General features: G+C 42.4%; 2 protein-coding genes across 8 annotated transcripts; both read right to left on the minus strand.

Moving 5' to 3' along the window:
• Window positions 1-761: 761 nt before the first annotated feature.
• Zfand4 (zinc finger AN1-type containing 4) lies at window positions 762-66,943 on the minus strand. Of its 7 annotated transcripts, none has more exons than XM_021165735.3 (10): window positions 66,839-66,943; window positions 57,480-57,779; window positions 46,096-46,171; window positions 44,985-45,052; window positions 42,753-42,939; window positions 26,622-26,766; window positions 16,865-18,037; window positions 16,232-16,286; window positions 5,487-5,604; window positions 774-4,092 (listed from the first exon to the last, which is right to left on the minus strand). In XM_021165735.3, the coding sequence occupies exons 2-10, from the start codon at window positions 57,739-57,741 to the stop codon at window positions 3,957-3,959; spliced, it is 2,220 nt and encodes a 739-aa protein (XP_021021394.1). In that variant the 5' UTR covers window positions 57,742-57,779; window positions 66,839-66,943; the 3' UTR covers window positions 774-3,956. The 7 variants fall into 7 exon arrangements, with proteins under 7 accessions (XP_021021398.1, XP_029334686.1, XP_029334684.1 ...); XM_021165736.3 differs by lacking the exon at window positions 66,839-66,943 and adding an exon at window positions 66,374-66,746; XM_021165737.3 differs by lacking the exon at window positions 774-4,092 and having other exon boundaries at window positions 5,488-5,604; window positions 16,232-16,308.
• Window positions 66,944-75,343: 8,400 nt separating this feature from the next.
• Window positions 75,344-129,516, minus strand: Washc2c (WASH complex subunit 2C). Its single transcript, XM_021164675.3, has 31 exons — window positions 129,416-129,516; window positions 129,214-129,336; window positions 128,434-128,598; window positions 122,935-122,997; window positions 120,427-120,600; window positions 118,646-118,739; window positions 117,747-117,808; window positions 116,479-116,526; window positions 115,833-115,940; window positions 114,613-114,694; window positions 113,320-113,376; window positions 112,186-112,301; window positions 111,728-111,785; window positions 110,288-110,350; window positions 109,223-109,411; window positions 107,424-107,551; window positions 104,664-104,750; window positions 100,100-100,201; window positions 98,064-98,195; window positions 95,517-95,692; window positions 92,650-92,752; window positions 91,086-91,238; window positions 89,192-89,374; window positions 83,477-83,605; window positions 83,221-83,301; window positions 82,520-82,639; window positions 81,422-81,484; window positions 80,863-81,075; window positions 78,454-79,068; window positions 77,335-77,512; window positions 75,344-75,680 (listed from the first exon to the last, which is right to left on the minus strand). Exons 2-31 carry the CDS (start codon window positions 129,334-129,336, stop codon window positions 75,541-75,543), a joined length of 4,005 nt encoding a protein of 1,334 aa, XP_021020334.1. The 5' UTR covers window positions 129,416-129,516; the 3' UTR covers window positions 75,344-75,540.
• Between the last annotated feature and the right edge of the window lie 9,000 nt (window positions 129,517-138,516).

Genomic DNA, 138,516 nt, shown 5'->3' on the forward strand with positions numbered 1-138,516 from the left:
CCAAAATTCACATTGATGCCTTAAGCCCCAATGTGCTTTCCTTAAGTATAAGTACATAATTGTGATTGTTAGGTCATAGCAGGGGCCTACACTTTGCTTGGAGTAGTCTAGTATCTTCATTAGAAGAGATACAGCAGAGTTCTCATTCCTGGTTCCTTCCTGTGTGACTTTACCTCAATTTTGTACACACACATGAATGTTATGTGAGGCTATAACAAGAACACAGCCCACATGCAAGCTAGAAACCTCCACAAATGGATCCTGTTAGACCTACACATAGCACTTCCGGGTGCCGGAAACTGTCCTGACACAATTGCCACTCAAGCTGCCTAGTCTGTGGTATTTTATTCTGACAACCTGAGAAGACCACTAGGCTGAAAAACAGTGGGGGTACGGAGTTAGTGTGTCATCTCACAGTCTTCACCAGTGACAGTACACAAAATGTCAGACTATCTACATGTTGATGATTATTATATATATTGATGGTGACTGCCAGAAAAAGAGGTTAACAGAAAAAAATCAAATCTTTGATGAAAATTTGACTTTTCTAATTTTAAAAAAATATATAGCTTTTAAAATTTTAAACATATTTATATGAATATATAGATTTTAAATATATATTACTTTCAGTAGAAATTGAAAACATTTAACAGCATCAAAGGGAAGCTAAGACACCTTTATCTCCTTAGTCATTCAGATATTTTCACTCAGCTTTTTAAAATTCTAAATCAGCTTATTTCGCTTCTTAAATTTAGAATAGTTTGTAGTTTTATTTTGAAATCAATTATTTTAAAGTATATATCCATCCATAAACATCCTAAAACCATCTCATGCTTAGCAGTGTACAGAAGCCACACTTTAAAAAGTACTTCAAGATACAAAATCCGATTTATCATGATGGGTTAAGACCATTTTATTGCTAAGAGAAAATTCCTGTCTCGATTTTACAATTAAATCACTTCAGAAGTACTAATATCAAGCATAGAAACATTTTTTCCAATGTCTGACTAAATTGCACTAAAAAATTCTGGGTTTTGTTTTGTTTTGTTGTTGTTATTGTTAATATTCAGATTCTTTGAGCCAAGTTGGCCTCTATGTAAGCCAAGGATGCTGGAAACTTCTGACCCTCCAGTCTCTGCTTCTCCATGGATTCCAATCCAAATGTGGGATCACAGATCACAGGTGTGCAGCCCCACACCCAGTCCTGTGGCTTTGTATGTTAGGTAAGCTCTCTACCAACTGAGCTACGTCCCTAGGCCCCCAAAGTGACGTGAAATATCCTACATAGTTGAAAGTTTAAAATACTGCCAAGTTAAGGGAGGAGATCCATTGTAAGTCTGAGGCCAGCCAAGGCCACCCTGAGCTACAGAGCAAGAACCCACCTGAAAACAACAACAGAAAGTTAAGAATACACGCGTTCAGTGCTGTGTAACCAAATATGTGCTGCTTTTACAAATCAAAAACTGGGTATGAAATGCACTGAGATTTAAAATCATTTTATAAGTCACACAGGTTGTGCAATGTGGCAGCCCCTTTATTCAAAGCTGTTACCCAGGGCTGTGTTCAGGGCACACTCCTCATCACTGAAAGGAAGACAGATCTGAAGTCTCTGAAATCCCTTGCAATAATGATAAAAAAAATTTTTAAGTGTTTCATTTCTGGTCTACAGAGTGCGTTCTAAGACAACCAGGGCTACACTAGAAACCCTGTCTCAGAAAAAACAAAAACAAAAAACAAAGAAAAAAACCCCAAAGTGTTTCATTTCTAAATGACTCAAAAACTACAAAGTAACTCTCACCTGTGGGCTGGGGTGTGGCTTGGTGGCAGGGTGCTTGCTTAGGCTATGGTCTCATCCCCAGTATCAGACAAAAACTTGATGCAACTTTGACCAAAATCATTCATAGAACTGAAGACTTAAGACTTATTCCGACTAATAATTATGAGTTAAAAGTATGCAAAACATGGCAAAAACCTGCCTCAAGTCAATATTGTGGAGAATGATAGATACCTAACTGCTCAGGGATGGGCAGGTCTAAGGCTTTCTCAGAGGCACCAGTGAAAAGGCAGTGTCTTTGCCCAAGTAGACTTGGCAAGGGCTGGGCTGGGGCTGGGGCCAGGGCCTCAGAGGAGTTAAAGGATTTGGTCCCTAGAAACTTGGCTTTTTCCCCTAAAGAGCCTGGAGTAATCAGTCCTAAGGCCACTATGTGCTCTGTTGTGATGAACTTGAAAAAGCCTGTGTTCCCTTTTGTACAACATTGCTGGACTTTCTTCATGATAACTTCATTCCATTATTTGATAGTTTCTGTTAACTCTGTCCTATTTCTGCTGTGGAAATAGAATATAAGATGCTATACTTCTTAAGCTTGCTAGGCATAAGATCTCCAAACACCAGTGTCCCTATTTCTTCTCATCTCCTACCTGTCTCACTGAGGACCCTGTCACTGAAGAATGACCTGTTGGTGCAGGTCACTTAACATCCTGCTCTGGCCTCGTGTATCCTTCAAATGCACTCATGTGCCACATATACAAAGCATGTCTTCAGCAGAGTGTTAACTCCAGCCTATAATCCTAGCACAAGAGAGACTGAGGCTTAAAGGCTGCTGCGAATTCAAAGGCTTGCCTGGGCTACACAGTGAGTCAAAGGCAGGCTTGGCTACAGTCTTGAGAGCCTATCTCAAAAAACAAAAAACAAAGCAAACCAACAAACAAAAGCATACCCTCCATCTTTAATCCTCTATTACCATTCTCTTTAACTAATCTACTTTACTATAGGTCTGATGGCATGTCTGTCCATCACCATTCAATCTCCTATATGAAGTGAGAGAGGAGTATCAAGAGTTCTCCTGGCAACCCTCAGAGGAGTGAGTGGTCTATGACGCACCAAAATGGCCTTTGGGAGCCCCTGTGGGAAACAAGGGTACAGCCCCTAACTTGGCCGCCTGACAGCTGTTGCCTCACATTCAACATTAGCTTCAATGGCCCTCCAAAGTCCTGAATAGAAAATTCATTATACCTAAGAACAAAGTCATCAGACCTTAAAATAGTACCTTTATACTGCCAGTCATTTCCCCCAAGTATAATAAATCACTTATTTAAGTACTTTATAAAAGAAAATGTATTGTAAATAATCAAATAAAGTCATAGTGAAGTTGAATATTTATTTGAATTTCCCCTGTAAAAGCACTCAATATGTAAGAAAAATAAACCAAGTTTGTGAGACTTTTAAAAATATATATATAGCCATTTTTGAAAGTGAAAAGTTGGATTCTTTTTTCAATGGCAACAAGTAAGATACTGTTATTTTAAAACTACCATTTAAAAAGTAGTATTTTTTTAAATGTATACTATATTAACATGATGTGTTCTACAGAATGGATACATATATGAATGCCAATCTGAATATGGAAGAAATATATGTGTTAAAAATCACATGTTTAAAAAAACCAAATGTTCTTTTAAAAAGAACTTGCCAGTAACCTCCATAAACTTTCACATGCGGGATTTATTCTTTAAAAAATATCCCATTTATCCCATCCCCCCAAGAAAAGAAAGAAAAAGGGCAAATGTGCTCAGTTTGAACAGAGCCATACGGAACCACTCACTGCTGTACAACATGGAAGCCTAGTTATGTGGCCAATAGCAACTTCCTAAAGTGCATCTTTTGAAGATTTGTCTAATAATTCCAATCTCAAATGTAAAATACTTAACACAGACATGCAATAACAAAACTAAATCATTATAGTGTAAAGTTTTTAAAACTACTTTTAAAACTTTTGATTCACCAAAGAATAAAGACATCAATACAGTAGGCATTTTCAGTCTCCAACAGTGCACACTATGTGCGCTTGTTATTTGGCAAATCTTTTGGAGTCGAACAAAAATAATGCAGTCTAAACAATATTTCTCTGTCAAATATAATCGATTCCTCAGGCAAAGCAGTAAAGCGCAGAGAAGAATTAGATTTTGGGAAGTTTTGGTGCGTTGACCACAGGGTTGGCCTCCTCTAAGTATCTCCTCCCTGCACTTTTGTAGTCGTAAGTGCAGCCGTGAGCTTCTGCGTAACGGTGAGATGCACAGAAGTTGTTTCCACACCTAAAGCACAAAGAAACTTTATGTGAATACTCACATTTCCGCGGAGGGCTCATCTCTTTAGCTTGACTTAAAGTGGACCAACAAAGCCCTCTGGATCTCCTTAGCAAATTCAGTACCAACAGTTCCCCGCTTCCACGCAGCAGTATAAAGCCCCCCAAAAGAATACGATAACTTGTTCATGAATGACAGCTACACATCTTATTGAAGTTAAAGAAAAAAAAAAAAAAAAAGCCAGGCGGTGGCGGCACACACCTTTAATCCCAGCACTTGGGAGGCAGAGGCAGGTGGATTTATGAGTTTGAGGCCAGTCTGGACTACAAAGTGAGTTCCAGGACAGCCAGGGCTATACAGAGAAACCCTGTCTCAAAAAACAAAAAAAAGCAAAAAAACCCAAAAAAAAACAAAAAAAGAAAGAAAGAAAGAAAAGAAAAGAAAAGAAAAGAAAAGCTAGTAAACATGTCTCTTGTGTTAGAAAATTTGAATTCTAAGAAATTAAGTCTAGAGAGGAAAATTAGGTGATACAGAAATTAGCTATTTAAGGCTGGGTGGGCATGGTTTGTGCTTTTAATCCCAGCAGGAGGCAGAGGCAGAACTTTGTGAATTCAAGGCCAGTCCAGTGTACATAGCAAGATCCAGGCCAGCTAGGGCAAATCACGAGACTCTGCCTCAAAACAAAAAACAAACAAACAAAACCTATAAACCAACAAAAAGCTATGCCATAAGAGAACTTAAAACACATGACCAGCAACAAAATAAGTTATTTTATGTGAACAGAATACAGGCCATAATTCTTTTCAATCTTTGTCCTCACACAAATGGAAGATATCAATGTTAATGAAAGACATACTTACAAAAGGAAATAATATGTGTGTGTGTGTATACATATGTTTTTGAAATAACTGTACCAAATGTTAAAATATATAGCAAACTAAACACCAATTGGGTTCAGTTTTGTTCAGTTTACAAAAGAAGGTGAGGGCTCTTCCAAGCACTATTACAACAAATCAAGTGGCCTCCATGTCCTAGTTCAGTGACTGTGGAGTGTCTACGTAGTTCAGTGACTGTGGAGTGTCTACGTAGTTCAGTGACTGTGGAGTGTCTACGTAGTTCAGTGACTGTGGAGTGTCTACGTAGTTCAGTGACTGTGGAGTGTCTACGTAGTTCAGTGACTGTGGAGTGTCTACGTAGTTCAGTGACTGTGGAGTGTCTACGTAGGCTTTCTGGAAACTGAAGAGTTATCCATCTCTCTCTGGCCAATTAGGAATTCATGTGAGGGCTGCTATTAGAACATCATCTGGATGTTATAAAAAGCCTTTAAACGTGCTTTATTCTGTCTTATACCATGCTGAGTCCCCACAGAGAAAGCCTCTTGGCTTCTCCAGCTGGCCACCTGCCTGCATTCAAAGCTAGTGGCCAGTCCTGTTTTCTTTCCACAAAGAAAACAATGTTTCATTATTTTCTTCTTTGTTTGAAGAGGGGCTTTCACAGGTGGAAGGTGGTGGATGCTCTCTCCTGTTTAGAGAAAGAACACCTTATTAGTACAAACATAAAAACTGTACTTTTGAGCAGCTGCCAAGTATAACATTCCAGTCTTAGTATCAATCTATACAAATTTAATTTGTAATATTTTATATCTAAAATAATTTAAGAAATGAAGTGGCAGCAGATGTTTTTGTATATCATGTTTCTATTAACTAAAACCTGGATTTTTAAACACAGAATTATACACTTTTTGAACAAACCAATACCACTGTGATAACACCTAAGCGTAATTGACTTAAATACAGGCCAGCAAACATTAAGGAGAATTATGAAAATCCTATGTGAGGAACCCTCTTGAAGCAATATAATCATCCTGTGTGTAAATATGAAGACACACCAAAATATCATGAAATTCATCTTCTACACAACCGAGAGTAAATTTCACTACAAATAAACAAGCCATTTACTTTTTCAAAACGTTGATTACTTTTAAAATAACAGAGTAAAGGCCTTAGCGTGTAAAGGCAGCCTGACTTCAGTAACTAAGACCGAGGTGGTAGAAAGAAAAAACTAATTCCACAGCTCACTGACTTCCACCATGGCATATATAGGCCTGCCCTTATTCCTCAAAGACAAAAAAGACAAAGATGGCCTGGCCCCACTCTTCATGGGAGAGGTCCCTGTTGAGAGGGAAGTTGGCAGTAAGAGGGGATAGATATAGTAGTATTTAATTGTATCCAAGCATAAAACCCTCAATAATAAAGAAAAAAGATCTTCAAAAGAGATACTAAAGCAATGTTTTTAAGTGCTTTAAATGCAAATTCCATTTACAGATGTTAGAAAGCCTCTGAACAATTTCTTTTCTTTTTGTTGTTTTGTTTGTTTGTTTGTTTGTTGAGACAGGATTTCTCTACATAGTCCTGGCTATTTTGGAATGTACTGTGTAGACCAGGCTGGCCTCAAACTTAGAGATCTGCCTGCCTCTGCTTCTCAAGTGCTAGGATTAAAGGTGTGTGCTACCATGCTTAGCTGTCTCCGAACATTTTGAATGTGTTATTATTATTTAAAATATATTAATAACAGTGAGTGGATATATCTAGCTTAATTCCATAGTACTAGCTTTCCAAATATATTTACTAAATTCTATACCATTGTAACATTTAACATTTTGGTTTAAAAACAGGAGCATATAATGAAAGAAGTACATCATTAATTGCCAAGTTATATAGTTTTAATATGCATCAAATGTTAATAAACTCTAAGTCTTAAGCAGAGAGTCTCAGAGCTGCTGTTCATAGCTGTTAAACAGAGCAATCCGAGAGCACAGAAATGTTTGGTAGTATTCAAAGGCCAAAGTAGAAAAACAGCAAGAACAAGAACAAGGTCTGGGCAGGGCAGGGAGGACTGGGCAGGGCAGGGCACTGTCCGCGGTGCATAGTCTACATCACTGCAAAGGACGTGGGAGCTAATACTGCTTTGTAATTAAAGCTTTCTGAATTCTTTATGGGTCCATATTTTGGATTTTTCAATTGGTGGATGTTTTTACCTTTTCTTTTTTGGAAGCACAGACTGGGTGGCTGTAAGCCTAGCAAAATAAATCTGCTTTATTACCTATCTAAAAGGCACTCCTAGGTTTTACATGAAGCTAGACACACAAAATTATCAGCCAACTGAATGACCTATGATCTAGTTCATGAAAGCTGATCCCTCAAGTGCCAGAACGCCAGGGCCAAGAAGTGGGAGTGTGTGGGGGGAGGGTAGTGGGGGGGGTATGGGGGACTTTTGGGATAGCATTGGAAATGTAAATGAAGAAAATACCTAATTAAAAAAAAAGATTCAGCCTTTATTCAGAAATAAAGATTAGTCTCAGTGGAAAAAAAAAAGAAATACCAAAACCATTCCACTATGCTAATAAAATCTCTACTTCTTAAAAAAAACAGGGAGGGAATTGCTTATTGGTAGAGCACATGCTAAGCCTTCATATGACCCCCATATTCAATCTCCAGCTCTCAAATAAATAGATGAAGAGGCTCTTATAAAGAACATGGAGATCTATTGCAGAATGACAAATGGGAGTTTGCTGACTAAGCGACTGGCTTTGAATTTCAGCTTAGTATTGTATATTCCTTCCTAACTGACTTGGTTCAGTACAGTCACAGGATCATCCTTTCCTTTCAGAATGCATAGCTCAGTGGTTTTCAGCTTTTTTCATTCAAGTGCTTCCATGAATATTCTCAGACAAAACACAGTTGTGACAAATAAGAGGCACAAAACAAGAATGGCAGTTATCTTCTGTGAGAAGTCTCTGTGGATGCTTCTGGTCACTGATTGACAAAGTATGCATTAGTCATCTACTGCATGCTAGGAGCCATTACTACTATGAGCCATTCTGGGATTCTTTTCATTGGTATTGAAAGCTAACTTTCCAGAGTCATTTCCTGGACATTTATCACTTTAAGCATTCCCCTGGATAAAACAGCATCCATAATTCCCTCTTGTAGTAAAATGCTACTTGTCCTGTAAGACATTATCCACTGACTACCCTTCTCTAGACTCTCATCCATGTGTCAGACACAGTGAGGTAACACTCCAGTGCTGAGCTACCTTTCCCAACAGAATGAAAAGTATTCGGAATAGCTAACTCTTTTCATGTTTCCTAGCTAATATTTGATCTAATGCAATAATAATCACTCACCCAACAGGAATCCAAAGGCTGCTAAATTAATGTTACAAATTCGAGCTTGATAGCCAGCTGTCGAAAGCTGATGGCTAGAACTAACACAATGGGTAAAATCTCTAAGGGAAGCCTGATGGTGAAGAGAATACACGAAAGAACTTATAATTTACTTTAAAGATACACGGATCTTTCTGGGTACCCAGGATGACAGCATTGTTATTCTGAGAGGAAACAGCAGCAGATGTCATAGGTTCTACTTTGAGGAATCATGGGATGTTGGCAGCTCTTGATGCCTTAAACACAAATTAGATCACCAACAAAAATGTCATATGCGGACAGAAAGGATTGTTACAAACAGTATAGAAGGAACAGATTTCTAATAAAGGGGTTGGGGTACAGCTTGACTTTGATTCCCCACCAACACAAAATAAACAAAACCCTAGCCAAGAAGAAAAAAGCAAATAAAAACAAAAAAAGATCTATAATAATGTACTGCTCCATAATTAAAGAAGAGAGACCTGGGATATAATATGGTGGTAAACCATGTGCTTAGCAGAAACAAGGTCCTGAGTTTGGTCACAGCACCATGCAGCGAGTAAAAGGGGGTTGGGGGGGGGGCTAGTGAAAGAAAAAACCCTGCTGGGTATGAGCTCAGCAGCACTATCAGAAGAGCAGCATTCGATGGAAGGACAATGGTGCTGGGAGCATAGGCAGTAGGCAGGGATGACAGCAGCCAACTCCACAGAGGCTGATGGTGCAGGCACAGGATCTGAGTGTGTGTCAGGGGAAATAACACTTCTAACAGTAAAAGAGGATTCATGATAGTAACCACAACAGAGTCCTGCTGTCATGCACACAAACATTTAGAGTCCTGCTGTCATGCATACAAACATTTAGACCAATGGACTAGAAAAGCATAGATCAGAAAGACAGCTTTACTTCATATATATGGTCAAACAATTTTCAAGAGGTTTGCCAAGACGATTCAATGGTCTTTTCAACAAGTGAAGGTTATAACAACTGCAAAAGAGTAAAATTGATACTCTATGAGTGAGTCTGTCCACACCACAGCCACCCAGCTCTGCTTGCATTGTGTACTCTCCTGTAGCCCTGGATACCAGGTATTAGCCCCACCCAGTCAAACCCTCCTGCCAGCCATCCACCCATCAGGCCACCCTGCAACCTCATGGCATCCTCCACCCTAATCAGTTAGGACATCAAGAGGATTATAAATAAATATCAGAATGAAGACTATGAAAACACCCCTGATTGAGGTAATAAAGATAATTCAAAACATGAAAATAGGCTTTAATAAAAAGAGCATCTCTGAAGAAAAGTCAAGCTGAAATAAAAATCCAAACAAAAAACTTGGAAAATAAAACAAAATAATCATAGGAAAGCCTTATCAATAGGTTAGGCCAAGTGAAATATAGAGAATATCAGATGTTGAAGACATCTGAGTAGAGGAGATAGATCATCCAGTCAAAAAAAAAAAAGTGTTAAATTTTAAAACAAACAACCTAGAAGGATGCATGGGAGAAAGAGAGAGAGAGAGAGAGAGAGAGAGAGAGAGAGAGAGAGAGAGAGAGAGAGAGAGACCCCCTGTGCCCTTGCTGCTTGAGGCCGGCAGGAGAGCTAACGCTGAGATCATAAGACTGAGAGAGCTGAGCCTGCACCTTGCCTGGACAGCACAGTAAAGCTGGCCATGTTGACAAAGGGATGGGTAAGCCACCCCTAGAACTTGAGAGAAGGAGAGCTGAGCCTGCCTTTTGACAGCTGCAGCACTGGGTGAGCTAGCCGGGGCATTGCTGGAGAACTTGCCCTGGAAGTGTAGGCACAGGTGAGCTGGCAAGCTGATCAACTTAGCTACCTCCCAGGCCCAGATCAAGGGTTTTGAGTTGAGCCACCACAACATTTACCCTATCTATGATCTGCTGGAGTGTGGGAAAGGGCTGGCCTTGCAGATCTAAAGCTGCAGGATCTCCATGACACAGGGCAACAACAGGATATCAGACAGGAGTCCCCATGAGGATCCAGTATTGATAGTGTAGCAGAAGCCAGAGGCCTTGAACTAGACCATTGACTCACTGCAATGAACATTTGTAAGTAAGGATGTATGGACAAAGGGCTATACTGTGACACACTACACCTCCCATGACAAGATTTTTTTTTTTAAATTATATCTTGTCTTAGGGTTTTACTGCTGTGAACAGACACCATGAACAAGCCAACTCTTATAACAGACAACATTTAATTGGGGCTGGCTTACAGGTTCTGAGGTCCAGTCCATTATCATCAAGGCAGGAAGTATGGCAGCATCCAGGCAGGCATGGCACGGGAGGAGCTGAGAGTTCTATATCTTGTTCCAAAGGCAAACAGGAGAAGACTGGCTTCCAAGAAGCTAGGAGGAAGGTCTCTCAAAGCCCACCCCCCACAGTGACATACTTCCTCTACCAAGGCCATATCTACTCCAACAAGGCCACACCTTCTAATAGTGCCACTCCCTAGGCCAAGCATATTCAAACCACCACATATCTGCTTTTCTCTTGATGGGGAGGTTGCAAGGACAAAGAGTGGATACAAGGGACCGAGAAATGAATGGGATTGGGGTGCATGATATGAAATTCACAAAGGATCAATAAAAAGTTTTTTTTTTAAAAATCAAAATCAGAGCTGAAATTAATGAAATAGAAATGAAAAGAACAATCAAAAAGTGACTGTAGCCGGGCATGGTGACACACGCCTTTAATTCCAGCACTTGGGAGGCAGAGGCAAGCGAATTTCTGAGTTTGAGGCCAGCCTGGTCTACAGAGTGATTTCCAGGACAGCCAGGGCTACACAGAGAAACCCTGTCTCAAACAAACAAACAAACAAACAAACAAACAAAAACAGTGACTGAAATAGTTATTTGAAAAGATTAACAATATTGACAAACCTTTAGCCAACATAATCAAAAGGATCAAATTTATAAAACCAGAGATTGAAAGACAAGTATTACAAGATATTGAAGAAATTCAACCTTCAAAATTTATAGCTTACTAAAATGAAAGATAAAAGAAATGGGTAAATTTCTTTATAATTATGCTCTACAAAAATGAAATCAAGATGCAGCAATTTAAATAGACATAGAACAACCAATGACATATAAGCAGTTAAAAGTTTCCAAATGAAAGAGCCCAGGGCCAAATGGATAAAAGGCAAAATTTTACCAGATCTTCAAAGACAATTGAACAACACTCACATTATGCCATAAAATATAAAAAAAGCAATTTAAATGAATCTTTTTTTTCTTGGTTTTTTTTTTTTTTTTTTTTGAGACAGGTTTCTCTGTGTAGCCCTGGCTGTCCTAGAACTCACTTTGTAGACCAGGCTGGCCTCGAACTCAGAAATCTGCCTGCCTCTGCCTCCCAAGTGCTGGGATTAAAGGCGTGTGTCACCACCACCTGGCAATTTAAATGAATCTTAAAGCAGGACTTTAAAACAGCAATTATGACTATGTCCCCAAACCTTAAAAAGAATATGAATAAATGCCAGAATGAAAACTATAAAAAATGCAAACAGTTAAATAAAATAATAAAAAAAAGTGAAATATGAACACAGAATTAGAATCACTAAAGAAAATCCAAACTGGAATAAAATAGAAAAGACTCAGGAAATGAGACCATATACTCCCCCCAAAAATGGATAGATCAGTCACAGAAAATGTTAAATCTAAACAACAACAACAGTAAACTCCAGATAAAAACGTGGAGGAATTCTGATACACTATGAAAGGGCCAACCCTACAAATAATAGATATAGAAGAAAAGAGCGGAGACCTACCTAGGTCTAAGGCATGCATGGAAAATGAAGTCATGAAGAAAATTTCCCAAATCTAAAACAAGAGATGCCGATTAAGGTGCAGGAAACTACAGAACACCAAATAGACAGGGCCAGAAAAGAAACTCCCTATGACAGACGACAATCAAAACACTACATTACAGAATAAGGAAAGGATAACAAGGGGAAAGCCCAAGTCACACAAAGACTGCCTGTCACAATGGCACCTGGCTTTCCAGAGGAGACTGCAGACTGGAAGGGCCTGGACAGATGTTTCACAATCTCTGAGAGACCACACGCCAGCCCAGACTACTACACCCAGCAGAACTTCCAATCACAACTAAAGGAGAAAGAAAAACATTTCATGATAAAAACAGATGTGAGCAATTTCTGTCCAACAATCCATCACTACAAAAAGTACTGGAAGGAATAATTTGGCCTGAAAAGAAGATTAACTACAAACACACAAACACAAAACAAAAACAATCAAAACAAACAATCCCAGAACAGTTAACCAGAAGAGGTCTCAAAAAACAGAACAGGAATTAATAAGCACTACTGAATAAGAACTCTCAGTGTTACTGGTCTCAACTTCACTATTAAAAGGGAAAATAGACAAACTAGCAGACTGGACTAGAAACAGAATCCACCTTTATGCTGCTTCCAAGAAACACAGCTAACCATCAAGGACAGAAACCAACCTAAGGTAAAAGAATGGAGAAAGATATTCCAAGCAAACAAAACCAAGAAGTAAATGCCACATAGCAATGTAGTATCTAGCAAAATAAATTTCAAAACAAAATTAATCAGAAAGTACAGGAAAGAACACTACATACACTACTGAAAAGAAAAATTTACTATGAGATATTATAACTCTAAACATTTATTCACAACCCCCCACTTCCATAAAACAAACACTACTATATCTAACCACACATCGATGCCAATCTCACCAGTAGACAAATCATCTAGACAAAGATTAAAGAAGGAAACTGAAATTAATATCATAAATCAAATGGATCTATAAGGCATCTACAGAGTACTACACCTAACACTAACAAATGCACATTTGTCTCAGGAGCTCAAAGAATTTTCTCCAAAATTGACTTCATACTAGGATAAAAAAAGACTCAATGCAGGAAAATTGAAGAAAAAAAAAAGTCCTACATTAATCTGACAAAAACAGAAAGTATGCAAACTCATGGAAACAAAACAACTCACTATTGAATGAAAATTAAGACTGGAATCAATAAACAAAATTAAAAACTTCTTAGTTTTGTTTTCTAGTAAAAGGATAAAAAAATGACGATTGACAAAATCCAACATTCCTTGTTGATAAAAAGTCCTAGAGAGGATAAGAATACACGGGACCTGCCTCAACATAATAAAGACAGTTTACAGGAAGCCCACAGCCAACATCAATCTAAAAGAAAAGAAACTCAAAGCATTTCCACTAAACTCAGGAACAAGACAAGGCTCTCTCCCTACCTATTCAATATAGTACTTGAAGTCATAACTAGAGCAATATGACAACTGATAAATTTTTATTTGTAGATGATATGATTTTATACAAAAAAGACCAGCCAGGCGTGGTGGCACACGCCTTTAATCCCAGCACTCGGGAGGCAGAGGCAGGCAGATTTCTGAGTTCGAGGCCAGCCTGGTCTACAAAGTGAGTTCCAGGACAGCCAGGGCTACACAGAGAAACCCAGTCTTGAAAAAGAAAAAAAGAAAAGACCTTGAAAACCCTACTAGGAAACTTCTACAGCTGATAAACACTTTCAGCAAAGTAGCAGGATACAAAATTAATATTGCATTTGGTAGTCATTTCTTGTATATGATGTCAAAGGCTGAGTACCAATGGAGGTATAGACAAACTAGAGTTGATTAAAATTAAGCTAAAAACTTGTACTTCAAAAGATGTTTTCTTTTGTTAAGAGCAGTTTTCTTACATCTATTAATTTTCTGGGGGTGGGGGGTAGGCACACATGCGGATGGCAGGGGACACTGGCAGGACCTGATTCTCCCCTTCAACCACACAGGTCCTGGGGCCTGAACTACGATTGTAAAGCTTGGCAGATAGTGTTTTTACCTGCTGAGCCAGCAGGCTGACCCTCAAAAGATATTTTCAAAAGAATAAAAAAAGCTATTCATAGAGTAAGGAGGTCAATAGAAAACAAACATAGGTAGATGATAGAAATATGTATTTCTCCGAAGAAGACAGATAAGTATGCAATAAGCACATTATGCAAATGGTATCACTAATTAGGGAATACATATCACTCATTATTACAGAAAAACAAAGAACACAGCAATATACCATCTCATATTCATTCCAATAACAAGTACAAAACCAGCAAAAGCCTAAACTAGCAACCAGAGTGCAGACAAGCCTGCGGGAAGGCTACGGTCACCACACAGTTAGTGGGCCTGAAACATGATGCAGAAAAGCAACAGAGTGAGTCTTTAAAACTAAACACTTTTACTTAGGTCGTATATACCCAAAACAATTGAAGTACATTTGCTACATGCATAGTCACAGCAGTATTGTGACAGCTAAAATGTAGACTCCACGCATGCGTGCACTGACTGTGAGTGGATAAGCAATCTTTAGTCTATGTGAACGATGGGGTGTGGTGAGCTTTACCATGGAATTCTGACACATGTGATACATAAATGAACCCTGAAGATCTTATCAGTAAAACACATCATCCCAAGAAGACAAATATTACATGTGAGGTACTTAAGTCATAAACTGTGGAGATAAGAAATAAAATAATTGCCTGAGACTGTAGATGGGTAGAAAATTAAGAGATGGTGATTTTTTGTGGCACTGTGGTTGTGTTTGTTTTGACACCTTTAGGACAAGCTCTTACTACAATGCCCAAACTACTTTTTTTTTTTTTTTTTTTTTTTTGGTTTTTCGAGACAGGGTTTCTCTGTATAGCCCTGGCTGTCCTGGAACTCACTTTGTAGACCATGCTGGCCTCGAACTCAGAAATCCGCCTGCCTCTGCCTCTGCCTCCCGAGTGCTGGGATTAAAGGCGTGCGCCACCACGCCCAGCTCCAAACTACTTTTTAAGTGCATGTAATCCTCCTGCCTCAGTTACTCAGTCTCAGCCTACCCAGGAGTTACAACTATAGGTACATGCCACCCAGCTTGCCCATCAAGAAGTTCAATAGCCAATGAATTAAAACCTTTAGTCTGGCAAAAGGAAAAGCTACAGAGAACTAGTAGTGGATGTGTCGTGGCTGCCTAACATGGGAATGTATGCAATGCTATGAGCCTATACATTAAAAAGGACTAAAATCCAGGGTTGTTGGTACATGCATGGAATCTAGTATCTGATAGATTGAGGCACGATGGTCAAAAACACAGACTGATGAGCAGGGCACAGTGGCACAGAGGCAGAAACAACCCAATGGAAGTTTAAGGGCACCGTCAGCCTAGGCTGCACAGGGCCCTGTCTCAAACAACAACAAAAATACAGCTAAGAAGACTTTTTCTGCGCACTTTACCACAATGAGAGCCCTGGTAAAATGTAAACAGATGTGTCAGTACTTTATACGCTTAGGCCTCACAAAGAGAAGGGAAGCAAGTCCTATGTGTCTCTGAAAAAACTAAGTCTACAACATGGCAGACTTTTACAACTCCAGAACTACAGAGGGCACCTCCTAGTGAGTTTACTGCCACAGGTCTGGGTATTAAAACACAAAAGGAGGAGATATTAAAGTCTTGCTTCCTTCCAAGGCATCTTCAGTGTGCTACCACTGGAAGAAGAATGAGTTAGAGCCACTTTTGCTACTGTGTATAGAAAGGGCTGGGCTTAGAGATTATCCTTGCCTTTGTTCAGAAATAATAAGTTCATCAAAAAGAGCTTCTTACCACTCCCCCTTGATATCGGACCAAATATGGAACACTCCTCAGGGCCCACCCAGCAGCCCACTACAGCTTTACAATGGCCAGCCTCCAGTGAAGGGGTTAATTCTTCTATTATGCTGTCTCTTCACAGAGACATGAAATACCAACTTGAGATTGTTTATTCCTCTTGCAGCCAGATCACATACTGATTTCTGGAATGAATCATTTGGGGGTGTCTACCCTGTTCATACTATAGAGAACTCTCTCTGTCCCCTTGAGAACGCAGTGAAGTGGCTTACCTATTCTCTTCCCTGCTGCTGCATTACTTCCATTCATTCCAATACCGCGGGCAGACTACAATTAAAACACAGAACACCTGCTGAGGTGAGTCAATGCAGATTAGGTCACCAAGCATCAAATACTTTAGTATTCTGTTACTAAAATGCAAGTGGGCACCCAGTATATAGCATGTGCTCTATTTCTGTTTAGAGTCTCTTGAAACCTAATCTCACTTCTTGTGCTTACTACTTATCCATAAAAGAATAAAAGTTGGTGGCTTAGGTAAGAGTCTGGATACTGGAAAAAGACTTAATGAAACAATATCAAACTGAAAACTACAGAGCACTAGTGAACACGGCAGTGATGGCTGTAATTCCAGCACTCAGGAGCTGGAAGCAGGACCAAGAGTTCAGGGTCATCCTCCAAGTCCCAGGTCAGCCTGAGCTACATGAAAAACCTGTCTCAAAAAGGAAAAAAAAAAAAAAACAAGCATCAAATAGATTTCCTACAAATTAGACAAGTATTTTAGTAAAATTTATGGGAAAGCAATTCAATTTCAAGCATGTTTATTTATATAAATAAAACTTTTAACTTTGAGATAGTCATGCTGTATACAACCAACTAGAAGAACAAACTGAAAAGATAATACTTACTAGAAAAAAATCTGTAGGTTCTGACTGGGGAGAACTTTTCCTAATGTTTTCATCCTGAAAATGCTGGAAGTTTGTAGACAAACCAATTCCAGAGGACCGAAGCCTGCATGCCCCATGGGTGCTCTGCAAACTGTCTCTGCTTGCACTCCGTGCCAGTGAAGCCAAAAAGCCATTATTGTTTACACAACCAACAGGCTCTTTGGAAGCTTTATTAGCCATTTCTGTAATATCTCGGGCTTCCACTTTAGAAATAACATCAGATCTTTTTCCAGGCGAATCGACTTTAACACCACGGAAGCGAGCAGTCCTAGAGAAAGAAGAATCTGCTATGGTTCGAATGTCCAATTCCCGCAGGGTGTTTTGTGAAGTAGACGCTGAGGGGTTGCCTGACTCAAAGCATTTTGACTGTCTCTGTGGCTTCACCAGAGGATTATGTAGTGACACTGGTGCAGCACAGAGAAGAGGTGACAGGAGTCTGTTCTTGTGAGAGCTTGGCTCTCGGTGGTTAAGAACTGCATTGTCTCCTGGATCACTGCTCAGCACTCTTGCCACGTGGCTCAGAGGCTGCTCTGCTGCCCTCAGTCCTCCATCACCTTTAGAGAGTGGGAACTCTGGAGTTACCTTCCCTAACCCTTCTACACCACTGCTCTGCTCGGCACCGTTTCCTTCTGCAAATGGAGCAAAAGCACCTACTTCTGGCAGGAGCAACTCATCAGCTACACATTCTTCTGACCGTGGAAACAAGACAACATCATCCTCATTATTAGATAACAAGTTTCCTGAAAGGTGCTTGGTCCGCCTAGACAGGGATGATCCAAGGTGAAGAACAGAATCTGCGAGCTCTTTGTCACTTTCCAGTTCTATATGGGTCAACTGAGGAAGCAGTCTGATACTACTCGTGGAGTGAGATAACATGTTAATCTCCCAATTGTCATCATCCTTCAGCAGCTCATTCCTGAGAGATGACACTGGTCTATCGGCAGGGGCCTGAGCTGCAGGACTTGGGCCTGCATTCCTGGATGTTTCAGGGAGATATGCATTCCCAGAAGGTAAACAAGACTGCCCAATATGAGGGAGGACTCTTAGCAATCTGTGCCGGGCTGCTGCTGTAGAACTGCTGGTCGGCCGAGGAGCTAGAGGTGGGCGAGGTTTTACCTTGACAACTTTCTTAGGCTACAAGGAAAGAGTGCACATGTAATTCCTCAACATAGTTATTTCCATCCATCAGCAATAATCAGTGGAGAAAATGTTACTTACCATATTGCCATTCTGTTACCTCAATTTACAGTGCTCAAAAAAGCTGGGTGTGGTGTCACACCTGTAATGCTAGCACTTGGGAGGCAGAAGCAAGATGTATGTCATGAGTTTGAGGCCAGCCTGCCTGGTTTACAGAGTCCATTCCATGCCAGCCAAGGCCACAAGATGAGTCTTTTCAATACAAACCAACAACAATGAAATGCTTTAAAATATTAAAAATCTTAAGATTATGACTGAGAAGGATTTGTTATTGAGCATAATTTTCTGAAGATGTTAAAGAAAAATAATTTTGTTTTATTTTCCTCACAATTAATTCTTTCCAAGGCTTGTCTTAAGAAGATGTTGCTTATGTGACATGGCATTCTTCCTTGTAAGCTGACTGTGTGGATGTGTGGAACTCAGAAAAAAAGTTAAGCACACTAACGTGTGACTCAGAAGGCTGTCTTGTCCCTTCAATGGCTTCTGTGGACTTGTGTTTCAGGAAGGGTTCCCCCCACCAAGGGTTCCCGTCAGTTATGCCTCAGCTACTTCCACAGCTGAAATGGTTTCTACTGAGCATCTCCTTTTCCTCTGAGTCCGAAATGTACAGATCCACACCTGGCAGGGGGTACATATAGAACAAGGAATGATCCTTTTTCTAAAATGGAAAATAATCTCTCATGCAGAGTCACTAATGGAGTCCCTGAGATGAGATCTCACATGTGTTATCACAGCTCCCTGACAGAGAGCTCGGGCCTGTCTTGTGATGACATTGGGAGCAGCCTCTATGACGTAGATGTAGTGTCTTAGTCACAGCACAACTGCAAACTCTACAGATGCACCTAAAGTCACTGGACTGGACGTGTCCTCTCCTGACACAGCATCTACACTTAACTTATCACGGGAAGAGTGAAGTTGAAAGCTTAAGAGAGGAGCCTTAGCTCTCAAGCATGGGGATGGTCAGCAGACACAGGATGGAAGTCTGGTGACACTCCAGCAGCCTGGCCTATAAGAAATACACACAGAAAACTCAGTACGTCCTGTAGAGAAAAGGTGAGCTGCAGCAGCTGCACAGGATGGAAGGAAGCCCCTTGGAAGGTGAGCAAGCTGCACTTTTACTCTGAAGTCACTGTCTTGCCAACCTACAACTATGTATTTACAAAAGAAAATATATTTTTTTAAATGATTGTTTTCTAGGCCTTAGAAATCAACAACAGTTGCCAAAATCTAAATAACAACATACCCTCCCAAATAAACCCACAGACATCCCAAGAGATCAATAATACAAGAAAATGAAATTACCCATGACTCCAATTGTCAACAACAGGGAGATAAAGACTACAAACTTGGAGTTACTGTAAGGTTGAACACAAACTTTGAAGGCTCAGATGTAAAGCTTCTATCTACAGTAACAAGCAAGGATGTAGAGCTGCAAAACAAAGAGGTAGGGCATCCTAGGGCTGACAGAACAAAAGTAAAATTCCCACCTGTGTAAATACTAAAACAGGTGTAATATCTGGGATATGAGAATGAGCTAGCTGAAGGCAAAAGGAAATAACCTGAAGTTGTCTGGGATCCATGCTAACAGAATGTTAAGGAGGCTATACTGTGCAGAGAGGGGGTAAATTAGATGAAAAAGAATCCATGTAAGAGCTTTTTACTGAAGGTAAGTAAAGAAACACGAAAAGGAAAGGTAGGACCCTAAAGAAAAACAATGCATGTGACAGAATTAGAAAACCCACCAACTCTTTCTTCCCTGCAATGGGCGTGCCAGTGATTAAAACCAAACACAAAGCCGGGCGTGGTGGCGCACGCCTTTAATCCCAGCACTCGGGAGGCAGAGGCAGGCGAATTTCTGAGTTCGAGGCCAGCCTGGTCTACAAAATGAGTTGCAGGACAGCCAGGGCTACAAAGAGAAACCCTGTCTCAGAAAAACAAACAAACAAACAAACAAACACAAACACAAAAAGAGCCCCCTTGAAATACGTTACCTCCCTACATAACATCCTTACTTTGTGTATTAGCCCATAACTCTTAATGCTTACCCAAATAACATTGTAAGAAAAATAGAAAAGGAGGTAACATATCCATATTAGAATAAAACAGAAAGTGAGAATCAGAACATTTTAGCACATACAAATTCTCCCTTAACACAATATAGCAAAAAACTACCACAGTACTCCAATCTAAATTAAATATCTTTAAATTGACAGAACCTGGTAACACACACATGGAGTCTCAGCACTCAGTAAGGTAAGACACAAAGATGGAGAAGTTAAAGCCAATCCAGGTACATAGAAGAACCCAACTGAAAAGTAAAATTGAATATAAGGGGTGTGCTGATTTGAGTAAGAATAGCTCCCATAGGTTCACAGATTTGAATGCTTAGAGGGTGGCACTATTAGGAGATGTGGCATTCTTGCCCTAGGTGTGACCTTGTTGGAGTCCACTGGGGGTTTTAAAAGCTCAAGCCAGATCCAGTGTTACTCCCTCTTCTTGCTGCCTACTGATCCACATGTAGAATCTCAACTTCTCGAGCACCATGTCTGCCTTTGTGGCACCATGTTCCCTTCCATGATGACAATGGACTAAACCCCAGAAAACTATAAGCAAGCCCCAGTTAAATGCTTTCCTTTATAAGAGTCTCTATCGTCTGCCGGGCGTGGTGGCGCACGCCTTTAATCCCAGCACTCGGGAGGCAGAGGCAGGAGGATTTCTGAGTTCGAGGCCAGCCTGGTCTACAAAGTGAGTTCCAGGACAGCCAGGGCTATACAGAGAAACCCTGTCTCGAAAAACCATTAAAAAAAAAAAAAAAAGAAAAGAAAGAGTCTCCATGGTCGTGGTGTCTCATCACAGTGAAGGAACACCGACTAAGACATGGAAAGACATAACATTTTTAAAATGAAGTAATTTATAAAGGGAAGTGGGGTGAGAAGTGTTGGTGAGATGCCTTTCTAACTGCAGCATAAAAAGGAAGGCAGCTGAAGATCAGCGTTAAAGCCTAAATGTCTCCTATCTGAATAAACCATCACTTGACAAACTGCAGAAACGATCCCTCAGCATGCTCTTAAATTATCACTTGTCTTTTTTTTTTTTCCTTAAGTTTTAGAGTTGTAAAAATTCAGTACTTAGAAATCTAACCTTTCTTTCCTTTCCTTGGAATTTACTAAGATATGCATCTAACCAAAAGATATGGGGAAAGTTTAGTAAAAAGACTCTTAGCAGCCATGGCATCAACACTAAAACATCAGTAGGGATATGAATAGAAAAATTATTTATGTTCCATTTCCTTTAAAAATAGAACTGCTGTTCATCTAAACAATGGAGACAGAATGGAGAAAAGAGAAAGTCAACTAACTTTTGTAACTGTCACTTAGCCAGCATGCAGGAGGCAAAGGGGTGAGATGGGGCTGACATCTGAAAAGCAAACATTAAAGAGCAGTCCAGAAGCTGAGTGGTGCTGCTGCTGCACCCCTTTAAGGAGGATCTCCATGAGTTCGAGGCCAGCCTGGTCTACAGAACCCAAGACAACCAGGGCTACACAGAGCAACCATGTCTCAAAAAACAAAACAAAAAAACAACCAATAAAAGCCGGGCATGGTGGCGCACGCCTTTAATCCCAGCACTCGGGAGGCAGAGGCAGGCGGATTTCTGAGTTCAAGGCCAGCCTGGTCTACAAAGTGAGTTCCAGGACAGCCAGGGCTAAACAGAGAAACCCTGTCTCGAAAAACCAAAAAAAAAAAAAAACCAACAACCAATAAAACTAAACAAACAAAGAGCCAGCCAACAGTAGTCCAGGACAGCAAGCATCATTCCCTGACCTTTGTGATCAGCACAACATTACTGCTACAGATACTTGTCAGATCACGTAGCAAGTGCTCCGTAAGATGAACAAACCTGTCATGATTTTCATGGATCATGGTTCTCATTCCAGAAGAAACCAAACTGATAAAACAACAAAAAAAGGAATTATCTCATCTCTAAGCAATCAATCAATAGAATAGATCTTATAGATACCTGTCAAACTTTTACTCTGAAGTTAATAGAATAAACTGTCTTTTGAATATATATTGGACACACATGGAAAATATCAGATCTCTACTAATTAAATTCTAAACATCAGAACTGTAAATGATATTGTCTGATTTCCATGCAATAAAACTAAAAATTAAACACACTGAAAAGCTAAACAAACAAACAAACAAACAAACAAACAAACCAGCCACCAAAACTTACCTAAATCTACTCAACCACTTTGGGGCTAACAAGGAAATTCTAAACTGATAAATTGACAATATTACCAATTGCCATAATGTTTCTACTGTATAAAGAATACAACTTTGTGTGACATTTATTTCAAAGCAGTATAAACTATATCGAAACCATAGTGTAACTCAGATGAATTAAAACTGAGGGATAATTTACAAAACAATGTGCTTCTACTCCTTAAACTATCTACTATGACTGTCACTTGTGTACCCACTGCTGAGCCCACCAGGCTCCAATGGACAAGTCCAAACTCATGGGTCATAGACAGCCCCAATTAAACTCAGGGGTTACAACACAAAACAGACACAGGAGAGATTTGTGGGTATGAGGGAGATTGGACAGGAATGGTAGGGAGAGAAGGGAGGATTACTAGGCATCGTGTACATGTGCCAAATTGTCTAAGAATAAATTATAAGTGTGTGTGTGTGTGTGTGTGTGTGTGTGTGTGTGAAGCCAAAGTCCCAAATGGGTATTTGTACCCGTGGCATCTACAAGTCCACTAATAAGTGAATGAATGAACAAAACATGGTACATACATGCAGTCTAAAAAGAAAGGATATTCTGACATGTGCTGTACCATGGGTAAGCCTTAGAGATGTCATACTAATTAAATAATCTAGCCACAAATACTCTATTCATAGAAATGGGACATGGAATGGCACTTGTCAGAGGTTGAAGGGAGGGGACTAGGAAGTTGGTTTTAAAGAATACCAAAAAAAAAAAAAAAAAGAGAGAGAGAGAGAGAGAAATTTAAGAAAAGATCTGAAGACTAATTGAACAAAGATGAAAACATTCTTAACACACTAACAGGGTTACATTTGAAGACAGTTAAAAGCTCGCATGGTTGCACATCCCTGCAGTACTGACATACAGGACATAAAGAGATTTATGAGTTCAAAACCAGCCTTAACTACATAGTGGGTTTGCCTAGGTTATGGGAGACTCTGTCAACTAAATAAATAACTAAATAAGATGGATAGTAAATATTATATATTTTACCATTATTTAAAATAAAAATAAGTTAAAATACTAAGTGATAGTATCCTCTCTGTGAAATTCATTCAATCTTGCTGTACGACAGAAAAGAAAATTGAAAATTACTTCCCTTTGATGAATAAAACTCCTAAGGAAAATATTTAGAAACAAACAGAAAACTCACAACCAAGAGTGGGTCATGTCAACAATGCAAAATTATCTCATATTCCTAAAAAGTCTCCTAGCCCGAATGACCAGAACTGTCTGATCCAATGTGTAACCTATTTCAACCTTTCTTCTCTGACCTATGAGTTACTCACAAGGGTGTTTTTAGAAATTTACTCTTTTTCCAGATATATATTATTGATTCCCAGTTTTATTCTTTGTAAACCAGAGCATTTTTGATTATTTGAATCTTTCTGAAATTTATCAGAATTTATTTTTTGTATAAAGTACTGTATTTTATTTTTGTTTTTCTTTATTTTTTGATAACTGTTCTAACGTCTCCCTTTAAAAGTAAGGCACATTGTTTTGAGTGAAGCCCCGTGCAATGCCAGCTGTACCACGTGAGTTGATAATATCCTCGGTCTCTCAGAAACCTCTCCAGTTCTCTGCTCTACCTGTTCTGATAAGAGTGGAAGTCTTTGAAGATAAGCATGCATCTATTTCTTGTAGGTTTTGCTTCATATATGTCACAGTTCTATTACTACATAAATAAAAATTATAACATAACTTTTTTGGTCAATTGTTCATCATATAATTAAAAAATAAGATCTTATTTCAAAAAATCAGATGAGTTATAGATTTAAACTAGAAAGAAATAATCATCTCAGAGTTTTGGAGAAAACCATAAAAGCATTACCTTCACAATCCTGTGACAGGAAAGTGTGCTGTAAAAATTATTAAATACTAATCATAAAGGCAAACCTGCCAAATTATAATACACTAAAATTAACAATATGCATCAAAAACAGGGTGAAAGAGTAAGGCATGGAGTATTAGAAACTGCAAGCCATCCATCTGACAGAGATCTTATATCACATATATATATATCCTGGCTGCTTTGAGACAGGCCTCATGTCACCCAGACTACATGCAAGCATGCTACACTGAGGCTGACTCTGAACTCAGATGATGCTGCCTTCACCTCCCGAGGCCAGGGAGTACATCATTACACATTTTAAATGCATACAAACCAATAAACAAAAGCATGGTAACCTAATTTTAAAATGAGCAAAATATGTGGCAATGCACAAAAAACAGAATTTTAACCAAATTTAGAATCAACACTTTTTAAGTAAACATTGTTTGTTATAAGAAAAATTAAATAAAAGCCAATACAGGATCCTAAGAATGGTTAAGATGAAAACAGTGGTGACTGTAAGTGTAGGCAAGGGCAAGGCACAAACCGGAGCTCTCCTGCTAGTGACAGAGTCTCACCTGCCTCTAAACCTATGCAAACCGTCACTGTAACTTCTGTTTGTCTGTTTTGAGACAGGGTCTCACTATGTAGCCTAAACTGGCATAGAACTTATTTAGGCAGGCCCTAAAACACATGATCTTCACCCTAAACCGCACCAAGGATGCTGTGACACTCACCAAGTACCTGGCTATACAGCATAGAACAGGTTATCTTTCCTATGACTCTAAGGTTTCTACTAAGTATACAATCCAAAAAATAAAAGTGTGTATCCACGCCGGGCGTGGTGGCGCACGCCTTTAATCCCAGCACTCGGGAGGCAGAGGCAGGTGGATTTCTGAGTTCGAGGCCAGCCTGGTCTACAAAGTGAGCTCCAGGACAGCCAGGGCTATACAGAGAAACCCTGTCTCGAAAAACCAAAAAAAAAAAAAAAAAAAAAAAATGTATAAGCATACTCCAAGTGGCTCTGTTAATAAAAGCCATAACTCGTGTCTGAAGACATTTATAGTGAACTCACATACATAAAATAAATCTTTTAAAAAAAAAAATCCATAACTCAGACACCTGAATGCTTATCATAGAAAAGAGAAACAAAAAAAGATTCACAATGTAGTATAAATAATATTTAAAATAAATTTAAAAGAATTTTTACAAATTTTCCAGAATTTTATAAAAGGCTATATTGTCTATGTTTCTATTTATATAAAGTTTCATAGCACACAAAACTTAGTTGTGGAAATTTTATATATATATAATATATATATTCTTTATTTTAGGAAAGATTATGAAAGAATTTTTTACAGAAAGAGGCAGGGGAATGAGGTGTGGCCATGCATGCCTTTAATCCCAGAACTCAGAAGGCAGAGGCAGAAGGATCTCTGTGAGTTTGAAGCCAGCCTGCTCTATATAGTAAATTCCAGGACAGCTAGGCAAACACATTGAGAGCCTACCTCAAACAAACAGAAGAAACAGGAACTACTTTGAGTTATGTCTAAATAAGTGCATTTATCTATAAAAATTCATCAAGCAGAGCCTAAACGTTACTACTATTATTTTTAGGGGTGATTTGCCATGGCATGCACGGGGAAGTCAGAGGAAGTCACATCTCTCCTCCTACCTTACTAGGGATTGGCCCTAAGGTTGAAGGTTTATGTGGCAAGGGCCCTAACTTGCTGATCCATCTGGCCCAGCTCCAAGCATTACTTTAAGACTTTATGTATTTTATATGGGGAGGCACTAACAGAGTGAAGAGAAAGGGATAGTGCAATTGTGTGGGGTGGGGGAGAGAGCAGAAATGAAGAGAGACAGACTTACTTAGAAACAAAAACAACTGTCAAGAATATGGAAGACTGAAGTCTTACCCAATGCTTTCACTTTGGGATGACTTTAGAAAACTGGCAGTTTCTATTAACGCTAACCCAGTAAATATCCTCTAGGCACGGTGGGCACATACCTAGAATCCAAACATTCGGGAGACTAAGGCAGGAGGATTGCTGGGAGTTCATGGCAGGTCTGGGCTATCCACTAAGTTCTGGACCAGCTTAGGCTGTGATGTGCCTTTCTCAGTGTCCGCAGATCTTGAAATCACATTTTAAAATAATTATTAAAAGATTAAGCTATCTTTTAGTACCCTTTCCAAACTATAGCTATGACATCTTAAGGATGAATTATGCTAAATGTGTGTTCCGAGACTAAAAATCTTAATATTCATTTGTCACATCTTAATAAATAAGTTGAGGCCAGAAACGTGAAATGAGTAATATTTTATCGTTTTCCACAGTTACCAGCAGCCCTCAGTGCTGTGAGCCCTGCCAGTGTAAGGGAGAGAAAAGCTTGGCCAAGAGCCAACAGCTTCACCTTTTTGCTGAGATTCATGTTCTCCATCTTAGCCTTCAGCAGCTTCATCTTATTCATAGTTATAGAGTTTTCAATGATCTGTTGCCCAGAAGGAGAAGGCTCAGCTTCCTCATCCTCATCTGTATACAAATTATACACAGAACCACTGCAAGGGAAACGATAAGTGCTTAGAACATGCGTGCTACCTGCCAAGTATCCTATGTACAGTAAAAGTCCTATGTACAGTAGCAACTATAGATCCTACCAGGTGTGAAACACTAACTTTATTTTGTCACTGTAAATGAAAAAAATAAATTTGAAAGCATTTCTTTGTCCAAACTGGCCTCAAATGTAGTACCTAGCTGAGGATAGCCTTGCTCTCTCTTCTGATCCTCCTGCCTCCACTTTCTGATTGCTGGGCATGCCACCCACACCAAGTTTTATATAATTCTAAGGATTGAATTTAGGGCTCTTGTGTGTGTTAGGCAAGCATGCTCTGTATTGAGTTCCGTATCCAGCACGTTCAAACCACATTTTGGAGGTTAGGGACACCGTTCACTGGGTAAACTGCTTGCCTTGCAAACACAAGTACTCAAGTTCAGTTCCCAAAACCAAAGGTAACAACGTGGCTTGTTTGCAATCTTAGCACGGGGAAGGCAGGGACAGGCACATACCTGAGGCTCACTGGTCTGCAGGTCTATCCTGCCCATAGAGTTTTAAGCCAAGACTATCTCAAAACAGAGGGTGGACAGCTCCTGACGAACAAACCTGATGTCTACTTGTGGTCTCTGCACGCAAGGGCACACATAAACTTACACTAACACACACACACACACACACACACATTTCTTAGGAGAAAACTATTAGGAAAGCGCTGCATCACTACTTGACACTGCTGAGCTGCTCCAAGGTCACGGCAGGCAGCTCCCTGACAGCACTGCTGGCTCTCGCTCTTATCAGGCACTCCTCACAGATTGTTTCTTTACAAAAACATACAAGGTAGATATTATATCCCCTTTTATTAATGCAAAACTGCAAGAAAGAAATGATGGGCCAACAAAATGGTTCAGGGGGAAAGGAGCTTGCCGCTAATCCAGATCCCCTGAGGACAATCCAAGCACTCACTGGATGGAAAGAGAAAGGTGTCTTATCTGCAAAGTGTGCAGTGGTGCAATCCTCACCCCCAGCACTAATGAACGAAATGTAAACAGTTAAAGCCCAATGTGGTGACGCAATCCCCCGCACTCAGAAGGTTGAAGCAGGTGGGTCTCTAAGTTTGAGGCCAGGCTCGTCACTATAGTAAGCTGGAAGCTAGCCAAGGCTTTACAGTGAGATGCTGTCTTAAAAAAAAAAATCAAAAACAAAAAAACTAATGTTTAAAAATAATATTTCTATTTACTCTTTATATTTCAATGTATTTTTATTCTTCTCATTACTGTCCTCCCACCTCCTCCCAGATCATCACTAGCTTCCCTATACATCCAACTTCATGTTCTCCCGCTCTCAAAAGACAAACAAAAGCCATGGAGTCCAGTTTGTTAGCCTACCCCGGAGTGTGGTTATTAATATGTTTGTGTTAGCCTACCCGGGAGTGTGGTTAATCTATGCTACTTCATTGAAGGAAATTGATTTTCTCTCTCCCAGAAGCTATTTGTTGTGAATAACTCCTTGGCTAGGGGTGGATCTTCTAAATGAAATGCACACATCTAAAGCTTAAAAGCTAACACTCACGTCTGAGGAGACCACACACACAGTGTCTGTCCACGTCTGAGGAGACCACACACACAGTGTCTGTCCACGTCTGAGGAGACCACCCACACAGTGTCTGTCTGTCCACGTCTGAGGAGACCACACACACAGTGTCTGTCCACGTCTGAGGAGACCACACATACAGTGTCTGTCCACGTCTGAGGAGACCACACACACAGTGTCTGTCCACGTCTGAGGAGACCACACACACAGTGTCTGTCCACGTGTGAGGAGACCACACACACAGTGTCTGTCCACGTCTGAGGGAGACCACACACACAGTGTCTGTCTGTCCACGTCTGAGGAGACCACACACACAGTGTCTGTCCACGTCTGAGGAGACCACACACACAGTGTCTGTCTGTCCACGTCTGAGGAGACCACACACACAGTGTCTGTCCACGTCTGAGGAGACCACACATACAGTGTCTGTCCACGTCTGAGGAGACCACACACACAGTGTCTGTCCACGTCTGAGGAGACCACACACACAGTGTCTGTCCACGTCTGAGGAGAACACACACACAGTGTCTGTCCACGTCTGAGGAGAACACACACACAGTGTCTGTCCACGTCTGAGGAGACCACACACACAGTGTCTGTCCACGTCTGAGGAGACCACACACACAGTGTCTGTCCACGTCTGAGGGAGACCACACACACAGTGTCTGTCCACGTCTGAGGAGACCACACACACAGTGTCTGTCCACGTCTGAGGAGACCACACACACCGTGTCTGTCCTTCTGGGTCCAGGTTACCTGGCTCAGAATGTTTCCAGTTTCATCTGAAAATTTCATGACTCTATTTTTGTTACAGATGAATAATATTACATTCTATAAGTGTATCACATTGTCACTGTCCATTTATCTATTGGTGGACATCTAGACGGTTTCCGATTGCGAGCTACTACACAAAAAAATCAGTGAGTATAGATGAACAAGTTTCCCCGTAGTAAGATGTATCTGCTCGAGAGCTGTGCAGCTGGATCTTGTGGTAAGGATGTTCAGCTTTTGATTAACCTCCACACTGACTTACTTCACCGTGACTGCACTAATTTGCATGCCTATAAGATGTGAAGATGTGTTGCCTTTTCCCTGCTTCTGCTGTTGTTTTGTTAATCCTGACCATTCCAACTGGGAGGAGATGAAAGCTCAATGTAGGTTTATGATGCCCTGATGACTAAGGGTAGTGAACACTTCAAAGTGGTTCTCAACCATCTCTGCTTCATCTTTTGAGAACTCTCTTTAGATCCATATCCCATTTAAAAGTGGTTTTCTAAACATTTACGGTTGTTGTTTTTCTATCCTACAACTTTCAGATGTATAATTGGTACACAATTTTCCCCTCCTGGGGACTGCCCCTTCAAACACGGTGTCCTCTGCTGTACAGAAGTTTTTATTTATGAGGTTCCACTTATTCACATTTCTTCTTAACGTTTGTGCTGTCAGGGTCTGGTTCACAAAGCCCTTTCCTGGGTCTTTATGTTCAACCTTGTTCCCTTTTTCTTCTATCAGGTTCAGGATATCAGGTGTTATATTTAGGTCCTGGGTCCATTTGAAACCCAGTTTTGTACAGGCTGGAGAGAAAGACGCAGTTTCACTCTCTGACCTACAACTATGCAGAATGACCAGCACTACTTGCTGAAGATGCTCTTCTCACCAATGTGTATTTTTGGCTCCAATGGAAAATATCAACTGTCCTTGGATGTCTGGAGGTCTTAAATTCTATTCTATTGATCAATGCCTCTTTTTTAATTAAAAATATTTTGTATGAATATGGGTGTTCTAGCTGAATGTCCGTCTATGGGCCACATGCATGCAGTGCCCTTGGAGGCCTGAAGAAAATGCTGGATCGCCTGGAACAGATGACTGTAAGCTACCATATGGTGCTGGGAATCGAATCCAGATCCCTTGGAAGAGCAAGCAGTCCTCCTAACCACTGAGCAATCTCTCCAGTCCCAATTTGCTCCTCCCTCCCCGCCCCTTGCCCCTGCCAATACCATTCTGGTTTTATTACTGTAGCTCTGTAGTACAACTTAGTTAAAATCAGGATTGGTCAGGATTGTCTTAGCTATCATGGGGTTTTTGTCTATTTTTTTTTTTTGAGATGTGTATTAAATTTTATTGTCTTTTTTTTTTTTTACTAGACATTTTCTTTATTTACATTTCAAATGTTATCCCCTTTCCCAGTTTCCCTTCTTCCCGGAAACACCCTATCACATCCTCACTCCCCCTGCTTCTATGAGGGTGTGCCCACCCACCCACTCTCACGTCTTTGCCCTCGATTCCCCTACACTGGGGCATCTATCGAGCCTTCATAGGACCAAGGACTTTTCCTCCCATTGATGTCTGACAAGGGCATCCTCTGCTACATAGGCAGCTGGAGCCATGTGTACTCCTTTGTTGATGGCTTAGTCCCTGGGAGTTCTGGGGGTCTGGTTGATTGATATTGTTGTTCTCTGAATGGCCTTTCCTTCAGTCTCTGCTCTATACTTTATCTCCATATATGCTCCTGTATTTTGTTCTCCTTCTAAGAAGGACCGAAGCACCCACACTTTGGTTTTCCTTTTTATTGAGCTTCATGTGGTCTATGAGTTGTATCCTGGTTATTTGGAGGTTTGGGGCTAGTATCCACTTATCAGTGAGTGCATAACGTGTGTTCTTTTGCGACTGGGTTACCTCACTCAGGATATTTTCTAGTTCTATCCATTTGCCTAAGAATTTCATGATTTCATCATTTTTAATAGCTGAGTAGTGGGTTTTGCCTATTTAATATTATGTGAAATTTATTTTTTCAATTTTTGTGAAGAATTGTGTTGAGATTTTTTTTTTTAAGAGAGTCACCTATTCTGTTTTGCTTTTGTTTTTTTTTTTTGTTTGTTTGTTTGTTTGGTTTGGTTTGGTTTTTCGAGACAGGGTTTCTCTGTATAGCCCGAGCTGTCCTGGAACTCACTTTGTAGACCAGGCTGGCCTCGAACTCAGAAATCGCCTGCCTCTGCCTCCCAAGTGCTTGGGATTAAAGGCGTGCGCCACCACGCCTGGCTTGTGTTGAGATTTTGAAGGGCATTACAATGAATCTCGAGACTGCTTTCAGTAGAATGGCCATTTTCACACTATTAATACTACCAATCAATAAGCATGTGAGATCTTTCTGTCTTTCCAGTGTTTTCAATTTCTTTCTTCAATGTCTTAAAGTTTTCATTAAACACATCTTTCATTTCCTTACTTATTACATGATGTGTTGCATGCATGATGTGAAAGCTGGTTTCATTCTAAGTGTCTTTGTCACTTGTACATAGAACAGCTATTGATCTTTGTGTGTTCTGTGTCTTGCTATATTACTGAAAGTATCATCTGTAGACATTTTCTGGTGATTCTTTGGGGTCTTTTACTTATGAAATTATATCTTCTGTAAACAAGGATACTCTGACTTCTTTTCCTATCTGTATCATCTCCTTCAGTTGTCTTTTGTTGTTGTTGTTGTTTTGTTTTGTTTTTCGAGACAGGGTTTCTCTGTATAGCCCTGGCTGTCCTGGAACTCACTTTGTAGACCAGGCTGGCCTCGAACTCAGAAATCCGCCTGCCTCTGCCTCCCGAGTGCTGGGACTAAAAGGCGTGCGCCACCACGCCCGGCTTTTATTATTTTTTATTTTAAAAAATGTTACTGATCTCAGCACAAGTTTGAGAATTTCTTCCCATCTAATTTTTGAGGGTATTGATTCTTCCTGTTTTCTAAAGATTTCAAGTATAAAAGTTGTTAATGAGATCACTTCAATTTAAAAGAAATAATTTATGAGTGTTTTGTCTGCACATATGCATGCGCACCACATGGGTGCCTGCTGTTGGGTGTTGGGTCCCCTGAAAATGAAGTCATCAGAGAATTGAACCCGGCTCCTCTGCAAGAGTTAAGTATTCTTAACCTCTGAGCTATCTCTCTAGCTATCTCTCAGCAACAAAACCAGGCGCTTAGTACTAGGAATGTGACTGTTAGGGTAGCCTTCATGGTGTCCCATAGATTTTGATATGTGGTATTTTCATTTTCATTTAGTTTTAGGAAGTTTTACATTTCCTTCTTGATTTCTCCCATATCCCAATTTGTATTCAGTATGCTGTTCAGCTTCTGTGGGTTTGTGTACATTCTCCTGTTTCTATTGTTGATGTCCATAGTGGTCAGACAGATACAAGATGTTACTTTAGTTTTCCCAATTTCCTTGCATTATGTCCTAATATGTGAGCAATTTTGGAGAACACTACATTGCTGCTAAGAAGAAAGCTCATTCTTTAGCGTCTGAGTGTAATTTTTTCTAGATCCATTTGGTTTATGATATTTAACTGCAGTTTATCTGGTTTTGTCTGGATGACCTGTCTACTGGTGATGGTTGGCTATTGGAGCCACCTACTGTGACTGTATTGGGGTAAATGTGTGGTTTTATACCTAAAGGTGTTTCTTTTATTAAATTAGATGCTACTGTGTTTGGTACATAAATGTTTATAACTATCCTATCCTCTTGACGGATCTGTATTAGAAGAGTATGCAGTGTCCTCTGTCTTCTCTAACCAGTGTTGGTCTCAAGTCTACTTTATCAACTAGTACAATAGCTGCTCCTTCTTGAGATACCTTTTTCCATCCTTCTACCCTAAAATGCTACCTGTCCTCGACGTGAGGTGTATTTCTTGCAGGAAACAGAAAGAGGGGTCCTGCCAGGCGCACGCCTTTGATCCCAGCACTCGGGAGGCAGAGGCAGGCGGATTTCTGAGTTCGAGGCCAGCCTGGTCTACAAAGTGAGTTCCAGGACAGCCAGGGCTATACAGAGAAACCCTGTCTCTAAAAAGCAAAAAAGCCAAAAAAAAACAAAAACAAAAACAAAAACTAAAAACAAAAAAAAAAAAAAAGAAAGAGGGGTCCTGTTTTATCCTCTTAGTTTGTGGGGGTTTTGGTGGGGGGACCATTAAAGTCTGAGTTATTATTGGGCAGGTTTGTGGTGTCTGCATGGATATCTGGTCTCACCTTTGTTATTACCCCAATTGCTCAGGTTGTGGGCCCGCTGAATGATGGTATTTTTGTCAACTTGAGGCAGGCTAGAGTTACCTGTAAAGAGGGAACCTCAACTGAGAAAATGTCCCCACCAGATTGGCCTGTGGGCAAGGCTGTGAGGAATTTTCTTGATTAACGATTTATGTGGGAGGGCCCAGCTCACTGTAAGCTGTGCCACCACTGGGTAGTTGGTCCTGGGTACTATAAGAAGGCACATTGAAAAAGCCATAAGGAACAAGCCAGTAAGCAGTTTTCCTCCAGGGCTTCTGCTTCAGTTCTTGCCTCCAAGTTTGTACCTTGAGTTCCTGCTCCAACTTCCCTGAGTGATAGAGTGTGACTGGAGAGTTGTAGGCTAAAATCAACCCTCTCCTCCCCAAGTTTCTTTCAGTCATGGTGTCTGATTACAGCAATAGAAGCCCTAACTAAGACACTGTGTTTTCACCTTGGGGCTCCTCTGGGATTCCAGATGAGATCCCACATGCTCCACCAGGAGCAGTGGGGAGGGACAGGACTGAGTGGGGTTGGCTCTAACTCTACTTCTGGGCTGGGATCCAGAACAGTAGACTGGAGGCTAGGAATTGAGGCTCTAGGAGTTCCTTCCTGAATTTCCAGTTCAGATTCCACATTTGGATTTCAAACTGTCTCAGATCTGCGCAGTGGGTGGGGTGGCTGACACTGTGAGGGTTAGGGCAGATGAGCTGGCTCGGAAGGTCCTACTTAAAACGAAGTTTTGATTCAAACTCCAGCTCAGATTCCAGGCAGCCTCGGATCTGCAGGGTGTATTAGAGTGGCTCGTTAGGTGAATGGGGTGGGGAGGGGAGCAGGGAGTGGAGGAGCAGTGGAAAGGCTGACGCGTGCAGACACTGGCACTGAATGTGTCGAAGGAGGACTTGGGTCGGCTTCACTGGGACTCAGTGGTGGGCAGGCTGGCTCACAGGAGGGGCCAGTGAGCTGTCTCTCAGTGCCTAGCCAAAGTTCTAATTCCAACTTGGGGTCAGTCCCCAAGGATTCCCAGATTGGCAGCAGTGGGTTAAGAAGCTGAGGCAGAAGGATTTCTGAGTTCAAGGCCAGCCTGGTCTACAAAAGAGTACTAAAACAGCCAGGGCTACACAGTGACCCTTCTCTAGTTAAAAAAAAAAAAAATTAAACTAGTTTTAAAAAATAAGAGAATAAGTCATATGGCTGAAGACCAAAAAGACAGTAGGTATTGGGCCTTAGATCCAAACAGTCAACTGTCTAGTCCCAAAGCTAAGTTCTCCTGTTACTCTGTTACAGAATCATGCATGACAATGTGTGACAAAATTAATATATGTGACAACTTTTGTTTGCCTCTATGTCGAAACCCTGAAAATGAAGGAACATGAAGATTTCTGTCAGTTTACCTTGTGAAGCCAGAAGGGATGATTTTGCATGATCTAATCTTGAGTACCATGAAAAATTTTAACTCTAAATATTTCTCTCTGCACTATGGTTTTTTATAACTTTATCCCTTAAGAAATAGTCTAAGCTGTTCTAATATAATTTTATGGTCACAAAAACCACACTCTCCTGTGGAATGTATATACGAAGAGGAATATTTTATTGAATACATTTTAGAGCATAAAACTATTTTTAAATTCACCTAATTTTTCAAATTATCTTTTTGGAGGGAAAGGGATTGGACCCCAGTCTCCCTCCTATGCTGCCTTGACTTGTGTGTAGTTAATTATGTAGGCCAGTGTGGCCTTGGGCCTTTAGCAACCCTTCTGCCTCTGTCTCCCCAGGGCTGGGATTACAGAAGGGAAGCAGGAGAAAAGGGATTTCTCCATGTTCAAAGTCAGTGTGGACCAGACAGGGAATTCTAGGCCAAGACCAGGGCTACACAGGCTGGGATTACCATGTCTATTAAAGAATCATGTTGTTATTCTCTCAACAATCATAGATTCAGGCCAATCATTTATGCTCAATGGGAAAAATACAACTAGACTAAGATAATATATAATTTATAATAATTTATAAGTCCCTAAAATCAATATATTTAATATTCACTGTTTAAAGATTTAGCTTTTATTTTTATTCACATGTATGTATGTTTGGGAGAAGATATGTAGCATGTTGGAGGGTATTCATGGAGGCTAGAGGAGGGCACTGGGTCTCCTGGATCAGAGTCACAGGTGGTTGTGAGCCACCTGATGTGGATGCTGGGAACTGAATCATGGTCTTTTCTCTTAGAAGAGTAGTAAGTACTCTTAACCATGACCATATCTCTCTAATCCCTATACTTGAATTCAATACATAAGCATTCTCTAGACCTTTAATAATATGATTAAATAACAAGAGATGGACAAATATGACATTTATTTCAACATGAATATTGTTCATCCCAAAACCAAGTACTAATTTGAGTTTTGCTTTTTGGTTGTGAGCCTAGCCTTTAACGGCTGAGCCATCTCTCCAGCCCGAGTTTTGCTTTTTAAAGGCAAGATCTGACTATATTTCAGGCTGACCTGGAACTCACTCTGTAGGCCAGCCTGTTCTCAGCTTCCCAGTGCTGGGAGTACAGACCTGAGCCACTACACTTAGCTTGCTCACTGGGTTTTGTTTTGTTTTTTTTATTTAAGGCAAGTTATCATTTACACCTTACAGTGCCTGCTTAGATTTCTCTCTTTTAAAACAAGGAAGCATTATTCACTAAAATTATTTAAGATAAAAAATTAACGTTTTGTATGTGAATGAGTCCAATAATTCAGCAAAATATAGCAAGGGGTCAAAGTTGGCCTGCAACCTATTGTGTGGCCTATGAACTAAATAGTTTTTCACAGTTTTAAATAGCTGGAAGAAGATCAAAATCATTGTATTTTTAGCACATACATGTATACAGAATCCAGGCTTCCTGTAGCAGAGATAGACTGGCTCGTCTGTGTATTACATAGCATTCTCCAGCACAATGTTGGAACTAACAGCTGTGTTAGGTAACACTTAGCACTGCACAGTAAAGTCTGGCAAGCTCCAGTTCTGATGCAGTCACAGGTATCACACATGGATGCTGTGCATCGTTATTTGGTACTGTCTTTTCTTTCTTTTGAAATAAAGTCTCACTATGTAGCACCAGATAGCTCTGGTGGTGGCCTAGAACTCCCTACCTACCCCAGGCTGACCTTGAACGTGGAGAAATCCCTCCTCTCCTGTCTCCCAGCGCTGGTGAGCATCACCATGCCCAGTGTTATTTTGTAACTTAAAAAAAAAAATCACTGTACACCAAACATGGACTTAAAAGCATATACATGTTACACAAGATAGAACTGACATCATTAGACAATGTTTTAAAACTGAGTCCCTATTTATTTGTAGGTCTTATAACAAGAGGCATCCCTCTGGCACTTTAGGCTGCTGTATTGAAGTCTATGGAGTATGCCCTAACTCTTCTCGGTAATGTGTAGTCTGAAGAACTATGGGAGTGGTGTGTACGTGGACATATGAGGCCACTGCTTCTCTCTGCTGGTGCTATAGGAGTGACTATCCAGGAACGGATTATTGGGCACCCCTAACTGTACTTGAGGTGCTAGCTATGGGCTTTATGACCTCTTTTTTCTAATTAACAACATTCCTATTGGTGTGCATGGTGTGCAGTGAATACCATGGTACACATGTGAGGTTAGAGGACAACTAGTCTCTCTAGTCTTCTACCATTATGTGGGCTCTCAGAAGCCGACTCAGGATGTCAGGCTTGCTTTCTCAAGTGGCAAATACCTTTACCTGAGAAGTCATCCTGCTGGCTCTAATGTCCTCTATTTTTAAAGTAAAGATATTCTCTGAGGTCCCCGCAGAGATGAACACAGTAAATAGGATATAATGGCTCTTAGTTAAGGTGGAGAGAATCTCACAGCAGATCTTCTCCACAAAGTGCCCCAAGTATTAGGCTCAGTCCCTAGCCCTATCTGGAAAGGGAAGCTTGCTCGTACAAGCAAACCGGACACAGGCATCGTGAAGAGAGAAGGAAAACTACAGGATATAAAATGTCACCACCCACTCAAATGACAGGCCAAAAATACAAAGTAAAGACAGGACTGTAGCCATGGCAGGGGTGTAATGCACTTGCTGCCAGTCTGAAAGCCTGAGTTCAACATCCAAACCCACACTGCACACCTCGCTCAGGTTGTACTGCCCACAATGTATGCACATGTGCACACACACCAATAAAATGAAATAAATTGTTCAACATTTCTAAATGGCAAAATTACCTAAGAATGAAAGAAAGAGGAAAGAGTCACAAAAAGTCCGAAAATTTAAAGAGAGAACTGGGGATATTAGAGCTATTGTTAGAGCGGCTACCTAGCATGTGCAGAGCCCTGGATTCTAACCCAGACAGGAGAAAAAAAGAGTAAAAAGGAAACAAGAGAAAGGTAGAAACAAAGTCAATAACATAAATTAAAAAAAAAAATGAAGAATTAAAAGGCAAAGAAAAAACATGAAGCAAAATACATGTACCAAACAATAGAAAAAGTCTTACTAAGAAAGGAGCTAAAGGGATCTGCAACCCTATTGTTGGAACAACATGATGTACTAACCAGAACCCCGGAGCTCTTGTCTCTAGCTGCATATGTATCGAAAGATGGTCTAGTCGGCCATCAATGGAAAGAGAGGCCCATTGGACTTGCAAACTTTATATGCCCCAATATAGGGGAATGCCAGGGCCAAAAGAATGGGAATGGGTGGGTAGGGAAGTGGGGGGCGCTATGGGGGACTTTTGGGATAGCATTGGAAATGTAATTGAGGAAAATATGTAATAAAAATATTAAAAATCAAAAAAAAAGAAATGTCATTTTAGCTGTAAAAAAAAAAAAAAAAAAAAAAAGAAAGGAAAGTATTGTTTCTACTGAAATAGTCCACTGTGTGTGGAAGAGTGAACACCCGCTACTACTCCAGTCAGCTCTTAGCATGTCTTGGTTAATTCTGAGAGAGCAAAGGCCAAGGCCAGGCACTGCAGGGCCCTTCTGAGGCCTACACAGAGGAGAGAGCAGCTATCTGCACTGAGGAGCTGGGCATGGCAGGCCAGCACTCCAACTAACCAGATCCGTCGGCTTGGTGCTTCAAGTCCCTAAGCTAGCTACAGTGTTAATGGGGAAAGTGAGTCCTGCCATCCTTTCCTGCTATCTACCAAGCACAATTGGCACAGAATTGCTGTATAACAGTCTCCTCTATATGAGCAAACTGGCTTTCAGAGCTATTCACTGAGAGTATGTTCATGTTTGTGTAAGTTTTTCAGTCCAGAAGGAGACAAGAAAATAAAGGGGCTTTTGTTTCCCAAAGCTGCAAGCTCCGACACACCATTCTCACTTCTCATTGCCAGTGTGTGCTGGGAAATGCAAAAAGGTTCTCTTCCAACTGCCTGGTCTGCAGAGTTCCCCGCAGTGGAGCTGAGACTGCCCTTCTGCACCGTGCTGACTCCATGTCAGCTCATGTCTAGGTCTCTGCCTAGGTACCGGCTGCTGTGCTGCCACAGCTGCACAGCATGGAGGCTCCCTCTGCCTTTGCTCCAGTCTTCAGAGTCATGGTTGCTTCATGTCCATCTGTCCACACCCTCTTAAGAAGCTACTCCCTAGTTGTTTTCATTCCAATTGATGAAGAAGTGGGTCAGTGCTGGGGGCCTCTAGCTGTGATTTTGACCCTTGCCATAGTATACACTGGATAAATGTGTGGACCCACCATGTATTACTACAACATCAGAATCAGTAGAAAGCTTACTGGGCATCTCTTGGATGGCTTTTAGCTCTGTGTTAATCAGTTCTCCATTGCTGTGACAAACGACGAGAGTGATTTAAAAGGAGGAGAGATTTATTTGCTCCTTATTTTATCCCTTGGCCACTTGGCTCTGTTGCCTCTGGAGCACAGTAAGACAAAACATGACGGTGGGAAGCACATGGCAGGGCAGAGCTACTCACCTCATGGTGGCCAGGAAGCCGAGAGAGAAAGAAGAAAGCTTTCAGAGGGAAAGGCTCTTTCCACCAACCCTGACAACCTCAGTTCAGTCCCCAGGACCCACAAGACCTCAGAGAGAACCTACTCCTACAAATCATCTGGTCTCCACATTCTACACACACACATGTACACACACACACAGGCACACACACACAGGCACACACATACACACACACACACAGGCACACACATATACACACACACACGTATACACACACATACATACACACAGGCACACACATACATATACACACACATGTACACACACACATGAACACACATATGTACACACAGGCACACACACACATACACACATATACACACAGGCACACACACATAAGCACACACACATACACACATGTACACACACAGAGACACACATACACATGTACACACACATGTACACACACACACACACACATACACATGTACACACACACAGTCACACACACACATACACACATATACACACACAGGCACACACACATAAGCACACACACATACATACATGTATACACACACATACACATGTACACACACATGTACACACACATACACATGTACACACACATGTACACACACACGTACACATGTACACACACACAGGCACACACAAACATACACACATATACACACACAGGCACACACACATAAGCACACACACATACATACATGTATACACACAGAGGCACACACATACACATGTACACACATACATGTACACACACATACACATGTACACACACAGGCACACACACATGTACACACATATACACACATGTACACACACAGGCACACACACATATGTACACACACACACAATAAATTTTTTAAGAGAAAGAAGACACAGCCAGTGTTATATCTTTCCAAGGCATATCACCCACACCTCACTTCCTCAAGTAGTCCCCACCTCCCAATATGCTATCATGTTATAGTTCATCAGGGTAAAATCTATTAATTATGCCTGAACTTGAGAGTTAATCGTTTCCCAAAACCAATTATCTGACAACCAAATCCGCAAACAGGAGGCTTTGAGAACTTTTCAAATTCAAATCATAATCATCGTGGTTTTTCTCATTATTTTTGGTATCCTGTACAGAAAATACACTGTTAACTTCATGACAATATTTGGGCTAAGCAGTAACACAAACTGAACTTACAGGCCAGCAAGATGGCTCAGTGAATAAAGGTACTTTGTGCAGAACTAACAACCAAGTTCCATCCCTGGGACCTATGTGATAGAAAGTTAGAACCATCTACAAGATTCCCTCTGACCTACACACACACACACATATAAAATGTATATAACAAAGCCATAAACCAGGGGAGCCAGGCCTGGTGGCACACACCTGTGGTCTGAGCACATGGGAGGTAAAGGAAGATCAAGAATGTAGGGCCAGACTCTGCTACCAAATGAGGTCAAAGCCATCCTCAGCCTCAAAGATGACAAGAAATTAGCTGGAGGAAGATGAAAGTGAGATGTGGAAAGGACATTACAAGCAAATGGGAGAAGGTGTATAAGACGTATGAAAAGCCAGGGAAACTTGAAGATGACATATAATCAAGGCACTCACGTGTGGAGAAACTGTTATGAAAGAATTCTGCTAATGACCTAAGGCAGTAAGTAATCTTCATTAATCTTTATTTATTGTTAACCCCTCTCTACTTCTAGTCTAAGGCAGATGTCACACTTCCAGTGCTAACCAGATCCTGACCTACTATGAAAACAGCCTCTTGCATGCCTTTAATCCCAGTACTTGGGAGGCAGAGGCAGGCCAATCTCTGAGTTTAAGGTAAGTCTGGTAGAAAGAGTGAGTTTCAGGACAGCCAAGGCCTCACAGCGAAATGCTGTCTTGAAAACAAAACAAACAAAACAGATATAGAAAGGAAAAGCAAGCAAGCAATCAGCCACTGGTTGTTAGTCAGCCCTCCAAAAGGGTCCAGCCTCGTTCCCACCCACTCTGAGCAGAACCTTAGGGGAAAGTGTAAGGCCCTCTCCTGGTGTCTATACCCACGCTCTATCCTTGAGTGTGGGTATGACCGGATCCTACTAGTCTAGTCAACTTACTGTGGTAAAAGTAAAGAGATTCTGAAGACGTAATTCAGGCCTCACATTAGTTTCTTCCGAGGCAATCAAAGGGGAGCTGAGAGAAATCCCTAGCCAACCAGCTGCCAGGAAAACCCAGAGCCCTCAAGCATCCAGTGAAAGGAGATCAGTTATAGCACACTGCATATGAACGTGAAAGCAGGTACGTCAGACACTGCCACCTGTCACCTTTAGTATAAGGTGTGAGCCATTAACACAGCACAAGCTGTTCTCTTCGTAGACGTCTGACCCCAAGACCCTTTTCCAGACCACAAGCTGGGCTGTCTTTTGAAAATTTTTAGCAATAGATTTTAATCTTTTTGGGAGCCTCACTTTAGTTAGCTGTAGTAACTTTCTTTCCTTTGCTGCTTGGCAAAATGTTTCTCTTCATTTAAAGTCACTTCACACAGGCCATCCCTAAGTCTCTGTTTCACATGAAATGAAGGCCAACTCATCTGGCTCCAGAGATCACAACCTTCTGCAACAATCACCAATAGTATAGCACCAGGACCCCAGCTAGTACTTAAGTAAGTGCCTCAGATAAGCCCGTCACTGGCTACAAATGGTCAGTATGTGCTTAATGACTTAAAGGTGAAGAGAGCTGGACAGACGGTCTCACCAGTCAAGGCACTTGCTGCCAAAGCCTCATTACACGAGTTCAACCCTCAGGACCTACATGATGAAGAGAGACAGCTGCCTCCCAAGATGTCCTCTGACTTCCACATGCAACAAGGTACAATCATGCCAATAAATGTACACACAAATAAAAATAAAAGTGAAAGGAGGGGCTCACATATGTTGAAATGGACAGAAACTTAAGAGATTCTCTTGCCCACCTCCTTCATTTCCCACTGCCTGCCTAAGCAATCAGTCATGTTTTCCTTCTGGTTTTACAAGTAATATACAATTTATGTCCTCTTAGCAGTAACAAAAAGAGGAAGAAGAAAGATTTACCCATTTTTAAGTAGCAGAGTTTAAAATAATACTGACCTCAGGATTAATCCTTTCTGCTATGTCACGGTTATGTAATAATATACTATTCTCACAAAACAATATTGTCACAAATAAATGGAAACAAACTATTTTTATAAAAAAATTTACTGTGTAAGAAAATTCAAATTTATAAATTATTTTTTAAGTATCAGTCATATGAAGGATAAATTCATAATTACTTATCAGGGAAGAGGGTGAGGGTACATGAAACATACTTGGTCTTATTAACACACTACAGCTACTTCAACAACCTAAGGAGCACACACAGGCTTCTGAAGTGTGTTATGTATTCTCCTTTACTAAGGGAAGCACGCAAATGAAGCCTATTTACCTTAAAGACTCAGACAGTGGGGTTAAAGTGCCATCTCCTCTATCTACCACACGAAAGAAATTCAGCTGATCTCCTTCCCGGTATACCAAAAACGTAACTTGTTTGTTGCAGGAGGTCTTTTCCCAGACCTCATCTCGACTGGAATCCATGTACTCAGCAAGCTCCCTGAGTGGGTCTTCCACAGGAACTACAAATAGAAAGATTCATCAACAGGCTTTCAACTCAGCACATTTCTGCATCTTGCTACAGCAACAGGATATAGATGCTGAATGTATCTATACTGTGCATGTGATGATACAATACACTCCAAACAGGCTCCTAACATTTTTATATTTTATATAGCACCCCTTATTAGTTTTTAAAGAACTTAATGAGTACTGCATTTTCATATTTCCCCTCCTTCCCTCCAATCCTTACTGTGTCTCTTCTAAATCTGCTCAAATTCATGGCTTGCTTTGTATTAATATGAAACAAAAAATGCATTATTATGCTGCATGCCTAAAGACATGCTTAAATAAAAACATGAGGTCACTTATATTCCTGTACAAAGACAATTGATAGATTTATCTATTGTTATTTTAGCTAAATCCCTTCAGCCTTCTCTGCTTTTAAACACTGGTTCAAACAATCAATCACTTAAATGTATTATAAATCCCACTTACTTTAGATTATAAAATAATCATGAGAAAGACGGTATACACACCACATACCACACTCACACACACACATACACAATTGGGAGATACATTCAAGCAATTAGAGGCAAGAGAGAGTTAGAGACAAGATTCCTTAGGAGAGTGAATATCCAGCATGCCCAAGTCCCTGGGTTTAGTCTGTACCAGCGAAAGAAAACAACAAAATAAAGCAACAACAGCAAAGGAAATCTCTTTCTGCTTTAAGAATAGATTCTTTCTACAGCTGTTCCTTGAAGCAGTTAAAAAGGCACAAGAAAGCATAAGGAAGGCCACTGGTGTGCTAAACTGCACTGCATCAAGGATCAGCAGGTGTTTCCTCAAAGGCTCCTCTCATGACTCAGCGTCTTAGCCAGGGTGTGTGTGTCCAACCAGAGCATAGGAGACTCACACAGACCTACTGGAGTCATGACACTCTTCACAACTGGCAGCCCAGTGATAGCCAGTTGTCCTCAAGTTTCCAAGCTGTCTGACTTTCATTACTCATTAACAAAGCTGGAACACTGTGCGCAGAGCCCTAAGTGGTGGCCCCAACAGTGGATGCCATGAGCTGCAGAGTACTCCCCTGGTGTGCACAGGCTCAAGGTTCACCTACCAGCACCAGAAAGAAAAGTGAAATAAAGAGAAACACTAATAGAAAAATAATAAACTCTGAAAGCAATAAGGTCAAAGTATTAAAGATGCCATAGTGGGAAATTAACATCACTATTTTTGAAACATAATATTTTGATTTGTTCTTTCACAGTCAGAAAAATGTGTAAACCTTAAAATGATATTATCCATAGAGCTTTCTGCCTTCTCTGAGACACCTATGTGGCCTGAGCTTATTTGTAACTTTCAATCCTCCTACCTCAGACATGGCCGAGATGACAGGCAAATGGCACAGTATCCAGAACCATTTTCAAAATGTAAGGTCCCAGTTTCCATATTACATCACTAAGAGGTAATTATTACCTCGGCCACTGAAGCCATTCCTAAACCAGCACAGGGTGCCGTAGGCCAGGAGGTGGGTGCTGAGGTTGTCTGTGTGTGCACAACTCTGTACAACTGAACACTCACTGGGAGTTTGTCATCTAAAAGCAATATAGTTTAGAATATAATTTTAGAAAGGGAAGGTTTTTTTCTTGTGCTGTTTTACTTGATATTTTGAGGCAAAGCCTTAACATTTTAATAATCTAATCTTAACCAAAATGATGAAGTACGGGGATATAATCTGACATGTGGGAATAAGCCAGCAATGGAATCTGTACTCAACTTCCAGTTTTCTAGTTTGTGGAGGATCAAAACACTCTGAAAACCTTCTAAAAATGAGGGTCACAAAGTAGGACTGTTGTGAGCATGGCTCTATGTAGTGGAGTGCAGATGACAAAGCTGACTTGGGTCCAGTGAGCATGCCAGTGAGTTGGATTGAAACCTTGTGGTGGCTTCCATAGGAACAGCCCCTGTGAGCTCTTATGTTTGAACGCTTAGCCACTAATCCCTGAAGAATAGTACCAAGTTACTTAAGAGTGATCATTGGATTGCTTTAATGTATGCCTACCTTTTCTAGTACTTATCGGTCCACCACGCATTGCCAATACCAGCTTCAAGGTACAACCTTCTGAAATGCTGTGAATAATTAGCACAAAAATAAACTACAATCATCAAATAACATTCAGTGTCAAGTGAACCACTAATTATGTACTAGTTTATTAGTGCTATTATATATTCCCTAAAATATGAAAAAAGATACAGCAATATGAGTAAATGGAAGATACTATTATATTTACCCAAATGAATTACAGAAAATTTATAAATTCTCATAAGCTTTGTAAAGAGGGGGGCCCAGTCAGGATATGGTGGCACATGCCTTTGATCCCAGGCTCCAGAGGCAGAGGCAGGTAGATCTCTGAGTTCGAGGCCAGCCTGGTCTACAGAGCAAGTTCCAGGGCAGCCAGAGTTACCATAGAAACTCTGTCTCAAAAATACAAAAAGGGGGACCAAGAGAAAAAAAATAAAAAGCTTAATCTAAACCCAAAGAACCAGGAAACAGAAAATGCATTCAGCAAAATAAAAATAACACAGAAAATCCAGCAACTCTCCCAAGTCCTAGTGATTTTCCAGTTCAATGACACCTTTCACCTCCTAATTCCTTTGTCTTGAGAGTAATAAATTATATGACAGGAAAGAGAAAGGTCAAAAGTCAGAAAGCACATTTGGAACCTCTAGTATACACAGTGTCACTTTATAAAGAGAGAAATGGGCCCTAATGAGTATTGTCTCAGTGGTCAGCAACTCTCCCATGCCCAAAACTTGTGAAATGGAAAGAAAAGAAACTGGGCCAGGTGAGAGTGGGTCAACAGTCAAAGAAAAAAAGCAAAGAAGATGAGAAGTGAATACAGTCAAGCGAGAAGGCAGGGCCAACAGTGTGGCATGAACCTAAAAGGTGAACTACGAATATCAGAGAACATAGATCAGGAACAAAGACGGTACTGAGGCAATACAGCTCGAAGTGAGAATTCACAATGACACCTGGGATCGGAGAGCTGTTCTGCAGAGGCATGAAGAAATCAGCCATGTGGCGTCGTGACACTGAGTACCTATAAAGAAAACAGTCCTGTGCAGTCCTGATATGGAGTACTACAAAGCTGCTACTGTGTAGTTACACTCACTTGTAATCATTCAAGCAATAATCATCTTCAAGTTCCATGTTATTCCAAATTAAGTGCTGCTGACAGATGGGAATACCTTAAGGAAAGGTGATAATAAAGAGTGTTTAAAATCTCAACACCACCTCTAAAGAGATATACCACTGTTTCATTAAAGAGCTAAGAATACTTATGAATTAAACACACGTCTGGTTCAAGGACTCTGGCCCAACATCTGTCTTCTTCGATGTATGGCTGGCACCACTATTATTTATCCTGTGGCCAAGAATAACAACTTCAAAATGCCTTTTGTGATCTTCATCACCTTTACCTTTAAAATCTTCCCTTTGCCCAGCCAGATTTCTTTAAATACTCATGGTTTGGCATGGCGTCCTCACTTCCATTGCAGGAGAGTCTATTCCCAAGAACGTTAGGAGAATCTCTGATTACTACTTACTTTGCCATGATGTAGCATATCTGAGTATTCATTTACATAATATATGAGACAGAAACTAAAAGAAGTCTGCTCAGGATGCTGGTTTTAAAAAAGCATTATAGTCTGGGTGGCTTAAACAGCAGAAATGTGTATCTAGTGGCTTTCAAGACAGAGCCCCTGGAGTCAAGGTTCCACATAAGTTCAGGCTAAAGCCACTTTTCTTGGCATGTAAGCAGTTACAGTCCACTGTACATTCACATGGCCTTGTCTATGAGAACACTGAGAAAGAACTCTTATGTCTCTTCTTACAAAGATACTATCATGAGAACTGCACGCATACCCTAATTTGTCTATTAAAGGCCTCAATCTATTAAGTGCCATCAATTGAGGATTAGATTAGGGTCCCAAACAAAGAATTATGAGAAACTCTGGGCATGGGAACACACATAATCCCAGTCATTAGAAGACTAAAGGAGCAAGAGAGTAACTTTGAGGCTACCCTGGGCTATATAAGATATTCCAGGCCAGTGTGGGCTAACTCTATAGTGAACAAGTATCCAAAAGAGATCAGTTGTAGGGACATGAACACTCAGTCATATTGGTGTGTATTTACATATTACAGCTTAAACATGATTTTTTGAGGCGGGAGGTCTTAGCAAAACTAAGGCTGAGTCAAGTTTATTGCAAGCAATCAGATTTCTTATACCTTTATCAGAAACAAAATATAATTGTGGTTGCCAGGATCAAAACAATTGTAGTTTCTAGTATACGAAGCCATTTGCAAACTATACAGAGTACACAAGATTAATGTCTGAGACCAATTGTCCTGTCAAGCCTCTGTACACTTGGAACACAGATACATAAGTGGCCTGAATGCTTCATTGCCTGAGAGGGTCCTGACTTCTTAGGAACTGAAAGGCGCATAGTGCACCAGGAGCCACAGGCTCTAGGCTGAAACACTCACAATGCACGCCTCTCAAGGCAGCTAGACCAGGCCAGCTCTCTGATTCCCAGCAAGGGCTTCCAGTGTGGTGTTTTTTATGTGATTAATGAGTGTGGAAACAAGTGGGTCTCTGTATTTATATCTGTTTCATGTGCCTTTTCTTGGGCTCTTGTTTTCTTCTGTTTAAATATGATACTTATGAAGTTTTCTTAAATAATTTTAGGTAGATGTATGTTAAAAATATATTTACATTTGCATTGAGAATTATGTAAGTAAAATCATTATAATCTCTTGCTAGTTGAGGACAGAAATCACAGATCACCTCAATAGACACAGAAAGAGCCTTTGACAAAAGTCTGCAACTCTTCCTAAAACAAGCCCTGAAGAAATTAGGAGCAGAAGAAACATGCCTCAACACAATAAAGGCTACATGCAACATATGTACCAACATGATGCTAAATGGGCCAAAAATTAAAAGTATTACTTCTAAAATCAGGAACAAGACAGGGTATCCATTCTTGCTATTCCTACTCAGTAAGTTGTTCAAAGTTTTAGCTACATTAGTAAGACAAGAAATAAAAGGGATGGGCTGGCGAGATGGCTCAGTGGGTAAGAGCACTGACTGCTCTTCTGAAGGTCCTAAGTTCAAATCCCAGCAACCATATGGTGGCTCACAACCACCCATAATGGGATCTGATGCCCTCTTCTGGTGCATATTATATATAAGCTACAGTGTACTTATGTATAATAATAGATACATTTTTGAGCTGGAGTGAGCAGAGTTGATGGAGCAATAGAAATAAGAAAGGGAGAAGTCAAAGCATTTATCTCTATTTGTAAATGATGTCATCCTGTACTTAAAAGACCCCAATGATTCATATCAGATAAATACTCTTAGCAAAGTAGCAGAGTACAAAAATCAAGATGCAGAGCTCGGCAAATTTTCTATATATTAATAACAAACTTGCTAAGAAAGAAATTAGGAAGAGAAATTCTATTTATAAAAGCTCTCCCAAAGGGCATCATCTTGAGTGAAGTAACACAATCACAAAAGAACTCACACAATATGTATTCACTGATAAGTGGATATTAGCCCAAAACTTAGGATACCCAAGATATGAGATACAATTTGCTAAACGCATGAAACTCAAGAAGAATGAAGACCAAAGTGTGGACACTGTGCCCCTTCTTAGAATTGGGAACAAAACACCCAGGGAAGGAGTTACAGAGACAAAGTTCGTAGCTGTGATGAAAGGATGGACCATTTAGAGACTGCCGTATCCAGGGATCCATCCCATAAGCAGCTTCTAAACGCTGACACCATTGCATACACTAGCAAGATTTTGCTGAAAGGACCCAAATATAGCTGTCTCTTGTGAGACGATGCTGGGGCCTAGCAAACACAGGAGTGGATGTTCACAGTCAGCTATTGGATGTATCACAGGGCTCCCTATGGAGAAGCTAGAGAAAGTACCCAAGGAGCTAAAGGGATCTGCAACCCTATTGTTGGAACAACATGATGTACTAACCAGAACCCCGGAGCTCTTGTCTCTAGCTGCATATGTATCGAAAGATGGTCTAGTCGGCCATCAATGGAAAGAGAGGCCCATTGGACTTGCAAACTTTATATGCCCCAATATAGGGGAATGCCAGGGCCAAAAGAATGGGAATGGGTGGGTAGGGAAGTGGGGGGCGCTATGGGGGACTTTTGGGATAACATTGGAAATGTAATTGAGGAAAATATGTAATAAAAATATTAAAAATTAAAAAAAAAAGAAAAAAAAAGCTCTCCCAAAATAAAAATAAGATGCCTAAAAATATACCTAACCAAGGGCATGAATGATCTCTGCAATGAAAAACTAAGGTAATGAAGGAAACTGAAGATACAAGGAGACAGAAAAGCTCCCTCCCCCATACTCATAGGCTGGGCAGAATCAATATTGTAAAACTGGCTATGTTATCAAAAACAACCTACAGATTCAATCCAATCCCCATTATACTTCTGATATTCTTCATAGAAATATAAAAACAATCCTAAATTCACATGGAATCACCAAAGGCCACAAACAGTCAAAGCTCTCTTTAGCAAACATTGAGGTTTCATAATACTTGATTTCAAACTACAGTTAAAAGCTGTAATAATATTACTATAAAAAAACAGAGTGACCTTGACATAAAAAACAGATATTTAGGAGCCAGCAAGATGGCTCAGCAAGTAAGCGTTCATTGCCAAGACTGTTGACCTGAGTTCAATTCTCAAAACCCACATGGTAAAGAGACCCAACTGAAAGAGGAAGTGACTTTAAGTGAGGGAGGAATTGGATGGATATATAGCTGGATGGATGGATGGATGGATGGATGGATGGATGGATGGATGGATGGGTGGATGGGTGGATGGATGGATGGGTGTGTAATGGAACCCACATGGCATAAAAGCTGAAAGGAACTATTTGGGAAGAGGCAGGAGACCAGCAAGAGGGAGGAAAGGTTAGGAAAGGTGATGGCGGAGGTCATTAGGGGAGGGGAGTGAACAGGTGCAGAGTGAAATTATCTGTATGTAAGAAAATGTCATATGGAACACATCATCTAGTATGCTCATTTAAGAAAGTAAAAAAATATATAAAAATATTAAAAAGCCTAATTGCCATTTTAATAGGAAGTTAGGATAATTACTTTGAAACTATGAAAATAATTTAACCAATGAATGCTATTTTTTAAAAAAGAAAGAAAAATCATGTTAAATAGGGAAGCTAGTACTGATCCTTACATTAATATAAAATTTTTATTACATATTTATCTATTGTGCATCTACACACACACATGTGGAGGTCACAGGATCATGCTCTGGAGTTGGTTCTCTCCTTCTATCATAAGAGATGGCAGGGATCAAACTCAGGTCAAGGCTTGGCAGGAGATGTCCCTAACTGATGAGTCATGTCACTGGCTATCAGCTTGACAGGAAACTAGGGCTCTGCATGAATGTTTATAAAGGAGGACCCAGGCAGTTCCATCACACTTGATCAGAGGTGGGATTAGAAGGAAGGACTTGGCTGCTGAAATAGAGAACCCACACCCTCACCAAAACCACTCGTTACTTCATAGGCGCCAAGAGGCAGCAGCCTGAGTTTCACTCATTACTGCTGAATATGTTGATACAGTGTCACATGATACAAGCCTGGTGTCATCTTAGAAGGTGACAGAAATAGACACTCTACTTCTGCCTCCATAGTTTCCATCATAAAGAATGATAAAAAAAAAAGAAAGAAAAAGAACGTCACTAAGCAAACAATGAAAATAAATCCTAAGTAGGATGAAGAGTCTGATTTCCAGGATTACAGAGGAAATCAGTAACTATCCCCGAAGAAGCACAACCATTAGGTTTACTAGACAAAGGTTGTAAATTATCTATTAAATATACTCAACAATGACTAAGTGCCAGCCAGGTCCCCCAAAGATCAGGAAGACATCCTGGACCCAACCCAGACACCAACTTATCCAGCGCCATATGACATGCTAGGCACAAGCACTGAAGGACGTTCTGTTTCTAGGGGCGAATGGGAACAGAGCCTGGGGGTTACTCTCAATGGCCACACATCTCAGGATACTGCATTGCCAGCACTAAGCAACAGTAAACCAAGGCTACCTCAACAACTCGACTGAGCTTTTTTTTTTTTTTTTCTTTTAGTAATTCCAGTAGTCACAGGGGAAGAGGTGAAACTTAAAGAGTGTGTTTTTTTTTTTCTATCTTCAAATACTCTAATAGTTTTAACTCTCACTGCAATATGGTCTTATGGCTATCTTTTGCCTTGTGTTCATTTTTCTAAGTGAAAATTTCCATGTTTGATATGTATAAAATTGTATTTTTACGTTATTGTGACTGTTTGGTGATATATTAGTATAGAGATTTCTAGATATTAAATACACGTCTTACTAACAAAATAAATTTCAATCTCAAAATAAAAAGACCAAAGTAAGTGCACGTGAGTGCAGGTATCCGGTGCTGGTTGAGGCTAAAAGAGAGTTTCAAACTCCCCTGGAAATGGAATTACAGTCGTGAGCTGCCTAACATGGGTGCTGGCAACTGAACTCAGGTCCCCTGCAAGAGTGGTATGTTCTCTTTACCTCTGAGCCATGTCTCCAGCCCACCTACCCACCACCTTTTTAAAAGATCATTTGAGATAAAAGAGCATACTACATCCTTGCATAGACTTCTAGAGTCTCTGGGAAATAAAGGGGAGACAGTTGGAGGGAGACAGTTGGAAAGCAGCCTTCCTGACAGCAGCAACACACTAGCTATATAGGAAAGAAAGACTAGGAGGCAATTCTGGGAAACAGCAGAGAAACTCCAACTCGTGACTTCAAGGACTGGGTCCTTACTGGGGCTTGCTGTCTTCCTAGAAAGGAGGGGTATGACTGCCATGGCTAGAACTCTACTCCAGATAACAGCCTCTAAACATTTGTGGTTTATTTTCAATAACAAACAGCAGAGAGAGGAGGAGGAGAAGAGGGAAAGGGAAGGAGTAAGAGAGAGAGTAGAGTAAGGGAGGAGACGGACTTTAAGGGTTGCATCTACACAGGGCAGATGGTTCTAGGGAGACCTTTCTCTTGGACACTTGACTGCAGCAGTGGCAGAAGCCACTTTAAAAAGCTGCTACCCGAGTTAGCAGCTAGTCAGCTCTAGAGAGAAAGCCCCATCCTGCTCAGCCTGGGACCCCAGGTCATGTGTCTTGGTACTTCAGTCAGGCTCAGCTGCTTCTTGGAGCCCAAACCTGCCACAGGAGGAACTACAGAGAGAAGAATCAGCAACTTCACCATTCCTGAACCTCTCCACACTCCAAAGATATCACAGAGCCAGGACCAATATCCACGCCACAGCCCCATAAGGCAGGACCTACATACACACTCCACTCCAGCAAGAGACCACACAAAAGATGCAGTCCTTTGTCTTGTCATTCTGTCAAGGAAAGGAAAAGCATAAAGACTCTGCACTCCTCACAAAATTCTCTTTCCTTCACCTCAAAAGAAAACCATGTAGTTATGTAGTGAGTGAGTTTCACACGTATATATAATGTAACTTGATCATATCCACTCCCCTTATTCTCTCTCAATCTCCCAGCTACTCCTTCTCCCAGCAGGTCCCCTCCTACTTCATCATTTTCCAACTGACCCCCTGAATTGAACTAGGGCTGCCTACATGGGATGGATGTGGTGTTATTTATTAGCATATAAAAACTTGGCGATGGCTGCAGCACTGAAAAATCACTCACTCAGCTCACCAGCCATTGACTGGCAACAGATTCTAGGAGTGTTGTCTTATAAACGCCCTCCCCCAGTCCAGTCGGGGATGCTCCATATTATACAGGTAACCTCAGTCTTGAATTCATGAATAGTCATATAATGTTCATAAGGCAATTTCAAGATATTCTTCTCTATCCCCAGGGTCTTAATTTGTTCTGTACTTCTTCAGTAGCCCCTGAACCTTCAGGCAGGTATGAGTCCACTTGTGGCTCAGTGCTCAACTGTCACTCTGACCGGTTATGAGTCTACATTAACCACTGCCCACTGCAAAAACAAGTTGCTCTAACTACAGATGACAGCCGCACAAATCTATAATTATAAACATAATATTTCTAAGGCATTCTGGCATAGGTCTGTTTAGCAAAACTGAAATAATAATTTCAAAGTCTAAGGCCTACAAGGTCCATAGCTATGTATTTTATATTATCAGGCATGACCTCCCTCCTGTGGAGTGGCCTCAGATCCAATCAGAGTGTGGCTACCCCATCACGGTCAGGCCACTACTGCACCATGGGCCATTTACTTTGCAGTTCAGTATTTTAGAATGAAGGCCCACATCTGGGCAAGACCACTGATCAACTTTCTCCCCCAATGGCTTGCATAGCAACTTCAAGCACAATGAAGAAGTTTCGAGCTTATTTACAGCTTGATTTCTCTATGTCCTGCTAACAAACTGCACTGTGTCCTCGGCAATAGAGTTCCACCATCTGGTTCTGGTTGGCAACCAGGAGTAACAACAGTAGTCTGTATTGCTTTGTGTACCTCTGGGGACTTCCTGACCAACAACTTGCAAGGAAGAATGATACATCTGGCCCTGGGATTTTCGTTTAATAACCTAAGTCTTCTGGGAGTAGCATTAACTACCTAGGCAGGACAGCTCTAGGTTCAAATTCCCTTTTTTTTTTTTTTTTTTTTTCCTTTTAACTACCTGCCTCTTTTGGTATTAATGTAGATAAATGGAAAGATGAACTATTTGCAAAGATTCCATGACAGTGTGGAAGGTATATAACTCTATATAACTTTCCAAACTTGCAAATGATCACTCCCAATATAATACCTGTAGAAAACCATAGCTGTGTATTCTTGTGAGCAATATTAAAGCCTGAGCCCACTTCATCTTGATTTAAAGGCTGCTGTTAACAGGATTTTAATTCTCTTTTGATGTGCTTAAGCCCTCACATGTTTTATTACGCAGCATTGATTTACTTCCCAACAAGTGCCCACTTTTTGCCCCAGCTGTACTGAGACACACTTGGCCTAGCAACCAAGCCGACCTGCAGGGTTTCCTCTGTGAAGCACTTGCCTTATTCTTCCCTTAGAGTGTATTATCAATAATACAAATATCTTCATTTGTCCTCATCCACTGTCCTTGCACTTCCATTACTATGAATAAGAAGTCTACTGTTAGGTCCAGATCTTGGCTTATATTGCATCCTCTAACTAAAAGGAGAAAGCACTGCTCCTTGGAAAATTAGTTGTACTGGTCAGTTTTTGTCAACTTGACAGAAACTATGGTCATCTGTCAAGAGAGAACCTCAATTGAGAAACTCGCTCTATCAGAACAGCAGTGAGACTGGGAGAGGCCACTGTCAAAGGTGCAGCCTCAGCAGCAATGCAAGTCCCAGGATTGATGGAGTCATGGAGAGAAGTTGAGGCTTAGCACCCCAAGAAGCCAAAAACAGTCATTAGTGAAGATGCAGCTTCAGTAGCTGTGGAGACCACAGCATGAGGGCCTCTCAGAGCACTACCAAGCACGAGGGCAGGTAGGAATGGAGCCAGCCTGAGCCTAAGACAGAGCTGTGTGCAGTGTGGGAAACAGTGCTGATAGGAGAGACTGCCCAAGTGCAAGTGGCAGGCCATGGACACTGAACTATTTACACTGTGGGATGTGGTTTGGTTGTGCTCTAACTATAATTGTGCACTGGTTCTTCACTCTTAACGTAAGAAAGTATCTACCTTGTTTTTTTTTGTTTGTTTGTTTTGTTTTGTTTTTCGAGACAGGGTTTCTCTGTAGCCCTGGCTGTCCTGGAACTCACTCTGTAGACCAGGCTGGCCTCGAACTCAGAAATCCCCCTGCCTCTGCCTCCCGAGTGCTGGGATTAAAGGCGTGCGCCACCACGCCCGGCTCTCTACCTTGTTTTTTATTTTACAGGAACCCACAGCTAAGAGTCTTTGGGTTTTTAACGAGATTTTGAACTTTTTTTTCCCCCCTGAATAGGGTTTCTCTGTGCAGCCCTGGCTGATCTGCAACTCCCTGAGATCAGGCTGGCCTCAAATTCACAGAGACCCATCTGCCTCTGCCTCCCAGGTGCTGGAATTAGGTCATTAAAGACATGTGCAACCATGCCCCACCAAGAATTTGGATTTTTAAATCAATGGAAATTTTGAAGACTATGGGACTTTCAAAGTTGTACTGTATATTAAAGTTATACTGTATATTATATTGTGATAGTAACATGAGATCTTGGGGACAAAGGGGGTAAAAGATTATGAATTAACAATAATGTGTCCATGTATCAGACTGGCAAGGGGTAGACTTGCTGGTTAGTTTTTGCCAACTTAACACAAACCTAGACATATCTGGGATAAGGGAATCTTAATTGAGGAACAGCCTCCATCAGATTAGGCTGTGAGGCACGTATTTGTTAACTGATGCAGGAAGACCCAGCCCAATTTGGATCCTGTCACTGTTACTCAAGTGAGTCTTGCCACACAAGAATGGAACCTACACAGAAGATTCAAGGCCCAGCTAGGATACACACGACTTTGTCTCAAAAAAAGAAAGAAGTGGAGAGGAGGGGGAGGGGAGAGGAGGGGGAGAGGAGGAGAAAGGGGAGGGGCATTTATTTAGGGAGCAGCAATACCAAAGCTAAGGGCACAAGGGCTCCCGCTGCTCTGCATAGCCCCTTACGGTTCTTGGCACACACACACTTCTTTCTCAACTCTAGGGCAGTGTTTGCATGTAGTAGATTAGGCCCTCAGAAACGCAGGACACTATCTCCAGATCAGCATTTTCCCTTGATAAGGACAGTGGGTATTTTACACTTGGTAATTGATGTAATCCTGAGATCATTTGCAACAACTGTAACTGTCATTATTCCTATTTTTGAGATTAAGAAATATTAATTTGAGAGTCAGCAAGATGTGGTTAGCATGCAGTGATGGATCAGTGGCTAACGGTGCTTGCAGCTTGCTGCTACAGCCTGACAGATTTGATCCCCAAGACCTACAGAGTAGAAAGAACGAGTCAAGTCCCACAGTTGTTCTCTGACCTCCGCAGGTGTGTTGTGACAAGCACACACGTGTGTGGATGCATACACACAAAATAAGTTACACTGGGACTTTAGAAATTAAGGTTAACTTGTTAGTGGATTTGTAATTCCAGACCCAATTACAGCCCCTGTCAGCTACTGCTTCCCTCTCTGCTTCAGTGCGGTCACTCCCAGGTCTCCACGTTCTCCTCAGCCTATCCTCCACAGAGCCCGTCTATCTCCTCTCCCACCAGGCACTAGTTCTGAACTCATCAAAAGTTACCCAAAGGAAAGCCTTCTGGAGGAACAACCATTTCCTCTGCAGGACTAACTCAAGCACTGCCCCTCTGGAGGAACAACCATTTCCTGTGCAGGACTAACTCAAGCACTGCCCCCCTGTCCTCCCAGCCAAATCTTGCTAATTGGAGTCTTGAGAGTCTTGCCATGTTAGCTCCAACTGACGTCCACTGAGGAAGAACAAAGGCCATCCAGAAAAGGATTACAACTGATTTTTCATGAAGGCTGTTCTTTTGAAGTCTCCTGCAGAACACAATGACTGTCACTGCCTTTGTCACTTAAAAAGAGAGGGGTGCATGTGCCACTATTTGATGTGGTTCTAGACTCAGCTACCCCCTAAAACTACCTTGAGAGAGGGGGAGAAAGGAAAAGCAAATATTCAAAAACTCAAATACCCAGAATCTTTGATCTCACACAGAACAAACAATTCCACCCACTCTTGTCCTTCTATAATTCTGTATTTAAGTTGGCAGGAAAGAAATTCTAATTAGAATCTTCATATTACAAACAAGTTCCAGTTGACTCTCCAGAAAAGATCTATTAAGCATTATATGGAATAATTTAACTTTCTAGCCCAAACTGGGCAACTATAAATGATATTCTGAAATCTGGAAGACTAATTTTAACATAAAGTTACCTATGGCACCACAAACATATATAACACAAAAAGATACTACATGTCATCTAAACCGTTGCTATGTTAGAGGGACTTTGAATATATGTCAGTGTAACCCAAAACTTTCAGAAAATCTCCACATGATACAAAAGGATTTACAAAGTGGTGTAAAAATAAGCAAGTTCCCTAAAAGGAAATAAATTATATTTCCCATTAAAAGCAACTGCAAAATGTTACAGTACAATATGTGTCTCATCCTACCTTCCAAAAAAAACTATTTTGAAATATTTATTTTATGCCATTAACATGAGGCTGGAGATCTGAATTGAGACAATCTTGTGGAGGTGATGGTAAGGCAGGAAAACAGGACAACAAAAGAGGTGGTTTCTAAGCTAGAAGCTGATGAAGACAAGGGATTCTATTATCCTGTCATCCTAATGTCATATGCTTAAACTTTTACAATTAAATTTTGTTCACTAAAAAACTTATGTTTAATCTTCACATTATAGAAACAAAGACTTAAAAACTTAAAAATGCTTAATCCTCATATTGTACAAAGACTAATACCTTCCAATCTTTGAATTTTTCCTTTCACAGAGATAACAGCTTCAAAGGGTGAAACTCTTAGTTCAAAACATGTTCCAGTCAACGTTTCGATGAAGAGTTCCATGGTGTCATAGAAAGGAAGTTTGAAATAAAATGGTCCCACGTTATCTTCATTGAAGAATGGAGGCTCTTTTCTGTTATCCATTACTTTGACTTTTCTGATTCTTCTGGAATATGTTGTATGCAACTGTATTCCAATTCTACCCAAATCAGCTTTGAACATTGGTAATATGTATCGTTGTTCATGTTTGAGTTCTGTACCTGAAAAAAAAAATTAGCTTTTTAAGGCAAATCCAAAAGTCTCTCCTTCACTCAGATTTCCTGAAAAACTCTGGCTCACACTCACCTTCCAAACCATCTAAGAACTTCTTTTATTGCCTTTACAAAGTGTGCCTAGCACTGAACCTTCCGTGCCTCCCTCTGAAGTCACTGCTGAAGTAGACTAACCATGAAGAATAGACATGCTTTTGATTCTTTACAGTGCCTTACTAGAGCTCTGCATTGCTGTTAATATATAGCATATGGTCAACAAACATTTTTGCTATTATTCAAATTCAATGTATCAATATGGTTCTATAAGACTCTCCAAGTGCATATACATCCTTCTCTAAAACATGCTTCTCTTTTAAGCCATATAAAATTTTAGTCTTTATACATAATTACACTGGATAAGAAAAATGGCATATCAATAAGTTCTTTTAAAATATGATCCACTAAATAACCATCAAGTATTCTAGCATTAAAAAGAAGTAATTATATAGACACTAAGATCTCTACTCACAACCATGCAATAGCTAATGAGCATGAAAGACAAGTGCATCACAAAGAAGCATATGGTAAATTAAGAGTGAGAAACAGGGGCCTCTCATGACCGCCCTCCGAAAGGCCCAACAAGCAGCTGAAAGAGTCAGATGCTGACATTTGCACCCAACCAATGGACAGAAGCTGCTGACCCCTGAGGTTGAATTAGGGAAGACTGAAAGAGGCTGAGGAGGAGGATGATCCTGTAGGAGGACCAGCAGTCTCAACTACCCTGGTCCCCGAGATTGCTCAGACACTGAGCCACCAACCAGGCAGCATACACTAGCTGATTAAGGCCCCAAACACATACACAGCAGAGGACTGCCGGGTCTGGGTTCAGTCAGAGAAGGCGCACCTAACCCTTGAGAAACTTGAGGCCCCAGGGAGTGAGGAGGTCTGGTGAGGTGTGGGTGGTGAGGACATCCTCTTGGAGATAGGGGTCGGGGGAGGAGGTGTGGGATGTAGAACAGTTGGGAGGGTGACTGGGAGGGAGATAAAGTCTGGAATGTAAAATAAGATTAAAGAATAAAATAATAATAATAATAAAAACTAGCAGCAAGGGTGATCACACTGAAAAACTGCTGTTATTTGGTAAAAACTTTGTCAACTTAAACTAAGTTTAAACCACAAAAATATGTGTCTTTCTGAAGAGATGAGGCAATCTTTTTTCAAGTTTTGTTGGGATATAATTCATATGCCACAAATTGACTCATAACCATACCTCTCACTTGACATCTAAAATTTACTCATTTTAACACTAAAAATGTCCAGCCACCACAACCATTGATGGGGACTGAGCAAGAGCTTTGAGAATGCCAACCAAGTGTTCTAGCACTGAGTGAGGCCAGAAGCTTCTTGTACAACATTGGTCATCCATGGATCAATACTTCGTCCATCCAGTGGATGATTAATAGTCTCCTAGGTGGACCTGGTGCATGTTATCTACCCAGTCACTGGTTTATGGTGTTTGGGTGGGTTTTAATTTGGAGCTAATTATAAATACTGCCATAGTGAACAATCAGCTATCATGTGGACAAGTTTTCCTTTTTTGCTGATACACATCCAGAGGGAAAAAGGTGTGCTGGGTCCCATGACAGCATATTAAGCAATTTGTGGAATTAATTACTAAAGTGTTTTCCAAGTAGTTCAAACTATTTCATAATAAACAACAAGTGAGGGTGCAGATCTCTTCATATCTTTATCAATACTTTTATTGTCTTTTTTATTAAAGCTATCCTACTGAGTACAACATAGTGATGATCTTCACTCTAAATGATTGTGAGCATCTTTTATGTGATGATAGGCCCTCTGCACCTCACCCTTGGAGACTATTTGAAGACTTTGCCTAGTCTTTATCACTGATTTTAAAGTGTTATGAAGGTGATCTAATAAGACAGAGTCCCAGCTGGCCATTTCTTGTCACCAAATGAAGCTTCCAGTACCAGGATTGAGTTACATTTAATTGAGTTGTTGGCCAGAGGACCCACAGGAATCCCCAAACAAGCCAGAACAATTACCAAGACTATAGGTTTCTCTCCAAACTGACAGCAAGGTCCCACTCCTGAAAACTATGCCTACACAAGTCACTGACCATGGAGATGGCAAACCAGTGCCTACAGAGAGCCTTCACCTCTATGTTCTAGTGTCTTTGATACAGGAACATACTCTTTATACTATTAAGAGAAACATAATCACCAAACTAACAGCAAATCCTTCATCTACAATATTCTCTGCAAGTTAGTCTAGGGCAATGGTGGTGCAGAGCTTGTGAGAATAACCAACAAACAACTGATTTAAGGCCACGCCACAAGATGGAACCCATACCTGACACTGCTTGGGTAACCAAAAAGGGGGTGGGAGTTTAAGAGCAGGGGGCAGGGGATTGAGGACACAAGAAAACAAGACCCTCTAATTCAACAGGAGCAAAGCTCATGTGAACTCAGACTGAAGCAGCACACGCAGAGCCTGCACAGGGCAGGGGTGGAGGCGCCACTAGGTCTTCTGTACTTATGGCTTCCAGCTTAGTGTTTTTGTGGGATTTCTGAGTCTCTGATTCTTGTGCTTTCTCTTGGGCTCTTTTCCCTCTGTTGGTTTGCCTTGCCCAACTTCAATTAATTTTTTTTGTTTTATCTTATATTTTATGTTGTTATATTTTTTAAAATGAATGAATGGGAACCTAGCTACTAGGGTAGAAGTTAACCACTGAACTGTCAATGGAGAAGCACTGGGTTCATCAACCACTCCAGGGCAGGTCTCATGTTCAGGAGTCGTTAACTAAACATATAACACACTCTGTAATTTTTTTTTGAATGCCCTTCTTTGGTTACAGTTTGGTGTGTGGGGACGGGGGACAGGCGGGGGGAAGGTTGTTTCTTGTTTTGAGGTGGTATTTTATTTTGTTTCCTTGGTTTTGTTGTGTAAGGTTTTTGTTTTTTGAGAAAACTTAAAGTGGGTTGGTAGGGAGGGGAGAGGAGAAAGACTTGGGGGAATAGGATATGATCAAATTATATAAATTTAAAATTGTTTTTTTTTAGATAATATTCTAGATATAAGTCACATGTAGAATATAGGATTGGCAAATACTTTCTCCCATTCTGTAAGCTGGCCTTTGACTTCTTGGTAATGTCTTTTCAAATTCAATTCTCAACTGAAGAAGCCCAGTCTGGCCACTTGTCGCAGTTACATATATTGACCTAACCCAAGGCAGTAAATTTACACACATTTTCCCCAAGAATTGCACAATTTTAACTTATTTTTAGGTTTAGTGTTCATTCAGAACAGGGATTCAACTTTATTCTTTTGCACAGAGAAAATCAATATTTGCAGTATCGTTTGTTGGAAAGACTATGCTAACCCCATTGAATTTATAGAATTCTTACAGAAAACTGACTATAAACGTGAGGGGCCTATCTCCTGACATTTCACTATACTGGCCGGTTAGTGCATCTCTCATAGTTCTGATTACTCTAACTTGACTACATTTGGGGATTAGGAAATAGCCCTCTTCTAATCTGTGTTTTTTCACACACTATGTATTAGAATACAAATGGCTTCAATATTTTATTGATCTTGTATACAGCCACTGCGTCTACTGTGCTCAAACCGCTTTTAATGGATTCCTTGGGATTGTCTATATTGAACCATACACACACAATAGCTACAGAAAGCCTTCTGCTCTCTGCAGCGTGGACGCACTTTTCTTTTCCTATTTAATTGCCCGTAGAACCTAGAGTAAAGGGTGATTAAAGGTGACTGAACTGGAAATCTCTGTCTTTGTCTTGATTATAGGAGGAAGGAATTGAGCCTTTTACCATTAGATATGTCAGCTGTCAGGTTTAATACATAATTTTATCCAGGTTGGAAAATTCCTGATTATTCCCACATAGGAATTTGCTTTACTTTTAACCACAAAAAGGTACAGGTTTTCTAAGATATTTTTCAGTGTCTATTTAAGTGATCACATGGTTTTCATTTGTTTATAACTAATATGGTATATTAGACTGATTAATTTTTTTTTTGTGTTAACTCATCCTGCATTCCTGGAACAAAATCCCATTTGTGTACATAGTACTCTTTGGATAGGTAGGTAGATAGACAGACAGACAGAGCTGAACTTGATCAGGAAATATCTCTTGAGGATCCTGTTCTACCTCCTTCTTCCTCCTCCCCCGCTCCTCTCCTCCTTCCAACCAGTCCTTGCAGGTTGATGTCGTTGTTTGGTTCTTTATGTCTAGACATGTGTTAGCCTCATAGAATAAGTTGGGAAGTACTCCTTAAAGATAGGGAAACTTCTTTTTTCAGCATCAAACCATGGACTCACACATGCTAAGCAAACAGTCAACCACTCTGCTACTTCTCCAGCCCATAGAAAAATTTTGTAGTTTATTTCAGTATGGGAAAAGCCTGAGAGTATGGTAAGGACATCAGCAAGCAACCCTATTGTGAAAGTCAAAAGTAAATATGGGTTATACAATAATTTTAAATCTTTCCTACCAAAAGAATATGTGGTATCACTGAGGTCACTCTAATTTTCATAAACATTTATTTTTATTTATTTTTGAGTCAGGGTCTCATTATACAGTCCAGACTGGCCTCATCCTTATGATCCTCCTGCCTCACATTTCCCCAGTGCTGGGACTATAGGTATATGCTACAATGACTGGCCGAGGAATGTACGTAAAGGTGCACTAGTTTTACAAAGATTGTGCTTGGCTAATAAATCACTGTAAACGCATGGCATGGCATCTGTAATCCAGACATTCTAAAGACATGTACAAATTCAATGTGTGCAATTCAATGTATACAAAATAGCCCCTCTCTCCAAAGGCTTCCTTCCTTGTCTTGCAGTCCTCATCTGCTTAAAGCATACCATGACGCATCCATTCATTCAAGCCAGAATTTAGGATCTCTCACGAACACCATGACAGTTTCAAGTGACCAATTCTGACAATGCATCTTACATCTTCTATCCTGTCAACCTCTCCATTCACCAATTAGGCCTTAACTTGGAGTTTCTTTAGCTTTCATCTGAGCAACTCTCAAAGACTGACAAGCTATGATCTTTGATTCCTAGACTTCACTAGACTAGCCAGCCACTAGATTTGCTCTTTTTTAACTTTTAGAAAGAAAGTTTCTAAAAATTGGCTAAGGTTATTATTTTAACACATTGTTTAGTTACTTTCCATTGCCTATGTTTAAGCCGGAGGGAAGTTATACTTGGAATTCATTATAAGACCTCACTAGAAAATAAATCTAAACTGGAGACATGAATTTCCCTTATAGATCAGGAGACTTTACTTTAGGGCAATTTTAAATCTACGACAAAATGGAGCAGAAATTATGAGTCTCCATAGACACCTATCCCTTTCCTGCCTCCAGCTAACCTATATTCTGCACTCACACAGTACCTTATTAACAAGTGAGGAATAGATACATCGCTGTCACTCAAGCCCAAAGTTTCCATTAGGGTTTATTCTTGGTGGTGCACATGCGACAGATGTGGGCAGATGTATAAAGCATCATGTATTTACCACGACATTATCAGGGTAGTTTCAGTTTCTAAATATTCTGGGTTGGAGCTACTGATCCCACCCCAACCCTCAAATCCTAGGCACCGTTTGATCCTTTAAGTGCTTCCATAGCTTCACCCTTTCCAGAATGCCATGCAATTGGAATCACACAATGTGCAACCTTTTCAGAGTGCTCTCTCTAAGGAACACACATGTAAGGTTCTTTTGTGCCATTTTATGGCTTCATGGCTTTCCTTTAAGTGCTATATTATATTCTACTGTGTGTATGCATTAGTTTCATTTATCCATTATCCTGAGAAATATCTTACATTCCCCATTTTCTGACAATTATGAAGCAAAACTGTATACAGGTTATTTGATTTTTAGAAAACTTATTTAGGCTAGATTTTAATACGAGTATTTTCAGCCTTTTGTGCACATGTGTATACATTGTGTGTGTGTATATATTTGCATGTGGAGACCAGCAGTCAACATCAGATGGCCTCCTCTATCACTTTCCACTTTATATTCTCTTTTAAGATTTATTTTATGTGTATGATACCCTGTAGCTGTCTTCAGGCACACCAGAAGAGAGCATCAGATCCTATTACAGATGGTTGTGAGCCACCATGTGGTTGCTAGGAATTGAACTCAGGACCTCTAGAAGAGCAGTCAGTGCTCTTAACCACTGAGTCAGCGCTCCAGCCCCATTTTATATTCTTAAGGTGTCACTGATCTGCTCATCCACTCAGCTTGATGGGGTGACTGGCAAGGTGAGGGCTCCTCCTGCCAACCCTAAGAGCACAGGTGCACACTGCTGTGCCTAGCTTTTTCCGGTAAGTGCTGGGGATTCAAGCTAGGCTTGTGCAGTTAACACTTTACCTTCAATGGCTGAGCCAAACCCACAGCCCCATTGTGCTTGTTTCTCTTTTAAAGAAACTGCCACACAATATGCCAAGGTAGTGAAACCACCAGCCACTCAGGAGTTCCTGTTACCCCAGACCATCACAGGGTTTTGCACTGTCAGTCTTCCGGGTTTTGGCTTCAAGGGGCAGTTTCCTAATGACCTGGGATGTAAGCACAGCTATCCTTTGAAAATGTAAACTGATCCTATTATTTCTAGCTCAAGGCCCTATCATGGCTTCCACCATCTGTGCAACAATGTTCAAACTCCTTGGAAAGACTTCCCAGCATGCATATTTCATCTCCCAGCCATGCTCACTTACCCGCACTCCCCCAGCAGTGCCTGCGCTCCTTGTACCTCTACTCATAGCTTACTCATAGTCTTAGAGCTCCTGCTTTGTCCTACTCAGGCCAACTCCTCCCAGGCTTCCTGAGAAGCTACCAATCGGCTTACAAAGCTCAGCTCCACGGAGAGGGGCACACTTCAAAGAGAATGCCTGCTTATAATGCAAAGCCTGCCTAATAACCAGACACCTCTCCCCAAAGCTGCAGCTCCAATACCAACGATCCCACAAAATCTTTCATGCTTACTATCTTTTGTACCCATGATACCCATCAAAACTGTTTCTGTGTCTGTCACCCGTGCTGGTAAACTACAAGTGTTGTAAGGGAGGGACAATGTCTCTATCACTCACTTCAGCCGTCTGCACACATTAGCGTGCATTAAAGGTTGTTCAATGAAATTCAATTCAAAACAACTCCCTTTCCCCACTAATCCTTAGATTAGACAAAATAGTCAAATATATAGTCATAGAAATGGAACAGTGATTATACTGTGGAGGGATACTGGTTTCCTCTGCAATCACACTCTGACTCACTACGCCAGAATTCTTATAAATCATGATGAACACGGATACACAGATTCTTCTACTGTAGAGGGGAGTTTTCATAGTTCTAATATAAAACATTCTTAGGAAGCTTGAATTATGCAGATAGCTAACACTCCTTTAAAAAAAAAAATCACAGGATCACAGGAAGAAACATTGTTGCTGAGAGCACAGTTGTTCTGAGTGGAGTTGCACAACATCTGAACTAATGAGAAACAAACAACAGCAGCAACACAAGGAGTGTGTTCCCAGTACTGTGGGCAAGAGTACACTACAGCAACAGTGGTACTGTTTGGATTTCACTACTCACTCTTACATCACTCATAGTGAATGTGAAGCCGGGTGATAGGGTACTTTCCTAGCACATATTAGGCCCTGGGCTCAATCTGCAATTTCACAAAAACAAAACAAAACAAAACAAAAAAACAGCATTATAAGAAGAAAAAGAAAAAAAAAAAACAGCATTATAGTGAAATACGCATAGGCAACGTGTATTTCTTCAGTGCACAGATCTGACATGAGACTAACGTGCCTATAAGTAGAAGAAAATCAGCACTGCAGTAGGTGCATCATCAGTGGTGCAAGAACTCCCAAATGAAGTTTGGTCCCAGTTAGTGGCATAATTTCCAATATACAAAAAAGACCGAGGGTGGTGCCCATAACTGAAAACAATTGTGTTGCATACTTTTTTGGTCGGTTGGTTGGTTGGGTTTTTGTTTTTGTTTTTTGAGACAGGGTTTCTCTGTACAGCCCTGGCTATCCTGGCACTCACTTTGTAGACCGTGCTAGCCTCGAACTCAGAAATCCTCCTGCCTCTGCCTCCCGAGTGTTGGGATTAAAGGTGTGCGCCACCACACCCAGCTGTGTCATACTTCTCAGCAAGGACATTAATGTAACAAGACAAAAGGTTGTGCCGGCAGGCTAAACCACAGCAGAATATTACAAGGCCTAGTGGAAGCTCAAGTGGGCCAGTGACCTAGCGTACTAAAACTGGGTCCACTGAGGACTGCAAGCATCCTCAAAGTGGCCCGTGGTCTGCATGAGTGAGCACTGGAAAACCAATTGACAATGAATAACGTATAGTGATGTTTAATACTATAAGTAAATAAAATGATGATTAAATTGATAATTTATCTTGAAAACTGTTAGAGAAAAATCAAAATGAATTTCCAACATTTCTTTCATCTTTTGAAATGTCTAAAACCAACCAACCACAAAAGCGGCAATAACTGCACTCAAGGAGTAATTTCAGTACCTTGGACTTTGCTTCCTTCTCGTCCACAGGAACTTAGTCACACGACGAGTTAGTTTTTAATTTTTTTTCCCCCAACATAAATATACCCACAATATGTTGCAGCCTTTTAAAAAGGTGACTCTTGTCCTTTTACAGATGTGTGAAAATCGAGATACAGATTGGAACCACACTCTAGCCTAGGAACGATGCACAAGTGCGGGGGTGCTGCCCTGGGGCCACAACCGGCAGGGACCACACGCAGACCCAAAGTCGGGTCAGCAGCACCCCGAGCCACGGGCACGACCAATTTGTCCGTGAGTCCCTACGCAGAGAAGCACGGGTGTGACCAGGCTGCAGCTGAGGCGGGCGCACCGGGGCAGCGAAGGCGCAGCAGGCCCTTCCGCCACCCGCCCTCCCTCCCGGCCGCGCCCCGCCCCGCCCCGCCCCGCCCCGCCGCGCCGCGCCGCGCCGCGCCGCGCCCCTCACCCGCTCGCCCTCCGGTGGTCGCGTCCGCCCGCTCGCTCGCTCGCCTGCCTGCAGGCGGATAGGAGTGCGCGCGCCCGAGACGCCCGCCGACGCTGGCCCGCGAAGCTCCGGTCCCGCCCTTTGTGACACCGCTCACCAATCGCCGATCAGCGCTGCCAACGCCCTCCAATCAGCGCGCGAGGGGCGGGGCCTAGCCTTCCGCGGCTGGCGGTTGCTCGGACGCCGGGGTCGCACTGGCGTTCAGGAAGGGTTGTCGGTTAGAATTGGCCCGGATGTTGACTCTTTATAACTGGTAGCAGGACCCGCCTAGGGCAGGGTAGGAGGCTGGAGACCTGGCACAGTGTCTGGGAAGAGTCGGCGCCAGAGTGGCTGGGGCACTTACTTCTAAGGTTCTTTGGGGCTAGGAGGGTCTTTGGCATTTGTCATCTACTCATGGCCTAGGACACTTAAAAGGATGTCCATGCTAGTCACCCTTTTCTTGTACTCCACATTCTCCTAACATTTCTGACTCAGTTGTGTCACCTGTAAAATGGGAACATTCTTTTTTTTTTCTTTATTTAACTTTTTATTGATTCTTTTTATTACAACATGCACCCTAATCCCACTCATTTTTTTTTAATATTTTTATTACATATTTTCCTCAATTACGTTTCCAATGCTATCCCAAAAGTCCCCCATAGCGCCCCCCCACTTCCCTATCCACCCATTCCCATTCTTTTGGCCCTGGCATTCCCCTATATTGGGGCATATAAAGTTTGCAAGTCCAATGGGCCTCTCTTTCCATTGATGGCTGACTAGGCCATCTTTCGATACATATGCCGCTAGAGACAAGAGCTCCGGGGTTCTGGTTAGTACATCATGTTGTTCCAACAATAGGGTTGCAGATCCCTTTAGCTCCTTGGGTACTTTCTCTAGCTTCTCCATTGGGAGCCCTGTGATACATCCAATAGCTGACTGTGAACATCCACTCCTGTGTTTGCTAGGCCCCAGCATCGTCTCACAAGAGACAGCTATATTTGGGTCCTTTCAGCAAAATCTTGCTAGTGTATGCAATGGTGTCAGCGTTTAGAAGTTGATTATGGGATGGATCCCTGGGTACGGCAGTCTCTAAATGGTCCATCCTTTCATCACCGCTACGAACTTTGTCTCTGTAACTCCTTCCCTGGGTGTTTTGTTCCCAATTCTGAGAAGGTGCACAGTGTCCACACTTTGGTCTTCATTCTTCTTGAGTTTCATGCGTTTAGCAAATTGTATCTTAAATCTTGGGTATCCTAAGTTTTGGGCTAATATCCACTTATCAGTGAATACATATTGTGTGAGTTCTTTTGTGATTGTGTTACTTCACTCAAGATGATGGCCTCCAGGTCCATCCATTTGGCTAGGAATTTCATAAATTCATTCTTTTTAATAGCTGAGTAGTACTCCATTGTGTAAATGTACCATAATTTCTGTATCCATTCCTCTGTTGAGGGACATCTGGGTTCTTTCCAGCTTCTGGCTATTATAAATAGGGCTGCTATGAACATAGTGGAGCATGTGTCCTTCCTACGGGTTGGAACATCTTCTGGATATATGCCCAGGAGAGGTATTGCTGGATCCTCCGGTAGTACTATGTCCAGTTTTCTGAGGAACCGCCAGACTGATTTCCAGAGTGGTTGTACAAGCTTGCAATCCCACCAACAATGGAGGAGTGTTCCTCTTTCTCCACATCCTCGCCAGCAACTGCTGTCACCTGAATTTTTGATCTTAGCCATTCTGACTGGTGTGAGGTGGAATCTCAGGGTTGTTTTGAGTTGCATTTCCCTGATGATTAAGGATGTTGAACATTTTTTCAGGTGTTTCTCTGCCATTCGGTATTCCTCAGGCGAGAATTCTTTGTTCAGTTCTGAGCCCCATTTTTTAATGGGGTTATTTGACTTTCTGGAGTCCACCTTCTTGAGTTCTTTATATATATTGGATATTAGTCCCTTATCTGATTTAGGATAGGTGAAGATCCTTTCCCAATCTGTTGGTGGTTTTTTTGTCTTATTGATGGTGTCTTTAGCCTTGCAGAAGCTTTGTAGTTTCATGAGGTCCCACTTGTCAATTCTCGATCTTACAGCACAAGCCATCACTGTTCTATTCAGGAATTTTTCCCCTGTGCCCATATCTTCAAGGCTTTTTCCCACTTTCTCCTCTATAAGTTTCAGTGTCTCTGGTTTTATGTGAAGTTCCTTGATCCACTTAGACTTGACCTTAGTACAAGGAGATAGGAATGGATCGATTCGCATTCTTCTACATGTTAACAACCAGTTGTGCCAGCACCATTTGTTGAAAATGCTGTCTTTCTTCCACTGGATGTTTTTAGCTCCCTTGTCGAAGATCAAGTGACCGTAGGTGTGTGGGTTCATTTCTGGGTCTTCAATTCTATTCCATTGGTCTATTTGTCTGTCACTATACCAGTACCATGCAGTTTTTATCACAATTGCTCTGTAGTAGAGCTTTAGGTCCGGCATGGTGATTCCACCAGAGGTTCTTTTATCCTTGAGAAGAGTTTTTGCTATCCTAGGTTTTTTGTTATTCCAGATGAATTTGCAGATTGCACTTTCTAATTCGTTGAAGAATTCATTTGGAATTTTGATGGGGATTGCATTGAATCTGTAGATTGCTTTTGGCAAGATAGCCATTTTTACAATGTTGATCCTGCCAATCCATGAGCATGGGAGATCTTTCCATCTTCTGAGATCTTCTATAATTTCTTTCTTCAGAGACTTGAAGTTTTTATTATACAGATCTTTCACTTCCTTAGTTAGAGTCACGCCAAGATATTTTATATTATTTGTGACTATTGAGAAGGGTGTTGTTTCCCTAATTTCTTTCTCAGCCTGTTTATTCTTTGTGTAGAGAAAGGCCATTGATTTGTTTGAGTTAATTTTATATCCAGCTACTTCACCGAAGCTGTTTATCAGGCTTAGGAGTTCTCTGGTGGAATTTTTAGGGTCACTTATATATACTATCATATCATCTGCAAAAAGTGATATTTTGACTTCATCTTTTCCAATTTGTATCCCTTTGATCTCCTTTTGTTGTCGAATTGCTCTGGCTAGGACTTCAAGTACAATGTTGAATAGGTATGGAGAAAGTGGACAGCCTTGTCTAGTCCCTGATTTTAGAGGGATTGCTTCAAGCTTCTGACCATTTACTTTGATGTTGGCTACTGGTTTGCTGTAGATTGCTTTTATCATGTTTAGGTATGGGCCTTGAATTCCTGATCTTTCCAAGACTTTTATCATGAATGGGTGTTGGATCTTGTCAAATGCTTTTTCCGCATCTAACGAGATGACCATGTGGTTTTTGTCTTTGAGTTTGTTTATATACTGGATTACGTTGATGGATTTCCGTATATTGAACCATCCCTGCATCCCTGGGATGAAACCTACTTGGTCAGGATGGATGATTGTTTTGATGTGTTCTTGGATTCGGTTAGCAAGAATTTTATTGAGGATTTTTGCATCAATATTCATAAGGGATATTGGTCTGAAGTTTTCTATCTTTGTTGGGTCTTTTTGTGGTTTAGGTATCAGAGTAATTGTGGCTTCATAGAATGAGTTGGGTAGAGTACCTTCTGTTTCTATTTTGTGGAATAGTTTGTGAAGAACTGGGATTAGATCTTTGAAGGTCTGATAGAACTCTGCACTAAACCCATCTGGTCCTGGGCTTTTTTTGGTTGGGAGACTATTAATGACTGCTTCTATTTCTTTTGGGGATATAGGGCTGTTTAGATCATTAACCTGATCTTGATTCAACTTTGGTACCTGGTATCTGTCTAGGAACTTCTCCATTTCATCCAGGTTCTCCAGTTTTGTTGAGTATAGCCTTTGGTAGAAGGATCTGATGGTGTTTTGGATGTCTTCAGGATCTGTTGTTATGTCTCCTTTTTCATTTCTGATTTTGTTAATTAGGATGCTTTCCCTGTGCCCTCTAGTGAGTCTGGCTAAGGGTTTATCTATCTTGTTGATTTTCTCAAAGAACCAGCTCCTTGATTGGTTGATTCTTTGAATAGTTTTTCTTGTTTCCACTTGGTTGATTTCACCCCTGAGTTTGATTATTTCCTGCCGTCTACTCCTCTTGGGTGAATTTGCTTCCTTTTGTTCTAGTGCTTTTAGGTGTGTTGTCAAGCTGCTAATGTGTGCTCTTTCTAGTTTCCTTTTGGAGGCACTCAGAGCTATGAGTTTTCCTCTTAGAAATGCTTTCATTGCGTCCCATAAGTTTGGGTATGTTGTGGCTTCATTTTCATTGAACTCTAAAAAGTCCTTAATTTCTTTCTTTATTCCTTCCTTGACCACGGTATCGTTGAGAAGAGTGTTGTTCAGTTTCCACGTGAAGGTTGGCTTTCTATTATTTATTTTGTTATTGAAGATCAGCCTTAGTCCATGGTGATCTGATAGGATGCATGGGACAATTTCAATGTTTTTGTATCTGTTGAGTCCTGTTTTGTGCCCAATTACGTGGTCAATTTTGGAGAAGGTACCATGAGGTGCTGAGAAGAAGGTGTATCCTTTTGTTTTAGGGTAAAATGTTCTGTAGATATCTGCCAGATCCATTTGATCCATAACTTCTGTTAGTTTCACTGTGTCCCTGTTTAGTTTCTGTTTCCATGATCTGTCCATTGGTGAAAGTGGTGTGTTGAAGTCTCCCACTATTATTGTATGAGGTGCAATGTGTGCTTTGAGATTTACTAAAGTTTCTTTAATGAATGAGGCTGCCTTTGTATTTGGAGCATAGATATTCAGGATTGATAGTTCCTCTTGGAGGATTTTACCTTTGATGAGTATGAAGTGCCCCTCCCTGTCTTTTTTGATGACTTTGGGTTGGAAGTCAATCTTATCTGATATTAGAATGGCTACTCCAGCTTGTTTCTTCAGACCATTTGCTTGGAAAATTGTTTTCCAGCCTTTCATTCTGAGGTAGTGTCTATCTTTTTCTCTGAGATGAGTTTCTTGTAAGCAGCAAAATGTTGGGTCTTGTTTGTGTAGCCAGTTTGTTAGTCTATGTCTTTTTATCGGGGAGTTGAGTCCATTGATATTAAGAGATATTAAGGAAAAGTAATTGTTGTTTCCTGTTATTTTTGTTGTTAAAGTTGGCATTCTGTTCTTGTGGCTGTCTTCTTTTAGGTTTGTTGAGGGATTACCTTCTTGTTGTTTCTAGGGCGTGGTTCCTGTCCTTGTATTGGTTTTTTTCTGTTATTATCCTTTGAAGGGCTGGATTCGTGGAGAGATAATGTGTGAATTTGGCTTTGTCGTGGAATACTTTGGTTTCTCCATCTATGTTAATTGAGAGTTTGGCTGGGTATAGTAGCTTGGGCTGGAATTTGTGTTCTTTTAGTGTCTGTATAACATCTGTCCAGGATCTTCTAGCTTTCATAGTCTCTGGTGAAAAATCTGGTGTAATTCTGATAGGCTTGCCTTTATATGTTACTTGGCCTTTTTCTCTTACTGCTTTTAGTATTCTATCTTTATTTAGAGCATTTGTTGTTCTGATTATTATGTGTCGGGAGGTATTTCTTTTCTGGTCCAGCCTATTTGGAGTTCTGTAGGCTTCTTGTATGTTCATGGGCATCTCTTTCTTTAGATTTGGGAAGTTTTCTTCTATAATTTTGTTGAAGATGTTTGCTGGTCCTTTGAGTTGAAAATCTTCATTCTCATCCACTCCTATTATCCGTAGGTTTGGTCTTCTCATTGTGTCCTGTATTTCCTGGATGTTTTGAGTTAGGATCTTTTTGCATTTTCCATTTTCCTTGATTGTTGTGCCCATGTTCTCTATGGAATCTTCTGCACCTGAGATTCTCTCTTCCATCTCTTGTATTCTGTTGCTGATGCTTGCATCTATGGTTCCAGATTTCTTTCCTAGGGTTTCTATCTCCAGTGTTGCCTCATTTTGGGTTTTCTTTATTGTGTCTACTTCCCTTTTTAGGTCTAGTATGGTTTTGTTCATTTCCATCATCTGATTGGATGTGTTTTCCTGTTTCTCTTTAAGGACTTCTACCAGTTTGGTTGTGTTTTCCTGTTTTTCTTTAAGGACTTGTAACTCTTTAGCCATGTTCTCCTGTAGTTGTTTAAAGACCTTCTTGATGTCCTCTACCATCATCATGAGATATGCTTTTAAATCCAGGTCTAGTTTTTCAGGTGTGTTGGGGTGCCCTGGACTGGGCGAAGTGGGAGTGCTGGGTCCTGATGATGGTGAGTGGTCTTGGTTTCTGTTAGTAAGATTCTTACCTTTACCTCTCGCCATCTGGTAATCTCTGGAGTTGTTATAGTTGTCTCTGTTCAGAGGTTGTTCTTCTGGGGATTCTGAGTATCCTCTGTCAGCAGACCTGTACAGACTAAGTTCGGCGGAGTCCCGGAGCCAAGATGGCGCTCCCTGCAGGGCAGGTCACTGTTCTCTGGCTGGGAGGGTGTCGGATGTCTGCGGCCCCAAAAGGGTGCTGCCTCAGCGGTTCTGTGTCTCCCGCCTGTCCCAGAAGCTGTCTGCCTCTGTGGTCCTCACTCTGACCTGTACAGACTAAGTTCGGAGGAGTCCCGGAGCCAAGATGGCGCTCCCTGCAGGGCAGGTCACTGTCCTCCGACTGGGAGGGTGCCGGATGTCTGCGGCCCCTAAAGGGTGCTGCCTCAGCAGCTCTGTGGCTCCCGCCTGTCCCAGAAGCCGTCTGCCCCCGTGGTCCCCACTCTGACCTGTAGAGACTAAGCTCGGCGGAGTCCCGGAGCCAAGATGGCGTTCCCTGCAGGATAGGTCACTGTCCTCCGACTGGGAGGGTGCCGGATGTCTGCGGCCCCAAAAGGGTGCTGCCTCAGCGGCTCTGTGGCTCCTGCCTGTCCCAGAAGCCGTCTGCCCCCGTGGTCCCCACTCTGACCTGTAGAGACTAAGCTCGGCGGAGTCCCGGAGCCAAGATGGCGCTCCCTGCAGGGCAGGTCACTGTCCTCCGACTGGGAGGGTGCCGGATGTCTGCGGCCCCAAAAGGGTGCTGCCTCAGCGGCTCTGTGGCTCCCGCCTGTCCCAGAAGCTGTCTGCCTCTGTGGTCCTCACTCTAACCTGTAGACTAAGTTCGGCGGAGTCCCGGAGCCAAGATGGCGCTCCCTGCAGGGCAGGTCTCTGTCCTCCGGCTGGGAGGGTGCCGGAAGTCTGCGGCCCCAAAAGGGTGCTGCCTCAGCAGCTCTGTGGCTCCTGCCTGTCCCAGAAGCCGTCTGCCCCCGTGGTCCCCACTCTGACCTGTAGAGACTAAGCTCGGCGGAGTCCCGGAGCCAAGATGGCGCTCCCTGCAGGCCGACTGGCAAAATGGGAACATTCTTATGATTTCTTATGATTTATAAGGGAACATTCTTATGATTTCTTATGATTTATAAGGGTTTGTGACTTTCTATATGCCTTTTGCATTTGAGCAACTATTGAAGATTATAGGTCAAACAGTCTCAACCTGAGCTCAGATCCCATCCTATTTTTGCTGTGCACCGAGCTGAAGTGGGATATAAACTTACTGGCTTTCTGACTACACATGCCTTCCAACTAGGTTGGGCCCCTGCTGCTTCAGTTCCTTCATAGGAGGTTCAACTCAAGTGTTTTACTAGGCGGACTGCAGAGGACCATGAAAGCGCTCCCTCATGGTCAACTTGCAAAAGAACCCTGGCTGGCCCTGATCAGTCTTCTCCCACCCTCTCATTATCTTCTGAGACCTGAGCCACAGTCTCCACAGTTTCCACGCCTCAGTACTGAGGTGAATGGTATGGTGAGGCCTTTTGTCAGACTCTTGCTCTTAAACTCAGCCCATGACTGGGCTGATAACTTCCAACTCCATTGAGGCCAGAGCCATGATGGTAACATGAACAGAGCCTAGGAGAACAGTGCCTGCACTGGACATTGTGATCACTCACAGCACTCATGGGCTCTAGCATCCAGTGGATGCGCTTAAATTTTATTTTTTTAGCTTAACATTTCATTACCTCATCAAACCTTATATATCACCAGTCATAACCTACCATTTTAAAGGGCAGACAAAAAGGTCTATTCTCAACAACAATCTTGCAATTTTAGTACTGAAACCATTTACAAAGGAGGAAACAAAAGCTAAGAAAGGCAAATTTTTGCCTACAGTTAAAGAATCCCATTTCCTGTCACTTCTGAACTCTGACTGGGGTAGCCAGATAATGTAGCCATGATGGACTGGCTGTGTTCCAATAAAACTTTCTGCACAATATTAAGACAACAGAGGACCACAATTCCCCTTAGAAGATTGCAGACCCATTTTTTGGAATTCAGTAGAAAGCTCTTCTCATGGGCTTAGACCCATAAATGCATAACCTTTCACGTGCTAGACCATCACAGCACCCAGACCCACCAACAGAGCAAACCCTTCAGGTCTGGTGCCTGACGGCTGCTCGCTCTGCACTCCCTGCCCACACATGAAGCTACAAAGCAGTGTCTCCTGTTAGCATGAGCTTCCATGCACTCTTATTAAGTAAGAACAAACCTCTGTGAAGCATTTATTTTTTATTTGTAATTTTAAGCAGAATTAAAATCAATGCAGAAAAACATTAGCTACACTGGGTAAAGGAAGTGACTGAGTGTCTGCTTGTGAGCCCGTGAAGACAGCGTTAGGAGAGCGAGCACGTCACTAAGTGACACACAGAATGGGAGGGCGAGCTGTGAAGGCCCCGCGTGCTCCGCATGCTCTACTGGCTTCCAAAGGCATTCAGGGGGTCATCAAAAATGCTGGCCACTTTGTGCTCAGATCTTTGTTCAGATGCTGCCTCTGCAGATTGGCTTTTGGGTTTGGATGCTTTAGCCTGGAGGCCAGAGGAGAAAATGTCATCTTTAAAAAGAAAAAAAGAAAGATGTTAAGACAGGCAAGCAAGAAAATGGGAACTTGAGACACAAGCACACAAACTGTCAAAGCCCAATTCTAATAACACACTATAAGAGCACCAACATCGAAGTCAAGCCTCTTAGATTCTGGGCCTGGCTCAGTTGGTAGCACCCAACTTTTATAAGGACATATGAACGAACATCGGGTTCTTTCTGAACATAAGTTTCTAGCTACGGAAGTGTGTGCACTTGAAGTCAGAAACAGGAGGATGAAGCGGTTCTCCACCTCAGCGAGGGCCTCACCGCTTGGAACTGCTCTTTCTCTCTTTCTGCCTTCTTTTCACTCTGGATTTTAAGAAGAGTAAGAATGTACAAACAGAAATCCAATACAGGACGCGCTCAGAGCGCACATCTCAGTGGTAAGAATGGAGTCTGGTTCCACTCATATTAGTGCTTCAGACTCTAAGCTTAGCTATGCTCTGCTGCTTACCACGCAATTATATCAGCAGGATTCTACTGCATCAAACTCATCCTGTGTACGTAATGACGTGTACATAATGAAAGACCATGGCATTATCTATATCAAACTAGAGATCTAGATTGTCAATGTGCTAATGGCTACCACTAAGCAGTATTACTGAAAACACTGAAATCAAAGGAGATTTTCCATCATGGACATGGAAGCACATTTAAACTGGGACTGGAAGCAGAAAGGTGTACTTGCTTACTACTGTTACCATGTGAATCACAGTCTTAAAGGATGTACAGCAAGCTTAATACTGGCTAGCTTTAAAGCTTTAATCCCTCCACTTAACAAAATGTTCTAAGTCGTATGACTGCCACATACACATGTATTACAATTTAATAATGAAAGAAAGTCATGCCTGTAACCCCCGCTAAGATCAGGAGTGCACAGGCAGCCAGGGCCACAGCAAGATCATGTGTCAAAAAATGAGCATAGGAAATAAGCAGCCCAAGTCTCTTGTACACTGTACTGTACGACAGACATGTGAGGATGGAGCCCAAGATCTGCCAGGGAGACAGACTCAGCGTGGCTCCGCGACTCAAGGCCCAGGCCTGGAGGGACAAAGAGAGGACACGTGTATTTTGGGCGTCAGTCTGGGTTGACCAACACAGGATGTATCGGGAGGCAAACTTTATAGCTATCAGCACCTGGCTTGCTTGTTAGCTGAGGAGTGGGTGCAGCGTGTTCAGAAACACAGAGGAGCTCAGGGAGCTGCCGAGTCTCACTTGTGACTTCACGGCACAGCCCTGCTCTCTGTTACTGACCCTCCAGTCTCTTGGCTGCTGTCCCCCATTGTCCAGCTAGAATCCTGACTCAACCAGGTTCATGGTCTGCTGATAGCACATGGAAGAAGTTTCTGATAGACTCTCCTTTCAAAGTCATTGGTGGTGTCAGAGGACAGCAGGCGAGCACTAAGAAGTCAATTTCTTCTTCAGGTCAAGTGCTGAGCACCGTCTTAAACCTTGATACTCAGCATAGCCTATGGCTGCCGCATGAAAATGACTAGTCCACCTACATAGCATGTGCTTAGACTAACAGCAAGGAGAACCTACTGGGGAACAAAGTGCAGGAAAGGGCCAACATGACCGACAGCAAACAGCCCACAAGCAGTGGCGTGATCTAGATAAACACTCACCTGTATCATCGTCAAACATGGACTTGGCTGCAACTTTCTTTTTGGACTTTTCTTTGGGTTTTACAGTTAAGTCAGCGAAGATATCAATATTATCATCAAATAAGTTGGGCTCCAAAGTTCTCCCCTTCTCTCTCTTCTTTGGAAAAGGTTTAACTGCTTCCGTAGCAAATATATCATCCTAGTTAAGTCCAAAAACATTTTATTTTTTGTTGTAAATAAAAGCATTTTTAAAACTAAAGTAGCTCAATAATTTATAGAAATGCACTGTCAGGCACAGTCTCCCCTGAGGACTGGAAGACACTCCCCCAGGTCTCTGCAAAACTCACCCTCACCATCTGCAAATGGCAGCTCTGCAGTGAGGTCCTGAGGGTGGCCTGGAGAGCAGCGTCCCACTGCACCCAGCCACTCTGCCCCACATAATGTTTGTCGTGACATTTCATGCCATCTGAGATCACCTTCACCACCTAATGCTCAGTTTGGATCTCAGGCCTTGAGATGTCAGGATGCCCTGGCTATCCTGCTGCACCGCAACCACTGTGCTCATAGATACCTGCTGAACAACTACTACAACAGCTTATTGTCAAAACTCGGCTAGTCAGGGTCCCAACCAGCACCAGCGCTTAAACACACAGCTGTGCCAAGAGAGGTCATGCATGTCACAGAATGACATGCCAACAAAGCTGACCGCAGCACCATTCTACAAACTCTTTAAAACATTAAACAAAAAATAATGAAAATCATGTACACATGCTATGCTATGCTATGCTATGCTATGCTATGCTATGCTATGCTATGCTATACTAAATAAAAAGGCCCAGGGCTTATGCTGCCGTTCCGTATAGCATCTGCCTAACATGTACTGGGTTTTGAGCTCTATCCCCTGCACTACAATAACATTTTTAAAAATAATCCAACACTTATAACAGATTAAAGGCAGCAAGAACTACCCCTGGATGAAACAAACCACTTCAAGTAAATTTTAGGGTTATTAACAAAGAGATCTAATTGTGGTTAATAAGTAGATAGGAGACATGCACAAAACATATAACATAAACTATAGTTCAAAAAGCCAATCAGCTATTTTCCTTAAAGGCCCAAACATGAAATAATGTGTGTTACCTCAAAGATGTCATGAGTTTTTGACACACTGTCTTGATGGCTGTCAGATTTCCTCTCATTCTTTTTGCCTCTCGGATCTGCAAAGAGATCCTCCTCGTCTTCAAGGAGAGGGAAAGGGTTTCTGTTCTTTGCTGCTCTCGGCTTCACAGACTGGAAAAGATCCTCGGCGCTGCTGTCCTCACTGAGATCAGGAAATGCCAGGCTCTTCTCCTTACGCCCTCCTGACAAGTGGGACGGGGGCTCCCCGGCCTTGACGCCTGCTCCCTCCACGGACTGTGATCCTATGCTCTTGGGAAAGATGTCCCCAGAATCAAACAGGTCAGCCTCGTTTCCAGTCTGAGGCCGGGACTTTACAAAGAAGCTCCTGTCGGCTGCAGATAGAACAGGTCCACCTTCCCAAGGTGGGGCCGTGGCTGTCTCAGAGCTGCTCTCTCCACTGGCCATCCTGGGCTGCAGAAGAGGCTGATGGCCGTTTGTTAGGACGGGACTACTGCTCAACTGCGCAACAGGTCCTCTATCCACAGTCACATCCTCAGCCTCACTGGACTCCTGGGCAGCCAGGCGTCGAGCAGCACGGGTCTGAGGTCTCCGCTTTCCTCTCACTTTAACACGACTCTGCAATGGCAAACACATTCCATGATCTGAAGGAAACGCGTTCAAGGCGAACAGCAAAGACTCTAACTCAAAACACTTTGCTGTTTGGTTTTACCTCAATTAGGATTACAGCGGTTTTTAACCTTCCTAATGCTACAGTCCTTTAATACACTTCTTTATGTCACGGTGACATGAAGTATAAAATTATTTCATTGCTACGTCATAACTATAGTTACTTTTATCTCAATGTAAATATCTAATATTCAGGATATCTGATGTGACCCTGAAGGGGGTGGAAACCCACAGGTTGAAAACCTGACCTAAAGGAAAGAGAAAGTTAGTTACTGTTCCTAAAGAAGCTGGCAATTCCTAGCCCTCCAGGACTTAGTCCTCCTTACACTTGAGTACTCTCTGTTTCTTAAGCTTTCATTCTAAAGACCTTCGGTGCATGCGCATTGGTGTTCTGCCTGTACTGTGTGCATGCAAAGCCTGAGGAGGCCATAGAAAGGAGTTAAGTTGTGAGCAGCCCTGTGGGGGCTGGAAATTGAAGCCCAGTCCTCTGAAGCAGACAGTGATCTCTCTCAACCATTCGCACCACCTCCCACCCCTGTTTTATATTCTTTTGAGAACAGTTTCCTGTAAAGGGGCTCACTGTTGCTGGAACCTCAGCAAGGCAAGCAGCTGTGCTGTGCTCTGTGACTCAAAACACAGGTCACAAACCTGGCACCTCCTCAGCCCTTAGTTCAAAGTCAGGTACCTTACAAAAAAGAACTGAGAGGGATTCTAGCACCAACTTTATCAGGATCTAGGAGCAAGGAGGGGTGAGGTAAGAGACAGGCAACTGATGGTGTTCTTCTCTTCCAAGTCAACAGACACCAGTTCCACCATTAGACGCTGTGTGTAAACTGCGGGTGGAGTGTGTGATCACTCCTCAGAAGAGGAATCTCTTAATAATTAGGATTTAATATTTCTGATAAATTCCAAAATATAAAATCACATTTTGGACTACATAATTATGTTTACTTGCTTCAAAGAAATATGATCTTAGGAGGCTTTGAGTGGTAAGGGTGGGAACCTGAGTTGGGGGTAGACATAACCAAGATACATTACATTATATGCAATACATGAACTTGACAAAGAATAAATAAAAGATAACCTTTTTTTAAAAAAACCCACAAGTTTAGGAAGTAGCTAATTTAAGCTTGAACACTAACAAAAATAATAGTTTTTTTTTAATATTGAGAAAATGGATCTGAAAACTAAAAATTAATTTATCATCCAGGAACAGGTCACCCTGGGTTCTGCTGCCTACTTGAACACCTGTTAAGACTTTAGAGAGAAGGGAGATCGGATAGAAAAAAACCTCCCTAACATAGAAAGAAAACGTCCAAGAGTTCATTTGGAGTCCACAGAGGACGCCTTCTGCAGCAGCTTTCCTCTTCCTAAGCCGGCAGGAACTGCTTGGGATCCCAGAGAAGAGGCCCGAGCTACAGTAAGCAGGTTAAACCAGGGAAGTGAGGTCTGTGTGGTGCTCTAGAGCATTCTGGGAGAAGCACCAGGGCCAGTGGTCAGCAATGGGACATAACATGGTGACTGCAAGTATCTAATGATCAGCAGGAAAATTAGAACAGAAGTAGGTAATGGAAAATCAGGCACAATTAAGAAACTGAAGAGAGGTCGAAGGGAGGAAGATGAGACGCATCCTTCAGGGGGAAATAAGGCTGAACTACATCAGCTGTGCGGACTAGTCTAGAAGGAAGCAAGCAGCTGGGTGGGTCTGGCTAAAAGGAAAACAAACAAAAGACAGTTGATCACCTTGTTTGCACTGTGTAAGGTGTCTGCCTGGGCTGGAAGATCGAAACTCACACCAGCCTCCACACTCCCAGGAAGAGTGGGCACACTTTCCAGGATGTGGCTCCTTCCAGGTTCAGATGAAGGAAAAGCTAATTCGGATGAAACAGGCTTTGTTCCTGGGATCTGCAGAGCCACTGTAGGCAGCAGAGCTGCTGGGTTAATTGCTAAATTTGCCTAAAGAAGAAAAGTGGAACTCAGTATTTGTTCTTAAACACAGAAGCAGATTACCATTTCTGTGACACAGGATATCTGTGTTGCACACAGTAGAATACAAGAGAATATGAATGCAGAAAAATCACCTGATCCAGGCTCAGTGGGGCACATACTTGTGCCCATCACTGGGATCAAAAGACATTAAAGAGCAGCACATAAGAAGCAACAACTAGGCAAGGGTGGAGGGTATGGTGTTGGCGGGGGAAGAGATGAGAGAATGCTTGGTAGCAGCTGAAAAAACTGAAAATCCACAAATTTGATAGGTGCCACAGGCAGGCAATGAAGACTCCAGATCCAATATAATTACTTGTATTTTCCCGATGCGACTGGATGGCTCTCTGCTTTTAAATGGAGTCAGACCTGAAGAATCCTGTGTGAAATTAAATTCAATTAAAAATCCATTGAGGAAACAGGCAACAGACTGTCTCTTGGGTTACACTCACAGCTGTAAGCGAATCTGACGGGCCAAAGCTGTCCCTATCTGCAGCTCCTTAGCTCTGCCCTGGAACCTCACAGCGCCTGCCAGCTAGCAATTCTTCACTGACGCCTCCTCCAGCATGGAGGACAGAAGGCTGCCATTTGACAGAACCATGGAGTAAAGGGTGACACTGGTGACGAGTGAGAATAGAGCAGTAGCTTTGTCAGAACATAACTTGATGAGTTATTCAACTTGGCAAATACCAAACGCACGCGTGCTCGTCCACGACCATCATGATGCCCAAGTTCTAAACACAAAAGCATCTGTCTTCCAGATGACATAAGAGATTAACTAAGATCCGGGCAGTGGTGGCGCAGGCTTTTAATCCCAGCACTTGGGAGGCAGAGGCAGGTGGATCTACAGAGTGAGTTCCAGGACAGCCAGGGCTACACAGAGAAACCCTGTCTCAAAAAACCAAAAAAACAACAACCACCACCAAAAGAGATTAATAACTAAGTGTCTCATCTCCAACCACAGGCATGGAAGCCTCAGTGAAATCCAGAGACACCTGGAACTGTCTGGCTTCCTTCGTGGAGAAGCCCCACATCACACAGAGAGGACTAGTAGAAGAGAGGTCACATACCAACTCTCTTAGGGCACTTAGAAAGAAGCAAGAAATCAGACGTCATTTGTACTAATTAGAACATAATTCTACTCCAAGGAAGTCTGGAGGGAGAAATGGGAATGCTAGTGAAAAGCGATTCATGATCCCATCTTACATCAAATTCTAAATACGGTGATGATTAAATATAGAACAGGTTTCTCCAGTGGAGAAAAGGTGGGGATAAAAGACTACAGTGAAAGAGGGGGTGTTGGTGGCCATTTCCCCCTTAGCTAAGAATTCTCAGTAACTCTGGGCCTGTGCAATGGGCTTGTCTATAGAGGCATGCAAACAGGCGCTGGGCCCTCACGGAGATCAGTCCTAACCTGTGCTGGTTCTGTTTTCCATGTGCTTTTTTCTTTGCTACCTTGAGTAGAGTCAAGAGGGTCCTGGTTCTTTAAAGAAACAGGGTGGTCTTTTTTCAGTGTTCCTTTTTTTTCTGGTACCTTCAAAAGAAAAAAACACCAAAGTTGATCATGCATCTTCAAGTTTTAAATAATAATGAACAGAGGAGCCTGGCCTCTGGGCTCCATTCTAAAATGATGGCTAACCAACTCATAGGCAGCATTTCAGAAATCCCATCCTAAGCACGGTGGTGTTTCTAGGGATGAGATGCAGCTCAGTGGGAGAAGGATGGCCCAGCAAGTACAAGGTTTTGAGGGGAAAATGAAAATAACTTACACAGGAGTCCTTTCTGCAATTAAAAGGATAAAATTATACCTAGTACAGCAGGGACAAAATATACTCAGACTTAAAGGTTTGCATCTGAAAGGCATAGAACATAGGTCCTTCAATAAACTCTTCAAAAATCAAAGAAGACTGTACCACAATCAGAGAGTCTGGCTTAATTAATGTTATGAACTGGGAGTATATATATATATATATATATATATATATATATATACACACACTGCTGTATATATGCTCTGTCACTTGTTTACTGGTAAGCCTTACAAGTCTCTGGCAATTTTCTCTCTTAAAACTGGACTCCCTCTACTCCCTGAGCCTGAGAATAAAAAGCCGGTACCACAGGCTGAGTCTTGGCAGAGCTGAAGAGATCATCATCTTCATCATCACCGAAGAGGCTCCCACCACTTGGCACTGACGACTGAAAGACATTACACTCAGATTACACATCCAAAAGTCAATCAATTCCCATAGAGCTGGGTGAGCCACACCACCTCTAACACAGAGGGACTCAGTGGGAACTAAACCCTGGGACTCAGTGGGAACTAACCCTGGGACTCAGTGGGAACTAACCCTGGGACTCAGTGGGAACTAACCCTGATTTTTTTGGTGCCAGCAAAAAGATCAACATCTGGGTCATTGTCCTTCTGCAGCTTGTGGCTGAAAAGCAGCTCTTCATCCTGGAAGACTCCTGTGCTCTTAGGGCGGCTGTCAGTTTTGAGACCCTGGGCAAAAGACAAGATCAAGAATGGATACAACGAAGACCCCCTGGTAGAAGTTTGACCACAGCCTATGTACCAAACAGCAGGAAAAAGCCATTCACACAACAGATATTATATAGCTTCCCAAAATAGTGATGGTAAATGAATTATCAAAAGTAATGGTGAATAAATTTGTAAACTCAGATAAGATATGCATCATCTTTCAACCTGCAAGCAGTAGCTGAGTTTTCTATTACCTTCATCCCACCCACTCCTTACCCATTAGCTTCGTAAGGAGTGAAAAAGCAGCACCCTGGGGGTTGGGAGAACAAGGCCAAACCACACTGAGTTCTCCATTTCATCCAGGAAGAACAATGCAAAAATCACCAGGAACAATTTCTTTGGCTTGATATAAAAAGGAAGAGGGCTAGGGAGATGGCTCAGTGGGCAGTGCTTACTGCACAAGTGTAAGGACCTAAGTCCCACCATCCCATCACCCACCTAACACACCTGGGCGTGGCAGCACACAGCTACAGCCCCAGTACTTGGTAATCTACAGGAAATACAACCTAGGGTTTATTTTTTTTAATTAATTACAATAAAAGTCATTGATTTTTTTTTTCCAACACAGAGTTATGAAACCATAACAATCTAAAAATCTACCCTTGTACCTCACTCACCCCTCAAAAAAAGCCAAACAATGACTGGGCATGTACTCTGTCTACCCTCTCCTCTCAGCCACTTGAGCAGTGTGCACACAGGTGCACATGCGGGAGAAAGCAAAGCCACGTCAGTTGTCTTTACTCACTCTCCAGTCACTCTCCACCTTCATGACAGGGGCTTTCACTGAACCTAGAGCCACAATTTGGCAAGAAGGACAGGCTGGCCAGCCATGAAGGGAACAGTCAGTTCTCTGCTTCCATCTCCACAGGTTCTGAGGCTAGAACTCAGGCCCTCAGACTTGTGCTGCAAGCACCTTTCTCAGTAAGTCCTCTCACTGGCCCATGCATGGTCCATACTTTTGCATGTGTAACTCTTGCAATGTTTAAAAAAAAAGAAAAAAGAAAAACCTCGTGGGGCCATATTAGACATTAGCTGCCATTGGAGGCACATGGGGAGATGAACTGACGTGAACCCCTCACTGGGATCCCCTGCAACACATACCCCAAGGATGGCTAGGAACACCCTTCAACACACTGGGAAACATCTCAGTGCACGCATGCCTTGGGCAGGAAGCGGCTGGGACGTGACCCAGGTCCCACTAGCTGCCTCCAGCACGTGACTCCTCAAGGACCCTCCTTTCAGACTTGAAACTGCAGCGATGGCGACTCCACTCTTCTTCCTTTTCACCATTCTCAGAAGAGCCTGCTCTCAGCTCTTAAAAGTGAGCCCTGTGGTTGGGGCCGAGCTCTGCTGCACAGGGAGTGGCTCCTCATGGTGGTGTTCTGGTTTCTAGAGGCTTCCATGGCACTACAGGCAGAGCCATGGGACTTTAAACCTCACATCCTTGCAATGCTTTCAATAACTATTCCTAAGTATTTTAATTTTTTGTTGATGCTGTAAATGGGATTTCTTACTTTTATTTTCAGATAAGACTATATAAACATGCCCCAGTGTGGGGGAATGTCAGGGTCAGAAAGCGGGAGTAGGTGGGTAGGTTAGCAAGGGGGTGGGAGAAGGGACAGGGGGAGGGTGTTTTTCTGAGGGGAAACCAGGAAAGGGGATAACATTCGAAATGTAAATAAAGAAAATATCAAATAAAATAAACAAATAAATGTGAGGTAACTTCCAAAAAAAGACTATATAAAGCTATAATATATTAATATATTGATTTTCTATCCTGCAGTGTTGCTTAGCTATTCTGTCATTTTAAGGTTCCCTATTCCCTGACAGAACCAGCTTCTAACATGGACACCCCACCTAGAGCCTCCCATAAAAGGCTAGGGAGACTGGCAAGAGTGAGCAGCCTTGTCTCACATGTGATCTCAAGGGATCTTCTAGCTGAGTTTTCTATTACCTTCATCCCACCCACTCCTTACCCATTAGCTTCGTAAGGAGTGAAAAAGCAGCACCCTGGGGGTTGGGAGAACAAGGCCAAACCACACTGAGTTCTCCATTTCATCCAGGAAGAACAATGCAAAAATCACCAGGAACAATTTCTTTGGCTTGATATAAAAAGGAAGAGGGCTAGGGAGATGGCTCAGTGGGCAGTGCTTACTGCACAAGTGTAAGGACCTAAGTCCCACTTAGGGACTTAGAGAAGAACTCAAGTGAGCAGCCTTGTCTCACATGTGATCTGCTTGTGTGCAGCCTTAAGCATGTCACCTGTGGGCCTCCCAGATCCTCTGACCAAACTGAGGCTACTTCCTTCTACATTTCATATGATGCCTGATTTCCGTTGTTTTTTAATTATGAAGTGACTTGGACTTTTTCTTTTTTTTTATTAGATATTTTCTTTATTTACATTTCAAATGCTATCCCCTTTCCTAGTTTCCCCTCCAAAAATCCCCTATTCCCTCCCCACTGCCCCTGCTCCCCAACCTACCTGCTCCCACTTCCTGGCCCTGGCATTCTCCTATACTGGGGCATAGAATCTTCCCAGGACCAAGGGCCCCTCCTCCCATTGATGACCAACAAGGCCATCTTCTGCTACATATACAGCTAGAGCCACAAGTCCCTCCATGTGTTTTCTTTGATGGGTGGTTTAGTCCCAGGGAGCTCTGGGGTTACTGGTTAGTTCATACTGTTGTTCCTCCTAGATTCGAACTTTTTCAAATATCCTTTCTGCATCTATCAATATATTTTATTAATATATTACATGGACTGATTTTCAAGGTCAGCTACCCTTGTATTCTCAGGAGAAAGCCCACTTATGCAGTATTATACTCTTACTTCCCTAAATTAGGTTTACCAGGACTGTTTAAGCATTTTATCATCTACTTTCAGAAAATACTCGTCTGCAGTTTTAATAGATATCTGGTCTTCAGGCTAGAGTGGTTAAGAGCATTGGCGTCTCTTCCAGAAGACAACAGATTTGATTCCCACCCCCCACATAGTGACTTACAACCATCTGTACCTCCAGTTGCAGATGATCTAATGCCCTCTTCTGGCTTCTGTGGGCACTGGGCACTCATGTGATGCACAGACATATATGTATACACAAAATACTCATACACATAAAATAAAAATTTTTAGAAAGATGTATACAGGCTGGCAAGATGGCTCAGTGGGTAAGAGCACACTGACTGCTCTTTCGAAGGACCTGAGTTCAGATCCCAGCAACCACATGGTTGCTCACAACCACCCATAATGAGATCTGACGCCCTCTTCTGGTGCGTCTGAAGACAGCTACAGCGTACTTATTTATAATAAATCTTTGGGCTGGAGCGAACAGGGCCAACTAGAGCAAGCAAAGGTCCTAAATTCAATTCCCAACAACCACATGAAGGCTCACAACCATCTGTACAGCTACAGTGTACTCATATACATAAAATACATAAATCTTTTTTTTTTTTTTTTTTTTTTTTTTGCTTTTCGAGACACGGTTTCTCTGTATAGCCCTGGCTGTCCTGGAGCTCACTTTGTCTAATAGACCAGGCTGGTCTCAAACTCAGAAATCCGCCTGCCTCTGCCTCCCGAGTGCTGGGATTAAAGGCGTGCGCCACCACGCCCGGCGTATAAATAAATCTTTAAAAAAATATGTATCCATCTAGTTTGGGTTCAGAACAGTACCAGGCTCCGAGCAAGGCTCTGTGCCTCAGTGACATCTACTGGAGCACGCAGTGTTTGCCATTCTAGATCTAGGCTACCTCACTGGACGCTACTGTCCAGTTCCATCCACTCACTCAGACTTTATGATGTTATTTTTTGTTACAATTGAGTGTTATTCCATTGTATACCCAGACCACATTCTCATGATTCAGTAATGCGCTGAAGGACGTATAGGGTTTTTCCATTGTTTGGCTATTGAGAATGGAGCAGCAGTGACTACAGCTGAGCAGCGTCAGTGGATAGGAAGTCAAATCCTTGGACATACACCCGCAGGGAATGCTGTAGCTAGATCCTATGGTAGATCTACTTGTAGTGCTTTGGAAATTCTGTACCCTCACTTCTGGAGTAGCTGCCCACTGTGCAGTCCCATGGCAGCGGTGAGGGCTCCACTTCCCCACGCTGCTCTAGCATCTGCTGTCAGTGGTCTGCTTGATCTCAACCACTCTGACCTGCGTAAGGTGAAATCGCGAAAGTAGTGAGGAAAATACAGAGGGAGGGTGAGGAATGAGGACAGAGAGTGAACAACATTAAAGATGTTTAAAAAGCCACAGGCAAGTACAGAATTTTATAAGGCTACTAAAAAATACATATTTATACAAATATATATGTATATATAATTTAAATAGAATTATATGCATGGCATGAAAAATATTCCCTGCAAAAGCCAAAAATTAACTAACAAAAGCCTAGGTTCCAAGCATAGGAAACATCCCTTCACACTGCTGGCCAGAGAGGGGGAATTCCAAGAGACATCCAAACAATATATGTTACTGTCATTGTCCTTGATTGTCTCCAAGAACATGAAGGTAAAAAGGACCGTGGTGTTGGAGTCACCATATACTGCACCACACACTACTTAGAGCAACTGAGCTAGAACTGCCCTGGAAGTCTCCTTCCCTAATGACTGCCTCTCAACCCCTGAAAGGTGCTATGCTAGCTGCCAAGGGAAAAAAATCACTAGTCCTGCCTAGTCAGGAAGCCTACAAACACAATGATGGCCCAGCAAGACCTCCCAATCGGTGTAATAGTGGCATTTTTACTCTGGCTGCAAACAAAAGCTGTCTAACGGACTGAAGGCTCTCTCAGTACGAGGAAATGCATGTCTACTACTGTAACCCCAGCCCAATACTAGAGAAACAATAGATCCTAGAAGAAAACCTAGTACTGACATTTTCCTAAACCAATTCAATTTCTAACTATACTCTAAGTATTATCTCTGTGCCTGTAGATGGGTGTAGGTTCTTTGTGCAGCAGTGACCACCACAGAGATCTAAGACCACCGGCAGAAGACCAACTACAAGAAAACTCATATGGCCTGAAAAATCAAACAGTTTTCCTACAGCCCTTACTTCAGAGAAAGGCTGATACCTGGTAAAGGTCCTTCTTCCACTGGTACTTCTAACCTGAAGGCTAGCCTGACAGAAGTATACACGTTTGCCAACTCCCCTCTCCTACTGTGCACTTTCATATACAGCCAAGTTTCCCAGGAACAAGGTCTGGACATCTCAGAAGCAAGTGAGACTGAGAGGCGAGCTACTGACTTATTCCCAAACATCTGACCAAAGAGGATTATTCAGACTTACACTAAAAGCTCAGACTTCCTCGGGCCTCAGGCCAGCACCAGCGCCCTGCTTGGAAGGGAATCCCTTGTGTCATCGACACCCCACACACATACTACTCTTGCACACGTACTGCTCTTGCACACGTACTGCTCTTGCACACATACTACTCTTGCACACGCACTACTCTTGCACACGTACTATTGCACACATACTGCTCTTGCACACATACTACTCTTGCACACGCACTACTCTTGCACACGCACCACTCTCTGCTCACCTTCTCCCGTCCGTCCTGTGGTGCGCAGGTGCTGCTTTCATCCTCTACTTTGTCCTCATCCTCATCAAACAAACTGAGCACAGTTCTGGTTCTACCCTTGGCTCCTTTGTCCAATGGAGATGAAGAAGAAAATATATCAGAAGGCCCACCTGCTTCCTGAGCAGATACTGGTAAAAGTCCTTCCTATAAACAAACAAAAATAAGGAAAAAATTAGTAACTAGAAATCAAAATCCTCCCATGGGTCTTCACAAGCTTGACAATGAGTCAGTGGCTGCCTTGTTCACAGGACACAATACAACACACTTTATCACAACCCAGACTACCCTGTGACAAAGCAGTACAGTCGTCAAGAAGCCTATGCAGACAATCCTCAGTTAAAAATAGTTTTTCTAGTCATGCTAAGCAGAGGCCCCTCTTCCTTCTACAACGTGAGAGGGCAGCTACAACCCTGATGCACACAGGTTACTTATTTACTAATAAGTAATTCTAAACTAGAACATTAATAAGTGTCAATCATTAGAATCATTGGGATCACCCAATTCTTACTTTAATATGTAAGTCCCAGAGGAAAATCTAACCAGCAAATTCACACGCTGTCGTCTTCCATTATTCATGCACATACAATTTCTAATATAACACTAAAAATGCAAGATTAATCCACGCAATAGGATCACAATTCTGGCAAGATAGTGTTGGTCAAAACAATTACTATTGTATGCATCACTAAAAAAGAAAGATGATTTCCAACTAGTTAATCATACCATAAACTGCAGAGCGCATCCCAAGCTTCCAAATGGAAAAGCCTGTTTCATTAGATGCATGATAATGTGAGAAATCAGTCCTGCTTACTCTGTGAAAGGCAATGTGCCAGTGCTTATGACTGAAAGAGAAGCAAACAAAGCTACTCCTCACACGTTCACCTGACTGAGGGACAGAGAGAGAGAGAGAGAGAGAGAGACTCAGGTCCACATGTAGCCACTAGGAGGGACGATCACAGTGACTCGGGGACAGAGTCTCACTGCAGCTGTAAGGACCGCTGTGAGAAACATGAATGGCATGCCCTTCTCACGGGCCCTGGGAGGAACTGAACCTGAGCAGCAGGACCTACAGAGCACGGGGAGCCAGGGAAAGCAGTGGCACTGCAGAGACAGAAAGCAACTGTTGACATGAGTCCCCTGTCACATGGCAATATTAGCTGGAAGCCTCCAAAGAGACAACAAACCCTCAAAGCAGAAAGCTAATGTTCAGAAGAAACCCCATTTCACTTTGCTCTGATGTAGTCAGCATCAACCAGAAGAAAGAGCCTGGTAACCTAACTTCCTGAATGTGACCTCTAACTCAGAAGTGAGGAGCACAGAGCAAGGCAAACGGGAGCTGCAGAGAAGCAAATGACGAAAACACAGAGCAAGTCACCATGGAAATGAGAGGAAGAAAGTACTCTGCAAGCCGGGCGTGGTGGCACACGCCTTTAATCCCAGCACTCGGGAGGCAGAGGCAGGCGGATTTCTGAGTTCGAGGCCAGCCTGGTCTACAAAGTGAGTTCCAGGACAGCCAGGACTATACAGAGAAACCCTGTCTCAAAAACAAAAAACAAAAAACAAAAAGAAAAAAGAAAAAAGAAAAGCACTCTGCAGACAGACAAACTGCCTGACAGCACTGCGACCCAGATGACCCTAAGATCCAGAATGTCAGTAAACAGGAGCTCTTCATCTCACAGAGCTCTTCATCCCACTAGGAACCTAAAGGAGGGCTCCCGGAACAGCATGAACACGGGCTGTTTTCTTGCCTTTCTACAACAATATTTATTTATGTAAAGCATTCTCAGTGTTGGAAAATGTAGGAAAGTGTTACATATGTGTCCCAATGGATTGGAAAACCACACACACAGCTTACCTTCTGTGCTATGCTGGCCACATCAGCACTCCCCACTTCCGGGGACGTTCTGGCATTATCAACCTTCAGATCCTCAGGTTTCACACCAGATGGTACCTCACTGTCCTCCTCATCACTAAACAACAATGGCACCTTGGGGACGCTCTCTTTTTTCTACCAAAAGAAGATGGCATTGACAATGATTAAAAATATTATACCTGAACAGCATGGTAGCATATAAAGCCAGCCAAACGCAGTCCTTTCAGGAAGGAGCTAAATATAGCAGAAGAAGGGCAGATGGGATGGTAACAGTGGCCTGGGTATGGAAGGCGTAACACCTAGAACCCCTCCAGACTTGACCATAGCTTCACTCACAGCTGTGACTGCCACAGAACAGTAACTAGTTTGTCTCCTCTTACACTCACCAGTAAGACAAGACTCAGTAGTTGCTACTCCAAAGCTCTGCTCTTTGCACTAAGACACAGAATGAGTCAACCCACTGCACGTGCCCTTCTCATCTGCAGCACCTCCCTGCTTGCCATTCCTTAATGATATGCCAGCTCTCACATTCCCACACCCTAGGTTCCTCTGAAGACTTATCTTCGTGTTTACAGCAAGGCCCAGATGCAAATGTCACGACACCAAGGTTTTTCTGCTCTGTTCAGTATCTTGCTTCTCTGAATAAACACAGTATATCCTCTTTACCTGGTCCTTTCTTTACTTTATTCTTTATCTACTTGTTAATTTATCTAAAAACACCAAATACTATATGGCCAGGTACAGTATTTCACACAAAGTAATCTTGCTCCAGTTTTTAAGAACTTCCGCTCAGCTCGTCAATGCCCTCTTTGAAAGGCAGGCAGTTTGGAGAGTAGGAAACAGGTCATGTAGCCAACTTGGAGTTAGGAGCTGGGAGGCAGCAGTGCCTGAGCAAGCCATGGTGGCTGATGTGGGAAACCATGAAAGGATAACACTAACTGTAATTGAAAATGTTACAAATGAAACCTGGGGTAAGAGGTCTTTTAGTTATCATCAGGAAGAGATCCTTAGGATGCAAAAATTATTCAACTTGAAATCAAAGAAAATGGAAATTCACTAAGAATGCAGATGAAAACAGGTAACTCTTAAGGGATTAAAGAAAAACAAATGTAGAATGCACTATACTTGGAATGTAAAGATGAAGTGTCTCCAGGCTTAGGTACAGAGAGCTTACCAGCTAGCGGGGCTATCTGAGGTCCTGGCAACCTTAGGATACAGAGCGTTGCTGGAGAAACATCACTGAGGATGTGTCCCCAGGAGCTACGTCCTGCCCTCCCATACCCTGTCCCTCTAGCTGTCTCCTGTCCACCATGAATTGAGTAGCCTCCATTTCTATGACGTTCTGTCTTGACACAGGTCCAGAACCAACAGAACCAAGGACTAAGGACTGACCGTCTAAAATCATGAGCCAAATGAGCCGTCCTCACTCATGTTAAATGTGTGATCATAGCAGCTCCCAGCATGGGTTCTCAGATCTGACAGAGCAGCATCTCTACGCATGTAGCACAACCCTACAGGTATTTTCTGAGTCTAGAAAAATGAATACCGTTGTTGCAGAAGGAACAGATGTGGGAGGAAGGCCAAACAGAGAGCTTCCACTCTCAGCATCGTCTTCAAAGAGAAGGGAAGTCCTCTGAGTCTTCTTTTGGCTATGAACAAATAGAAGATCAAATTCAGGAAAAAATACAATTTAAAAACAAAAAGCTTTTTTGGACACATTCACAGCGACTACTCCCACCATTTGTTGACTTTGTATAGTGTAAAGTAGGTGATTTGGAAAACCTTTGGATAGACGGAATCGGATCATACAGGCAGCAGCCTCTGCCTGTCACTCTAATGCAGAGGCGCCCAGAGACCTGCTTCTGAAGCCCTGTCAGTCACTTTGCACACACTGCAGCTGCACTAGCTCCTAGATCTGAAGGCATACGGCACTCCTAGCAGTCACAAACATAGAATTCTCCATCATCGTCTTCTCCAATAGAGAAGAAACTAGAGCAGCCATGCCTACTTTCAGCATGGCAAGGAAGGCGGCTGAGAGGTCACAGAGCCAGGTCAGCTTTTGCACTGTAACCTTGTTTTCCACTCCTACTTCTCTGATTCAGAGTAGATTTATTAGGTGTAACTCACGTAATAAAACTGCCACCTTTAAAATTCACATTTCAAGAATCTTTAGCATTTTGAGAACTGAACACTATCAGGACAGTCTAACAAGGAACCCATGCCTGTCAGCAGTCACCTCCCCATTCCCTTCTCTTCTGAACCACCAACCTACTTCCTCTCTCTGGATTGATCATTTCTGGACATTTCCTATAAACAGAATCATTCAATCTATGGTTGTATGTGACTGACTTCTTCAGTTAATATATTTTTCAGGCTACTTCATGCCCTACCATATATTAGCACTTTATCCCATATTGTTGCTGAACAATAGCCCACTAGGTGGTTCCACAACCTTGTGTTTATCAATTCGTCATCTGATGGGCACTTAGGCTGCTTTCTGGGTATGATGGATTAATACGACACTAGACATTCTTGCACAGTTTTACCTGAGCATGTTTTCATTTGTCTTAGTTGTATACCAAAGCATTAAATCACTGGATCACACGGTAAAGCAGGCTTAACATTCTGAAGAAATACCAAAACCGTTTTCCAAAGTGACTCACCACTTCATATCCATCCACATCTTTGCAATGACCTTTTCGAGATCTGTTCAAATCTGACTTACTTTCTTTTTTTTTTTAAGATTTATTTATTTATTTATTTTATGTATATGAGTACATGTACAGCTGGTTGTGAGCCTTCATGTGGTTGTTGGGAATTGAATTTTTAGGACCTCTGCTTGCTCTGGTCGCCCTACTTGCTCAGGTCAACTCCGCTTGCTCAGTCCCTGCTCGCTCAGGCCCAAAGATTTATTCATTAAGTACACTGTAGCTGTCTTCAGACGCATCAGAAGAGGTGGTTGTGAGCCACCATGTGGTTGCTGGGATTTGAACTCAGGACCTTCGGAAGAACAGTCAGTGTTCTTACCCCCTGAGCCATCTCGTCAGCCCCTGATTTACTTTCTATACACAACATTTTATAGAAATGCAGAAAGCATTACTGAAAGCCAGGAACTGTGTGGCTGGCACCAAGCCCTACAAATGGGATGTGTTTCAGGTCATCAGGTTCTTGGCAATGTGTGTGGTAAGGCACACATGTACAGAGGATGCTCAACTACAGTGGAGCTACAGGGGGTGGGGGAAGGCAAAGAGATGCCTGTGCTCTAAGCCCCAAGTTCTTCTTTCTCATATCTGGATTAATAGTAGGCTCTCAAAAGAGAGGACTTACACTGACTCTTGACAGAAGCCGGTCAGGAAAGGCAAGTATCCCAGGAAAGAACAATTAAAATAAGAGTGACGTATTTCCCTGAACTATGATGAATGCTGCCCACAACCAGCTACTACACAAAGCATTTCACATAACGAGTGCATGATTATCTCAACAAGACTATATGAGATGAAAAATCTGAGGCCTAGAGAAGTTAGGGAACTTGCCCAAAGTTATTCAGATAGAGGCAGAATTTAAAACAGAACTAGGATTTCAGACATGCTCTATGCTGGACCAAAGGCCACAGATAAACCAGGTGTCAAGTCTTGGGAGCCTAAAAGCAGCAACATTAAAGTCTGAGATGTGCCTCTTTATAGAGATGTCTCAGGTGCTTTGAATCTGAATCCATTTGTGAAGACCACCAGCCCCGGCACAGAACTTCCACATTCAATGCACTGCCTGCTTATTCTACGACCATTCAGCTGAACTTCCACGTAATCACCCAACAACAGATAACTCTCCAGAGGAAAAGGCTGAAGGTGGGAGCTCCTCTGAACACACACGCGCTCTCCAGTGGCACACACGCTCTCCAGCGGCACACACGGCTCTCCAGCAGCACACACGGCTCTCCAGCGGCACATACAACATGCCCGATGTCACTCTCCACAAGCCACTAGCTTCAGCTCAGTCACACAGACCAGAAGGCATAGGTAGTGCCTGCTGGGAGTTTACTCCTAATATCATGTTTTCAACATTTTCAGGACTTCTATCAAAGTAACAAACTTTTAAGTAACCTTTTTTAGGGTATACCTAACAGGGAGAAGAAGACATAAAAGATAACAATATCATTCTTAAACCCCTTAGAGAAAAAAAATGTTTCAAGGTTAAGAAAATGTCAGAAATAAAAATCAAGGCAAACTTTCCCAAAGCCTTCGCACGGATAAGCAAGAGCAGCCCTGTCTATCTGTGTCTGTGTGTGTGTCTCTGTGTGTGTATGTGTGTGTGTATGTATCTGTGTGTGTGTGTGTGTAACAATAAGCCATCGACCATGTCAACAGACATTCCGTCTCACACATGAAACCTTTCCTGCGATTGTAAACATCTCACCTGTCCTTTGCAATAGCAAACAGATCAACTTCATCGTCATCATCATCTTCAAATAGATTGGTCTTTTTCACAGCCTTTGCTTCTTGGCCTTGGGTGGTCCCCGAGTCCCACAGCTCTCCTTTGGACTTATTGTCAGATGCTAACTTGGTATGCGAATCCGCAATATTCCACTGGTCCTTAAGACACAAATCATACATTAAAAATCCACAGGACAGTGGCGACAAAATGGCTAGGTGAGGAAAAAGGACTTGCTACATAAACATGAGGACTTGAGTTCAAATCCCCAGATCTCATGTTTAAAAGATCCAGATACAGTCACACACATCAGTATCCCAGCATTGGGGACAGATCTAGGTGGATCCCAGGAGCACCCATCAGCTGAGCCAGACCACACACAAACATGTGCAAGGGCCCCTCCACTCAACACACACACACACACACACACACACACACACACACACACACACACACATCTTTCTCTTCTCCCTCCTCCTCAAATAGGTTGGTCTTTCACAGCTTTGCCTCTTGGCCTTGGGTGGCCCCAAGTCCAGGGCTCTGCCAGCCACCAGCCAGCTCTGGTGTGTTGAAGGAACTGGAGCACAGTTAGTGGCAGAGACATACATTATCTAGTGGCTAATTTAAATATGGGATACGGCAAGTAAAATGAGTTTACTATCTGTTAAGTTACAAACAAATTAAAAATCAAGCAGACTCAAAGCCAAGTCATGTCTTAGATGTCTTCCGTTTAAGAAGGGGTCCCAAGTAGCCCAGGCTGGCCTTAAGTCACTAAGTGACTGGGAATAATCTTACACTTCAGGTCCTCCTGCTTCCTCCTCTCAAGTACCTGAAACACAGACGTTCCTGGGGGTTAAACCCAGGCTTTCTAAACACTAGAGTTGTTGGCTTGCTTTGTGTCAACTTAACACAAGCAAGAGTCATTTTTGAAAAAGGAACCTCAATTGAGAAAATATCCCCACAAGGCTGGCCTGAGGGAAAGCCTGTGGGGGACTTTCCTGATTAACAATTGGCAGGTCGTGCCCTGAGCTTGTGAACCTGGGTGCTACAGGAAAGCAGGCTGAGTGAGTCATGAGGAGGGAACGAGTGAGCATGTTGCACCTTCCCTAGCATCTGCCTCAGCTCCTGCCTCCAGGCTCCTACTGAGTTCCTGCCCTGACTTCCCTCAGTAACAGACTCTGGCATATAACTATGAGCTGAAATACACTCTTTCCTTTCCAAGGTGCTTTTGGTCAGGTTGTTTGATCAGACCAATAGAAGCGCAAAGTTAAGACGCTAGGCCAGCACTTTGGGCTGCAACCCACTCTATTAAAAGGTTTCGATTTGTCTTATTATTGTAGTCTTTTCCTACTTGGACATAGAACCAGGGTCTTGCTCTTGCTGGATATGCACTGCACCTGCACTAGTTACATTCCTAGACCTTTACAATTCAGGGCATTGAATTTTTTATGTTGTTTCTCAGCCTTCTAAGATAAAATATAACTCTAAATCTTATTTGGATTTATGGTCTTCTTGCTCAGCTAAATCTGAATAATAATTAAGCTACTATTGATTTTGCTGATCTCTATCCAAATCACAAATTCACTGCCTTACAGAAAAGGAGTTGAATTCGAGTACACCACTGCTAGTGTGTCTACTGCATTGTAGCTTAATGACACAAAGCAGTCCTTGAGAGAATACACAGTGGATGGGGTCCTGGACACGTGGCCCTCAAAGTATAGCCCCTTGGCAACAAAGACAAGCCCCCTGACCTTCTCGCCTTTTCCCTAATAGTAAAACAAAAGAGGATGCTATGGTCCTCTACTGTGAAGCAAGACCAACAGTGTCCTCCCTGTACTGACAGGAAAGGTGGCCCCACTGCTGAAGACACAGAGCAACAAACACCTGCACCAGCAGAGTTTGCGAAAGCCCTTCAGCTTCTCACTGCAGACCTCTCCCCTTCAGCTTCACTGCAGACCTCTCCCCTTCAGCTTCTCACTGCAGACCTCTCCCCTTCAGCTTCACTGCAGACCTCTCCCCTTCAACTTCTCACTGCAGACCTCTCCCCTTCAGCTTCACTGCAGACCTCTCCCCTTCAGCTTCTCACTGCAGACCTCTCTCCTTCAGCTTCACTGCAGACCTCTCTCCTTCAGCTTCACTGCAGACCTCTCCCCTTCAGCTTCACTGCAGACCTCTCTCCAGTCCTACTGTGCTTCTCCCAGACGTTGTTCTATGACACACTTAGCAACGCATACCCACAGGTTCCTTATCACCCCAAATGTACCTTAGATGTGAATGCTTTTTCCTTGCTATCTTTTGAAACAGAGCTTCAGCCATGAACCTGTGGTGGAAGCCATATTAACTCCATTTTGAATGTATTAATGTTTAACACACTACTTAAACACTTTTCTTTGAAAAATACAGTGTTGCAAACACCATCTTTCCATGACTAAGCCCCAGTGAGTACAGCACAGTAAGCAAACACGTTTAGAACAGCTCTAACTCAGTCTTCATTTGCATCGGGACTGTGTGTGGGGGCAAACCGTAGCCTACCTCCTCATCACTGCTGAACAACAAGGCAGATGTCTTCTTTGAGGGCTGCTCGGAAGGCTTTGCTTTCTCTTGACTCTGAGGTTGTAGAGATGAAGTCTGCTTCTTAGCTGCTGCACTCCCAAAAAGACTGTCCTAAAAGAACAAGTGGTAGGACAGTATAGAACATATCAACAACTCAGGCACAAGACATCTGCATATATCAGTCTACAACCTCTTCAAGTTACAAGTACTGTCCACAAAAGAAAAACGAGATTACCACAGAATTCTTTTAATTTAAAAGAAGGAAGGAAGGAAGGAAGGAAGGGAGGGAGGGAGGGAGGGAGAGAGAGAGAGAGAGAGAGAGAGGAAGGAAGGAAGGAAGGAAGGAAGGAAGGAAGGAAGGAAGGAAGGTGGAGTTGGAGAGATGGCTTAGGGCAGAGGTCCTGAGTTCAAATCCCAGCAACCACATGGTGGCTTCCAAGCATCTGTAATGGGATCTGATGCCCTCTTCTGGTGTGCAGGAATGCATGTAAGCAGAAGACTATATACATAGTAAGTAAATAAATCTTTTTTAAAATGTTTAACTATTATTCTGCATGTGCATGTATATACAGAATATGTGAATGGGGAAAGTACATATATACAGGTTAGAGGACAACTTTCAGGAGTACTACAGACCCTGAGCCAGAGCTTGAGAGGGCAAAGGACAGGCAAGCTGGTGGAATTACCAGGAGGTCGCCTTTGCAGTCCACCTGCAGGAATGAGAGCCTTGGCAACAGCCAACAATCAAACATCTCTTGAAGAATTAGATATTGCATTAATGACTAAAAGGAGTTTTTACAGATAAGAAAGTTAGAAAAAGAGGTATTATTTATAATTAATTTATAATAAGAATACAAAGGCATGGAACGGTTTACTAAATAAAACCCCTGGCATCCTAAGGAAATTCAGTGACCTTTATAAATAGTCTAAAAGTATCTAATATGCAGTGACTGTGGCTTTATGCACCTTTGATCATAGGATTAATGAAGCCAAAGCAGGAAGATTATCAATTTGAAGCTAGCTTGGGCTGTGCACGGTCAGTTACAAAACATCTGGACTACCTAAGAGATCCTGCTACCATACCCAACCCCACCCAAAATTCTATTTACCCACTTTCATTAAGGTAACAAAACCATCAGAGAGCCCAGGTTAGGTTTATGATGGAAAAACTCTTAACAGTATATACTGTAGCAGTCCTGAGCCAAAGACAGTACTGGAGGTCTTTAAGTAAAAACTGGTAAGGAGCCGGGCGTGGTGGCGCACGCCTTTAATCCCAGCACTCGGGAGGCAGAGGCAGGCGGATTTCTGAGTTCGAGGCCAGCCTGGGCTACAGAGTGAGTTCCAGGACAGCCACGACTACACAGAGAAACCCTGTCTCGGAAAAAAAAAAAAAAAAAAAAAAACTGGTAAGGTAGAAAGATCACAAGAATAACAGGCTGCAGGCCAGTGAGATGTTAGTGACAACAGCTTTCCTTCACCACACACTTAAACCCTTTACCAACCACTGGGCAAAGATGTGACATTACTTGTTTCAGTGGCTACAATGAACCTAGTGACCTTTAACGCACAGAAGCGATCTGCAGAAATTTGGGATTTGCAATGGTGGAACTGAGTGGGGACCAACAGGCACATGAATCAACCACTGCACAGTGCTACATAAAGGTTCAAATCTATATCCTTTTACCTCTTACTTTTCTTACCACCCCAACCACTCTCTATACCCAGGGTGAGAAGAAATGTAAACAAAAAACATGGCTGCCTCCTCTTTCCTACTGCCACTTATCTAAGACATTTGTATAGATTATTGGGTATAAGAGATCCACCCTCTGTGTGTTTGTGTGTGTACAAGATTTTAAATGTATTACTGGAAAAACTTGGAAGTCACCAATGTGACTAGACATCAGTCACCTAGAACCTGCCCAGTGGCTCATTTCTACTGTACTCCACTCTGGCTGTAAAGCCATCTAAAACAAATTTCTAGATTAACCATCTGGTGTTGCAATAACAACATTTACCTCTTCATCTTCATCACCAAAAAGGGAGACTGATGTTGGCGGCTGGCTGGACGGAAGTGATGCACTTTTTGGCTTACTTGAACTTTGAGAAGAAAACAAATCCTGTTGAATCAAAATCAAAGCTGCTGGTTAGCCAGGTCTGTCAGCTTTACTGTGTAATAAATACAAAACACTAGGACACGGCGGCTTTGTGCGTCTAGATTTGATGTCTCAGCATACACCACTGTTGTGTGTGGTACAAGGAGAAAAGGCAGTCTCTTTGTAGGCTGCAAGGCAACCATATTCCCACCCACAGGATGTGAGGCAGGAAGACATTTCCCAGTCAGTCCCATCAGGCAAACCAAAGGTTTCCATTGTCTGAACTATCTATGAGAAGCAGACAAATTCTACCACAAATGGGCTGGATTTGCAGAGGGCTAGGCCAACCTGGCTCTACTGTTAAGATGTTTCTCCCCAGAGAATACATTACATCTTTTCAATAAATACAAATGAAATTCCTATTTTAAAAGGCTTGTACTTGGAAGTGAATGCAGTGGTAGGATATGTGCTGACAGGGTGTACTATTCCACTTGAACTGTAACTATGAAACGCTGCAAAAGGTCTGCCAAGCTCTGAGGGTGTCCTTAACCCCGGACGGATTGTCAGCTCAGAGCCCAAGGGACACTGCTGGCTGAGCTGCATGAACTAGAAACAGGAAGTAGGACAACCTGTCCCCTGGGCAGAGGGACCGCAATACAAGACCCAGATAATTAAACAAGACAAGAACATTTTCCATGACCTCTTTGGACGATATCTTTCTATTATACAATCAGTGCTACCACTCATCAGATACAAACCTAATGAGTTTACTGACCTACAGAGTTCTTAGCACACTGGCTTCTACCTGGCTTCATGAGTCCCAACGGTTTGTTTACAAAAAGGTTCCAGGGTCCTATGCCCCCTCTGCATTTTACACAATGGCAAACAGGTTGGCAGGCTGCATTACAGAGCAATAGTAATAAAAACTGTATGGTATTGGTAGAGAGACAGACAGGTAGATGAATGGAATAGAATTGAAGACTCAGAAATGAACCCACACACTTATGGTTACTTGAACCTTGACAAAGGAGCTAAAACCATCCACTGGAAAACAAACATTTTCAACACGTGGTGCTGGTTCAACTGGAGGTTGAATCAGCACCATGTAGAAGAATTCAAATCGATCCATTCTTATTTCCCTGTACAAAGCTCAAGTCCAAGTGGATCAAGGACCTCCACATAAAACCAGATACACGGAATCTAATAGAAGAGAAAGTGGGAAAAAGTCTTGAACACATGGGCACAGGAGAAAATTTCCTGAACAGAACACCAGTGGTTTATGCTCTAAGATCAACAATAGACAAATGGGACCTCACAAAATTACAAAGCTTCTGTGAGGCAAAGGACAATGTCAATAAAACAAAACGGCAACCAACAGACTTGGAAAAGATAATTACCAATCCTATATCCAATAGAGGGCTAATACTCAATATACAAAAAGAACTCATGAAGTTAGACTCCAGAGAATCAAATAACACTATTTAAAAATGAGGTACAGAGCTAAACAAAGAATTCTCAACTGAAGAATGTCAAAAGGCCGAGAAGTACCTAAAGAAATGTTCAACATCCTTATTCATCAGGGAAATGCAAATCAAAACAACCCTGAGATTCCACCTCATACCAGTCAGAAGGGTTAAGATCAAAAACTCAGAGGAACAGCAGATGCTGGTGAGGATGTGGAGAAAGAGGAACAGTACTCCATTGTTGGTGGGATTGCAAGCTTGTACAACCACTCTGGAAATCAGTCTGGTAGTTCCTCAGAAATTTGGATATAGTATTACCTGAGGATCCAGTTATACCACTCCTGGGCATATATCCAAAAGATTCTCCAACATCTAACAAGGACACATGTTCCACTATGTTCATAGCAGTCTTATTTATAATAGCCAGAAGCTGGAAAGAACCCAGATGTCCTTCAACAGAGGAAGATGTCCTTCAACAGAGGAATGGATACAGAAAATGTGGTGCATTTACACAATGGAGTACTACTCAGCTATTAAGAATGACTTCATGAAATTCTTAGGCAAATGGATGGAACTAGAAAGTATCATCCTGAGTGAGGTAACCCAATCACAAAAGAACACACATGGTATGCACTCACCAATAAGAGAATGTTAGCCCAAAAGCTCAGAATACCCAAGATACAATTCACAGACTACATGAAAGCTCAAGAAGAAGGAAGACCAAAGTGTGGATGCTTCAGTCCTTCTTAGAAGGGGGAATAAAATACTCACAGGAAGAAATACGGAGACTAAGTGTGGAACAGAGACTGAAGGAAAGGCCATCCAGAGACTGCCCTACCTGGGGATTCATCCCATATACAGTCACCAAATCCAGACCCTATTGCGGATGCCAACAAGTGCTGTCTGACAGAAGCCTGATATAGCTGTCTCCTGAGAGGTGCTGCCAGAGCCTGACAAATACAGAGGCAGAGGCTTGAAGCCAACCATTGGACTGAGCACAGGGTCCCCAATGGGGTCCCCAATGGAGAAGTTAGAAAAAGGATTGTAGGAGCTAAAGGGGTTTGCAACCCCATAGGAAGAACAATATTAACCAACTAGACCCTCCCCCCCCCCCGCCCCCGAGCTCCCAGGGACTAAACCACCAACCAAAGAGTATACATGGAGGGACCCATGGTTCTAGCCACATATGTAGCAGAGGATGGCCTTGTGGGACATCAATGAGATGAGAGGCCCTTGGTCTTGTGAAGGGCTCCAGTGTAGGGGAATGCCAGGACATGGAAGCAGGAGTGGAGAGCAGAGGGAGGGGCGATAGGATAGGGGGGATTTTCAGAGGGGAAATGAGGAAAGGGGTTAAAATTTGAAATGTAAATAAAGAAAATATCTAATAAAATAAATAAATAAGTAAATTCAAAAAAAAAAAAAAAGAACAGACCTTGAAGGACTGGAAATATATAGCTCAGTGGCAGAATGCTTGCCTAGAGTACACAGGCCCTGGGTTCAACCCTCACTATCCTCCCACTCTCCAGTATTCCCACACCCTCCACACACGCATGCAATGAAATTTGTTTCCTGCCTCTGTCCCATCAACAACTTCAGAAAGAACAGCATGGACTTCTGTGATGTATAATCTTGGTTGTCATTTGACACATTCCACTGGCTGGTTTTGTGTGTCACATTGACACAAGCTGAAGTTATCACAAAGAAAGGAGTCTCAGCTGAGGAAATGCCTCCATGAGACACAGCTGTATGGCATTTTCGCAATAAGTGATCAATCGGGGAGGGCCCATTGTGGGTGGTCCATCCCTGGGATGGTGGGCCTGGGTTCTATAAGAAGGCAAGCTGAGCAAGCTAGGGGCAGCAATCCAATAGGCAGCATCCCTCCATGGCCTCTGCATCAGCTCCTGCCTCCAAGTTCCTTCCCTGTGTGAGTTCCTGTCCTGACTTCCTTTGACGATGAACAGCAATGTGGAAGTGTAAGCTGAATAAACCCTTTCTTCCCCAACTTGCTCCTTGGTCATAGTGTTTCATTGCAGCAACAGAAATCCTGACGAAGACACACATCAAGGAAGACAGATTCTCAACTGAACAACTGCCTTCACCAGACCGGCCTGTGGACATATATATGAGGTATTTTCTTGATTGCTAATTGATGTAGGAGGGCCCAGCCCACTGTGGGCGGTGCCATCCCTGAGCAGGTGGCCCTGAGGTGTATAAGAAAGCAGGCTCAGTCCAAGCAGGGGAGTAAGCGAGTGAACACCATTCCTCCTTGGCCTCTGCTCCAGGTTTCTGCTGAATTCCTGCCTTAGCTTTCCTCAATAATGGACATCTTGTAATATGAAATAAACCCTTTCCTCCCCAAGTTGCTTTTATCAGTTTTTTTATCATAACCACAGAAAAAGTATCTAGGACAACTTCCAAAACTAGGATAAAAAAGGCAACACAGCCTCTATCTACACTCTCTGGAGCTGAACAAGCAGAAAAAGGCCCCGCTTCCTGAAGCTACCATGCTTAGAGACCCACCGCATGGGGATAGGAGCCCAAGCTGCTTGAGGCTTCCTACCCACAGCCTGTCATCTGTCACCAGCAATGACAGGGAAAGGTGTGCCGAGTATGTATCTCAATGGCAACAAACTCTCTAGTAAGTCGCATTACCAGGACAGGAAGCAGCCAGCTGACTTCTTCTCTCACAATTGTGAGCCAACCAACAGTCTTAAATTTAAGTATGTTAAAGGAAATGCAATGGATTCAAACCCAAAAGTTAAAGCTACTGTGTGTGTGTGTGTGTATGTGTGTGTGTGTGTGTTGTTTTCTGAAGATCACATACTTTCAAGAAAACAAAGAGCCTTGTATATGCTAGGCAGGCATTTTATACCATTAAATTATATCCCCAGTCCAAGATTATTTTGAAAATAAGAACTGAACTACTGAATAAAAAGTCTTAAAGCTTTCGGACAGGCTCATCAGAAAGTTACTGACAGTACATCTACAGATGAACATACAGAACTAAGAGAAGAATTCCATACCTCAGAGTCTTCTCCATCTGAAAACAAGCCTTTCTGAGTCTTTGTTTCTGACACAAGCTTCGGATTTTTGCTAGAAGGTAAGGCGACCTGGTTGGATCCCCACAAAAAGAGAAAGGAAAAGCAAGTACACTATTAGCAAGGAAGAGACATGGAAACAAGCTCATCTGAGCAAACGGCCCCAGCCTCTCCTAGGAGAGGCACCAGCCAAACACGAAGGGACGAAACATGCCCTGGACCTTCATCTGTATGACGTTTACACCAGGACTTTGTACAGAATTACCATGGCAAAGGATTTAAACACTGATGTAGTGACCAGAGAAGAAACAGTGTCACTGGAAAATAAGTTTCTCGGATTTCCCAGAAGAGATGATGCAAACAAGATAAAGCACAGGGCACATCTGTGTACATGGAGCATGCACTGTCACATGGGCACATCTGTATACATGGAGCATGCACTGTCACATGGAGCACATCTGTGTACATGGAGCATGCACTGTCACATGGAGCACATCTGTATACATGGAGCATGCACTGTCACATGGGCACATCTGTATACATGGAGCATGCACTGTCACATGGAGCACATCTGTGTACATGGAGCATGCACTGTCACATGGAGCACATCTGTATACATGGAGCATGCACTGTCACATGGAGCACATCTGTATACATGGAGCATGCACTGTCACATGGAGCACATCTGTGTACATGGAGCATGCACTGTCACATGGAGCACATCTGTATACATGGAGCATGCACTGTCACATGGGCACATCTGTATACATGGAGCATGCACTGTCACATGGGCACATCTGTATACATGGAGCATGCACTGTCACATGGGCACATCTGTGTACATGGAGCATGCACTGTCACATGGGCACATCTGTGTACATGGAGCATGCACTGTCACATGGAGCACATCTGTATACATGGAGCATGCACTGTCACATGGGCACATCTGTGTACATGGAGCATGCACTGTCACATGGGCACATCTGTATACATGGAGCATGCACTGTCACATGGAGCACATCTGTATACATGGAGCATGCACTGTCACATGGGCACATCTGTATACATGGAGCATGCACTGTCACATGGGCACATCTGTGTACATGGGACATGTACTGTCACATGGGCACATCTGTGCATATGGTACATACACTGACACATGGGGCACAGCTTGTGTACATGAAACATATAGTGTCACACAGGCACATAAGGAACAGACAAAGGGCAAGCTGGTTGAGAGATGAAGATGATTTTAAATGCTGTCACTTTGGTAGTTGTCAGAGTTAAATGAGGATGTGACATGGTGGCATGTGTGATGGCTACTCCTGTCAACTTGACTACATCTGGAATGAACTAAAACCCAACTGGGCACACCTGTGAAGAACTTTTTCCTAGTTAAATCTTTTAAAATGGAAAGCCCTATTTTTAATCTGGATCTTTTGGAGAAGGAAGATGCATCTGTAATCTAGACCTTCTCAGAGAGGAAAATCCACTTTTAACTTGGTCTACACCTTCTGCTGGCAGCCTAGATAAAGGACATAGAAGGAAGCTGGCTCTCTTCGATTGTTCTTGCTCTCTAGCAAGTCCATTCCTTCACTAGCACTGGAGCCTACTTCTTTGGGATTCCAGTGTATATTGAAGACCATCTGAGATGTACAGCCTGGCAGACTGAACGACTACTGGATTCTTGGACCTTCCGCTAGTTGACAGCCATTGTTGGACTAGCTGGCCATAGCCTGTAAGCCATTCAAGAAAATTCCCTTTCTAAATAAATCCCCTAATAAATTCCCTCATATATATATAAGTATATACATACATATAGGTATCGATCCATATACATATACACATACACTAAAGAAAGAAAAACCTATATAGGACATCTGTAGAATAAGATGTCCCACGGGGGGAAAAAGACAGAATACCAACTATGTATAAAGTTATTTTAAATCAGTATTATATTGAGTATGATTTTAGAAAAGAAATCTTATGGCTACCTGGGTCTCATGAATGCAGACTGCCATGAGACTCTTTTATAGAGTTCCTGCCAGCCTCTGGCATGTGGGGATAGAACAGTATTCCCAGAGCTGCCTAGTAAAACATGTAGGGTGGTAAAACCTAACGACTACAGATCACTTGCAAGTAGTCCTGAAAACAGCATGCTTGCACGGGGCTCCGACGTGTAGTTGGCAAAGCCTCACTAGTCTCACAAATCTGATTAGAAGTTATTTAGAGTTTCATTGTGTCTTTCAATTTTATGTCCAAAATTCTTTTTTTTTTTTTTTTTTTTTTCAAAATTCTTAATATAAATGTAGTTGCTACTCTTTGATTGTCAACCTGGCACATTTGGGAAGTGGGAACCTCCACTAAAGAACTGCTTCTATCCGATTGGCCAGTGGGCATGTCTACCAGGCATTTTCTTGGTTGCTAACTTTGCCACCTCTGGGCAGGTGGGCCTGAGCTGTGTAAGAAAGGCAGCTGAGCAAGCCAGCAAAAAACTGAAGTCAGCAGCAGTATTCTTCCACTGCCTCCTCCTTGAAGTCTTCTCTTGGCTTCCCTCACAGAGAGGCTGCAACCTGTAAAATAAACCTTTCCCTCCCCTAAGTTGCTTTGGCCAGTGTTTATCACAGCAACAGAAAGCAAACTAGGACAGCAAACATGAAGGAGAACTCTACGTCCCTCTGAGATCCAGATAAACGGCTATTGTAAGTTGCCCAGGCCAATGTCCCTCAGTCCACCTCTACTCACCGTTTTATCTGCCCGCGTTTTGTTTTCATCTGTCTGACTCACAGAAGCTGCCGGCAAAGCTTCTGATTTTTCTTTAAACAGATCTCCTTCGTCATCATCAAAGATAATGGCAGTGGACTTGACTTTGTCTTAAAAGAGAAACCACAGCATAAAAATTACACTAAGGTCAAAATACATACACACACACACAGACACACACACAGACACACACAGACACAGAGACACACACAGACACACAGACACACACTTCTTCTCTTCCACAGATAAATATGGAAGGTGTCTTATTTTTTGCTCATTTACAGAGAAATACAAAGTGAGCTTTGCCTTTAGTTCTGCTGCTTCCTTTCACTCTCCCTGCAGTTCTCAGGGCTGACCAGAGAGGGCGACATGCCAGTCAAGTGCTCTGCCACAGAGCTACTCTCCACAGATCCACAGCCCTGGTACTCTGCAACAGCAGTTCAAATAAATCAAAAGACTCTAACCATATGAATGAACCTTCTCCAAACAGAAGACTCCTGTGCTCAGTATATCCAAGATGGGGATAAAAAGTAAAGATCACTTTAAGGAGCCAAAAAGTCATTAACTGTAGGACGGAGATGTGAAGGGTGACTCCTGTTCTCAGTTAAGACCAAACTATACAGAAATAGATGAAACCAACTGCTGGCATTCCCTTATCTCCACCTGCCCACCTAGACAAGACAGACACAAGAACTTGGTACACACACTTCTAAATCTTACCTTATGTTTATGTCAGCTATTCATAAGATTATAAGTTTGGAGTAATCTGAGTAAAATGACCTACCATTTGTGTTTTCCATTTAATGTCCAATGGAAATATCCCAAATATCCCAGGGTAGAAAAGTAAATGCCTCATTTTTTTTTACGAGATTTCTATTTATTTATTTATTTATTTACTTGTTTGTTTGTTTGTTTATGTGTTGCATGTGTTTGCTCAGGTTTAGGGGTGGGTGTGTGCATCTGTGCATGTATACAGAGGTCAGAAGGTGTCCAGTGTCCTATTACTCTCTCTCTACCTAGTCCTTTGAGATAGGGTCTTCCCCTGATCTTGGGGCTTGTGTTTTCTCTACCTGCCTCAAAGCCAGCAAAGCCCAGGGATCCTATCTTTGCCCTTGCACAGCTGGAGGTCCGGGCATTGTTCCCAGGACTTGTAGAACGTACTCATAACATCTGAGCCATCCCTCCAGCAGCTCATTCTTTTCAAAATCGAACAAAGACCCACTAAACAGAAAGACCACAGCTTTCCTGACTCCCCAGGCATAGCCACGGAGGAAAAGCACAGGAAGGACTTCAGTGTGGACCTCAGAGCCTCAGAGGAGGGGAGAGCTGGGGGGGGGGGGGAGGTGCCAAAAATGCTGGGGGCTGGGGGAGGATGCACCAAAGCAAAAATAATCTGAGCCCTCTGGCAGAAAAAAGGAGAAGCTGGGAATTAAGCAACAAGCATGCAATGTTCTGCTCATGTAATTACCCAGAGTCGCTAGAGGAAGTATGACTAAATTTCTGCCTGTAATGTGAAAGGCAGAAGCAAAAACTTTAAGAAAAGAATAAGAAGTTCGGCTCCCTATTAAAGAAGATAACCTCAGTAATTAATTCCCAAAGCAGAAAAGACTGACCTATGAGGGACCCCCAAGGCTATAGCACAATTTAAGCATAGACAAGACAATGACAGTAATGTTCAGTAAGGCATTCGGGAACTGTAAGAGACACCGAATGTGGAGAACTGCATCCCCTTAAGTTTAATTTTCTTCTCTAAGTTCCCAGAATTAGCCTAAAAGTGGTACCGGTCTTGGAAGGCTTGCTAGAAGATGGCATAAAAAAGTTGTTATCATCTTCATCATTGTCGTTATCATCATCATCAAAGAGGCCAGCAGGAGCTGGCAAATGTGGGCTCTTCCCCGGAGTGGGCTGCTCATGTTTCTGGAACTCCTTCAGTGATGGGGCAGAGGTGGCCCCAGACACATCAGGATACCCTGAGAATGGAAAGACAGTCAGACCTATGATCCAGCAGGAGCCTCCTGACAGCACTCAGAGTTAGGTTCATCCACAAAACACTTAGGAAATGAAATAACTTTTGTGCTAGTGTTGGAGAACAAAATGCAGCACAGGGCTGCCTAGCCCTCAGGAACCTGGACTGATGCCCTCACTCCTCCCCCCTTGCTACCTGTCAGTCTCTCCCCTTCTTTCCTCTTTTCTCCTTTCCCCAACACATGCAGCCCTCTGTAGTGTTGGAGAGGAAACCAGAGCCACGCACATACGAAACAAGCACTGAACTACTCTGTCACATCCCCATGCCAAAGCTCTGAATTCATACAGAATGTGAGCTCAGAGCATCAGTGAATACGCTGTACTTAGGAACACTCCAATGCTTTCTAGGGCTCCTGGGTACCCACCCACCCCAATCCCTAGCCACTCCTTATAAAATGACAAAATGGATTTATACAATTCTTAAGAAAGACCGCTGAGGTGATGGCTCAGCAAGTTAAGTGCTTGTTCTGAAACATGAGGATCTCATTCAAATCCTCAGAACTCAAAATAAATAAATAAATAAAATAAGATTGCAGGGTGTGGCTGGTACCTGTGCCTGTAACCCCAGTGCTGGCACGGGCTGAGGAGGCTCTCTGGAGCTTACTGGCCACCAGCTTAGTTCCAGGTTCAGTGGAACACCCTGCCTCAAGGGAATATGGAAGAGTGCTAGGGTTTTGTCATCTTCCCTCTGTATACACAGGCACATGTGCACACAATACACACATACAGCTTCCCTCACATTCACATGTGTACACAATACACAGACATACACACATGCACATGCACATACACATACACATGCACACTATAAAACCTGTTACCTAAAAGTACAGAAACAGCCCCTGCTGGGATTTTCTTTCCAGGTTTAGGGGACGGAGGCAATTCTAGAATAAGAAAGAAAAGTCAATTACTTCATCAGATTTGCTGAGCATGGAAGGATCTACCTGCAATCACAAGACTTAAGCAGCTGAGGCAGGAGGATGGACGTGTATCAAGAACAGGTCAGGGCTACATGCTAACCAACCATGACTACATAGCAAAACCGTCAAAAAGAAAAAGAACCCACCCCTTCTCTGAGGCAATCAGTTCCTAAATAAGTCTTTTTAAATTTTTTTTTTTCCTGATATCAACAGCTTTTTCCTTTAAATCTAGTGGAATAAAAATTGTAAGTTTTCAAAAAATACTTTGGGCTTTTAAAAACTTCCAACAGATGATTCTGATGAGTTACTGATGACCAAGTGATATCCTCAGCATGGCACTCCTGTGAATTAATGTCAATATAGTAAAGCTAGCCTCAGCATAACAAACAAATCTTTTTCTTTCTGACTTTTTTATCATCTTTAAAGGGTGTACTGGCTGGTTTTGGGTGTCAACTTGACACAGGCTGGAGTTATCACAGAGGAAGGAGCTTCAGTTGAGGAAATGCCGCCACGAGATCCAGCTGTAAGGCATTTTCTCAATTAGTGATCAAGGGGGAAAGGCCCCTTGTGGGTGGGACCATCCCTGGGCTGGTAGTCTTGGGTTCTATAAGAGAGCAGGCTGAGCAAGCCAGGGGAGGCAAACCAGTAAAGAATATCCCTCCATGGCCTCTGCATCAGCTCCTGCTTCCTGACCTGCTTGAGTTCCAGTCCTGACTTCCTTAGTGATGAACAGCAGTATGGAAGTGTAAGCTGAATAAACCCTTTCCTCCCCAACTTGCTTCTTGGTCATGATGTTTGTGCAGGAATAGAAACCCTGACTAAGACAAAGGGTAAATGCATGATATGGGTCTGAAGATGGCACCATTCCCTATTGCTAAGACACAGTAACAACAAACTCTCTTCAACTGGCTCACGCAAACCAGCTTCAGCTTAACGGGGATAAGCTTCAGGGCGCTCTGCCTCACAGTGAAAGAGCTCGAGAACGTGTCTGCCAGGCAGTGTTCTGTCAACCTGATACAATCTTGAGTTATCTGGAAAGAGCAACTCTCAGTTGAGAACTGCCTCCATCAGACTGGCCTAGACTGTGGAACACGTCCTTAATTAATGATTGATGTGGCACAGCCCACTTTATACAGTACCAATGCTTGGCCAGATTATCCTGGGGGAGATAGAAAAACAGCTAAATGTGAGCCTGGAAGGCAAGCCAGGATGATGGCCTATAAGCTGCACAGATGACATGAGCCCTTCCTCCCCAAGCTGCTTTTGCCATGGTGTTTATCACAGAAATAGAAAGCAAGCCAGGAGTGCAGGCAAGGAGAAAGCATCCATCCCCAGACCTACCGTCACTCACAGGAGCTTGTGCTGGCCGCGCCCGAGGGACTTCCTTGAAGAGATCACTCTGGTTGTGGTAAGTAAGGCATAGGGTAATTTTAAAATGCAGAGATAAACAAGGCTGAACTTGAAGATTTCTGAGAAGTATCCTATACTCTGAAGCTACATATTTGATAAAATGATCTTAATTTGGCCCTGTCAGGGACTAAATCAAAACCTGGGAGAGGATGACATGGCAGGTAATTCAAGGAAATTACCTACTATTGATACATCACAGCCTCTCCTCACATCAAGGAACAATAGGGCATCAGGATAGATAGTATTTCTCACTCCGTGATTCTGACTTTAACATGTGCCCAAATATGAAAGGCGTAACTAGGAGGAAGCTCCTTTTCCCTAACAAAAGCAGAGCTTTGTTCCTTGCATGCTCAAGGACACAAAGAGCTTTACTCGATCGCCCAACTCACCTCATCTTCATCATCAAAAAGCCCCTGCCCGTTACTGAAGAGACCACCTCTAGAGCCAAAAGGTGAGAAGTCTTCATCAGTCAAGGTGGGGGGTGGGAACAAGATGTCTTCTTCATCTATCAGAAAGTAACGTTGCACAGGGAGTGTTAAACTGGTGTAGCCTGCGGTGGTGGCACACTGACTGTAACTCCAACGTTCAGGAGACTAAGATCAAGGCAGGCTGGGCATGGTAGGATTAAGGCCAGCTTGGGCTACACACTAATTCCAAACTAGCTTGGGCTATACAGCAATATTTTCCCTCAAATATATAAGAATGAAAGGGGGAGGGCTGGGTTTGGGATTTCTGTATATCTGGGACTGCATCTATAGCATAATGGCATGACTTTAATAAAGCCATACTTCACAAGGAGTATTGAGAAAAAAGCAGTAGATTTCAAACAATCCAGGGAAGTGCCTCAAAGGCTCTTGTCCTCAGCCGGGCGTGGTGGCGCACACCTTTAATCCCAGCACTTGGGAGGCAGAGGCAGGTGGATTTCTGAGTTCGAGGTCAGCCTGGTCTACAAAGTGAGTTCCAGGACAGCCAGGGCTACACAGAGAAAGCCTGTCTCAAAAAAAAAAAAAAAAAAACAACAACAAAAAAAAAAAAACAACAACAAAAAAAAACAAAGGCTCTCGTCCTCAAGGGAGCAATGTCTGGGGACAAAAGTGATTCTTTAGGCCAATCTCTTGACTGACTTACTTTGAAGCAAAAATATAGTTTAACTGCCACATGCCCAAGTTTAGAGAAAGGAGAAACAAAGCGAGCAACAGTCCCAGAGATGGAGACATGGCAAGGGAACACACAGATGTCACTGGTTAATATGGAAGGGTCACATACAATCTTCACTGAAAACTTTAGCAACCCATAATTCCTACACATCTAAAAAAAAAAATCTAGAAAGACAGAAAATGCCTACTTTGGACTAGCAATTCAATACTCAACGCATTACTCTGCACTGGCCTTTCTTTCACCCTAGCACCTAAAATGTGTTTTCAGATGCTTTAAAAAAGTGAATGGAGGCACAACCTACTGGTCAGCAGTTGCCAGTGACATCTTCCCATTCTATAGAGGCTCCTAGTGAGCAAAGGACTTACCATCTGCAGGGGTCCTCCTTTCCTTCTTCTCCTTCACTGTCTTCTGAGGGTTTCCATCTGTGGGGGATAACTTAGGAGAATCTCAGAGGTTTCACAGTACTCATTAGCATTCTTGTTATAGATACTGTGTCATGACTGCATCCTCATGACACAGACGAAGAGCAGGAGACTCAAGTTTATCCTCAGCTCCCTTAGAGCACGGACTACAGGAGTAGGCTGCCAGGTCACGTGCACACCAGGACTGCACGCCTGGAAGAAACTACTCTACCTCTCTACTCTGGTAAACAACTTTAGTCAAAGTTCAAGAGTAAATAGTAAACCCTGGATTCACAGTTTGCTGTCCAGTTCTCTGGGGTTCCCATACTGCACGCATGTAAGATGTTGCATAGATATACACATGTACTGGGGCAAGGGAGAAATAGGACACTCATGGTATCTAAATATCAAGTAGAATCCAAGAGCCATTGACAAGCAGCCTTTCTCAGGGGCCACCTAAGACCTAGACAACACAGATTACAGTTCACTAAAAAATTCATTAAAAAAAAACAAACAGAAAAATCAGTTATGAAGTAGCAACAAAAATAATTTTATGGTTGGGCATCACCATCCTTGAGGATGCAGCCCTAGGAAGGCTGAGAGCCACTGGCTTAAGGGTCAAAGGGCTTAGCACCAAGCCTGACAACCAGAGCCACAGGCAGGAGGAGGCAGGAGAAAACCAGTTCAGCATGCCCAGCATATACGCGTCCCTCCATCCAAGTAAATGAATGCCAGGCCACAACGAGGTAGTCTAAGAAAACACAACAAAAATCAAGAACTTGGGCTGGAGAGACGGCTCAGAGGTTAAGGACACTGACTGCTCTTCCAAAGGTCCTGAGTTCAATTCCCAGCAACCACATGGTGGCTTGCAACCACCTGTAAGGGGATCCGATGCCCTCTTCTGGTGTGTCTGACAGCTACAGTGTACTCACATAAAATAAATAAATTAATTTTTAAAAAATCAAAAATTAATACTTAAGCTCATCATGCCTTAGTACATAGTGTCCCCATGTTTGGGTACAGTGGCTGTGTTTTTGATCCCCAGCACTCAAAGGAGAAGGAAGATCAGAAATTCAAGGCCACCCTTGCCTATATCACGTATTTGAAGCTAGAATGGAATATATGAGATCCTGTCACAAGAAAAAAAAATAGAGAAAGAGAGAGAGAGAGACAGAGAGACAGCATGTGTGAGGAGGCACACAGGCAAGCTACACAGCATGCCACAAACCACCCCATTAACCTGCCTTCAGAACTCACCTGTTTGTCCCTCTTTCCGCTGGCTTGAGATATCTCCTTTGATCCGAGCTGCCAGTTCATCGGCAAAAGATGTAGGTCTTTTCTACAGGCAAAAAATAAAATCTAACAAATGAGTACACTTCTGGGCACCTAACAAAATTATATCAACAGTCAAAAAGAAATAAACTACAAATAAAACAGGGCTTTTAAAAAAGATTTATTTATGTGTGTATGAGAATATACTTGCAAAAAACAGGACTTTATTCATGAGTTTAAACGCATGGAACCTATAAAGCTCAGATAAGTAACAGAATTCACAAAATATCTCCTTAAAAGGAAATACTGTTACTTAATTTTTTAAAATCCTTAAAACAAAGCCTCAGTAAGAAAACTAACATGCGTATCCGGAGGGAGGCAGGAGAGTATCTGAGCTCCCCAGTCTGGAGCTGACCATATTCCCAATGAGCTAAGGAAAGCACCCTCAGCATTAAAGGAAAGGCGCACTAGTAAGGCAACTGGAGACACCGGGACATTTTCTGCTGTTTATAAACCATCAATCAAAGGGCAAGAGAGATGAGCCCATGTCAGGTGTCTTACAACATCTTTGGTCTCCCCAGGAACCCACATACATGTGTGCAAATACAGACACACAGATACACCAAAAGTACATTCACAGACAATCTTTAAAAGGGAAAAATCAAGTTAGAAATATAGGGGCTGTAGAGATGGCTAACTCAGTACAATGCTTGCTACGTAAGTGTGAGAACTGGAGTTCAGAACCCTAGCGCTCACATAAAAAGCTAGAAGTGGCGATTGTACCTGTACTCTCAGAGCTGTGAAGATAAAGAGAACCCCCTGGGCTTGTTGCCAACTAGTTGAGCTGAACTGGTAAGCCCTAGGTTCAGTGAGAGAGCCTGACACAAAAATAAAGGGGGAAAGCTGGGCGTGGTGGTGCATACCTTTAATCCCAGCACTCGGGAGGCAGAGGCAAGTGGATTTCTGAGTTCAAGGCCAGCCTGGTCTACAAAGTGAGTTCCAAGACAGCCAGGGCTACACAGAGAAACCCTGTCTCGAAAAACAAAAAAAAAATAAAAATAAAAAAAATAAAGTAAAGGGGAAAAATAATTGAGGAAGTCATCTACCGTTTACCTCTGGCTACACACAAAAGTATAGAGTGTCGATATTAAGAAACAATGTGAGATGTGACTTCTAAGGCCTGGCTGAGTGGTGATGATACTTACAGACTTAGCACTTTCCTCAATATCCTCGCTATCATCCCCCTCCTTCTCAGAGTCAGCAAAGAGGTCGCCATCATCATCCTCTCCTTCATCACTTATCTGTGTGGTATGCTGAGAATGTAGAACAGAATTTCTAGATGCAAGTCACCAAACTGAAACAGAGACACTGTCCATTTTTGCTCTCTCCCTTTACAAATGTAACCACGTTAGGAACATATATTCCATATAAGTTATTTATTAGAAACTAAACAAAGGATTTACTTTTTAGTAAGAATATAAGAGCAAAAATATCAAAGCAAGATATTAGAATTTCTAAATGTTCATTTTTAGAGGAATATAAATTAGTCTTAAGAAGTGAATGGCTATAAGGAGCTATTATTAAAAAGGAGCAAAATTTGGAAAAGGTAATGGCTAACCTAAATACATGATATACTTAAAAAATAACTGTGAGTATGAAAATCCTCACGTATCATTAAGAAGTCATTTTTAGGAGACTTGGCATACAAATACCATACAAAGCTCGCCAAACATGCCTAGGACCCTAGGTTCAATCCCTAGTGCCAACAGCAGGAGGGAAAGTCACTCCAGTGTACACATAATGCCTCAACGAAAGCTTTAAAATGGATTCAATGCAATACAGGAGCTTTACCTGGTTTTGGTCATTGTCACTATGACTGGCAAAATCTTCATCTGACTCCTGTGGGTGAAAAAGATTTGCTGTTAATGCAGAAAAGATCTTATCAGGCTCCCAGGTAAGTGACTGTATCAGGCAGAGGGAAAGCCTGTACTCAGTCACCTCAAACAGCAGACAGGATGAATTCAGGCAACAGTGCTAGGGCTGTCTAGCTACCATAATGTTTGTGTTTCATAGAGATAGTTCCAATGATTCACTCATATCACTTGTATTTCCCAGTTCTAACCTTCAGATTTAAAGAAAGAACATCATTTATCAAATCACAGGAGGTTGGTTGGTGTTGATTTACATTGTGGACTACAATCTCCCTCTAGTAAGATGACTACTTCATCAAGCTCAAAAGCTGAAGGTCAGTTTGCTACCGACAGTTACTACACCGACAGCTAAAATCAAAGGACTCAGCAGACAGGTATCTGCAGCAAGGTAATAGGCAAGTTTCTTTCTCCTGCGAGGATTTCCATCTGCCGAGGAAGGAATGCAGGAGAGGGAGGCAAGTGCGAGAACAAAGAAATGAAAATCAGACACACAGAATGGTCTCCTTTAGAATCTCATACTCTTTGTCTGAAGAACACCTCAAGGTGCCCCTCTCTGAATCAAGGTTGTTCTCTGTGGACCTTTAGACACTAGCAAGTGAAGATGAAGTAGATGCTTTCTTTAGAGGACTTAAAAAATCTTCAAGGGCTGAAGAGGTGGCTCGGTGGTAAAGAGAGCGTGCTGCTCTTGCAGGGACGAGAGTTTGGTTCCCAGCACCTCCGTCAGGCAGCTCAGAGCTGCCTGTGGCTCCAGCACTAGGGCATCTGACACCCTCTTCTGCTCACTGTAGGCACTGCACACACATAGACCTATTTGCATAACAATAATAACTTTTTAAAAGTTGTTCATTGCAGCTATTTATTTTTTCCTAAGATTATTCAAGACAGACACAGTCCAAGACTAAAGTTTTAGGCAGAGACAGCGCTACAATATCTCAGCTGTTCTCTCCTCAAAATATAATGGAAAGTGAAGGAATTTGGTAGAAAGGAAGAGAGGTAAGTAACAGTGAGAGGGATCAAAGCAGTTTCCCTTCTCTCTCTACAATTAAAAAAAATAATTTCAATCCTTCAGTTTCTGCCTTGTTAGTTTTATGAAATGAGTTCCCTAACTCTCAAGCATGTTACACGCCCAGCCGTGACGTACATCCTAAGCTTCCTGCCCATCGTGACCTGGCCATACCATGTCCTCACCTCCTCTTCCTTCTCGTCTTCACTGTCCACAATGCTCCCACGGTCACTGCCCACAGAGCCTTCTGTCGGGAAAAGTTGGAAAAGTCAACACCAACTTCACCAGGAAATGTCTGTAGCCCCTTCTCCAAGTAGCCACCCACAACAGCATCAAAAAGACTCGAGTCAAACTACTGCTATTTAGTGGAATGAAAGCACCTTTGATAATTAGTAGAATCTCTACGTATCTCCTGTGAATTTAAGAAAAAAATCATAAATTGGCTTTACTCTACAAGGACTTCATGGTAACAGAAAAAAGAAGGAGAAACTGTATCAAATTAGAAGTCACTGATGGTAACAGAACAGGCAACTAACTGCTTGCAGTCCTGACAGTGGGAGCTCAGACTCTGGAATTCACAATAGAAAAGAGAACTGACTGACCCCCATAGGCTGTCACTGACGTCCACAGAGCCACACACATACAATAAATAAACATAAAATAATGAAATCGAATTAAAAAGTGACTAGAGCAGTTTAAGGACTTAATGCCTTAAGTCTTAGCCCAGAGAAGGCAGCAGAGGTAGTAAAGAACTTTGATGGGATAACTGACAAATCTGAATATAACCAAAGATTAAGTAGTAATAAAATCTCTTGAAACTGACCACTTTACAGCATGGTTATATACGAGAACGTCCCTGTTCTGAGAAACTATGCAGAGAACATTAGGACTCAGGGTTACGGAGGCTCAGACACGTTATGAAATACAGAGAACAAAAGCACAAGGGAAACATTAGCTGGCACACCTGAGTGAGGGTCTATGGGCACTCGCCACTGCTCTTGCGATATTATCATAAAGCTGAAATGATTTTACCATAAAAGGTTAGGCTGAAACACATGGCAGAAACTCTGGTGAGAAAGCGCACCTTCACTGGACAGCTCTCCAAGCCCTACATCTTCCTGTTCCATGAAGAGCTTTGACCCGATGAGATAGGGCAAAGGCCGGTCAATGTAGAGATCCTTCAAGGAAGGAGAGGGCACAGCCATTAAACACATGGGTTGAAAATAAAGACAATGTTGTACTTGATGGCCTGCTGCATCCACTATCTAAAGCAAGTTAAGGTGATAAATCAAAGTAGAAAACAAGAAAACACAGCAAGGTAAAAAGTACATTTTCAAAACGCCAAATCCGACCATGCAGTGGTGGTCTGTGGTGAACCACACAGGCAGATCTCTGCGTTCCAGGCCAGCCTTGTGGCCTAAGAAATAACTTCCAGGAAGTCTTCCTCAGCACGAGCCACAGCGTATCTGCCACTCAGGAGCTTCCCTAACTCATCTAACCTCAACCCCAATCTCCTTCTTGCCCTAAAGACTGGGAACAAGAGGGAGAAGGGTTGGTCACAGGGCACAAAAGCTTCAGTTAGCCCTAACATGAGCTGAGCAAGGATAACTCCAAGACCAGCCAACGTGCCGAACTGCAGGAGGTGCCGGCCTCACTGCCTAAACCTTACACGCAGAACTACAGGACACTGAGGAAAGCTCACAGGGGAAAGACATCCTCCTATGGGAAGGGCACGCCTATTGGTTCCAGCACCAAATGGTTAGCCCTGAAAACATACATGTAAGTGACATTATATGGACTCAACAGGTTATATTTAGGAATATATATGTTATACAAATACACGTATGACTGCAATAACAATTAATGGAAAAAGACATAAATTTGAAGGAGAGTGGAGAAAGGTATATGGGAAGGTTAAGAAGGGAAAAGAAAGAAACATTGTAACTAAATTACAACCTCAGAAAAAAGAAACAACTCAAGTTAGAGGAAATACCATCAAAAGCTAACAATACAACAGGATGATCACAGCTAATAAAATGCATTTTAGGTGTTCTCCCCATGAAGTAAGTATGTGACACACAAGTTAGAATGAGTCACTCTACAATTAATGGACATTTCAAAACATGCGATACATATACACACACATACATATTATTATGTTTTTCTAATAAAAATTAAAACAAATAAAACTTCAGTCTTAAAAAATGATCCACAGAGCGGGGCAGTGGTGGCCTTTAATCCCAGCACTCGGGGGGCAGAGGCAGGTGGATTTCTGAATTCGAGGCCAGCCTGGTCTACAGAGTGAGTTCCAGGATAGCCAGGGCTACACATCAAAACCCTGTCTCAAAAAACAAACAAACAAACAAAAACAACAACAAAAAAAGATCCATAAAACAGTGGGTGGGCAAAGGCCTATGGACTGGAGTTCAATCCCCAGCACCCATGAAAAGGTAGAAGGAGAACCAATCCCATAGCTATCCACTCTCAGCTACATGCCCATGGGATACACATGCCCCATACTAATCCATCAATAATAAATTTTAAGTGTTAAAAATCAAATTTAAAAACCAAACCCAGTTAAAATTCTTACCCTTAACTTCTTGACTGTACAACAGTTTTCCTGCAGAGTTCTGCGGATGGGCGCTCATGTCAATGCCCCTCTCCCTCAGACTAAAACCTTAGAGGAGGAAGACGTATGCCCTGCAACTTTTACCTACCTTGTACCCCTGAAATGCTCAGTGTGTCAAGTAAGGCTCTCAGAAGGGGGCAATTTGGGATACTAATAATACACCCAGCCCACGCCTTACACACCCTGTGCCCAGCAGAGCAGTCAGGACGTCGTCATGCTGTAACTGAATGCTTTACCTTTGGTTCAAGGATCAGGTCCACCCGCTCATTGGCATCATCCTCTTCAGAGTCCGAATTCCCTGCTTTTATGTCAAGTTGCTCAAACGCGCTATCCAGGACCTGTAACCCATAGTTCACAGCCTCCTGGACTTTAGGGATCAGATCTATTTCTTTCTGTTCCCGGGTCTTCTCCTACAAACAAAATATCCTTCAGTGTTTGTCTCCAATATACCAACTCTAAAGTCATGCCCTCTCCAAAAACATTAATTCAAAATGTCAAGAGTCATGTTCTACCTTGATACAGACTTTGCAGCCGATGTACAAGCTTTAAACCTTAGTTTTGTTACTTTCTGGGCATCAATCAAATGACCTAAACTCTAGAATTCCAATTTTTTCATCTGGAAAATCAGATGAACAAAAAAGCAAAATTGAGCCCAGCAGCAGTGGCACAGGCCTTTACTCCCAGCATTCAGGAGGCAGAGGCAGGGGGATCTCTGCTCCAGGGTAGCCAGGGCTCTTACATAAAGAAACCCTGTCTCAGAAAAGAAAAGAGAAGAAAAACAAACAAACCAAAACGGAGTCTGTAAAACCACATGTGTGGCTAAGTGTGCTCAATGACTCGAGCCGACCTTTAGCTTTAAGGGTCAGAGCCAGGCTCTGACAGTTGTCCTATGGCATTCAGAAAACATTTCACTATAGCCTAACAATTTTAAATGCAATGCTGGTTTGATATAACGATAATATTCATTGGCTGAATAGCAAATGCATGAGTGCTATTAATGAAAATTCACTTTCTAAAAATGCTGGAGCAGAGAGAGCCATGGCTGGTTTCCTGGGTTCTAATATCCTCATCAACAGCTTCACTATCAACCTTCTCAAGTGACTTCCACAAACGTTCGTTCGTTCGTTCGGACGACCTGCCATTCTTTCCTGAATGTGAGGACAGTACTTGTAGAGCACAGGAAAGTGAGTAAGGGTGTGGACTCCAAGGTGAGATAAGCAAGGATGTATATGCAGCGGTCACACGGGAAGCCCCTGGAACCAGGGAGCTACAGTCCCTCCTCCCTTGGCCTTCTTTCCGAAGCACACAGCACTCATCAACCTTCTTCCTTTCCCTCTCTATGCCGACCTCCACTACCTTCCACAAACCTAGTCCAAAGGAATGGGGATGAAGCTCAGCTGTAGAAAGCTCATCCAAGCCGGGCATGGTGGCACACGCCTTTAATCCCAGCACTCGGGAGGCAGAGGCAGGCGGATTTCTGAGTTCGAGGCCAGCCTGGTCTACAAAGTGAGTTCCAGGACAGCCAGGGCTACACAGAGAAACCCTGTCTCGAAAAACCAAAAAAAAAAAAAAGAAAAAAGAAAAAAGCAAGCTCATCCAATGCGCGTGAGGCGCTTTGTGCAAGTCCCAGGACACAGAACAAAGCAAGAACCTGAGGCTGTGGCTTCCTCCTGCTGGCATGGGCTATTCACTGCCTCTAACTCGGCCCTTCCTTCATCATCTGAATAAAATGTCATCCTTGAAGCTTTTCCCAGCTGGTTTATCAGCAAGTGTCTCCTTGTGTGAACTTCCAAAACACTTACCAACCATGCAATGTCATTTAGGTCAGTAACTAATGTAATAAGCAATGGCCTCAACAGCCAATGAAGCCTCTGAGAGTAAGTGTCCCAAATCATCAGCTCCTCGCAGTCCCATGACAGAGTCAACAATTGCTCACTGCGCAGTCCACTCGGTCCTAACACATCCTGCACCCATGGGGTCCTCAAATACACACATACTAAACCTATATTCCCTAGATAATTCTGAGGTGACAGGAACAAGAGTAAAAACCACCACAACAGAGATGGGGAAGCTGGGCCTCCAGAGACCTGACCTCTGTGACATCATTTCTCAAAGCTCAGGATGAGGCCTGTTTTCTGAATAAACTGAGGAAGAGCGGCTTCTAGATCTTTAAAGGTGAGTAAGGAAGGAGAGGGAAGAGGGAGGAAAAGTACAAGACGATGCTTCCTCTGTGGCCTGGAAACCTGGATAGTTTACTCTGCTCCACATTCGTGCCAGAATCCAGCTATTTCATCTCTGTACTAACAGGCTAAATTTCAGGAAAAAAATGGAAACGTTTTCTTGGGCCACTGCCAAGGGCCACATCTCCCATGTTCCCAGTCCTCATCACCCTCTTTATCACTTCTCCAGGTTAGAGCATGGTGGCACACCCCTTTAATCCCACCACTCAGGAGGCAGAGGCAGGCAGATTTCTGAGTTCGAGGCCAGCCTGGTCTACAAAGTGAGTTCCAGGACAGCTGGGGCTACACAGAGAAACCCTGTCTCAAAAAACCGAAAGAAAGAAAGAAAGAAAGAAAGAAAGAAAGAAAGAAAGAAAGAAAGAAAGGAAGGAAGGAAGGAAGGAAGGAAGGAAGGAAGGAAGGAAGGAAGAAAGAAAGAAAGAAAGAAAGAAAGAAAGAAAGAAAGAAAGAAAGAAAGAAAGAAAGAAAGAAAGAAAGAAAGAAAGGAGCATTTAATTCAAGTACCTGCTCTGCTTTCTCGGCCTCCGCCTTGAGCACCTGCTCCTCCACTTCTTCATCGTACACCCGCTGAGGAAGGAGGCAAATCCTTTGTAAATAATTAAGCAGTAGAATGGAATCACAGGGAAACACTCAATACAAAGAACTTCAAGAAGACAGAAATACCGAAAGCACACACAAGCGGAACCCAGGTCCTCCTCAAATATGTACCAGATGTGCAGCTAGGTTTTCCTATTGGTCCCCAACAACTGTGTTCCATGGTATTTTCATACAAGTGCTCATTACATGTTAGCAGCCCCTGGATGCTGACATCTTGAGGGGTGGATTTTAGTGATGGGGGAAATGCTCAGTATGGATGGTTTTAGACTTTAGCCAGAACATCAGCCTTTTCAGGTTAGAGATCTTGCCATGCAAATTTGAAATGACTCCAGTAGCAGTACTATCTTAAAATCCCACAAAAAGGTTCATGTATTTTTATTGTTGTTCTCATATTGGAAATGTTTGGTATAGGCTGCTAAGTCCAGGGTGACCTCTAAAACACCCACCGGTTTAGGAAGCCCTAAAGGCTATGAGACCTTTGAGGGTGGAGTTCTCAGTAACTGCAGCTAATCGGGGCTAAGTCACTTCCTCGCCCTTCCTGGGCTGAGCCCGCAGCTTTCCTTCGTGAGCATTCAGATGGGTATATGATAAAACTGGCAAATACCAAAGGGAGGAGAAGTAGGCTACATGACCCGAGGAGCAAGGGAAAATGATAAGGATGGATTTTTAAGATTATACACAGCTCTGGTCCTTTCAGTTGTATGTTTTCTCATTCAGTTATTTAAGTATCCAGGGTATCTGTGTATCCAGATTGTGCTAAGACCTATGAATATGTTTAGCTAAGACTGATTCTGAAACTTTAAAATTAGGTTTGCTAACATGTAATGCGCACTTATATGAAAATACCATAGAACACATCACATACAATGCACATATATAATGAAAACTTTAAAAAAAAATTAAGACTTCTGTGGCTGGAGAGATGGCTCAGTGGTTAAGAGCATTTGTGACTTCTCCTTTAGAGGACTGGGGTTCAAGTCCTAGCACCCACATGGACACTCAGAATTGTCTATAACTCCAGTCCTACGAGATCTATCTCACCAAGCATGCATGTGGTAAACAATTTGTACATGCAGGCAAAATACCCATACACATAAAAAGTTATAAAGAAATCTTTTTTTAAAAAAAATTAAGCCTGCTAGACTGTTAGGAAATGCCATGAGGACTAAAGATGAAACCTATGCCTCTAATCCCAGCACTCAGGGAGGCAAAGGCAAGCCGATCTCCAGGAATCCAAGGCCAGCCAGGTCTATACATATAAGTTCCAGACCAATCAGGCTAAATGGCGAAACCCTGTCTCAAGGGGTACTGCCTGGCATGGAGGCTCAGGGTGAATCAGGCAGACAAGAGCATACAGAGCAATCTAAAAAGAGGAAAAAAGCCTGGTAGCAAAAGAAGCTCCATGCCGGGCATGGTGGCCCATGCCTTTAATCCCAGCACTTGGGAGGCAGAGGCAGGAGGATTTCTGAGTTCAAGGCCAGCCTAGTCTACAAAGTGAGTTGCAGGACAGCCATGGCTGTACAGAGAAACCCTGTCTCGAAAAACCAAAAAAATAAAAAAGAAGCTCCAAAGCATTAGAGGCTCCTCTGTCGGAAGCAAAGCACATCTGTGAAACTAGAGCTGGCAGGCAGAAGGCAGTAGCATGTGCAGGGGGTTACAGGCTGACAAGGTTCTGAACTTTAACCCCACGTCATTGATTCTCCGTGACAATTTAGTAATGACATCTGTTTCTTTAAAAAGGACTGGGGGGAAGGTGCTGAAAAGGAAGAAAATGATGAAAACATAATTTTTATACTTAACAGAATGATCCTGGAAAATCAATTTAAGTTTCTTTTTAAATTTTTTTCCACAAAGCTAAAACAATCTTTAATTGGATTTTAAAAAAGCTTCCTATGGTCTTTATTATTTTATATATCCAGGCAGGTGTTTTGCCTACATATATATCTGTGTACCTTATGTCAGAGGAAGGCATAAGATCCCCAGAACTGGAGTTCCAGGTAGTTGTGAGCTGCATGTAGGTGCTAAGAATTGAACCCAGGTCCTCTGGAAGAGCAGCCAGTGCTATTTAACCTGAGCCATCCTTTCCTCGAACCTCCTGTGTTCTTTTAACAAACTCAAGTCATTAACTAGGACTGCTGAGTCTGAGGTCAGCCTCTGCTGCAGAATGAAACTCTGTCTCAAGGGAAAAACAAAAAAGGCAAGGGGTGGCACCTTAAGAACTGGGTTCCTTTCTGCTCAGAATTTAAAACACAGGCCAACACTAAACAGCTGTTCTTTTTCAGGAGTCCCTCTTGAGTCCTTACTAATGATTCTGTGTAACTTCTATTGCCCTCAAAAGTCCTTACTGTTCTTTTGCCCTAGAAAGTCCAGCTTGCTCCACTAATTCTAAGATGCAGTTTGCAATTATGGGGCTGCCTCTGAGACTAACAAAACCCAACTGACTTTAAATAATCTCTCAAATGGATTTCCACAAACCTAAATAGCTTCAGCCTCCTAGCCTGAACTGTAATTCATGAGAATCAACGTCAGAGTTTGAAGAAAATACACAGGTGAGCAGACAGATGCAATAGGCATTTTTGTGAAGTTGATTTTTTTTTCCCTCAGTTTTCTGAAGGACTAACTATTCTCCCAACATCATCAGCTGCTCCTCCACAATGGGAAGACGCTGTGTGTGCCGTGTGGCATCGTAAAAGATCTTGGAAGCATTTACATTTAGTGTGGCACCAACACACTTCTGAAGGATCCCGATGGCACACTGGGAGAGGAATAAGGCCTTCTCATTAAGGGGACAAAGCCATGCATGGAAATACAGAATCCACAGAAGTAGTCATACATAAAGAACAATTTTAAAGTTTTCACAAAACCTAAGCTATGGGAAATTTTAAGAAAACTTTGCCCGAAAAAGCTAGACGAGGGCGACTATCTAATTAAAATCTATGATCAGGAAATCAAGTTTCTCACGCCTCCTCTGCCTGAAAACAGTGTGATCTGGTACCAATCTGGTACAGGAACATGGAGTACAAAAGGAAACGTCCCAAATTTGTTCCTTGCCTGATCTACAGCTACAACATTAACTACAAGAAGAGCTGAGCATCTGACATAGCAAGAAAGGTGCACACTAAGAACTACACATAAGAGCAGCACATAAGGGCTGGAGAGATGGCTCCATGGTTAAGAGCACTGGCTGCGCTTCCAGAGGTCCTGAGTTCAATTCCCAGCAACCACATGGTGGCTCATGACTATCTATGAAGGGATCTTCTGGCATGACTCCTACACTTTAAAAAAAAAAAGACATAAATAAATAAACTTTAAAAATTAAAAACGCCGGGCGTGGTGGCGCACGCCTTTAATCCCAGCACTCGGGAGGCAGAGGCAGGCGGATTTCTGAGTTCGAGGCCAGCCTGGTCTACAAAGTGAGTGCCAGGACAGCCAGGGCTACACAGAGAAACCCTGTCTCGAAAAACCAAAAAACCAAAAAAAATAAAAAAAAAAAAAAAAAAAAAATTAAAAACAAAACAAAACAAAAAGAACAGCACATAAAACCATCCACTCCAGCTTGATGAGAAGTGATAGGGGCTGCTATCATCAACAAAGGAGAGTACAGTCCCCTAACTGACCCTTCCAGGGAGAAGAGTGCTCAGGCTGGGGCTGGTGAGATGGCTCAGTGGGTAAGAGCACCCGACTGCTCTTCCAAAGGTCCAGAGTTCAAATCCCAGCAACCACATGGTGGCTCACAACCATCCGTAACGAGATCTGACTCCCTCTTCTGGAGTGTCTGAAGATAGCTACAGTGTACTTACATATAATACATAAATCTTAAAAAAAAAAAAAAGAGTGCTCAGGCTGACCAGCCAGGTTCTGTGAACATCGAAAAGTGTCCTCAGGTTGAGCACGCCAATCCAAAACTCTGAAACCCAAACAATGGCATGACATTCAAAAAAGTTTGGACATGGGGCTGTTTGAACTTAGGAATGCTGAACCTGTAAGGTCTCTGTAGATCCTACATCCTAAAAACCTGAAATCTGAGCAACTTCTAGCCCCAAGTATCCCAGAATTTGCACATACATCTGTATGGGTTTACTTGAATTCATGTTATGTTTCAAACCCATTGCCATTAAAGAAAATAATTGATGGCCTAGTCAGCTCAGTAAGCCAGGTAGGCTGGCACAGGCAGCAGTGAACAAGAGTCCTCACCAAACCCCATGTCTCAAACAAGATGGAATGTGAGGTAGGCACTCCAGTTCGCACTATTAAATTATACAAACATGCATCAGCAACAGCCTACGTGGCACTCTGCTGCTTTTACAATCCCAAATCATGGGGTTATGATCTTAAACATTTATGAAATTGTTTAATAATTTTCATCTAATAATTTCAGGATGCTGTGGACTTGAGTAATTCTCTTCTCACTGCTGGATGTAGGGCTGTAAGCCTGTAACCTCAGAGGTGAGAATTTCTCTCCAAATTCAAGGCCAGCCTGGTCTACATAGTAAGTTCTACACTAGTCAGAACTAATGCTGAGCTAAAAACAATACAACCACCCCACCCCCACCCCCAATGCCTTTCTACAAATTAATTCAGAAAAATATTCTTGGATCAGATGAACTAAGCTCCCCTCCCCAAGTCCCCCACCCCATCCCCTGTTCTCAATACATTCCTTTCCCTTTGCTAGATGGCTCCAGACATGCCTGCTTCTTTTCTATTGTAATTTTACCAAGATAATTTATCTGTGTATTCCTAGCAGATTGCAGGAACTCACTATGAAAACAGAATTCACATACACTTTAGTTAAAGGCCAGCAGCATTTGTACTGGTGACTCTGTGTCATATATTCATCCAAATTGAAAAACTGGTGCTGGCAGGACAGTAGTGGCCCACACCTTAAATCTCAGTACTTGGGAGGCAGAGGCAAGTGGATTTCCGTGAGTTCGGGGCCAGCCTGGTCTACAGAGTGAGTTCCAGGATAGTCAGGGCTACACAGAGAAACCCTGTCTCAAACAAACAGAAGGAGAAAAAGAAAAGGAAGAAAAAGAAAACTCTAGATGACAAAATGCAAAGCAGACATCTGCATTCACTTACACAACTGAGGGAGACATGATGGACCTACAAAAAGTCTCCACGGACTGAAGGCAAAAGTGGGGCACACGAGGCCAAGCCAGGCATAGAGCTGACCATACTGAATGAGCACAGTGGCATTTTTGAGAGGCACACAACTCTGCTCAAATGGTAACTGCCCTCAAAATGAGAAACAGAAAAACCAGCACAAGGCAACATTATTATTAGATGTTCCAAGAACCAATCTATCCGCCAAAACTTAGAAGGGAACCGTATTATCATTATAAATGACAATAGTTCTTACTCCCCAAAAGGGATTATTTGAAAGTCAGATGCCATAAAACAACTCACATTCTCAATGAACTGGGTATTAGACAGCATGAGGAAGTCATTGAACACATTATGCAGACGACAATGTGTGGCTTTGGTCTCCTGAATTAATCCATCCACCTGCTTCTTGATTTCATGAGTCCTGGAGATAGTCTGCTGTGAGAATTCCTGTAGAAACTGTAGTAGCTATTTTGAAAAGAAACATACAGAAGTATCAACACTACATGTGGTTCAAAACAAACAAAAAACCCCTCCCCTTTTGCCCCTATCTTAAGAAAAAGGGACGATACTGTTGATCTAAAGTCAGGTGACCCTGGAAAGCATTAAGAAAGCTCATCAGATAAGTTTGTCCAGAGCACAAAACCAGTATCACATTTCTACAGGGATTTAAAGCCCTGTTTGGTTGTCACTCTTCAGAGACCACATAGTGTTACAAAACACCCCATATCCCACTTGTATGAAAGTTCTGAGCTCTTAGGTCCCGAAGTGAGCAGTTCTACTCAAAAATATGTGCTGCCCCATTTAGCCCCAGTTCTAATACAGAAGGGCCTCCGTAAAAACAAAGCAGTCCTTGGAGAGGGCAGAAACAGAATCTGCACAGCAGGATGGCATGGAGGGCAAGGTTGAAAAGCCGCTGCACGGAAGGAAATCCGCGTCTGAGCGGCAGAGTGCTGGGTAGAAGCCCACAGGGCCGCCCTCCCCGGGGTCTGAGATTGCGCCTTTGAATACTGGAGGAAGCGTGTCCCCGAGAAGGGGTAACTACAACTCTGTCCCTCCCTTGGCCCCGGGTCCCCCGCTCACACCGGCGTCAGCCGCCAGAGACCAGTTCTGACTGCTGCGGCGGATCTCCTCCACCGACCAGGGCCGTTCCCACACCGGCTCGGATGCCGGAGGCCGCTCCGAGTCGGGGCTCGTCCGGTTCATCTGCAGCGAGAAGGACAAAAAGAAGAGCTGAGTCTGGGGCGAAGGATCCAGCCCTGCCCTCCTGGGTCGCCGTCCTCACCACGATGACACCGCCACTCAGCAAGCTCCAAAGTGACTACGGGAGTGGCTACCACACTGCCCACCCAGCGCGGTGGGAATCACATGGTTCACGTCACGTGATGATGTCCTCACGTGACCTGGGGCGCAGCCTCTGAGAGGGAGCTATGGGTTAGCAGCTCCTGGGTAATTGGGTTTGGTCAGAGAGGTGTTTAAGCGGCCAGCTCTAAGAGTGCGAAAGAGGCGGGAGGTACCAGTGGGGCCCATGCTGAGGAGTCCCGTGGCCTACCGGGTGGGAGCTGAAGAGGAAGGAGAGAGGAGGACGACTTCCTGGATGTGCGGCGGCTTTATTGATTATGCATGTGATGTGAGACTGGCCCAGGGCCTGCCTCAGTGACGCTCAGTGTGTACATCTGCTAACCGGCTTGGTTTCAGTTCAATGTGGATCCGCTTGAAATTCTTTACCCTCAGCTGAGATTCAAGGCCGGGAGGTGGCAGGATAGAAATCGAAATCCAAAGCTCTCCTGGCTATCCACTAGCACTTCCTTGTTGTACAGACCCCTTTCTGAGTTGTTCTTGCCCAGACGGACTTTTAGAAATAACCCCTTATCTTTCCTTTTTGTGTGCCCGAGAACAAGTTACTTAAGCTTCTTCTATAGACTTTCTTCTGCATATTAAAGAAGCGATACAGCCTGACGTGGCGGCACACACCTTTAATCCCAACACTCGGGAGGCCGAGGCAGGCGGATTTCTGAGTTCGAGGCCAGCCTGGTCTACAGAGTGAGTTCCAGGACTACACAGAGAAACTCTGTCTCGAAAAATAAAAATAAAAAAGAAGCGATAATAGGTGTTAAAACAGATAGTGCCTGGTATATGGTGAGTGCTCACCTTAGATCTGATCATTTCTCCTGTGCAGGTTATTTTTCCAACTTTCAGATTTTGCTTTGTGGCCACCTCTGTTGGCACCTCATTAAAGATTTCTCTTTGGTATACAACAAAGACAAATAAATGAAAACCTGCTCAGATAAATATCTGTACAAGAATGTTCACTGTAGTGTTGATCCATACCCAGAAAGCAGAAGCAATCTAAATGTCCATCAGGTGATGAATGGATAAACAAAATGCTGTAGAGCCACACAATTCACCAAAAGAAATAAAATGCTGATATATGATAGGGCATGAATTAACCTAGAAATACTTTAATTGAAAGAGGTCAGTCATATACATGAGCACAGATTATTCTATTTATATGAAATATCCAGAATGGATCAATCCAGAGAGAGGAAGTAGGTTGGTGGGGGCCAGGGATTGAGGGAAGAAGGGAATGGGGAGTTAACTGCTTGTGAGCAAGTAGTCAGCTGTGAACTACTAAAGCTAGGGAAAAGGCTCGGGGTACTTTAGCATTAGTGTGATGATTACTGTGTTGCTGTTAGGGTGAGCATTAAGATTAGGGTTAGGGCTCGTGTTAGAGTGATGCTTGAGTTAAAGTTAGCTCACGGCAGAACTCCTCACTTTAGTTTTAAAGGCTAGGCATAAAGCAAGTGTTACAGATAGACATTAGATTTAGGGTTATGATTAATATTACGGTTACGGTGATATTTTGGGGTTAGGGTTAAGGTGGCTGTCTTAGTTACTTTTCTGTTGTTATAATAAAAATTACCTCAGAAGCAATTCCTCAAAGGAAGGGTTATAGCTAGGATTTAGTGTTACGGGTAATGCTGAGATAGTTGTGAGTTAGGGTTGGGATAGCGTTAGTCTTCGGGTGAGTGTGTAACACATGAAGGTTTAATTAGGATTAGGGCAGCCTTAATATTCATTACACAGCTGGGTATGGTAGCACACAATTTTTTTATCCCAACCCTGGAGAGGCATATCTAAACTGATACATGTTTGTGTGAAGGCAGCCTGGCCTTAGCGTAGTATTAGTGTTAGGGAAGGGTGTTTGACTAAGGTTAGTTTAAGAGTAGTGTTAATAAAGTTTAGAATACAGTTTGAGGTCATCAAACCCCTTGAGACCTAAGACTTGAGAAGCAGCGGTAGACAGATTATCTGTGAGTTTGAGCTCCAACTTCTCTACAGAGAGAGTTCCAGTCCAGTCAGAGCTACATGGTGGTATGATATCTCAAAAAAATAAATAAATAAAAAGGTTAGGGTCAGAACTAGAATTATAGTTAGGCTTAGGGTTGAGGGTCAGGATCAGGTTAAGGGTTAGGGATTACGGTTAGAGTTAAGGGCTGGTTATGGTTAAATATAGTGGTAAACTTTATACATAATCCTAATCCTTAAATATAATGCTAAACCTAACCATAGTCCCTAACCAGAACCCTAACACTAACTCTACCCCTAATTCTAACCCTACCCTAATCCTAACCATTGCTAAATCTAATCTTAACCCTAAACCATAGTAATAAAGTAACCTTAACCTAACCCCTATACAGAAAATTAACTATAATCTAATCTTGTTCATCTTAACCCTAACCTAAACCAAATACTAACCCTTAATTATAACCTTAAGCCTAAGTTACCGTCGTAGTTAGGATTACTAGTGCTGTGATGAATTACCATGAACAAAAGCAACTTGGGAAGGAAAGAGTTTATTTCACTCACAGGTCCATTTAACAGGTTGTCAAAGGCAGTGAGGGCAGGATCCTAAGCAGGATGGAACCTGGAGGCAGGAGCTGATGCAGAGGCCATGAAGAAGTGCTGTTTATTGGCTTGCTCCTCATGGTTTATTAGGCTTGCTTTCTTAAAAAACCAAAACCATCAGTCCAGGGTTGGCACTGCTCACAATAGGCTGAGCCCTCCCCCCATGGGCCATTAAGAAAATGCCCTAGAGGCTGGCCTACCACCCAATCTTATGGAGTCATTTTCTAAATTGAAGTTCCCTTCTCTCTGAAAACTCTAGTTTGTGTCAAGTTGACATAAAACTAGCCAGCACACTTACCCTAATAGTAATTATTACACTAACATGATCCAAAAATCTAACCCTAACATTAACCTTAGACATAATCCTAAACTGAACCCTAATCAAAACCATGAGCCTAACCCTAAACGTATGTAACAGCAAAACAACGCTCATATTGTTCATAGCTCTAACAAACCCCTTCATCTAATGTAATTGTAAGACTAACTCTAGGCGTAGCTCCAACTAAACTAAAACCATGGCCATGCCCTTAATACCGACCCTAACAATGACAAACCAAACCCTGTGATAGTCTAGACCCCAACATAAACCCTATTCCTTACCCTAACTCTAAATCTCATGTAACTCTAAACCTAATCCTACAGCTTAAGGAAATTAGAACCAGAAAAGTCAAAGTAGCCATAATCGTAACCAGAGTCCTAACCCTAGCCTACTATAAGAATCCTAATCTTGGGCTGGTGAGATGGCTCAGTGGGTAAGAGCACCCGACTGCTCTTCCAAAGGTCCAGAGTTCAAATCCCAGCAACCACATGGTGGCTCACAACCACCTGAAATGAGATCTGATGCCCTCTTCTGGTGTGTCTGAAGACAGCTACAGTGTACTTACATATAATAAATAAATAAATCTTAAAAAAAAAAGAATCCTAATCTTGTACCTTAACCCTAAAATTAACCTTAACCTCTAACATCTAACAATAAACAAACCCTAACTTCTAACCCTACTCCCTAACCTAACTCTCTCATAGGTAGGCCTATATATGCAGCTTTATAAACATATGTATTTCCTAGCTCTGTAATAGATAGGTATATATGTGTAGGGAATACATGTACCTGTATTCCCTAGCTCTCTTCTAAGTACAAATGTGTCCTCTGACTCACATCCATATCTGTATTTCTCAGTTCTGTTACAGGTCAGCCTGTATGCACATTCAGATGCATGCAGTTTTTAAGCATGGTCATATGTTCGCATGAATTGCATGTTCACAGACATGAATTATGCATGGTCACATGTCAATGTATACATGAATGTTCCCATACATGCAATTTCTAAGCCCTGTCTTACATATGTTGTCATATTTTTGTATGTTCTGCCTATGTCTGTACTATGTCTGATCATTCTTTTATGGCAGCATGCGCACAAGTGTTCACACTCATGCAGTTTCTGAGCATTGTCATATGATCTACATACTGGGTTTTACAAAAGCCATGCTACATAATGAGATTCTGTCTCAAGGGAAAAAAAGGGAAAAGGAAAGAGAAAGAAAGAAAGAAATTGGGCCTGAAGATGAAGATGTAGCTAACTTCATAGAAGCTTTGCATTGCATACATGAGACCCTAGAATTGATCCTTCACACCACATAAGCCAGGTATGGTGTTGGCATATACTTGTAATCCCTGCACTGGAGAGGTAGACAGGAGGACCATGAATTCAAGGGCATCCTTGTTTGCATGCTAAGTTTAAGGCCAGCCTGAGCTCAAGAGATTCTGTTTCAATTTTTTTTTCAAGTTTTAGGTATTAAAGACATTATCAAGAGAATAAAAAGGCAACCACAGTTTGGAAGAAAATGTTTGCACATCAACTATCTGATAAGAAGCATGCACAGAGGAGGGGGACATCACATTTGAGACCACTTGAGGATATATACTGAGTACCAGGCCAGCCAAGAGCTAAGTGGCAAGTTCAAAAACAAAAATGAAAATTCATTAAAAAAAAACCCAGGAGCTAGAGATATGTTTCAGTGGTAAAGAATACAACTATCTACAGTATGACATAATCAATAAGCAAACATAGTGTTGACTCTCTACAGTACAAAATTAACCTCACTAGTGGGAGGTAGCCATATGCCACTTCTACTACATGTGATCTCCCCAAAGATCCATGCCAGCAACAATTCCAGTGTCCCCGATGCAATGTAAGTTTTCACTTAAACATGAAGCGACATCAGACAAACCCACTTTGAGATGATTTTACCAGATAAATGATCTGTGCTCTTTACCAATATCAGTGCCATGCAAGATGAAGAAAGACCCAGGAGCTGCCGAAGACCAACGGGGTCTAAAGACATGGCAACTCGGTGCAGCCCAACTCTAAAGAAAAAAAAAATCCAGAGGGACACGGAGACAACGGCAATGCTGTATATCAATTCTTGAATACACAGCACTGCCGCTGTTTTGAGGATGTGACTCAGCTGGTAAAGTAATTGTTTAGTTTGCACAGATCGTGGGTTGAACCCCAGTACTAAATAAACCAAGTGGCATGGTGCACTGAGGATTAGAATTTCAAGCTCAGTCAGAGCTACAAAGCAAATTTGAAAAATGGGAGAGATGACTTAGCAGCTAAGAGCACCAGCTGTTCCTCACAAAGATCCAACATTGGTTCTCAACACCCACTGAAGGCTCACAGTTATCTGTAGGCCCAGCTCCAGGAGATTTGACTCTCTTGTGGCCTTTATGGACACCCGCCCACATGTTATTAAATAGATAAAAAGTAATTTTAAAAAGTGAACTTGAGGGCACTCTAAGATACTCAAGACTCTGACATTTTTTTTCAAGTATGATTATCAACGTTAGATTTGTTGAACTTGCTAATCTAATTTGCTTTCTTTGATGTGATAAAACACTGACCAAAAACAACTTGGGGAGGAAAGAACTTATTTGATTTATAGGTTACAGTCCATCATTCAGAGATGCTAATGCAGAAACCTGGAGACAAGGAATGAGGTAGAAACCATGGAGAAACACGTCTTACTGGCCTCCTTCTCATGGCTCACTCACACCGCTCGCTCTCTTATACAGCCCAGGAATACAAGTCCAGGGGTGTCACTGCACAGTCAGCTGAGCCCGCCCACCTCAATCAGTAATCAAGAAAAAGCCTACAACACAATCTGATGGGGCTGTTTTCTCAAAATGAGCTTCCCTCTTTCCAGCTGACTCTGGTTTTGTGTTGACAAAACTAACCAGCACAATGGCTATGGTGGTAATGGAAGATAGACCCTGCTCTCAGGAAACAAAACTAGAAAAAGAATGCACGCAATGTGACACATGCGCTGTACTCTCAGATGTTTGAGGTGAGAGAAGGGAGGGGAAGAATGACTAAAGAGACATGGCTACCTGCTAAGAAATCTCTAAATCTCAGTAAAGGCTCTACAGGAGTTCTGTGGATTATTCTTTCAAATAAGCTGTGAATCTGCAATTATCTTCTAAGTAAAACAATGGTCCTCAAGAGCAAGCAGCCTCTGTGAGTAGAACTGAAATTCAGTTCAAGATTCTGTTGTCTATCTAGGTAGCCTGATTGCTTCCTTTTTACAGATGGGGATACTGAAAGCCCGAGAAGATATGGGGTTTGCAGTGGATTCCTGCCTGTGTTGTCTGGGGCCTGATTTCAGTGACCCTAGCCTGTGAGTTCCCACTACTCTCATAGGACTGTCCCTGTTGCACAATCTGAGTGTCCTGTAAAGAAACATGACCTAGGGTTTTTCTGATGTATTCTCCAACTCCTTCCTGAACTGGCTGGCTCTCCATGCAAAGCTTCACTTCCGGGTCACTAGGCAATAAAGGCTGAAAGGTCACATTTCATCAGAGGGCCAGCAGACTGGATGACATGGACTTAATTCATCCCTCATTTCATCATCATGGTATCTGTTACAATATCTGTCCTACTTAATGCCTATTCTTCTTTGGTAACCTGCTCCATTTGTGGGAGTGTAGGGAACAACTACGTGATTCTGGGAAATCACAATGGGCCACTCTCGTGGCCACAGTAACTTGGGTTAAGGATAGATATGGACTCACAAGGAGACAATATGAGATTCCTTTGAATGGATTTAAAGGAAGGTAGGACACAGGCCATGCTGTGACAAGCTCTGATGTGAGGCTCAGGAACCAGACAACCACTTTCCCAGCCAGGAGGAGGAAGCTGGTTGGACAGAAGCAAGCTAAGAAAAGCAAAGATGAATAAAATATCCTCAGGTCCAGGTGTTTCTGACACCCACCCTGTGTTCTATAAATATGTCAGTCTTCTTCCAGGAATTGCTCTTATTTTGTGTCAGTTTCTCAGCTGTGCATGCCTGTTACTTGAAAACAAAATCAATATACCTGGGCCCCTGGTCACTAGCTGTGCCACTTGCAAGCCCACCAGACTGGCCCTGCTAGGATAGGAGTGGGGACAAAGGAGGTGCTGTAGAAGCTGTCCTACTGCCTCCAGGTGTCGTGGAGGGCACTGGTGTTAATAACTGTGGACAAGGTTGCTAGTGTTCCCACCTCCATCTTACCTGACATGATGGCTATTCTTGGTTATCAACTTGACTATCTAGAATGGGCTACAATCCAGAAATGGAGGCCACACCTGATCCAGATCTTGATGTTGGAAGACATCGGCTTTTGATCCAGATCTTGAGGTGGGATGATACAGTCTCCTCCTTGCTGACTTCAAGATTTAGAACTCTCATCTCCTTCTCCAGCACCAGGCTTGCTTGGACACTGCCATGCTTCCCACCATAATAATGAGCTAAACTTCTGAAACTGTAAGCCAGCCCCAATTAAATGTCTGCCTTTATAAGAGTTGCCTTAGTGATGGTGTCTCTTCACAGTAAAATCCTAAGATATGTGCTAAGTCTTCTGGAACGTGGCCATGTCCTCCTCCTTTCAAGTAATATCAGGCCATCAGATAAAGACTGTGATTTATTGAGTATCATTAAAAATAAACAAGGAGATGAAGCCTCCTTACTTAAGACTTTGGTGGTGCAAATGAGATGACAGAAAACTGAGCTAAAAAGAAAGGGGAGGGGCTGGAGAAATGGCTTAGTGGTTTAGAATGCTGTCTGCTCAAGATGATTGGGTAGGCTTACACTGCCTGTACCTCCAGTTCTGGGGGTACCTGCTGCCCTCTTCTGGTCCCTAAAGGTATCAGCATAGACACATAATTTATTTTTATTTTATTTTTTTAAATACTCAGCCAACTGTAAAGAGCTATTTAAATAGGATAGATTCATCATTCATTCATTTGATAATTCCCTGCCAAGATCTGCAGAGGGCTAGGGGGTTCACAACAGCTGAAACTTCCCCAGGCTTCTAGAGTTCACCATCCAGAGATGTTTAAGGTGGAAGGTACATGTTTGCTGGACCCAGAAAGGGGGAAGTTCAGGGATGTTTTGAGAGTACTTCGTAAAAGAGAAGAAGAAGCTGACCTGCACTGTGGGTCAGCAAAAAGTTCTCTGAAAAAGAGACATTTAAGGTGAGGCCTCAGGTTACCTATTAGAGAGAAAGATGTACCGGGCACATGGGGTGTGCGTCTGTAGACTCTGAGGTGGGAGAGGGAAAATTTGCATAATAGTTAGAATTCCGAATTATAAGCATATGGTAGATTTCTTGACTCTTTGGAAATAGATTTTTCACAGGGTTTTTGTAGTGTTTTGCCTTTGAGTGGTTTTGCCTGCATGTTCGTATTGCAACATATGCATACAGTGCCCTCAGAGGTCAGAAGGTGCCAGATTCCCTGGAACTGAAGTTACAGATGGTTGTAAAGCGCCACCTGGGGTTGGGAGCTAAACTCAAATCCTCTGCAAGAGCAACACATGCTCTTAATCCCTAAGCCATTTCTGAAGCACAACCCCACCCCCAATTTTTATTTTTTGATTATTATTATTATTGTATATGCATACAGCTGACAGTGCATGTGTGGAGGGAGGTCAACTTTTAAGAGTTAGTTCTCTCCTTCCAAGATAAATAATAAAATAGTTAATCCTTTCTTTGTAACCACAAACTGCTGCCTGCCAGTAAGAGAAGCTGGCTGTGAAAACTACCTTGCTTGCTCACATTTGTTAACCTATAACAACTCGCTTCTTTACGAATGTACATGGGTCCTTAGGAATAATTTATTTACCTGCACTACATAATGTTATTTCTTCTAAAGGTATTGGGGAACATTCTGTTTTATCATAGTCAGTCACTAGAAAGAAAATAGAATGTAATCGCATTGTAATTTTATATTGCTTGAACATTTTGCAAGGATATAAACTATGGTAGAAGAAATAAAGTTGTTGGAACTTTGTTCCATCCATCAAATCTGTATATATGTATGCGTGTAAAGCTTGTGTTAGTGTGTGTCGGAGCTTGCTCCACCCATCATATATGTGTGTGTATGTGTATATATGTACATGAGAAATGTTTGGAGCCTGCTTTTTGGAACTTTGTTCCATCCA

Source organism: Mus caroli, unplaced genomic scaffold, assembly GCF_978045245.1.
Source record: "Mus caroli unplaced genomic scaffold, Mus_caroli_1 scaffold_7, whole genome shotgun sequence".
Classification (NCBI taxonomy): Eukaryota; Metazoa; Chordata; class Mammalia; order Rodentia; family Muridae; genus Mus; species Mus caroli.

Coding starts and splice junctions, on each gene's coding strand:
- Zfand4 (XM_021165735.3), bottom strand. CDS start 57,741: ATGTTCAAAGCTGATTTGGGTAGAATTGGAATACAGTTGCATACAACA. Junction 45,053..46,095: donor TATTGCTTGAATGATTACAA/GTGAGTGTAACT, acceptor AATTATTCACAG/CATTTCAGAAGGTTGTACCT. Junction 5,605..16,231: donor AGCAGCAGGGAAGAGAATAG/GTAAGCCACTTC, acceptor TTCTCTAAACAG/GAGAGAGCATCCACCACCTT.
- Washc2c (XM_021164675.3), bottom strand. CDS start 129,336: ATGAACCGGACGAGCCCCGACTCGGAGCGGCCTCCGGCATCCGAGCCG. Junction 117,809..118,645: donor TGGAGAGCTGTCCAGTGAAG/GTGCGCTTTCTC, acceptor TTTTCCCGACAG/AAGGCTCTGTGGGCAGTGAC. Junction 83,302..83,476: donor CTGGCACCAAAAAAATCAGG/GTTAGTTCCCAC, acceptor AATGTCTTTCAG/TCGTCAGTGCCAAGTGGTGG.